Here is a 144,179-nt window from a genome sequence, read left to right as displayed (position 1 = left end):
TATGATGATTACTAAAAGATTAACTTTCATAATGATGAGCTCACTAATTTTGAGCATCTCAACCATGAAATACATTTAAAATTACGGAACATTTGATGAAACACTTTGTTCCGGAATCACTTCACTTATGAAAACGTATTTGATGCCTCGATAATAACATGTTATTCAAATAAACAGAGAATGATTCTACACTGCAAAAACAGTGGTGTTAAATTCAACACCATAGGTGTTAATATTAACACCATTCCGGTATCTATATCGGAAAACACCAGTTGGTGTTATTTAACACCAAGGTCTGGATTTGAATGATTCAATTCTACTCTTGGTGTTGCAATTCAATTCTATTTTTGGTGTTAATATAAAATCCTACACCATTTTCTGGTGTAACAATGAATCTGATTTCTGGTGTTATTTAACACCACCGCCTGGAATGAAATAATTTTAATTCTACTCTTGGTGTTGCACTTCAATTCTATTGTTGGTGTTATTTTACACCAATTCTAGAATTAAATAGTATAATTCTGCTCTTGGTGTTGCAATCCAATTCTATTTATGGTGTTAATATAAAATCCAGCACCATTCTTCGGTGTTGCAATAAATCCTATTTTTGGTGTTATATAACACTAAAGGTCTACTACTTTTCTACTCTTGGTATTGCAATTCAATGCTAGTCTCAGTGTTTAAAAAACTCAACACACCATTCTTTCAACACCAACAATTCATTCCAGCTCACTCCATCTTAACACATGCACAGAAAATATTCAAATACACACAAGAAGTGAAAAGAAACAATTTTTTTTCGTAAACAAAAACACATGGTGCTTGTTTAATCAATAAATTAAACAACTTGTTTTCATTCATGTTGAAATCAATGATGCTTAGCGTTTTTATCTTGTATGGTTCAACATTAAATCCTTTTGTCATGTATTCAAAATCTGTGACTCATTTGTCTGAATACAACAAAACACACTTTTTTAAATCATTCAAAATCTGTTATTATGAATCCACCCTTATAAGTAAAAAAAAAAGGATGAAACAAGTAACTAAAAATCATTCAAAATCTGTTATTATGAATCCAACCTTATAAGTAAAAAAAAAAAAGGATGAAACAAGTAACTAAAAATTTTCCAATATAAAAACTTTAAACAATGTCATAATTCCTTTCAAGGAATGAAAAATCAAAGTCGTTTCTAATAAATAGAAACTAAACAGGATGCAAAATGCATGTATAAATGAAGACAAAACAAAAAAACAACAAACATTATGCTTCTACATCAGAGTGAATTATGTAGCTAATAAGAATTTTGACACATTTCACCTTGAATCCTAGTACATGCATGCTGAAGGAAAATATCACAGAATCTTTTTCATATGAAATATACAGAGTGCCCCCCCCCCCAAAAAAAAAAACCTTGGAAACTGCTAGTATAATCTGCAGGCAGACTCTCGGCTTCGGTTTTTCGCAAGTTTCGTAGTGCATATTTCAGAGTCTGCAGTCAGAGACTACTTTCACTCATATCATGATCCCTTAAAGGGAGCATAACTGTATGTGTATATGTAGTCTCTAAATGCAGACTCTACATCGTGCACTATGCAAATTGCAAAACCGAAGCCAATGGTCTGTGCCCGCAGACTAATTATAGTATGACTTTAATTTCTTATGCTAGAACAATAGCAACACTAACAAATCTCATCCAGCAGTTTTGTTGAACAAGATTTTTTTACCACAGGCCTGCAACCATTGAGATTCAGGATGATTTAATTATTTCAGGGGATTTTTATCTCCTAGCTTCACTGCTTGTAAAGGGTTAAACAAATGTTTCAAAAACATTGAAAAAACACTATAAATTCTACATTCATTCTAATATAGGTGAACATTCTTTTACAGCTTTCTGTTTACAAACATATTCCATTTTACATCGTGCACTATGCAAATTGCAAAACCGAAGCCAATGGTCTGTGCTCGCAGACTAATTATAGTAAGGCTTTTTAATGTCTTATGCTAGGAAGCAGCCTTCAAGAACAATAGCAAAACTAACAAATCTTATCCAGCAGTTTTGTTTAACAAGATTTTTTTTTACCACAGGCCTGCAACCATTGAGATTCAGGATGATTTAATTATTTCAGGGGATTTTTATCTCCTTCACTGCTTGTAAAGGGTTAAACAAATGTTTCAAAAACATTAAAAAAACACTATAAATTCCACATTCATTCTAATATAGGTGAACATTCTTTTACAGCTTTCTGTTTACAAACATGTATTTCCCATTTTACTCCTGGGAGAAAAAATCAAAAAGTAAAATTATGCATTTCTATATCAACTAATTCGCTGCTCGTTTTTCCAACAGGATATAAACAACAACAACAAAAATCAGTCCATGCACTTCTAGTTCACTGGCTTTCATGCACAAACATCATAGAATTGTTTTTCTTGTAAGAAAAAAAAAGAAAATATACAACAGCTATTTGACTTCAATTTGGTTTCGAATTAACCAATTTAAAGATGTTAACAATTAAGAGTCCAAAATATTATTGATCAAAATTATTTTTAAAACCAATTGATACCACTAAGCAAAACCAGACATTAGCTTGAAAGCTTTAAATTACTTAAAAAGTACATGCCTTGGTGCTACATACTTCCTCGAGTCTGTCTTCGACAAAGTTGTCATCAAATCTAGTGGTTTGTAGTCAACAAGTTCCTTTTGATTCTTCACTACATGACAACGTGGAAAACTAAATTCTACTGCATAGGCATGATAGTGTGAATTGTAATACACTGTATCTAATTGGACAAGTACAAAAAATACAGTGCTATTGTGTACAATGATATGCTCTATTTGACCAAACAGAGGAAGCTCGCTAACATCATGGCAGACCAGAAGTGACAACTGATAATGTGTTCCATGTACTTTAACCCAGTTGGCATCAAATAATTCAGTAGAAAGATCCTCTACTTGGATTTGCTCTTGCACAATCTGTCCAATATTTTCATCTAAATCTGACAAAAGTAGTGAACTACCTGGCCCAACCTCCAGATATTCCAAAGGATGGTTTGACTGAAGATGGAACGTTAGTGCTGTCTGATGTTTTTTGGCAAGTGATTTACAAATGTTTTTGTAATTACGCACAGATTCTGCAACACGGCCAAAATAGTGATGTTTCGCTTCGTACCTCATACACCATACATGTATGAGTGGCCCAACTTCTCTCAAACACGTTGGATAATGCACCATAAAGTGGTGTTTTGGCAACAACCTTCTGTCAGGAAAGGTTTTCTGGAAATGTGTGTGATGTTCTTCAGTAAGAATAGACAATTGGGCTATCAAGCCTGCTGTCAATTGAGGAGCAAAAATAATGTCCATACAATCTAGTAATCTAAGTAGCAATTCCCAGTAGACATTTCCTTCTTCAATGTCTTGAGCAATTATGAATGGCAGATTTCGAATCAAGCACCATGCTTGCATAGCCTTCTGTCCAACATCATTCCTAGCTGACCTAAGTTTAATAAAGGATGGTTTGTTCTTGTTATCTGTACGGTTTAAGCAATGGCTGGCGACTCTCTGATTCAGTTCATCTTGGGACAAGAGGGGCGGTTGCCTTTCATATATGAAATACTCTAGAACAAGTTTCAGCTCATACTGAACTATGCCTTCCAAAAGATCATGCATTATATCTAGTGAAAAGTTTGCCAAGACATGAAAGTAAATACAATCATTCAATACAGTCTTTTGTTTCACTCCAAACACATGTGACTGGGTAGTTTGAGCTTCAGCTTCTTCTAAATGTTGCTCATAAGTCTGCCTGGTGCGCATATCCATTGAAACCTCTTTGAATTTGTTCTGTGCCTCTTCCTTACTTGTAACACATAATCGACAGTAATAATGAGCAGAAAAGCTCTCTACAAATCCCAGTAGGGAATTAGCACCAAGATTATCAGCACTTATTTGAGTAATGGTCCCCTTCTTCACAATTCCATTAGGGAGAGCAATGCCAACTGTTGACAGGATATTAATGTCTTTTACAATGTGCTTGAGAATAGCATTAAATCCATATTTCTTGGCATCTTCAGCATACCATAGAGCTATAAGATTGATATTGGAAAGATTGGAATTATACTTTGGTGGCAGATTTTTCAAAATGAAATATAAAGCACCTATCTTGTGAATTTTTGTTTTTGAACCAATGGGGTTCACAGTCTCGAAATCATCATAAAAACAGTGAATTTGGAGGGCATTCTCATCTTCATGGAAAAGAGGGGTTTTCTCAAATTGTGAACCATCACAATAATCTCTCATTACACCATCTGTGCTCTTATGGTCATGAGTAGCAAAATGCAATATATCTTTATTGCTTAAAAGCTGCTTCAAAGAATCTAAAATGGGAACGTAAACAAATGTATCTTCAATAGCAATCTGTTCATACTGCTTAGTTCTTTTATTGAGACGACTATCATATCGGATGCCTAACTTGATTTCTTGTGGTTCAACAAGTCCAATTGATTCACAATACTTTGTCCGCTTATATTCTGAATTCAAATTTTCAAAGGGCTTTTCAAGCATAGCAAAATGTGTTTGAATCTCCTTATAAGCCTCGGATTCTATAGGCAGCTTATGTTTTAAGAAAGCAGCTGTAACGGCTGCCGATGCACTTTTTACTACATCACCTACAATCGCACTGGTTGTTTCTACTACATCATTTACAACTTTTCCAGAGTTTGCACTATTTGCTGAAAATTTTGAAATTACATTTACACACTGCCTGTTCAAGGTATCTACAGATAAAATGTCATCTTCATATACATCCTGATCTTCAACAATCTCATCATTATTAATATTGTATTCTTGAAGACTTTCAAGACTTTCTTCAGGAAAGTCACTCACTTTATCATTTTCATTAGACTGCTCTTTATTATCTGGAAAATCGGTTTTAAGGTGAGTCTGCAAATGTCCCCGAAATCCTCGAAAAGTATGAAATGTTCTCGCACAAGCTCCCTGCCCACAGGTCAATACTTCTTTACCATCTTCAATAACTCCATGTTTCAATCTCAAATGTTGAACCAATTTGGGTATTGCAAACTGTTTGTGGCATTTGAAGCAAATCATGGTGCTAACAATTTCGATCTAATTTCACGTACTCTTGGTGTTTCCCGGGACACTCCGATATCGATTTCAAAAATGGCAGTCTGGACAAAAGTCCAGAACTGCCGCAGAGACAAGCAGTACTGCAGGCCAAAGACAAAGTGGGTCTTGAAGAGTAAATCTACTGCTGCTTCGACCGTGCGTGCCGAACATGGAATGGCCTTGTGATCCACAATGATCATGTAGTTGGTGATTCGGGCCTTGGAATTGCCAATTGCCAGAAGGAACGGTTGACTCTTGGTCTCTTTTGTGTTGTCGAGGAATGCTTGAATACTCCCTCCTGTCTGTGTTGAAAACAAATTATTTGTATAGAATGTAACTAGCACTCAACGCATTTCAATACTCAACGCATTTCAATGAACAACATATTTCGATCAACATTTTTAAAAGACAGCCTTACATGTAGTACTGGGGGAAATTGTGTTTTTACAAAAGGGTTATTGGACAATAATGTAGGACATAAAACCAAATCAAATTTACATCAAAGAAAAGAATTGGAATTGGTCCATCAAATGATATAACATCAAAATATCAGATGATATTTTTTGTAATGAAATACAATTTTTCTTACCCTGTAGAGGGGTAAAAATGCAAGTACTTTCAAAGCTTGTTTTATGTATATGATTAAAAAGGGTCTTTCTAATGTGGTCAAGACATTTCAACTTCCACAAAAGGAGTACGAAAAATAAAGATACTGCAATTTCTGCACTATTATTAACTTGCAGCAAATTTGTGGCATGAAATATTCCTTTTCATTTATTGATTCTCCATGTAGGGCTGTGAAAATCAAAGGCAACATGCCTGATATATCACACAAGTTGTTACTATGTTTTCATACACAACATGTTCCTAGTATTTGTTTGCAAATCTTGATGTCTACTGTTCTAGTTTATTTTACTCCGACCAATTTCAAGGCGGGTGAAGTTTTTGAATAGGCCTAAATTTCTCGAGCACCTTCTCTGTCCAAATCAGTCTAAGCCTCTTCATGTAAGAGATCATAAACCAATATAATTGTTCTCTTTGAACACACATCACGATGCTTTCTGAAACTTTTTTTTTAATGCAGCAAGAATGTGTTTTATGTGACAGGGTATTACCGGTACTTAATATTTACAGTTCTCTTTCGTAATGAAAAGCTAAATACCTTCTGAAATTGAATAACCCTCGAGAGAGCTGAAGAAATGGACACTTTTGCTGACGCAGCTTTGGACTTCCCTTGGCTTGCAGGAGGCAATAGGCACAAGAGGAGGAGGATAGCAGATGTGCTGGAATTCCATCCTGTGCATTACAAAATGAAAATGGTTATTATTAAACAGGCTTACATGTTGATCAAGGTGAAAAATAGAAGTTAAATGTACCAAAATAATTACAAACTGACCTGCTAAAATTTGAATCAAAATAGCCTGTAACAAGAAACTATTATAAGAAATAAGTATATAGTCGAGGACTTATCAATATTATAGCCAAAGCATGCAAGTGGCTGTTAATGCAGTTTAGGGGTACTAAACCAAAAATCCAATTAATGCCAGCTTGGCACCCTTGGAGAAATTTTACTGACACTTATAGCAACGCCTTCTTCTTCTTTCTTATGAGAATTTATACAAAGGGGAATGGGAAAAAAGAAATCAATAGGAAAATAATAAACGGGATATTTATGCATGGGAGAAGGCAACATTCATGGCAAAGCACCTAACCTAGATTGTTCTCTGTTGACACATATATAACAAACTCTTTAGTAGCATAAGTTCATGTTTTTTTTTTTACAATTTTTTTCTTGTTCTACTGAATTTAACATGCTTCTACCCAATTTGACATCCTTTTCATGATTAAATCACAAAAATTGCATCAATACTGGAATCAAATGTTGCAATTAACAATTTATCAAATATGTCCCCTATGGGCCACCATATTTTTCAAAGTTAACTAATGAAGAAAAACAAAAATATCATGATTTTCTGAATTCTAAAGCATTTATCTTCAAATAAAGACAGAGTAAACACAAGCAAGCTGCTAATATGTAAATGCAGGGTCCTGTGGGGTCGATTCAAGTTCATATTATAAGATAATAAGCCATGCATATCATATCTGAGGAAGAAAAATAACAAAGTGAACATATAAACATGATGCTTTGTTTCAAAACAGAAGCTCATTCTATTTCAAAAGTAATGATTGGCAATGTGATAATCCTTATAAAGATTCCACAATGGGCCATGCAACAAACTTTTTTCTTCATAATTATATAAATTTCTTCTTCATAATTATATAATTAATATAATAAAAGAATTATGGAGAGCATGTTCCAACTACAAATAACTTTGCCAAGTGGGCATGTAATGTAATTTTTTGTAATTCTCATTGCAACAAGAGTCCACATTATTTGAGATGCCCAATAACCCTACTGTATCCCAGCCTTCCAGATAAATATAATTTGTTGGAGGAGTTGACAAAAAAAAGGGGGGGGGGGAATTGTTTTAATTGGGATGGGTCATTTTTTGTGATTTCAGCATACTTGTCCCTTAATATACATTTTTAATGAGACTGCAAGCTCTTTGGTGGAATTCTCAATGGTGGTTTAAGACCAAGGTCTAAACTTGGTTCAAAACCATGGATTGGATTAGATTTGCATGTATTCTAAAACTTGTCCAATGAACATGCTTGTGTGAAGCACATATATGCTCAAATTTAAACTAACCTATCAATGGTTTATCCATGGTCTCAAATAAACCACCATCAAGAATTCCACCCTTTATGACATCGGAGGGTGCATTCAAGGGAATGTGCAAAAATACCTTCTTTATTTTGATCAGAACTGTCATAAGATGACAGAAGCTCCATCACTGTCAAGTTTCCTTTCTGCTTCAGAAGTTGTCTTGCAAGTGTAACAACCTTGGGCTTCAACTCGGGCCATTTGGTCAGGAAACGCGAGTGATTTTCAGGAAAAAGTTTCCGAAAATCTACCTCAATCTGCAAGAATACATGTAAAAGGAAAACGGGGAAAAGAGAGAAAAAATAAACTATGCATAATTTTACAGTACAGATACCCCAGTTAGACTAAATCAGCAATATAATAAGGTACCGTCAAAGCTCAGACCCCCATATATACACACCCCAGATCCAGGAAAAGGGGATTCTTCAAATATTTATCTGAATAGCAACCACTAAGAAGTACTTTTGAAGGTCTCTCTACACAAAATCCATACATGAATGAAACTTGCTGGACCTTTGAAATAGATTAGATTTGCTAGATATCACTCATGTTGATGCTCACTGTCCAAAGGTACATGACAACCAGTAATGGTGATTGTTCACCAACAGACAGTCACATGCGGTAAATACAGATACAGATTGAAGGATAAAACTGGCAGAATCTTCGGACTGATATTTTCAAAATCTCAAACATATATAATAAAACAGAGAAATATGAATTTGATGCCTCAGTGCCAAGTAATAATTCTGATGCTTTAATTCCCATACACATAATTTTGTTGCCTTAGGCCTGAGAGGCTAAATCAAGAATTAGGAGTAAATTTTTTTGTAACACTTACCAAACCTGGAACAGTTTCAAAAGGAAACTGTTCCAAAATATCCGATGCGGAGCGTCCGTCCCTGACCATATGCTGTCTAACAGGAAAAGTGGATTTCATCTTTTCAACAACCAGGGTAGAATCACGTTCTAATGTTGGACAGTGTCGTAACCAGTTGAGGTCTTCATCATAGGTGCAGCCTGGAGCAGATTCTTGGTCACCTTCTCGGACCTTCCCAGGACCACCATCTCTGCTTGATGGCTTGGGTAATGGGTTGGATGTCTTCTCCTCTGTTGTGCGGTTAACATTTTTTATTCTAGCAGCCAGGAATCCCGTGTTACTTCTTGCATCAAAATAAGCTTCCTAAAGTGAAAGAACGAGATGAATCTTTGACCGCGTGGTTGAAAATGTATGTATAAGCTTTTTGTTGATAATATTAACCTTGAAATGATGCACAAAATGATGTGATGAGAAATTGTAGTTTTCAAAGAAATTTTAGCAAAGTAGCATTAGTGTCATATAATGCAAGCATCTTGACTTTGATACAAGGAAGCAGCCATCACTCTGCCCCACTTCAAGAAAAAAAGAGTTTTGAGTGGTTGTGAAGGAGAGTAGAATGGTATCATACATTTCTTATTGGATATTGTGCCAAAGATGGTGGAGTGTGACCTACACAAGATAAAATTTAAAAAAAAAAATTCTTCTCAGAATATAATTTAGAGAGATTTTGAGGGTATTTTTATCTTATCAGAGTATCATAAGTTTTCTTTTGATTAATGGAATGCAATACCTTCTTATCAGAGAGGACCATGCAGGGCCCATATTCAATTAAATACTTCAGTCAGAAAAATAAATATTTTTTCTTAGATTTTTGCTCGGATAAAATACTTTGCAGATTTTGGTATTCAATTCATAAATTTGGCTAAGTATTTTACTTTAAATTTAAGACACCTCTAGAGGAGACTTAAGCCAAAGCATTTACAAATTTAACTGGTAGATGAAGGCTTACATGTATGTGCGCAGTCACTCTCAGCTGCGGAGAATTATGAAGTAGCGCATTTTTGGTGCAATGTGTTGATTGCGCATCATTTGGTCACAAAATCGTGATGTCACAATGCCTCTCAATAAGTATTTTACTTAAATTTTGACTTACTAAAGTAAAATGCTAAGAACTGAATTGAATACAAAATAAGTAAATACCTTAGCCAAAATACTTAGTAAAAAAACTTACTTAGTCAAAGTATTTATTTGAATATGGGCCCAGATTATAATACTTACATGACCTGTGCTAGTAAACGGATCCTTGAGTCTTGGAAACAGATTCACTATCCCCATGGCATATTTGGTTTTCATAGCTGCTTTTGGATGTTTGCTGTGAAATAAGAAAGCACATCTCCTGTATGAGAATTACAGTCATATGGACTCATGACTGGCTCTATTAAAACAGAACTTAGTATGTTGATAACAAGTAGCATACCCCTAGTGGTCTCGTCTGCATCATATAATTTGCTATAGTTTAGTATTTTTTTATTACTTTAAAATCTCAAAATATCACATGGTTAGTTCATAATACATTTATAAAGTGAGGCCTCATGACGATGAGGCCGCTAACATCTACGGCATTAATCTATTTTAACGTAATGACCCAAAAATGTCACTCACAAGACTGGTAATACCTGATAACCATCATGTGCAAATCACATTTAAAACTAGATGAATCTTCGACCACGCACGGTCAAAATTTAAGCCTCTGCCATCATGCGATCAGAAAGATATTATTGCTTGTTCCATGCCATTGGAAATCCGAAACATTTTGGGTGATTTTACAAATTTTGGGCACTATGAACTTTGACCCCGTGAACCCAAAATCTTCTTCCTCCCATGCTAATACATAATTGAGCTAGGTTTGAAAGAAATTAGTTCAATTTGTCTGAAGTTATAGCAATATCGAGCTTTTTTCGGGTAATTTTTTACAATTTTTGTTTGGCCCTGTGACCTTTGCCCTTTGACCCCCTAAACCCCAAATCTAATCAGATCATCCTCACATGTATATAAATACTTGTGTCAAGTTTGGTAAAAATCCGTCCAGTAGTTCTGAAGTTATCGTGGTAACAAGTTTCCGACGGACGGACGGACGGACGGACACACGGACGCACGGACGGAAGGACGGACGGACAACCCCGAAAACATAATGCCTCCGGCACCACCTGACGGTGGCGGAGGCATAAAAAATGAATATTTTGAAAAATGATTTTGAAGAGACAACAAATTCCTTTAAAGTTGACCATGTTACCTCAGTTTCTTTTCACATAATTGGTAGTACCTGATAATTATTATGTGCATTTACACAATCATAAAAGAAAATTTGCTGGCACTTACCCATAGTGTTCTTGCATGTGGGCTACCAAAAGGTTAATCATCTGCCGTCTAGTTTTATCTTGAAGTGCTCCAGTCAATTCATACTCTCGGAGAATGGCATCACCTCTGTGCCGCAAAATTTCTTGTACAAACTGCAAACAGGTAAATCATCCCATTAAGTCATAAATAAACATATTGAGTTTATAATGCACTTTCAGGCACTTTAATTCATACTGACCTTTCTAAGGGCACGAAATTTTATGAATGACTATGAATTTATATAGGTACATTATGATATTAAAATTGATATATGGCCAATAATCATAAATTCTAAATAATAATATATTTATTTATAGAGCTTGAAATAGTTTAAATATTGTTAAATACACACTCCCACAAACACCCCAAACACACATATGCACACACGCACATACACACACACGAGGGGACACATGAGGCTACAGGTAAATTTGTGTTTATTGTAATGCGAGTTAATTCTTTCTACTTAATATAGACATGCAAGCCCAATGCCATGGGGAGACCGTCTAAAGTGCCCTGAACAGTGTTCATTACTTTCATATCCACAAACAATACAGCAGGAAACTATTCTATGTTTGGGATCATCATGAACACTACAATAAAGGTTATGTAACAATCGATGCATCTCATCTTCAACTTTTTAATTTTGATATTAGTCCTTTTCCTTGATACCCTCAGAGGTCTATATGGAACCAGATCATGAGATGTATTATTCGATGATTATTTACCTCATTTCTCTTTCCCATTTCTAAAACATTTCATAAAATTTGGCAATTCAATTTAAACCTCTAGACATAATATCATTTGTTTGAAATCATACCACCCATTGGAAGAAAATGAAACTGTAAAAGTTTATGGAAAACTTATGACAGATGACGAAGCAAAAAAGATGGCCAATATCTTACAGGAGTCGTCAGCTTAGATGTACCAAAAAAGAAATCAAATTAGTTGCCTAATGTTAACCTATACCATTACAAAAACCTTACTACAGGAAATATTAATTTACAATGTTAGTTCTAACTACACTAGATGTATTTTTTTTCTCCCAATATCATTTTCAATTTTAAATAATATGAAATCCGTATAGGTGATGAGTCCCTTATATTATGTTGATTATGATAGCTGAGATTGAAATGAAGCAAACAATTTTTTCTTAACCTTACCTCACAAGAGTTGTCAGTGATTGCACCTGATTCACTGAGGGCATTTAATCGTGGCCTCTTTCTACTGGAGCAAAAACTTGAATCAGATTCTGAGCTACTCAGGGAAGAGGAGCTGGTATCCACCTTGATAGTGTCTGCACTTGTGATGCTATGTACATCTGAACCTTTAATAAAGAAAAAAAGATATAAAGCCATGAGCACTGTTAAAAAACAATGAATACTGGCATCTTAAACTTTGGTAGAATTGAATACAGTTGGGCCTCCTTTATCCCCACACTTGGGATCAGCACTAACATGCATAAGGGAATCCTATATTCAAAACATGCAGTTGCCGAGTTTGAATGAATGCATGTTTCTGATCATGAAAAATTGAATTGAATGTGTAATAACAATGTTGGGAATAATGTATATAAGTAACCCAAATAGTTTGCGATATTACATGTATGCTTGAAATCTTTGTTGGTTCCGCTAATTATTTGAGTAAAATAGGCAAATTCTCAAGTGATCTGGATAAAGGAGACTGGATAAGGGAGGTCCAACTGCATATAAATTTCTATTAGTCTAAAACCATCAGAAACCAGCTAAGTTATATTGGTCTGACACATTTGTTAATTTTATAATACTTGAGCATTTTTTAATGGACAATTTGTTAATTGATGCATTCATTCATGTCTAAGTGAATTATAATACTAGCATTTAGAAATGTTCAATTACTTTTCCATTGGACTGTTCCCAATGAAACCAATAGGTCTGTCCAATATAATCCAACAGAATTCTTTCATGATGGTTTTCTATAAGTATAAGACTAACAGAAAGAAATTGTTGGATTCCTATTATTGGATCAGCAAAAATTTTCTGATGGATTTCTAATGGACCAACAGAAGTATGTGTTGGATTTCTATTGGAGCAATATAACCTTTCTGCTGGTTTCTATGGGTCCTTTATTTCCCTTTCCCTATTGAAACCATTAAACTTATTGGTTTCTATGGGTCCAATAGCCCTCACCTCGTGCTATCACACAAAGCAAACAGAATCAAAATCAGATGAGAAATGGCATAGGAGTGGCCTTTTGTAGGATTTTGAAGCAAAAGGTCAAAGATCATACACAGACACGCACAGAAACACACAAGTATGGCGCCCGTTTCACAGTCCCCTCCTCAAATTTGTTCGGTGGGGTCACAATTTAAATTAAAGACATTTTTTTTTTAAATGCAAGTTTGCATTGTTAAAAAATTCAATTTGTAAGAATCTGTAATTTTTATAATCTTTAGACTTCGAATTTAGATCATTGACCGCCCACAAATCACGGCTCTTGTGGCAAGGTTACGTCATCAAAAAAGGGTAGGTTTTTTTTTCCTCCACCAAGTTTTGAGACCTGTGCCTGTAATTTGAACTGCACATTCATTTATTGCTTATGAAAAGCAAAATGTTAATTCCCTAGACTCTATACAGCATACAAGCCTACACTGTACCTGCTACCAGACGAACGCTGACTCATTTTAACATGCATGCACATACAATGATCAGTGGCGGATCCAGCAGGGGGCGCACCCGGCATGTGCCCCCTCTATATTTTGAGAATTACCTCGTGAACATACACATTACTAAGGTTAAATTGTGATCTGCGCCCCCTCTTTATTTTTAATATGCTCTTTGCACCCCTCTAACTCTATTTTAAAATCCTGAATCCGCTACTGATGATATCACATTTAGCAGGGATTTGCAATTTTGTATTATAATGCACTTTATCCAAAACTTACCAGACCATTCTTCATCTTCTTTTAGCACCATGAGGCTGACTGTGGGATTGCTGGTCACCACATCTCCTAGTACGTCATCGTCTATACCAAACCCTTCTTGTTCATCCACAAGTACGAGATCTTCCCCATCCCTTATGTGGAATTTTCTTCTGACTGTAGGAGAGATTAAATAAATGAGAATAAATATCACAGTGCACTTTTCAGTTTCTTACAGATTGATGGCTCAGTCATAATAAACGAATGCTGCAAAAACTGCTGCTACAAGCCCAACTGTGCTATAGTATACAAATAACGCACGTCCCAGAGTGCAATAGCGGTGAATGCAGTACGCGCGAGGTTTCTTTATATTGGTGCCGCTCTGTGCAACAAGCCGCTTGCGGCGAGTTGACAGTGCGAACCATCTGAAGAAACCGAGCGAACACTGCATTTACGTTTCGCACAACAGGGTCAAGTGCGTTATTTGTTTTATAAAATAGCGACACAAACAGCAACAAACAAAAGTTTAGATCTTAAGTATACGAGAGTTCGATCTAGATCTAGAGTTATGTTGGTTCTAGAAATAAAATGAGGGTCTAAGACCTTGCAGGCTTACCAAAAAGTCTACAGGATTCATTGTTTGATTAAAAATAAAATGCATAGGGTGTCTAGAGACGAGTCTACATCAGACAGCTGAAATTCCTGGCTTCATTATAAAATCCAAAAGTCAAAACGGGTCTAAATCCAAGGCAAAAGTAAAACAAAAATTTGCTTTCTAATAATACCCCGCTCTAGCTAGAGCTAACGCGTACGCTGCGCTGGGGATCATGGTGGATCTTGGAGCGTACAATATTAGCTACGCGTAGCCTATAGCCTACAATGCACTCGAGGGAGCGTAGTACTACGCGTACGCGCGCGCACTGGATCCCCATGGTCACGCGTACGCACCGTGCAATATAACTTTTTACTGCGCTTTTTCTGCACTCATTTCTGCAAAATCGTGCTTGCATCAAAAATTTGTCAATGCCATGTGACGCGTATTGACCAATCACGATGCTTAAAATACTAGGCTAGATCTAGAGCCATTTTATAATACACCCTAAAACTGTTAAATGGGACATCAAGCTCAACCGGGGGTGGAGTTTGGACTGTTGTGTGCGCTACAAATAGTCTAGATCTAGATCTAGATCTAGAGATTGAATTTCCATGTTTATTATTTTTGCATTTTTTTTATTACATGAATGGGGTAGGCCTAGATCTAGTCTAGATCTAACGTTAGATCTAGATCTAGATATCTAGGCCTAATGTCAATGCAGATCTAACGTTAGAACTCTAGATCTAACTGTTAGGCCTAGAAATCTAGAGTCTAGATCTAGTCTAGACTTCTAGATCTAGATCTAGATCTAGCCTAGACCTGATATTTTTGCAAAAACCCAGGATTAGGCCCTAGACTAGGTCTAGATCTACTGATTTTTCCTTTACATTTTGAAACAAATAGGGTCTATGTATTAAATAACAATATATAGATCTAGACCTAGTCTAGATCTATCATGAATGTTTGCCCTTTGGAGTATTTATCAATGATAATTTTTCAGAAATCCATAAAATATTAAATGGCATCATGCTGACCGGATACCCAACCCGGCCGGACAGCCAAGGCATAGTACTAGGCCTAGACCTCTAGGCCTGGGCTACCCAACGACAGGCGCGGCTAGCGCCAGCTGACGAACACGTAATACTATAGGCTAGATCTATAAAAGTTTATAACAAACAAGAACCATGTACACTTACTGAGTTCAAAGAATCCTACTGTGTCTTCTGGATCTATAGGCAGGTATTTTCTAATACTTCGATCCGCTGAACAGACCCTGACGCTTAATGGCATGGTTGCATGCACTTCGATCACTTCACATCTAGAATCTAGGCCTAATTTGAAGAATTACTACTCCAGAATCAAGACTTCAAGTCAGTGCCAGTGAAATTCTCTAGCCACATGCTCTCGTCTAGCTGTGCGCGCGCAGCTGCAGAGGCGCATATCGGATCATATGACAACTTTCGTCCAATGATTTTCGTCGAATTCTCTAGCTTATGCGCATGTGCGATTTTATAACACCAAATATGACACCATCAGCCTGTAATTGAATATTTTCACACCGTTGGTGTTATTTTTCGCCAATCGGACATGAAATGAACACCAAGGGTGTTGATATTTTTCTATTCCATGCTGGTGTTGAATATTTAACACCCTGGTTTTTGCAGTGTATGCATGGCCTGAAATTGCAAATTTGTAAAACGTAAAGTAACAAAAAATTGAGAACTAAATTTATGAAAACAGTAGTATAGAAATTTAATCTTTTTCATTATTAATATATTACAAAATAAACATAAACGACGACATATGGAATGAAGTGGAATAAAACATCTACAGTATAAGCTTCTAATGTTGTATAACTTCACTTTACATAATTATCTTTAAAAAAAACAAGAAAAGAACTTTTTCGTTTTATACCATATTTTGGTACATGTATGTATAGGTACGTAATTAATGAATAACGGTACATTTGAACAGCCTTTTCAAAAGAATAAATTACACCCTAAAGGAGATAAGATCATGTGCCCTGGATCCTGTAACAAACCATGGTTTGTTAAGCTGCAGCTCACGCACCCAAACAAAATTCCTTCCCGGGGAGGCACTCCATCAACCTGTCGTCAATGGAGGGCCCACAGTACCCGGAATCCAGATGTATGGAATTCTCTACCTAACAATATTGGAAATATAAATATAAGTATATGGGTTTTTGTTTGTTTCTGTTGTATACGAGTTTTCTTTGGGGCAAATAAGTTTATGTAAATTCAAATCTTTATTGTGTTCACCACATTTTTTTCAACTACTTTATGGATAGATATCTCGCCAAACTCATTTATTTGGGTTTTTTCCCTTTTCCCATTATTGTTTAGTATTGTAATGTGCTTATGTTTATTCCTGTGAAAGATTGAGCATGTTATTTACAGTACTCTGCTTGCAAATGTATGTGTTCTTGCAGGCGCGTACGCAGGATTTTTTCAAGGGGGGGGGGGGGGGGGGGGTGTTTAACATTTATAAATCGGGCCGAAAATTTCGCAACGACTCAGCCAGCCGCTGAATAAGCGTGGGGGGGGGGGGGGGGATTAAGAGGACACTTTTTTTTTTTGGTATCGAAATTTGAAAATTTGACATTTTGCTCCGTTGGGGGGGGGGGTAAGGTCAGCTTTTTTAGGTCAGCCATGGGAATTTTTTCTTTCTTTTTTTTTTAATAAAAAAAAAAAAAAAAAAAATCCAAAAGGGGGGGGGGGATTTTAGGGAAATTTAGGGGGGGGGGTTTACACAAAAAAAATACCAAAGGGGGGGGGGTTACCCCCCAAAACCCTCCCCCTGTGCTCTTGCAATGTGATGTTAATGGAAATGAATAAACTAAATTTAATTGAAACATGAATTTAATTCTCTTATGATCTATATTTAAGACATTTTACTAGACTTCTTTTTTCTTACGGTTCTTTTTAAATGGTATAAATAGTTCACAATCCTTTAGGAATTTTATTTGTCATATATTATATATTTGAAAGGTGTTAACAGTTAAACAAGTCAAGCTCTGTTTGATTGTGTTTCATCACCTTTGTGTGTTCATTCTTTATACTGTATAATAATAGTTGCAACTTGTCTTTGATAATTGAAGTCAATTCAAATGGATTGTAAAAATGAAAATGATTTGATATATTATATTCTCTTTCATTTGATGTTAACTCCAATAAATTGTGAAATTGTGAACAGCATGCATGCATAAATAAAAATATTTAAAAAAAAAAAAAAATATGTCAATCTAGCGACGATTTTTTTTTTAAATAATTTGATTTTTCGTCAATTTTAATCAAATGTTATCATTCTCGCTCGAATTTACAGGTTAAACAAATGAGGTCTTCTTACTCAGTGTAAGTTTACGATTGCAATGATACCAAACTCAGTCAAATTCAAAATTAAAGAACCTTATTTTTCGGAGTAGAAAATGTTAAGCTAAAACGTAATAAACCAGACTGGATGAAAGACTACTATACGAAAGGTGGAAGAAATATGACGCGCGCGCGCGCGCGCGCGCGACGTTCATAATTAATGTACGTACCGTCCCTATACGTATTACGTATTTTTATGCAATACTGCGAAGCAAAATGGCTCCTTCTCCAGCTCCAGCGCCTTCCGAAGTTGATGTGTTTTCTGGACCACATAGCCGCATGAAACGACTGGTCCAGTTATATTCCGAGAAGGTAACATTCTTTGAATGATTATTATACCGGAAATGTGTATTTCAAATAATTCTCCTTGCACGTATTATTATGTTATTGTAATGTTTGTGCTCGATATTTCCGTGATGTGATATGTCTGTCCGTCTATAGTATGGGGCTATGTCTTTAGGAGGATCTTGCCTGGCGCGGCGGCACAACACTGTACACACACCCACGACAATTCTTGCACGTAAACGTAGTTTGTTTTATATTGACATTGCAGAAGACAACTCGATTGCTGTGTAGTGCAGCTGCATGCTGCATTGGTCATTGTGGTGTGATCATTTATGCATAATCATGATAGGTCTAGTCTAGATTAGACCAAATAAGCATAAGAATTAAGAGGCTTAACGAACGAAAGAGACAAAAAATTCGGTCTAGAACTAAGAAGAGTCTAGACTAGTCCTAGCTAGGTGTCTAGAGCTGGATCTAGATCTAGAATCTATACTTCTAAACTAAGCGAGCGGGCGCGCGCCTGTGTGAAGTTATCGACCGTAATGAGGATCTGAGACATTACGGTAGATAACTTCACACAGGCGCGCGCCATTTGCGCCTATGCTATCATTTCATCTAAAAAATCAATGCACAGACTATAGTATAGACCTAGATGATATCTATGGCTATGTTTAATGTAGGGAAAATTAAGACTACCGTGATCAAATTCTAATTATAAATACCAAATTTGAAAGCTAGTGTCCCTTTGTAGGATACAGACCTTAACTTAAAGATAAACTTTAGTACTGGTAATGCGATTGCATTGTGAAAGAAAAGGTGTGGAAAGGATCAGAAACAGTTGATCATGTAGCATGTAAGTATTGGTGTGCACTGCAAGGTTCTGGAGTCATCAAAATCATAATAAATTTGACCTGTTTGAGTCTTGAGTCTTGGTAAAGTAACAAGCACTCACATAGAAAGCTATATACGGGGCTAGTACTACCTTGATTTCCTTGTCTTTCTATGCTCATTACTCAGCCAGTATACATTTTCTTCCAAAATTGTTTGGCACATGTCATTTATTTGTAATCTTGAACATTCAGTGTAAGTTTCGTTTGATTCTGTGAGAATTTTTTTTTTTTTTACCAGTACTGGAGTTTATCTTTAATTATTTATATTTTTCCTGTCATTGTGACTTGCAGTTATCAGAAGTTGACCTGTCTAGCTGTTCTGACCTTCGTTCATTGCTGTGGATTCTGAAGGCAACTTTCTCAGAATTCAAGACTCATGAACACATCGAGAATGAATGCATTATGTGGAGACTGAAAAATAGATTACAATTTCTCAAGGTAACTACTACTTTCACCCAAAGTTTTCTTGTGTTTGGAGCAGAAAATTGTATACCCAGACGTTGTGTGTCAGCACAATTATTGATAACAGTAATTTTAAGAAGTTTACAAGCATACCCCCATAATGTAATTGGTATCACTATTTAATGTGCTAGTACAAGGGTATAGTGTTGAGCATTTTCTTTTTCTAACAGTTCAAGATTAATGTACAAGGGGTTATACTTCAAACACTAAAGGAATTGAATTGAAAACTGAATTACATTTTATTTTAAGTGTAATAAGCTACCCATGTCACATGTTGAATTGAACCTCTTGAACTAGTTCCTTGCCCATTTGGGATGACAGAAATGAGTAGGGACTTGTCAAAAGGTTAAAGAATTATCTTATCATACAATAAGTCATCCAGAGCTGCATGTAGCTTTCCATATTTGTTAACATCCTCATGGACTGTAACTCTTCACATATACTTCAATAATCTGTTTTGCTTACAGTTATACTTATCTTCAGCAGGGCTACACACTAACATTTTTTGGAGAGGGTCCAGATTCAACTATTCACAGTCTGAATGCATGAGCCCTTTTAAAAAAAAAAAATGTGGGGGTCCAGATTTAAATTTTAGGGGCACCGTCTACAGAATTGTATGATAGTTCTTGAAATTGTAAGCAGAAATTTATGTCTTCATAATTTTTCTAAAAGCTCATATCAGAACCTCACTTAATCTTGAAATCATTGAAATCATGCAAAAACTGCTTGTATAAACGCATGGTCTCGATTCTTCCAAACTCAAGCCTACTTTACACATACTGAACTTCAATAAAAATGTTGTCATGTTGTGTTTTCAGGTTGAGATAGCAGCTGTGTCTGAGGTTCACTCAGACAACAAACTAAGTGAGATGGTACAGCTGGTAGAAGATGCCTGCTGCCAAGCAGACAAGTGCACCTGCCCCAAGCAAGCAGCCCAGATAGGTCACAATCTTATCTTGGCACTCCGTAACTTCACAGAGGATTTCTTGCCTCACATGCAAGAGGAAGAAGAGGTTGGTTTCCATGCCATAACTTGAGGACTATTTCTTAAGCATTACCGTATTGATGTATGACACTTAAAGGAAAATGCTACGGCAAAATTATATTTTTATAAATGGCAAATTTGGCTAGGGGGAGTGGAAATAAAAAGCCATTTAACAAAACCCCTAATAAAAACCTGTCTATTTATGTATTGTGAGATACAGAAATCTGAAGTGCAACATTTTAACAGTAATATGTCATTTGTATACTAAAGCTTATCAGTACTAGTTTACAGGAGGGATTAGATCACACTGCAAGGTCACTGAACAGGTGGTTATTTCATCAACTCAGCTCTCAAATAACATAAGAAAAAGAGGATCACGGGGGACTAATGGTCACCGATTAGGCATTGTTTCTATATAGAGGGAGCAAGTAGCTACAAGTAGTGCAGTAGACCTTTAACAAAAGCAAATCACAATGATTCTCTTCAAAATCATGCATTCATTTTAGAAAAGAAAATTACAGTAGTAGACTGTGCATGTGATTTCAAATACTGTCAAAGGTTTTGGGAAAAAAACTTTCAACAAAGTGATCTCATTTATGATAGAGACGAATCATATCTTTTAACTCATCCAGTAGATTCAATGATTACTGCAGAGGTTCCAACCAGTACAATAATAAGAGTGAACACGAAATACGATATCACAAATATCAAAATCAATTTTCATCTTTCTTTCTTTTTTAAACAATTTTTTTTTTTTTTTAAACCCATAAAAACAGCGGAATCACAGAATTTTCTTTTTAATTTTTCTCATCAAATATTTCCTACATAAAATTGGAGCTGAATCATCACCAAACTGCGCCTGTGGAGAGATCCAAACTATGGATCATGTCATTGATGATTGTCCGATCTACAAATCCCCCCACGGCGCTTCCGGACTTCGTGAGCTCGATGATGAGACGATCTGTTGGCTCAATAAGGATCTTCCTATCTAGATGATGTACTCCCTGATATTCTTTGCACGAACGAACGAACGAATGAAAGAGCAAGCATTCTACTTGAGCAGTAAAACATTTTTCTGAAATTTTACTGGCCTGGGACCGACGGGCCAGTGGTAGTGTCAAGTTTTCGTGAAAATCTCGTTTTTTAGGTTACTCTGTCTGTTTTTGTGTCAAGAGGTTGGTATCTCTGTTACTGACATATTAGTACTCCTGAACTCTCTATGAGAGCCTGATTGGCATTGCCATTACCATTGATAATACCATCCATGCTTTTAATGATCAATAATAGATTTTCCAGCCTCTGTTGATGGAATACTTCAGCTACAATGAGTTGAAAGAGATCAAGTCCAATGTGATTGAGAAACACCAGAAGCTCACCAAGTACTGCCCAGAGGAAAAAGAAGAGTCAGAAGGTACAAGAACATTCTTTAAACCCCCAGTCACATTGCCAAACAAACTCCAAACTAATAGAGTCAGAAGGTACAAGAACATTCTTTAAACCCCCAGTCACATTGCCAAACAAACTCCAAACTAATAGAGTCAGAAGGTACAAGAACATTCTTTAAACCCCCAGTCACATTGCCAAACAAACTCAAAACTAACGCAAAATCAACTTAAAACAGGCCTGATAAAAACCCGATTTAAATCGGTTTCCCGATTTTTTGATTTTTCCCGATTTTTTCCCGATTTTTTCTTCCGATTTAAAAAAAAAAAAAAAAAAAAAAAAAAAAAAAAAAAAAAATCATTTTTTTTTTTTTTTTTTTTTTTTTACCAATTTTTTTTCTTCTTCCCTATTTTACCATGATTTTCCCGATTTCCCTCTTATTTTCTCTATTCTTCTTCCAATTTTTTTCACCAATTTTTTTTCTTCTTCCCTATTTTACCATGATTTTCCTGATTTCCCTCTTATTTTTCTCTATTCTTCCCTATTTTGCCCCAATTTTCTTACTCGAAAAGGGGGGAATGGTTAGATGCTAATTTTCCCCCGCGAATCCTCTTCTTTTTTTTTTACTCAAGGAGGGCGCGGTTGAGGGGAAAACAAAAAACCTATTTTTTTTTTAGTGCTCACTATCACCCCTGTTAAAAGCAATCAATGATTGACAACATTTTGACCATTTCTGGTGAATTAATGTTACTGTTTACCCTATTGTCAGCCTTGCATTGATCTCATCAGTGTGACTTGGGTATTACCCTTTAAAAAATGCTTGATAAAGACTGACAAATAAAATGTGGGTGACTGTGAAAAATCAGTTCTAGTTAAAGATGTACCCAAAATTTTGGTGAGCAGTGTATGATTGCTTGTTTTCTTTTATTGATTTCTCAAATCAGATGACAAAGAAACAATTGATGCCTCCAGAACTGCACCAGATGATGAAGAGGCATACAACGAGGAGGTGGAGGAGGAGGACAACACCCTGAGTAAGATTCAAGGACTGCCTGCTGAACTGCTACTGCATATCTTCTCTCACCTGAACCCCTTGGACCTGAGCCAGTGCAGCATGGTGTGTACCCGGTGGGCAGGACTAGCCAGAGACCCGTCTGTCTGGAAGCATCTATATCCATCACGCTGGGCCAAAGGTAAGGGGTTACTTGGTTAGATGCCAGTACACTCAAACTACTCTTCTTGAGGGTGATCTGATATTTGTTGTGCAAATAAACTGATTCTGATGGAGTCTGGTTTAAAATGAAGTCTTGTCTCTTTTGGATGTTGGATATTTCATCAGATATCATTTATGTATGTCTGTAAAAACCTATCACTGAATTCTTGGTCGAGAATTAAACTTGATGTAAATACAGAATGTCCTAGCATGTAGATTATTTTGGACATGCAACGGATCAAATAGGTGGAAATTGAAAACTACATGTATATGTGAAAGGAATATCACTCAAACATTCCTAGAATAATTAAGGGGCATGTTGAAACAAATTTACTATGTTTGAGGAGAAACAACAACTGGACGTTTGTCAGATTTTAAATTTGACAAGTAAAGTTTGATCAGAAATCCATCATGAACGTGTACTTTATCTATTTCCAATGATGTAGGTAACTGGCAGTTTGGTGCATCTGTTCATCTGCCTGAAGACATCGACATGGAGTCCTTGGAACAAGACAATGATGTCTATGTCGTGGTTGATGAGGATGCAGATTTTGATGAATCCGCATCTTCTGCCATTGAAAGTGATGCCAGTAATGCCAGTGTAGCTAGCTACAGGGCTGAATGCATTCGCCGGGAAGCACGCATGCTGGTTGCCATGGCGAAGTACCTAATTCCTCATGTTGGAGATGGTGTAGAGACAATCATTCTCTCAAACAGCAAAGGTGTCACTAATGGCTTGGTATGTCAATTTGCTCTTGATTCCATTATATTCATTGACTATCATTTGTCATGGTTTGGGAAAGTTACCTAGTTTCACATGCATTGCTATACAGCTATGTGACCCTATTGTTAAAGCTCTTGCAATAATCTCCATTGGTGTGAAGGATACATTGTCTAGTGAAGTGCAGAAAGGAACTAACTCAAATCATAAGTTGAAGACTTCCTTCTTTCAAGCAGATAATGTATCTAACTTTGATTCTCATGCATATTGGTTGAATATGGTTTTGTATTTTCATTACGTGTTCTTAAGGACAGTGGTATTCAAATTGTTAATGAGAATTTGTTTTTTGTTCTTTCTGTTTATTTACAGGTCTACAAGTTACTAATCCAATGTCCCAACCTGCAATATCTCAATTTGTCAGAAACCAAGATATCTGACATTGCATTCAAAGGGTAAGTTATTCCATTGAAGGAGGTTACAATAAACCTATTGTAGTGGATCAAATATACCATGCTCCAATGGGCAGAATATGTATAGAACATCATTCTTATTGAAAATACTATCGCTAGTGATATTCGTTTGTCTCGAAATATGGTCAACAAGGGATCTAAAAGATCACAATATTCTTAGTGTTTCTTATTCTTTTTTTCTCTTTCATTTTCCACTGATTTTTTAGAGTTGCGCTTGTTTTCCATTACCTGTTTAAAAATGTAGATATCGTATTAAAAAAGAGTTCTTGACTAGGTGTACCAAGTAGAACATAAGATCCTTTCTTTTTTGTTTACATTGGCATGTAGAGAAACATGCTTTAATGTGAATTTTTTTTTCCCCAAAGAGTGCTTATCTGTATGAAATCATTCCTATTAGACCACCTACTCACAAAGAGGACCTTTGTTTTTCTTGTGGTGGCTGTATGTACAGATATGAGTATAAATGAATTTGAATGAGTTATATATATATATATATATATATATATATATATATACTAACATGACTATAATATTTGCTTTCATAACAGGCTTGGAAAGAATGGTGTTGGTAGTAAGCTAAGGCACCTGGATCTCTCTGGCTGTGTGAACATCACGGACACAACCCTCCAGAGACTGGCATCTATCCGACAACCCCTGCAAACCATACCTGACAATCAGATGATGGACACTTCCAACTACGCCAAACCAGATTACCAGCACGGCGTCAACGATAAAAATGGCAGACCGCTGAATGTTGATCCTATGGTTAGTAACAGAGATCAGGGGTGTTGCTCAAGGAGACATAATGAGACACAACATGATACAGACATTGTCAACAGAAGGCAACAAGGGTCCTGTGATGGTGGTTGTCATGGAAACAACAGTGTTTCACACTCTCAAAGACTATCTATGGATACTGCTCCAAGGACTAAGAGCCGCCATGATGGCAGGCATGATAGGAGCAGTTACCATGGCACAGGAGAGTATGAGCATACGGATGGAGGCAATTTATCAAGACGACTGCAATTCTTGAGTCTGTCAGGTTGCTACAGGATCACTGATGTTGGATTAGGGTAAATATAATATATACCGATGCCTATAGAAAGCAGGTTGACACCTCATTGAGCCTTTGGGATGAATCAATAATCAAGAATATGAAAGTCACTGGGTTCAGTAAAAAGGGAGGAAGTTAAGTTAATAATAATTGGATTTATACAGCGCCTTTTCCAAAGGATACAAGGCGCTGTCTCTTAGACTATCAACAATTTAAGTGGAGTTGTACTAGTATGTTTTCAGTTGTTTTTGAAGAATCTAGTGAAGTACTGTTTCTTAAGAACGAGGGAGTTTTTTCCAAAAATGGGAAAAAAGAAAAATGTGATTAAGATATTTGTTTTCTTTTTTCGGGGGGGGGGGGGGGGAATCTGTTCACTATCATATTCTCAAAATCAAAAAAGGCATTTAATGAGGATGAAAACTTAAGATTTCTCTCTACTTTGTACTGATTTTAATAACATCAAATTCTGATTTATAACACCTTGTCTTCCTCAAATCAAAGGATGACTGATTTTAAACATTCATGCAATAAACAGTCATGTCCATGACTTTAAATCTATAATGGGAATGGGGGGGTTGATATCTCGACCTTTTGTCTAATACATGGCAACATTTTTGTGTCAGTAATAGTGTGAATGCTGTGTAACCTTCTATTTTTATATCACAGTGCATTTGGTTAGTACTGTGTTCAGTTCGTCAGTCCTGCTTAGGGGATTGTACCTTGATAACCTGCCAGCTGTGACTACATCCATGGAAGGGATGAATTGGCTAAAAAGGACAGAATAGTTGATAGTACTCTTAGTATTTGGGAATTTTAGAAGTACATGTAGACGATGTAGTAGAAGTAGTCGTAGAATTGGTACATATGGTAATTGTATTCAATGTTTATACAAAGATGTTACCAACATTACAGTGTATGCTGTGGAATTAACGAGTACCACTTCATTATCTCATCATGTAATTGTGATGTGTGATTTTGGTACGACAGGTAAGTGAATTATACTTTTTGCATAATATTAAATAATTTAAATTAAGTTCATTTCATTTCAAATACTTGTGGCAGATATGCCTAATGAATACCATGAATGATTTCAAGAAGTTTTAAATATATTTACTCTTACATGTAATCATTTGATGAAATAAGTCAGCCTTATGTTTAATGTATTTTTCCAGGCCATTGATTTGGTTTGAAATGTTATCTTGGTGCAACTTTTCTCAAAGACAATTGTGAACACAAGGAAGACATATTTAGTCCAAGTTTTAGTTATAGCTATGGTACAAACAGTGTTTCAACCTATCTAGCATTACCAGTCATGAACTGGTTTTAATTTTAAGAATGAAGACAAGTTTGACTTTAGTACAGTTGTATTTGTGTATTAGCAGCTTATACCATCTTTGGCATTGTATGGTTTAATTCTATTTATTTCATTGTTAACAAGAGTAAGGCCTAAAAAAAAAAAATTGATGACTTGGCGTAACGGGTCACTGAAAATTAGGGTAGGTAGGGCGATTTTTTTTTTTTTTTTTTTTTTTTTGTGTTGTTGTTGCTTATATTTGCATACATGAAATTAGCCATTCATACACATACATACATACATAGCCATTCATACACATACATACATACAGTGGCGTAGATAGGCCGTCCTCAGACCCTGGGGATGATCTGATGAGAGGGGTAGACCACAATATGTTCAAAAACTCCACGCACACACATATGGACACACACACTGTGTAAGCAAGTGAGCAAGAAATTGTTGAAATCTTGATCACCTGGGACCTGGGGGATGCATACATCCACCTGCCCCCCCCCCCCCCCTGCATACATACATGTACATGTATACACCCTCATGCACATAAAATGCAAACATACTATGGCGTACCTGCCCGCTGCACTCGGCGCGCGAGCTGGCTCAAACACGGCGCGGCAAAGCCCAGAACGAAAGCAACAAACATCGGGTTTCCCCACTCGATATCGATATTTATCGCAATCGGATCAAAAAAAATAAAAATGCGTAGGGTCGGCGATAAAAATAGGGTCGGGCGGGTTACGCCAAGTCATCAATTTTTTTTTTTAGGCCTAAGAGATAGTAATTCATACTTAAAGGCCCAAATTCACAAAGGAGTTTTAGATTTAGGTTACGCTTATTTTGCGCTCATTTTTAAACCATGGGTTATGTAAATGAGGATTTAAACCATGGGTTAAATCTAAACCTCCTTTGTGAAGTCGGGCCATTGTTTTCATACTTAAAGCATGTTTTTCAACCTCTTTCTCTCTCTTCTACACTAGATTACTGTCTCAAGGAGGGGGCTGGCCCAACCTCGCCCATCTTGATCTCTCTGGATGCCTCAATGTCAGCGGGGCGGGGCTGTCTCTCCTGGCAGACATCTGCCCCACCCTCAACCACGAGACATTCTACTACTGTGATAATATCGAGGAGGGACCGTACGCTGACACTGCCAGTGGCTGCCAGAATCTTCAGTGCGGTAACAGGGTATGCTGCCGTCTGGGAGAGTAGAGAACTTTTGATACTGCAGAAATGATGTTACATAATTCTAGGGCAAGTCTTATCTACGTTGTAATTTGGTGTGTCTTTCTTACAAATTATCAAGGAGTTCTGAGGATATATCTTCTGTTTGGAACAACATGATAAGTCTGTGTTAAAATACAGGAGTTAATGCCACTGTTGCTCCAACAGACAAAATTCATGTCAAATGTATCACATCACATCATTTTTTGTTCAGATCCAATCTCTAGTAGGGCTATTAATGTAATACAATGGTCAGGTATGCTCCAAGCTGATGGTTGGATACGTATGGGACAGAATAGCTTGGACTTGCCCTCAGTTGTTCAATCGTTGTTAGATTTTTTTTCTAGCAGAATGCTATTGTACAATGCATAAATTTCTTCATGCTGCAGATTTTAGACCACCCTTTTAATGTCCTATCCGAGGAACAGTGTTTTCCACTGTAACATAGCGTGCGTCTATGAAACAGGAGAGGGGCATGTTAACACACAATGCAGGCTTCAGTCATCCGCTTGAGTTGATTTCTTAACCACGATCTTTGGTTCAATAGTCAGAGGCTTTATCAACTGAGCCAACTCGCATGCTTTAAATTCAAAGATGTAATCCAATCTTGTGTAGCAACATTTCATTTATGGTCATGTGTCTGAATATGAATTAGAATGTTATCATTAATATGCTTTCTATTAGACATCTTGAAGAGCCTAAGATTGATGTGATATTTCTGTCTTTTGCAGCTGTACTCTTTCTTTCCATTGTCATCAGTACATTTTCTACTAAAGTCATCACAATGTTCAGTTGAACTTAGAATCCAAAGTTCTACTCCTGCTACATGTATTTATTCAAGCAATATTAAATTATATACCAAAAAGTAACTGATGTTTGTTGAGCCACAGTGATACAAAAATATTATCTTCCCATAGTCTATGTCTTGTAGCATACAGTCAAAATTCACAGTAAAGTGTTTACTCTTTAGAATTCACAAGTTGACATTTGAACTGATATATTAATATGATGGTCATGTCACTGTGCAATTTACAGGAATTGAATATATCTAATGTTTCTTAGAAAGATCACAAATGTTATGTCAGTATACTATAAAAACATCATATTACACTACACGATATATGCATACTTTTTAGTTGTCATCAACAGCAAAGACTCATATGCATTTTAAAACACTGTTAGGATTGTATATTGTATTTGATTACAAACAGACCTTTTCTAGTGTAGCCCATGCTTGTGTACATTCATTTCTTTTGATTTTTGAGATCAACTCAAGTTTTATACTTTAGAATTATCTCAATATGTTCATTTTTAGACCAACATTTACAAAGTGTTCCATCATATTTGCATCAATTAGCAAAAGAGGTTCAGGACAATTTAAAGAAAAGAATCGATGTAAACTTGCTTTTGTATTATACATTCTTTTTCCACAGTCTTGTGTTAATTTAATGTTTTACAAATATAGTTTTGTTATGTATGACATGTAATATTTTGAAAAGAACATATATTTATTCCATTACATCATCCAGTTTAGTAAGGTAAAGTATAGATACGATTGAAATCACTTGTTAAAAGAAAAAGATCAGTCCAAAATGACATGATATACATGTACATGTAATTTCAGATAATCCTTTAACACATATTATGAAGGGAATGTAAGCAGACAGCAGGAGATGAAGAAAGATTGATTATGGCACCATGGAATTGTGTAGGGTGCACAATATATTATCATAACAGGAGGAAGAGAAGAAGAGCATGTAAATAAAAAATATATTATTACAATAAATAAAAGTTTGAAAGGACAAGTGATTTGAAATTTGAATTCATTTGTAAATATGTGTTCTAATACTGTTTCCACACAAAAAATCTGGTGTAGAGTGTGTTTCTTATAAAAGTATTCATGTTCTTTTGTTCTGTAATACCTCGGTCACACAGACGTGACTGACAAATACTTGAGACTAAACAAATTACCCTGAATTGAAGATTTTCTCAACTTTTCAGTCAGATTGCGGCTGGACTAAGGTATTGTGTTCCTATCCATCCCAATACCTTTTAAAATCATATTCGGGGGGGGGGGGGGGGTGGGGCAAATACACATTGAACTAGGATGTTATGCAGGCACGTTGTATTTCAACATTTGGTGTGTGGTGTGGTGTGTGTGGTAAACATCAGTGGTAATGTTGATTAATTAAGCAGCAAGAACATTGTGTAGGAGGCTTTATTAGCCAATGGTGATGTTAGCTGTATGTCCTTGGTTGGCTTTGTGGCTATATATCAGATCATAAGGTGGTTGGGTGAAAGTAAACAAAGGTGTACAAAAATGTATTTTTAAAAACTTCTTGTAGTGTTTTTTTCTTCAAAATTTGGTGCAACACGATATTGCCATTGCACTTATCATCATCCTACATTACATGGTGAAACTGCTGTATTGTTGTAATTGCTTCCTCTGTATCGGATATTTAAATTATTATGATGGGTCTTACAAATTGATGCAACTCTAAGAATATGATGAACATTACTTACATCATCTAACCCCCCCCCCCCCCCCAAAAAAAAAGAAGCTATATTTTCATAAAACATGGTAATGAGTGCACTCCACCAGTGTCACACCGATCAGTTAGAGTCACCAATTTGATTTATTTATCTTTTCCTATATCTGGGGTTTTAGTGTTTTTTTTGTTAATTCCTGTAGGATACTTTTGGACGTGTTTGCCCCTCCCACCACTTGCAGAATCATGGTCTCGCCTTAATTTGCCATTTCATGATTGTCCATCTGTTTATATCTATTCGATTTTAAAGCATTATAGTTCATTACATCATTAGGGCTTTTGACGAAAATAACCCTCACAAATGAAATGAAATCGGTTAAAATGATGAACTCTTATTGTCTTGACACATGGCACGCCCCCTTGATATGGAAGCCAACTTTAAAGTGAACTGAATTTATTGACTGTAGTAATGACGGTTGAATATATTAATAAATTATTGCTGTCCGGTTCCGCCTCTGGCATGAGGGGGGAAACGGAATTCTTAATTTCAACCTTTGACCGAACACTATAGTATACCTTACCCTAAATCTAACCTTAAACCCCGTTGCGATAATGATTAATCTTAACCTTTATACAATTTGTGACGACATATACTTGAAGTCGAAGAGTAATGGTCGCCGGGACAAATGTTACGATCATCAAAGTACTAACATACCACCTGCCTAATTTATTGCTGTAACTACACCCCCCCCCCCAAAAAAAAGACAACAAAATTACAAGTTGTCTGAACCGATTGCTGAACTTTCAAGTCATCAAATACATTAAAAATCTGTGTAAGTTGTTTACAATGCGTTTCTGTAACCACAAAATAACAAAGCTCACTAAAGAGAAGAACTGAACTCAAAAACGTCATTGAATATTATCTGTCTTAATTAGTGACACAGGTTCATAACTGTAAACAAACGGAACTCGGTATAGCGAGCGAGAGGCAGTGAATCCTACACCAAATATGGTCATATACAAACCACGATTTCCGATTGGGAAATACATGTACCGTCACGTGCCTTTAATACTGACATAACACATCTGAAAGCGTAGACATTAACTGCTCTTTCCATTATACTTCTATATCACGATCGCAAAGACTTTTTCAAAAAATCAACCCGGCGCAATAATAGCCTTGTTCCTCACGCGTACACACACATAGGGATAAATAAAGTTACGTAATCAAAATTAATTTCTTCAGGACAAATTATATACAATAGGTTATTGAAAGGGCAAAATATCAGAAGTGAAAAGGGGAATATCTCGCATATGCACCCGAAAAAACGTACTCATCAGAGATGAAAAGAGAGGAAAATGACAGTTATTAAAAAGAAAAAGGGCTCTTGTCCTATGTAAAAGGGGCTTCTGGGGGTACTTACAAAAGTGTGGGCACAGCTAGTGCCCCCTCCTCTCACCACGGCCGGAGTTCCGCCTCTGGCATGAGGGGGAGACAACGGAATTTCATGTCATTTTAGCAACATTTGTAAATCACTGGTATCGAATTTGAAATAAACCACTTTGAATTTTATCTTGGGGGTCAACTCCCCCCCCCCCCCCCCATCATCAGTATATGCCAGTGGTGTGGAGCCTTAATATCTCTAAATATAGTAGCTGTCATTGGCGTAGTGTGGGACCGACCATTGATGGGGCACCGATCTTACTCGGGATCTTACTCGGTGAATATAAGATTCGAATTAGGAAGATCACGTATCGTTTATAGGGGCGGGTGTGGGAAGGGTCCTTTTCTTCTCTCGTCATTTTCCCCACTCTCTTGCATTTGCTCCTATTTTCTCTGATTATTATATTTCGCCACTCGATGTGAAGGATGGAACTACCCACACACCCCTACCCCGCATAGCTACGCCACTAGCTGCCCCTTTCCAGTTTTTCCACATTATAGATGGATAAATGTCCAGTTCGAGGTTGCCACCTGCACCGCCTTCCTGTCGGCTATGAGTATGACGCGGATTGTTCCGGAGAGCAGAACGCTTCCGGTGACCATAACGTGGGTCGCCTGAACCCACTAATCCAACTGCATCACACCCACCGATTCGAATAAAAGCTCAGACATACCAAAGATATAATAAATGTATATTAATGGATTTCAGTGGCGGATCCCGGATTATCTGGGCGAGTAAGCTAGGGGAGGGGGGGGGGGGGTCAGAAGGGCACACATCCGAACATTTTCTGACAAATAGAGTAACAGGGAAAAGGGGTATGACCAAATTTCTAGGTGTATAAAATTATGTTTATTCCTCAGTTTTGTGACCATTTTTTTAAATAAAGAAAATAAGAGGGGCGAAATTATCTTGAGGGCATGAGAGATAGGGTTTGCCGGGGATGGGGTGATACGGTGTCCATCGTCTCCGCCCCACACCCCCCCCCCCCCCCCGATCCACCAGCTGGATGGTCCCGGCGCGGATCCAGGTTTTTTAGGGGGGCCAAAATTAGAAATCAGTTTGAAATTTAGTGTACTGAAATTTAGAAATCGCGCCGGCCGATATTTCGCTGGGGGGGGGGGGGGGGGGGGAAGCACTATTTTTTGTTTCTTTTTTCACTCGGGAGTTTGGAAATCGCGTCGGCCGATTCTCCCCCCCCCCCCCCCTTTGAGCAACAAAATAAAGGTAAATTTCTGGTCACACTTTGTTTTCTTTTGTTGCTAGGTCGGACAAAACAGCTGCTGGTCAAGTACGTGTTCTCTAAGATAGACGGGCCTATGCAACCTTACGCATGCATTTATCAAGAAGGATGCACGTCTCTTTGTGCCCACTCTCGGTTGTTGAAAGGTTCTCCGAGACAGGCGGTTGGGGATCCATGTCGCACACGAAATAAAGCCATCGTAAAAGTCATATCATGATAACATTCGTCCATCTGATAATATAGTATTTTTGCACATTTTAGTATACTATTCGCGTTTAAAAACGTGCTCGTCATAGTAGTTTACGGTCAAAATAAGGCTTCTGATAAGCAGATCTGACGTAGTTAACAGCTATTCCTGTACATATGTTTTCAAAAATGGAGCACGCAACTACTATTTTTGTCCCCGTCTTCAAGGAAATCGTACAATATCTCAAAAAAGAAATGAACTGCATGCTGTATATAAACAATCGGTAACTTACTAATTTCGTGATTTGGTTCAAACTCGTCAGGAAGGTCAAATGAATAAAATGTATTTCAATGTCCATGAATAAGAATCATTATAATCTTTTACAATGTAAAACAAAAAATAAAGCTGTAATGAGCATTAAGTCGTAACATATATGTAGATTTAAATGTTAAGTAAGAAATATTACAAGCAGGGGTGTCGATTTGTATCCGTGGTTGGGGGGGGGGATGATAGGTGCCAAAATATTTTCGACAATGGATCAAAGCAACCAAGAGTTCGCGTGTGGCAGGTTGCACCCCCTCCCTTCCAAGTTATTAACTTTTTTAAGTCTCCCTCAATAAAGATAACATTTCAGAGAATATAAGGATGGTAATAACATTAATAACATGCTAAATGTTAGTCCTAACTCTTGCCTGCAGTGTAGGTCTACCAGACTGATATCATCTATTTTTAAACGAAATTTAGACATTACCAAAAAAAAATACAATGGTGACGGATATCAACTGGTGAAAGTGTTATGTTACCAGTGGCAAATGTATTAATAAGCAACCAGGAAAGGTTCATGTAGACAGAAAATTCTTTATTTCCTGGTGATAGAAACATACATTTATGAATATTGATGTCTCCAAACAACATTCATCGTGAAAAACCCATTCCAATATTCTGTGTAAGCAGATCTCAAAAAACATAGTTTCTCTAACTCAATTCAATGAAACAGAATATCACTGATTTGGTTCTCAAAATGACAGAAAATTTCCACTCCTGATCTCATATACTATCTGTTTCTTAAAAACATAATATAAAACTTACGTTCCAAATACCAAACAACAAACTTCCATTATCTCCTTCTTCACCCAGATATACTTATCATACCAGATACGCTCTAAAATATAAGCATAATATTCCCCTAAGGCCCTGACCAGAGCACTATTTTTTTCTTCAAAAACTATAGCCAGTCTTAGAAAGTGCATTATTATTGGAAGGGTGTTATAAACAAAACTTCAAACTTAATAACAATCTAACCTTCAAAAACACCTTAACTATCTTTTGCCTGTTACGTTTGAATACAATACATAGGCCTACATCAGCTTCTTAATAAAACAAAAATAAGTTGTGACATAACAATCTTTCTCCAAAATATCGAACTGGAGTATTCTGTTGTATTGCTTGTTTATGTACATACAAACAGCTTATTTTCAAGAGGCACTAGATCCGTGTGTGTAACTTGAGAAAGAACTCTTTGTTTACCCGATTTTGTTCAGGTGTCTATGGAAAATTGTTATTAAAAAATGCATGTGTTCATAATTTCTCTCGTAATTTTAGGTTAATAATTTTGTTCAAGGTAAATAGAAGAAAATGTATATCATTAACTCCATTTGCTATCAAAAGATTTTGCTCCTTTCGGAAAATAGCTCTTCAAATGTTTTACATGTAGAGATATAAATAAACAAAGAAATGGATGAAATCAATAAAACAAAATAGATAATGAGTATGAATCAGGGAACAAACTGAAAGTTTCGTCTCCTACATGCTGCCATTTGGACAAAACCGTCTTTCTCTTATCTTTCTTCCTTTTCTCTTCCCCGTTTCCTTTTTCTTCTGCCCGTTTCATCTTCTTTTTCCCTTTTCCCAGGTAGCAAACCCATATGGGGCCCATATTGGGATGATCTGGTTCACTTGTGCCATCTGGGCTAAATGGAACCCATATTTTATGTATCCCATATGGTGCCAATATTTAGTAACCCATATGGGATCCATCTGGGCCAGCCCTTATGGGTCCCAGATGGGACTGAGCTGGGCGTACACGTATGGGTAAAATATGAATATGCCATTATGGGTAACACATGGGGAAAATCTGGTTAACCCACATGGGATATTATTATCTGGGTTAACCAATATGGGTACCAGATGTGATTAAGCTGGACATACCCATTTGGGCCCAGTTTGGTATGGGTCCCATCTGGGTCCCATGCTTCTTGGATGCAGATGCCTTAGGGCCCAGATGGTTTTCCTTATGGGGCCCATGTTTCAGAGAATATGGGACCCATGTGGGTCCCATATGGGCTTGCTACCTTGGTTATTCTCCTCTCTGTCTCTCATTATCTCTCTCTCCCACTCTCTACTTCTTTTTTGCACTTTTGCGCTTCATTTAGCTCCTTTCTTTTTAACGCTGCTGCTTTGCATTTGGCGTACTGCATTTCTATGATGCTGTTGATTGAATAAATTAAATAAATTCATCAATTCCTGATAAAGCCATATGAGCAAGAATTCAATTTATTCTTGTCTCATATACAGTTGTCTCATTTAGTTCGTTTTCTATTTATATATGTATGTATTATGAAAATGAGATAGCAAAATGTGTATATTGATGGTCATCCTGAGAGTATAGCCATTAACTACTCTCATCGGGCTATTATTAATTTTTCTGTTCATTTTTTTTTTGGTGGTGAATTATTGGGGGGATGATTGTACAGGCCACCCCCCCCCCAACCTGAAATATTGGGGGATATATACCCCCCCCCCCCGCCCCCATCCCCCGGGATCGACAAACATGATTACAAGATAATGACCGATAGGTACATGTTTTCATTTTTATGTTTTGTTGTTCCGGAAAAAGAAAAGAAAGAGATACACGTATAGGCTCTACGCCACGTTTTTGATAGTTAAACAAACAAACAAACAAAATTAGATAGAGTTCATAAATTATTGTATCCCCAACACCCAGGCGCGTACACAGGGGGGGGGGGGGGGCTTGGGGGGTTACACCCCCTATGGTAATTTTTTGTGTGTAAACCCTCCCCCCCCCCTAAATTTCTCTACCCCCCCCCCCCCCCCCCCCCCCCCCCTTTTTTTTTTTTTTTTTTTTTTTTTTTTATAAATTTTTTTTTTTTAATAAATAAAAAATAAATAAATATTCCCATGGTTGACCTAAAAAAGCTGACCTTACTCTCCCCCCAACGGAGCAAAATGTCAAATTAAATTTTCAAATTTCGAGACCAAAAAAAAAAAAAAAAAGTGTCCTCTTTACCCCCCCCCCCCCCCCCCCCCCCCCCCCCCCCCCCCCCCCCCCCCCCCCCCCCCCCCCCCCCCCCCCCCCCCCCCCCCCCCCCCCCCCCCCCCTTATTCAGCGGTCGGCTGAGTCGTTGCGATTTTTTTGGGACCAAACAACGACAAAAAAGTGACCTCTTACCCTCTTACTATTTTAGGCCCGATTATAAATGTTAAAACCCCTCCCCCCCCCCCCCCCCCCCCCCCCCCCCCTTGAAAAAATCCTGCGTACGCGCCTGCCAACACCTGAAAGAGTCGTGTCCTTTCTCACAATCCAGTAGATTTGCATAGCTCCCTCTATAGTTTGGACGGTTGGCATGAAGCCAGAGAAAAGGTATTTCTATTCTTAGAGCAGAGACTGACACGAATCCAACCTACGTTTCTTGTTTTTTACGTTGAAGACGGAAGTTCTGTATCCTTGCAGATTTATTAACACTTCGTTTTGATTAAAAAACTTATTTTAATTTTTCTTAACCTTCAACGTATTGTGATAGAACTGTGAGCCCTTATTTATAAATGGACTGTAAAATTAGTTCATGGCGATTATTATTATTTTTTGTTTGGTTGCTTATGCAAAACGATATTGGGGCTGCATTAAAGCCCAAATTAAATATATTCTTAAGGTATGATTTAAATTCTTTAAAATATGAAAACGGATCCTTACAAAAATGCATTCAGCACCCTTTCCCCGCATGTACATGTAGCGGTTCGTTTTATTTTAGGGGGCGCTTTGGGGTCTTGCATGCATTCATTTTTTTTGTACACGTGCCTTATGACGATTTACAGGGCTTCTATAAATTTGAGGGAGGACAGCCCCCTTAAGAACCGCTTCTGCATGCCCCCTGAAATGCCAATGAAAGGATGAAAGTTTTACAAATCAAGTCGCCGCCCGTGGTGGTGGTGATTATTTTACCTGACTGCTAAGAAATCTTAAATGCTTGTAAGTAAGCAACCACACGGCCGACGGCTTTAAGTCCTCTCCGAAGGACCTGGTAATGAGGATTAATGCCTTACCAAAGGGCACTATAAGCGCATCGTCTTGGTTTCGAACCCGGGTCACCGGATTACAAGACCACTGCTCTACCGACTGAGCTATCGCGTCTTCTATCAGATGGAAAATGTGTAAGACGGAGCATTGGAGAAAGTGAGAGGCGAAGACAGTTTGAAAAGAAAATTATACAACCCTTCCCACCCCTCCCCTCATGAGTTCCCCCGCATTCATTCCAGCTAGTAGGACCAGTGACCAAGCCCCGATGACCAAAGCCCCCCCCCCCCCCCCCCCCCCCCCTCTTCTTCCACCCTTTCCCCCCATGGCTGGACTTATAACAGCGGTGAAGTGTGACGTCATAAAAAAAAAATATATTTTTAGAATTTCCCAATTTGTTTTCTTCATTTTCCGAAAGAGCATCAAAAATAATGTCCGAATGTCGAAAACCAATTGAATATATTAAAGGTACTATGTCCCATTTGCAGGTCAAAAAAATGAAAAGGTTAAATTCCAACGGCATTTGAAAAATGATACTAATTTCGAACTTCCCTAAAAAGGTGGGGCTTGAAAATGTCTTCAAGTGGGAAAATAATGACTATTAGTTGTCAAATCGACTTAATAGGAGCTATAGAGCCAATAAGTTAATGTTCTTGATTTTCAGATCATTGTACCGAATGGTCATACGTTTTATGCTGCGCAAAGATTCAATCAGTTTAATTTTGGCCATCACAAGAAGTGGGTTATTGATGTAGACAAATGCTCATTTACCCTTGTTAGCTCATTTTATGTATATGTTATTACCAAAGAAGAAAAAAGCCAGTCAGTCACTCAATAGTATCTGACAGTGAAGTCTAGCAAGTGAACGGGTTTCCTTGCATTATTTAAATATTAGGACACTGCTAACATTTATATTTCACAGATAGGACATATATGACATATTCATAATTCCTGCAAAGTTCTACAGAATTTTTGAGGTTGGCTGCAAAAGGGACATAGTACCTTTAAGTATTGGCTGAGATAATTATGACCATCTGAATAAAAAGATGTCCTATGGGAACTCAGTGTTATGGTTCATAACATTAGGCACCAGAGCACTATAACACTGAGTTCCCATAGGACATCTTTATATTCAGATAGTCATATCTCAGCCAATACTTAATTCAATTGGTTTTTGACACTCGGACATTATTTTTCATGCTCTTTTGGAAAATAAATAAAACATTTAGAAATTCTAAAAAATAGATTTGTATGATGTCACAACTTCGGTAAGTGTTGATGGCATGAATATAACTTTAGATGACAAGGGTAATCATAAATAATACACAATTTGTTTATTCTACCAACATGCAATAGAAAAAAAATAGAAAAGGATAATTTCCCCCTTTTTAAATAATCACTTAAGATTTCTGTCACACCAATATGCACATGTGCAGATATTCCACCATGGGTTTGTTTGGTTCCTATTGGCGACTCGCGTCAATTATGGCAAATTGCAAGGTTGTAGTCCTCTATTTGCTTTGCTTTTTTCCAACTTTCCACGAGGGCCCAACTGATCAATATGGTCTTTGTTACCGTCTGATCGCTCATCAAACTCGGTGTAGAGTGCACTCATCGACGAGAGTTATCGATTGTTAGGTGTTGAGCCCAGTATTAATGCGAGTTGCATTTTCACGCGATACTCAGGGTAGGAAAAGCTTAAGTCGAGCTAGTTTTGCTCCCTTTTCTGGACGTTTTTTGTTGTTAGCGTTATTCCTGTTGTTGTTGTTCTTCTTCTTCCTTTTCGTCTTCTTCTTCGTCTTCTTCATCTTCATCTTCTTCTTCCTTCTTCTCCTTCTTCTCTCTTCTTTTTTTTTCTTGTTCTCACGAGTTCTTCTAGTTCTTCTTTAGTGCGAGGCCAGCGCACTCCCTTCTTTTCACCGTTTGAAGGCCCAGCCAAAATTACTTACCGGTACTTACATAATTTACAGAGTTTGAGGTTAAAGTTTAAAGTCTAGGGTTAACTTGTCAAGGTTTAAGGTAGATTTATAGTGATACGTGAATGACAAACCATATAGTTACTATAAGGAAAATGGTATGTAATCATGATGGATTATAATAGAGATATGAATATAGCGTAAATAATAATAATTATAACCCCTTCTCTAACCTTTAAATGTTTCAATTCATCAAGTTATTTTTGTAAAATCATTGTCTGACCTAGACAGGAAACGGAATACGTTTAGAAAATAACAAGAAAATAATTATTAAAATTAGAATTGAAAATAAAACTACCAAGGTGAGTCGGAAGCGTACATTATCAAGATAGCGTAAATTTCATAAGCCTTCCTCGAACCTTGAGAGGTTTCAGGTCATCAGTCAATCATTTCTGTTAAAATGCTCATTTTGAGACAGGAATGTATACGTTTAGAAAGTGACAATCAAAATTAGAATTGATAATTAAACAAAATATCAAGATGCGGTGACAGCAAGGTTAAGTACGAAATTAATTATAGGCCTGTGTATCTCTTGGTAATAGAAAAAAGAACGAAAAAGAGCAAATCGAGATGATGTATATGTAGGTGGAAGAAAATGACACTATTGAGGATAATGCCGAAGATGAAGTAACTTATGACGTTGCCCCCCCCCCCCCCCCCCCCCCCCCACTCCGAGAACGGAGGGATACCACGTGTTACCAAAATATCCGGTAAAGGGGTACTTTCCGCGCGACAAAGTCCGGCCCGAGAATTCTAAAAAAAAGGGGTGTATTTGACTTTTCACCCGGAGATTTCTTTAAAAAGGTGTCTTTTTTCTTTTTCTCATATCTCTTTGGACTCCTGGGAAATTAAAAAAGGGGGTTATAAAATATCTTGAACATAGAAAAATTGATCAAATCCCGGGATTGATGTAGACTAGTTTTGTACTATAGTCTACCCTAATTCACACACAGCTGCATTACTATTCTGGCTGTGTGTATTGAACATAATTATTCTATTAATTCTCAACATTTCAAACACCACTGTACAAAACTCAACTGATTTCACTCAAAATCGGATGATGATGATGATGATGATGATAATGATCGGATGATGATGATGATGATGATGATGATGATGATGATGATGCTGATGGTGATATGGGTGAAGTTGTTGGTGGTGATGGCGAGGATGCATGGTGGTAGTGGTGATGATGGTAATGGATGGTGGTTGTTATGGTGGTAGTGGTGATGATGGTAATGGATGGTGGTGGTGTTATGGTGGTAGTGGTGATGATGGTAATGGATGGTGGTTGTTATGGTGGTAGTGGTGATGATGGTGATGGATGGTGGGTGTTATGGTGGTAGTGGTGATGATGGTGATGGATGGTGGTTGTTATGGTGGTAGTGGTGATGGATGGTGGGTGTTATGGTGGTAGTGGTGATGGATGATGGGTGTTATGGTGGTAGTGGTGATGATGGTGATGGATGATGGGTGTTATGGTGGTAGTGGTGATGATGGTGATGGATGGTGGGTGTTATGGTGGTAGTGGTGATGATGGTGATGGATGATGGGTGTTATGGTGGTAGTGGTGATGATGGTGATGGATGGTGGGTGTTATGGTGGTAGTGGTGATGATGGTGATGGATGGTGGGTGTTATGGTGGTAGTGGTGATGATGGTGATGGATGGTGGTTGTTATGGTGGTAGTGGTGATGATGGTGATGGATGATGGGTGTTATGGTGGTAGTGGTGATGATGGTGATGGATGGTGGGTGTTATGGTGGTAGTGGTGATGATGGTGATGGATGGTGGGTGTTATGGTGGTAGTGGTGATGATGGTGATGGATAATGGTTATGGTGGTAGTGGTGATGATGGTGATGGATGGTGGGTGTTATGGTGGTAGTGGTGATGATGGTGATGGATAATGGTTATGGTGGTAGTGGTGATGATGGTGATGGATGGTGGTTGTTATGGTGGTAGTGGTGATGATGGTGATGGATGGTGGTTGTTATGGTGGTAGTGGTGATGATGGTGATGGATGGTGGGTGTTATGGTGGTAGTGGTGATGATGGTGATCGATGGTGGTTGTTATGGTGGTAGTGGTGATGATGGTGATGGATGGTGGGTGTTATGGTGGTAGTGGTGATGGTGGTGATGGATGGTGGGTGTTATGGTGGTAGTGGTGATGGTGGTGATGGATGGTGGGTGTTATGGTGGTAGTGGTGATGGATGGTGGGTGTTATGGTGGTAGTGGTGATGGATGGTGGGTGTTATGGTGGTAGTGGTGATGATGGTGATGGATGGTGGGTGTTATGGGGGTAGTGGTGATGATGGTGATGGATGGTGGGTGTTATGGTGGTAGTGGTGATGATGGTGATGGATGGTGGGTGTTATGGTGGTAGTGGTGATGATGGTGGTGGTGTTATGGTGGTAGTGATGATGATGGTGATGGATGGTGGTTGTTATGGTGGTAGGGGTGATACTGGTGGTGAATGGTGGTTGTTATGATCTAAACCAGACTCTACTTATTATGGTCTTGTTTGTTGTACAGATATAAAGCTTTCATTGAATACAAATAATTTCAACGTTTACTCTAAGTTTGCATTTCTAGGTGCTAAGACTTAGCAGATTCGTTTCTGTTTAATCAATTGACTTACGTTACTAATGGAATGTGTTATGGCATGCATGGTCTCGTAATATTGTTAACCCAAGATCCTTGTAATGATCATCATTTTGGCCATGACCAGCTGAATAGGTGCCATTCATGAAGAGTAAGAACGTTAAAAAATTCACTTTTTTTCAATTCAAATTTTAATGGCTTCTTCTTTTTATTTGATTCCTTTCAAGAAGCTTTATCATCTAAGGCCAGATGAGAGAAAGCGGAAGTGATTGAGTAGACCTATACATTACTCTCATTTTTGGAGGCAAGTTCTCCTTCACCTGTGAAATGTTTAATATTTTTAATAATAATGTTCTGCACATAATAGCAGAACAAAGGCTTTTCTATTAAATAAAAATTAACGCGTTGACACACAACAATTTTCGTTTTTTCTTTTCCCGAGGCTTCCTCCCCCTCCCCTCCTCTCCCTTTTCTTCTTCTCTTTCTTCTCCTTCTTCTTCTTTTTTTTTCCTTCTTCTTCTTCTCTTTCATCTCCTTATTCTTTACCTTTTTCTTCTTCTTCTCCTTCTTCTTCTTCTTCTTCTTCTCCTTCTTCTCCTTTTCCTCCTTTTGTTGCCTTTTTATAACATGTCCATTAATTGCCATTAGGCCTATACTACAGCACTTACACTTGAATACATGCGAGAGAAACTAGATGACGATCGCTAACAAACGCCACTGTTGTCATGGAGATATGTGTTTCAGAAGCATAACTATGAAGACTGCAACTCATTATTATTTATATAAAGTGTGTGTGAGAAATGAACACATTCTGCTAGCGCCAGACATCTCATAATAAATGAATAAAAATATAGCACGCGACGTATACAATAATCGCTCCATTCCGGGGGGGAAATATAGATAAAAGTTGGGCACAAACAGTATGTATTTTACAAAGAAGTGTTTTTGCTCTGGATCCATGGTTGTAAGACAGGGAGTGTAAGGGTGTGAGGGTGGACCCCCCCCCCCCCCCCTCAATCGCCATCTGATGAGATAACATAGATGGGATATCTATGACCCCCGTACCCGCATATCTTCCCGTTTTTCGGTATTACATCTGGTTTGGTTTAAATTCATGTTTTGTTTAATTATTCAAAATTGCCTCGTAACAGTTCTGATGTACTGTATGTACATTATATATATTGTATATGAATGTGCAACTGGCAGTAATGAAAGTGTATGACTCAATATAAAACATATATGATTTTGCAAAATTCAAAAATTCCCAAAATCCTAAAACCTTGCGCTGTTTTAAAAGAGTTGTGGTTGGTGCATGTGGTTCGATAATTTTAGCATCGCACATAAAATCATTAAACAATATCTCAGGTATACACAACAATGACGACTTGCGCTTCCTTTGGTATATATAAATAGTTTCAAATGCCAGGGACACTTCAATCTTATCAAAGCAAAAATCACCATGGTAACAAATCATATTTTTCGCTTTGGTGGAATTCGCGAATGTGACGTCTACCAATTTGTATTAACACTCTCGCAGTATTGAAATATTGTCTTTCTGAGAGATAAAAAGGCACTACCAGTATCATCATGTTTCGTCGATGTTTAAAATGTCCTTTTACCAGTTAGGTATATGACATGGTTTACTGTATACAAATTTGAAATATATATATATATATATATATATATATACGATGTATACTGTGCTATTGATAATAAATTATGTTCGATTGCTCAGGCTATTTTTTTAAACATTTTCTATACCTATAGAATATTGATATTGTCACATAAGTACATAACATACTGGAAACATTAATAGACCACCTATAGCTGTCCGAATGTATGAGGTGACGCAAATTTCGTAATGGTGGGAGGGGCGGCTAGTATAGGGACTGCAGCCCCCCCCCCCCCCCCACCCCCCATCGCCTCATACGTGTATGCATGGACAGGCTTGTAATATTCTTAGAAATAAAACGCACCACGTAAGATTTTTGTTCATAATATCCTTCAGAGCACAAATTGAAATATACTCATTAGCAAAAAAAACCTTGTTTGTCAATTCCGATCTAAGCCATGAATTGGTCTTCGAAATCAATGAAATGCGGTTTTAACTCTTGCCTCTCCCACGTGTAAACAATACTTGCAAAGCTCCAAGGGCGAACATTGCTTGTATATTGTAAAAATCAAGTCCACTCGCGTTGATATTCATGTACTTTTAACAAATACATCTTGGCCGAAAGCCATGTCCAGCCTGTAAAACCAATTCCAAAATCGATATTCGATCTACTCGTGACTGTCCACAAGACTAATGTAATTGCGCCTCTCTTTTCTTCTCACTTTGGAACAAGGCAGTGAAAAGAAATTCCACGCCAGCTTTTCTCCGTTAGCTTGGGACTTGGGTTTTGTTGTAGTTCATAAGCAGGCCTATGTGATCGATAGGAAGTTGTGTAACTGTATCTGGTTATAGCTCAAAGACATTGTTACAACAGGATTGTTCTGGTTGACCAAACGCAGAATCTTATTGCGGAGAAAGTTGTAGATTTGGATGGATAAACCGTTACTAATTAATAAACAAAAGAAAGGATAACGACCTTTTATTTTATTTTTTTTAATTTTATTTATTACTTTTACTAGGATACTGTTTTACTTTTGTTATAATTATCATCTTTATTAGTAGTAGTATTATCACTGTCATTTTTATCATCATCATCATCATTATCATCATCATCGTTATCATCATCACCATCATCATCATCGTCATCATCATCATCGTTATCATCACAGTCATCACCTTGATATCATTACCATCACCATCATAATCATCATCATGCACCATCACCATCATCATCAAGCTCGTTCTAGCGCTTTTCAGGACCACAGGCCCTCTCAAAGCGCTTTACAGAAATATATTAATTAAACAAAAGAAAGGATAATGACCTTTTCATTTGTATTTATTACTTGTAGGCCTATTAGTTTACCATTTTACTTTTATTATAATTATCATCATCACCATCATCATCACCACCATCATCATCATCATCCTCCTCATTCTTGCAACAAAGACAGCTCATTTTCATGGTTCATTATCTACTTCAATATGTCTAATTATCTATCGATGATAATGTTGGGCAACAAAGTGTACATTACGGTTATGGCTACATCAATGATGATAATAATCTGTCACGATTTATAAAGGAGGTGATCATTTCTATGAGATGATGGATAACAGGATTGGGATAAGAAACGAATACTTTCGGTGGAAAGAAATAAGATGCTGGCTACAATGAGGTAGAAGCCTATCAATAGAATGGTAGACGTAAGATTATCACCGAGGGATGAATAAAATATTCGAGGAAAATAATTATTTATTATAGTGATCGTAACAAAAAATACTGACCATGACGAGCAAGTCATAAACAAGAATTTAAAATAAGAGTAGAGGTTATCTCTAACTTGCGAGCAAAAGCGAGAGGGGGGGGGGGGGGGGGGGGATAGAGCCTCCAGGCCAGAGCCTTTGCGAGGGAGAAAGGAGAATCACAATGTATGCAAGTGCACAGTCCTCGCATGGAGTTTACTCCATGGTCCTTGCAATCTATCATACAAAAGTGCACAGTGCAATCGCACATACGGCGGACGGCAATCTGTATACAAAACACGGTTGTTTATACGGCACCTAGCAACCATGTAGTGGGGTCAAATGGGGCAGTAACGATGCCTGTTCAATACTCCAGCCGGCGCCTCTATTATTCTCTACGCAATTTGGTGCTCTGCATGTGGCTATAAATAGAGTCAATAGTACCACAATTCTTTATTCGCCCCACTCCAAACTATCATTAAGAAAATGTAAAGCGAGCGAAATCCAAGGGGGTTCTGGAAAAGATTACGAAATAATTTCCCATAAAGATGAAGACTATATAGATCTGTCCCGAGTCTAGAATTTATAAGTAAGCAACTCACCGTGTACGTAATATTAATCATTAGCAATCTTGCTCGCATGCATGAAAATCGGCCTATTGATACTTTTGGCAAATACAGACCACCACTCGAGTGGTGTTCCTTTGTTACCCATGCCCCCACGTTTATTGTTAGCAAGCCCCAAAGAAAGGGTTTGTTGATCCGTATGGTTACCTGGTGCCCGCCCCACTGACGCAATCAAATATGAAGGAGGGGGGGGGGGGGGTCCATTGAAATTTATCATTGAGAGGTGAAAAGGATAGAAATTGAATCATTTATAATGCAAGTGAATCTTACTGATAATCGTGAATAATTTAAACTAAACTTCTACCTATCTACCAAAAAGAAACGGTGAAAAGATTGAAGGGATGAAAAGGAACACGCGACTCCCCTGAACTTGTATAAATTTAAAAATGGGGGGGGGGGGGGGGGGGGAGAAAGAAAGAAAAATCCGCTATTTTTCCCTAGCGAGAAATAAACATTATTAAATACATGAAATAAGGGATTTGTTTTTTGTTAAAGGTTCGTGGATATAACTTGTAAGCGGTGGATATAACTTGTAAACGATGGAAGAAAATGAGTAGAAGACGAATAATATATATTCATCGCACTCAAATTTCTCCCAAATTGCCCATTACATGATTATCCAACAACTGTACGGCAATTTACAGAGGAGCCCTACATGTACGACACGTTAAGAAACAGCTCCCATTTATAAGAATCTCTTATCTCCCGAACGTCTTTCCGGATAATGGTCTGTTACCATGGCAACAATGGTAATTGCTCTGAGAATGGAAAACAGGCTCTCGAGTGAGCTCTCCTTACAAGTAGACAGCTCATCAGAGAAGACAACCGGATATACCGGGAAGAAGCCTTACAAATTAGTGAGCACAATTTGTATAGTCATTATGAAGTGCAGACTAAGATGGGGCTTCTCACTCATGTAATACAGGTGTTATCAAGGAGTTATTCCTTGGTTTTCTTTTTTTATAGATCAATTAGTTATCGGGCAGATTCCTTGGTAGTATTAAATTCATAAAACTCGATTTAAGACAAAAATTGAAATGCCATCTTGATTCTTGATAATAAGCTTTCCATGTAATACAGATTCTTTTTAAGAAAACACAATTGTATATTTGCATTAGTATACTAGCCGGGTTGAATAAGCAGATAAATATCAATATGTACAGGATGTATGTATGTATATTGTAATTATTCTAGCTAAGCCTCCCTTACTTGCCCCACCCAACAACCAATAAATGTGAGTCATCATCATCTCTCTCGCTCTCTCTTTCTCATGCTCTCTCTCTCTCTCTCTCTCTCTCTCTCTCTCTCTCTCTATATATATATCTGTCATGCTCTCTCTCTCTCTCTCTCTCTCTCTCTCTCTCTCTCTCTCTCTCTCTCTCTCTCTTCATCTTTTTTTCTTGCACCCTCTCCCAAACTCCACCATATTCCAAAATAAAGAACTTGAATTAGAGCATACAATACACTTCTTCAGGCATGACATACTGTGTACAAAACTTTCTTCTCAACCCTTTTGCAACCATACATCCAACACATATCACTTTCAAAACTATGGGTTAAAAAAATAAATTATAAAAAATGAGAACAAAATGAATATCCACATTATTCTGACCAGCTTTTGTTTTCCCATTTCTTTAATTCCAAGATCTTCAAAAGACCTTGAGTCAGAAAAAAATTGTAGGATTAGCATACATTCATGCTTTGCCTACATTCTTTCTACATAAGTACAAAAGGAAAAAAAAACCAATTTATAATAGTCATCACATCAATGCATTTCACAAAGTAGTGAGTAAAATATGAAATTCACTGAAAATTGTAGTGGCATTTGCATGAATACACAAATATTTAAATAACAATCTTTATATCTTTATACACACTTGTAAAATTCTGGTACTGTACAAAGGCCACATAATGTGCAATCAGGTTCTGTACAATTCATAGGTATATAATATGGGCCATTTATGCAAAAGATTAAATATCAGCTGATAATATCTGTTAATACATGGTACATGTAATGGACAGGTACCATCTAGCTCCAGACCTTCAGCTCAGACAAGATACATACGCTACCTGTAGATATCCAATCTCCATTAAACAATGAAGGCTAAATATGTACCGGTAAGCAGATTTCTCTTTTCACTCATTAAATTGGCAACTGTTTTCATATCAGTACAAAACATGCTTTGGTACATAAAATATGAAGGCAGCGCATATTATTAAAAACATGTAAAAGATACCATCGCCTTCCTCTGTTAAACATTTCAAAAGTGAACTATTATGCAAAAGTGGATTGGTAAAAGTATATAGCCTTCAATATACAGTAGTAACTATACCATTATCATATCATCTGTATGTAGCCTAGCCGGAAGGGCATTAATGCAATGCATGTACAGGTAGGTGTACATGTACTTTAACAGAATTAATACCTGATGGCTCTAAAGAATGAAAAGACAAATGAATAACTACACCTTCAGTACATTGCATAGCCGAATGCTAATTTACAGCCTGCTGGTATTGAAAAGCCAAAAAGTTGATTCATGGATGAAATAATTATCTTGAGGGGGTGGGGGGGGGGGGGTGTCTTTCATTATTTCTGACCTTTAAATGCAGGTCAGATAGGCATTGCTTTGAAAACACCATTTTCTAAAAAGATAGGGACAGAGTTGTAACAAAAACTTCACTAATACATTTCAGCTAGAGAGAACAAGCTAAGGACAATTTCAGCCTTCAAACAATTTACTCATGGTTCAAGTATTGGTCAACAACATCAGTGGATACACTGGTAACACTACACATATCTATATCAGTTTTTGTATAAGCCTATATTTTCATGTACATTTTCACTTTCACAGATGACTAGGGAAATAAAGACCTTTTTTGCGAGTTGTTGTTTTCACAATAATTAATACATGCTACTTACAATTCATGCTCACACAATGCATTGTAAATACAAGTTAAACAACTAATTTTTGTGCTTTGCTTATTTTGCAACCCGACAACAAATCACATATTAAAGTCATGTAAATAGACATGTGACTCATCCCAAAAATAATGGCTTTTACAGTGCTATGACAATTTTCTCAAAGCTATAAATGCTTTGTGTTAAAATATCTTTCAATTAGTCTTTTCTACAATTGGGACTCCTCATATAGTGATAGGGGGTCCACACATTTGGGGCCCTATTACAATCAATGCTGTTTCATATCGTCTGTCTGGGTTTCCGTAAAAACTATTGATATAAAATAAAAGCGAGAAATGTTCCTCTGCTAAAATCCATAAAAGTACTCTGGCGAATTAAAAACTACATATACAGAGGTGTTGAATATATGCAGTGGAATTGTAATGGTATAAAATATCACGCTGTCCCGCAGCTTTTTGTTTTCATCATCGTAAAAATAAGAAATTATGTATTTTTACCATAGTTTCTTCTCATGTTTTATTAAAAATATAAACATCAGTGATAAGAAAGCCGAGTACACAGTCAAGTGATGTTTGATAAAATAACACAAGCCAATAGCATGAAGAAAATTTGTACATGAAAAGATCACTGCATTCACTAACATGTGCCGTATCCATTACTCTACCACTTGACAAATTATATTGATACAAAAACAACTTGGTTTGTAGCAGTGAAGACTTGCAGAATACTTCAAAAAAGAGTAATACATACATACAAAAACATGTTCATGTACATGAAACAAATACTGAAGATAAAAGAGGTGCGATTTTATCAAGTGAATTTTGCATGGCTTTGAAAAAGAGCATCTGCATTTTCAGTATGCACCTGACATACCCCGAAATATGCAAAGCAAAAAAGCAGCAATGTTAATGTGTAAATAAAACCATTCTCAAAATGTGTACATCAAGGTGACAATCCAACTAATTCACACATTATCAACATCAAAGTCTGAACAAATTCAAATATAGAAATGTGAGAAATCAATTGCAGCAACCAGATGCTGGATGATTTGACATCATAAGTGTGAAAAGGGAATATTTAATATCAAGGGTAAAATTTAAATACTTGTGCGTGCTGAACATCTATCACTAGAAGTGTTAAGTACACCTGTGAGTTTTCCTATAGAATGCTTGAAGTAACAGATGTTACTAATTTGGAAGCAACACCTGGCTGCATTGAAAGAAAGTTAATTGTTGATTGGTGTTTGGAGCTTATACTAAAGATCAGGGTTAAGACAGACAGGTGGACATGCAGAGCTAGCCTAGAAGCTAGAATATCCCAAAGGTCAATGCATTCATTCCAATCTGGCACTGTCATCAGGCTCACTATCACCCACTAAAGTCATATCAACTTGATCAATGCCTATTACTCATGACTCTGTGTATACAAGGACTAACGGTGTAGGCATGTGCAACGTTGACATACCGTACATGTACTGCTGTGCGGGCGGGCAGGCAGACGGGCTACACAATAGGACTGCACACAATACGTGTGTTGGCTATGGGGAATGGAAATGAATTTCTAGGCAGATGATGTAATATGCAGTCATGGCAATTGTATTGATGTGGGCCACATAGTTTTCATTATAATCATATAGTACTAAGGTCATTATTAATGAGGGTAATTTATCACCAGTGCAACTCTGATTATACTATAAGACAAGACTATAAATCCACCCATGGATTTGTACACAAATGACATTTAAAACACGGTAGTGGCAATCTTCAAACAATGACTAATCCACTAACAGAAAAATCAGATTTGACTCAATCACAAGTACCAGTATACAATTAGCTACTCCTAACTGTCATTGTACAGATAACATGAGCTCAATCATGGATATAAACAGTGTATTATGCATGTAGGCCTGTGTATTTCAAAATGCCCTTGTTCCAGTACCAAATGTAGTTTAATTTCTCTCACAAAAAAGACACATTACATGGCATGTGCCGTCTAGCTAGTACATGTAGCTACACACTACATTATTCTAGCTTTGTGACTGCCAATATCATGTACATGTTGTGCAAGCCAAGATCAACTTGGCACATGAAACTTGCATCACACCTTCTAAGCCTCACAACTAGGAATCTTTGTACACTACACATAGTCTGTAACATATGCCATTTCCTATACTAACAAACGCCAGGCAGGCACTGCAGGCGGACAGGCATTCATACACAATGACACTGATTCTCTTCCTGAAATTGGTGGAAAGAGGGAAAAACGCATTGTCTTGCACTGGGGCACAAGGGGAAGTCCCATATTAATACTTGTATGTTACATTGCCTAATATGGCCAATTGTCTCAGAAACTCAAATTATTGATTCCCTAGTAAAACTCTTGCATTGTCATTCATAACTCCAGGGGGGTGTTTCACAAAGATCCTAAGTCCAACTTAACTCTAAGTTTGACTTAAATATTATGGAGAGCCATTTGTACCCATAAAATAAAATATATTAAAAAGCAAAAATTTAATTATTTTAGACTTTTCATTAATTCCACATCAAGAACATGTCATCTCCTTGATAAAAGAACATATTAATGATTTGAATTAGCATTTTATGCCTTTTAAAATAACTTTTACAAAATATTTTCAAAGATGCTAATGGCTTTCCATAAATTTTAAGTCCAACTTAGAGATAAGTTCAACTTAGGATCTTTGTGAAACACCCTCCAGAAGTACAAGGTTCGATATCACACATTGATCTAGTTTTGTATTAAATATATATAGGATACTCTCAACATTTCTGGTACTTGTCATTGCATTGTATTTTTCAATTTATGCAACCCTTCTTTCCCTCAAACAGGAAAGAAAATTGTACTAATTCTTCAACATTCATGAGTCATTATATTTATTCTATTTGAATGTGTGAGTAAATCAATTCAAAACACGGCGGATAACGGGTCAATGAGAGAAAACAAACACACTGAACCATATCTTTATGAATAGTGAATCACTTCTGATATTCCTTTCTTTCATTTCTATTTGCTTAGAAATGCATTGATGCAGAGAAGTGCAATCAAACAGACATTGTTCAGAGGCTTGACATTCAATGCACAGACGGAGTATCAATTGGCATTGTGAGTATAGACAACCTTGGCTAGTTTACAAGCCATGAATCAAATATAGTTTGTTACACCCCATAATGTAAAGAAGCAATCAAGTAAACTGTTCACCAAAGAAAGTCTTGGGTTAAGTTAAAAAACTACATGTATGTTGTGGCGATTACACTTCAACAACGCACATTAGTGAAATTTGAAGGAAAGCACAGAAAATTTTTGTTGAAATTGGAATTCAAATACAGTCATTTGGGCGGAGCTTTTTCACATTTCACTGCACAGCAACCATTACAGCTAGAAGACCATTTTAGAGAAAGAGAAATGTTTGTGAATTGTGTCAACATTTATATCCACAGCTCAAAAGCTGATTCACATGTATGTTTAATAGCTTACATACAGTTCAATCAATAACATGGACGGATACTCTTTGAATGCTTTAATCCATCTTGAAGTTTTTGCAGCTTCATGTAAAAGTGTAATTTTGCACATCGTAAGACATTTATAAAGCAAAATCAACATGGAATACATGGAATGTATGTGTATACCCAATTTAACATACAGACATACTATACCATTTCTGCACAATCATCAAACTACACATTTTGTTTTTGGTAAGAGGTAATGCAGTTTGGTTTTGAATGCTTCATTGGAGTTTTATAGATTTCCTCCCCCCAAAAACCTCATAAACACTATTGATTTTGGCACCAATTCTATCACTTAGCAATAATAAGTCATTTGAGAACTACATGTATTATGTGCTGACAAAAGGTAGTTCAACTACATTTGTAAAAGCTCATATTGAGATACATGTAAGGCATCAAATTCAATACAATCTGCAAGGATCAGATGCATAAATGTAACTCCTATCATGACACTGTAAACCATTTGTGGCACTGAGGCAACACACACAGCAAGTTATGGATAGTATTTGACTTGCTCATTTCCTTCCTAAGCAAGTTGTTCCATTTCTTCATATCATACAGCTGAAGAATCACCGCTACAGCTTCTGCAGGCAGGACATGTTTAAGACTAAGTTACTATTTTTGGTAGAACGGTTCGCTGCGATACATCTTGCCTGTCTTTACCAGCTGCACCAGTGGGAGGAAGCTTAGACACTGCAGATGAGCCATGACGCTTATTCTTGGCTGAGGTGGTGTTTGCATGTCCATCTGCAGGTGGCTTTGGTAGACGGCGACGAAGCCAGGAGTGGCGGAGGGCTTGACTTGGAGTCATACGACTTGATGGATCCCATTCGAGACACCGCTTCAGGAAATCCAGGAAGAGCGGGTCATCACACCCTTTCAGTGCTTTCACAAGATCCTTGCTCCCTGGTGGACCACGTACCTTCCCTCTGCGAGATCGCCCTCCGTTGAGTACCGTTGTTCCATCGGGAAGTGTCGTCACCGTACAGTAACGTGGCTGGCCTTTGGAGTTGATGAAGTTCTTAGATCTCTTGGAAGTGTCAATGAGATTTTGGGAGGGCATGCCCATGACTTCAATCATGCAGGCTAACTGATCACCCTCATCTTCACCAGGCAGCAGTGGGTAACCTGTGAGAAGCTCGGCCAAGATGCAGCCTAAGCTCCACATGTCGATGGGCATGCCATACTTTCCTCCGAGGATCACCTCCGGTGCTCTGTAGAAACGGCTCTGGATGTACGTGTAGATTCGTTGATGCTCATAGCAGCTGGAACCAAAATCAATCACTTTGATTCCACTCCTTCCCTGCTGCTTGAGGAGGATGTTCTCAGGCTTAAGATCACAATGAATGATCTTGTTTCGGTGAAGTCCTTCCAGGCACTGAAGAAGCGAATGAGCAAACTTCCTGACAAGTTGCAGACTGAAACCCTGGAACTTATTTTTCTTAATGAGTTCATACAGGTTCATGCTTAGAAGTTCAAATGTGATGCATATGTGATTGCGGAATGAGAAGCTCTCAAACATGTGAATGAGATTCATGTTATTGTCTTTGTCTTGTTTACGCAAGTGTTCTAAGATTCGAATTTCTTCCTGGGCCTGACGATGGAAGCGTTTTTCGTTACGCACCATTTTCACAGCAATATGCTGATTTGTTTTGTGATCATACACTTTCACGACTTGTCCAAAGCTACCTTTTCCGAGGATTTTCAACACTTCGTATCGATATGCGACATGATCATGTTGAACATGAATGTATGATCCTTGATCATCGTCATATCCACAATTGCTCGCTCCACCTATCACACCTTGTCGTTTCTTTGCATTTGGTCCAGTAAAATATATATGAGGATAGTTGAATATTTCATGGTGTTCATATGAAGTGAGTTTGTGCATGTATAATTTCATGCTTTCTTCTGGTGTCATCGGCAAAGCTCTCCCTTTCGCAGATCCATTTTTCGATCCATCACTTGCTGGACGTTTAACATCTGGCAAAGCATTTGCATCATGTGATAAATGACCATTCGCTATCACTTTATTTTGCACTTGCCTTTTAAAATTGTGGTTATCGTCCGTTTCAAAGAGCTGCGTAACTTGCAAACCGGTGGGGACATTTTCGTTGGTTTTCTTCACCGCCCCGATTGTGTGGCTCTTGATCGGGGGCAGCTCGACGTGCGAGCCATGTCCATGGTGTGGGTAGAGCGCCGTGGTAGCTGTGTCTCCCTGCGTTAAAGATCGCGTCCTCGACGCCTGTAAATTAGGCTTTCTTGCAATTGCGTCCACCATCGAGTCAACCATTTCGTTCCTCTTAAAAGAAAGTATGAATTAGCGTTGCATTTCGGGCATAAAATCCATTTTTACAACGTTTTCTTGAGCGATAGTTTTCCTGTGGTGCGGCATTCAATATGGCTGCATAAAGTCCGGGGAAGCGACACCATGGAATGTGCCCTTTGTTGCTATAGAGATGTACTGGAGCTCGCTTGTTTACAACGTCACCATTAGCGTGACGTTTCTTGCCAACTATAGAACACATGATCACAAAGCGCCAATCAAAAAGTCCGTCGAAGCTTATTTGCATAACAAAGTGAAGAAGATTTCACATCTCTTGTTGATGGAGACAAAATCGATACATGCGCTGAAGTAACCATTCTCTTTCATAAAAAGATATCCTGTTGTAGACAAAATTGGAAAATTAAAGCTACTCCACCCGGACATTACCACATTTCAGTAAAAGAAAAGGAAAATCAAATAGGGCCTAGAGGGTCGAGAGTCTATATGGTTGATTCTTTTTCAAACTTATTTCTTTTCGGGGGCCAGGGTTTGAAAAAATAGGATTCCAACTAATGCTATTTGCGAAAGAGTCGAATCTACCATCTTGATTAGCCTTGGCCGCAAAACACACTATATGCAAGAAATTTTGACCGATAGGCCAAATTTTGTTTTTTAAATTACATGGAGCAGATCGAGACCAAAAAAAGAAAAGGTTCACTAAAAGAAGCAAAATAAGTGTCAAGAGTTATTTCAGTATCCTCATTGGACAGCTCTAAAGGCAAATTTTAAGATGACGAATATTAGGCCTACAGGTTGCCGTTTGTTCGAGAGAAATATTGGACGGGTAAAAATGTTTTTGGAAATCCATAATTATTGTACAATTCACCCTTATTTGTAAAGAGTTTCTACTAATCGTCAAAACAGACCACGGTCCCCGCGGAACGTTTTTCAAAGTGATGTATTAACGATCAGCTAGAGCGTAGCGAGCGAAGCGAGTGGAGCGTAAATTTGAGTGGGGTCCAGGGGCGGAGCCCCTGAAGCTCAGGCGATTAATTTTAGGCATTTAATTATGGTCAGACTGTTAACCAATTCAAAACTTGTCTTAAGACACATTTATTCAAAATTGCTTTTGATGATTAACTAACTTTGTTCACATTGATGTATATTTCATATGTTTTGTAACTTTTGTAGTTTTATTATTTTTCTATTATTATTATTATTTTATTATAAGTGTATTTAAATACCTTGTTTGTGACACTGACAGGTCACTAATTGGCCTGGGATCCAGGGGATGAGCCCCTTGAAGCTCAGGGGTGTTCAACCATTTATTCACGATCAGATGAGCATCCAGAGGCCCATCTTAGGGCCCTTGGTGGGGTCCATGGGACAGAGCCACCGGAAGCTCAGGGGTTTTATGTATTTTCCAACAAACGCATACAAAAGTATAATTTACACAAAAATCCCTGAAAATCATGTTATTTCAGCGACATTTGTAAATCACTGGAGGTATCGAATTAGAAATAACCCAAATTTTAATTGTATTGAGGGGAGTGCAACTCCCCCCCCCCCCCCCATCAGTTCGCCAGTGTTCAGGGGCTCATATCTTCTCAAACCCCCCCCCCCCCCCCAACAAAAACAAAAACAAAAAAACGCACGCGCTTTACGCTTTCCCATCCTCTCACAATATTTCCACGATATGCGCGTGTGGCTATTATCAAATTCTACATCTTTAAAATGGGGGCATGCTGAATATTTAGGAATTTTAATTCCTGTTAACTCTCCCTTTTCTTTGAATGGAATATAATTGCTATTGTGATTCGATTATTATTTAGTTTTAATATCTTCTTTTTGGTTAAATATACAAACAATTTTTTTTACTCCTTTACTGCTGTTTTTTCTTGCGGGGGGCGAAAATGCTTACCCCCACCTCTCCACTTCCGACACCCCTGGGCCTACAGTTCGAAAAGACTATTCACCATTAATAATAATGATAATAATAATAATAATAGCCTAATAGTCCACTCCAAATTTTATTAAACCGAAACGGAAATTCTTTTTGCCCAATTGATCGTGAGCCCGGCAGCCACTGAGCAGCGCCAGATCGACGTTGCTCTATCCCTTATTGTTGAACGCCAAACAAGGTAGCAACAACTCCCATCTTTTAACGTCTTTTGGTATGACGCGGCCAGGGTTCGAACCCACGACCTCCCGGTTGTGAGGCGGACGCTCTACTGACTGAGCCAACACTCCGGTATTGAAGAAAATTTGAACACTTTATGACGAAATCTAGAATGAAATAGGTCTACCAATGCCAAATTTACGTGTTTTTAAGATTACTGAAAAACAGTTGTCAGAATAATCATTATTCAGTTGTAAGCCCGAAAGCTAGATTTGTTTTCCATTCTGTGAAGGCAGTGAGGAGGAGGGCACAAGGGGTCACTTTTTCATTTTGAAGGGCACCATTAAAATGTAGCTCAATTGTTTGTCTATGAGGGGCCATACAGCAACCGACTGAAATGTTGACTTTTCAAGCATTAAGAATTGTCTTTCTAATGTATTACAATCATGGGTGTCGATTTGTATCCGTGGTAGGGGGGATGATAGGTGCCACAATAAAATATTTTCGGCAATGGATCAAAGCAACCAAGAGGTAGAAGCATGTGGCAGGTTGCACCCCCTCCCTTCCAAGTTATTAACTTTTCCAAGCCACCCTCAATATGTACAGATAACATTTCAGAGAATATAAGAGTGGTAATAAAATTAATAACATGCTAAATGTTAGTCCTGACTCTTGCCTGCAGTGTAAGCCTTCCAGACTGATATCATCAATTATTAAACGAAATTTAGACATTACCCAAAAAAATCCAATGGTGAGGGATATCAACTTGTGAAAATAATATGTTACCAGTGGGCAAATGCATTAATAAGCAACCGGGAAAGGATCATGTAGACAGAAAATTCTTTATTTCCTGGTGATAGAAGCATACATTTTATGAATATTGATGTCTCCAAACAACATTCATCGTGAAAAATCCATTCCAATATTATGTGCAAGGAGATCAAAAAAAAACATAGTCCTCATTAGTAAATGAAAAACATATTGCTTTGGGTTCTTCATATGACTCTCTTCCTTCTTTAAATAAACCAACTGAATCCTCTCTGCGGGAAACTCAATTCAATGAAACAGAATATCACTGATGCAAAATTTGGTGGAAAAATGACAGTAAATGTCCACTCCTGATCTCATACAAACTGTTTGTTTCTTAAAAACATAATATAAAACTTACGTTCCAACTACCAAACAACAAACTTCCATTTCACCCAGATATACTTATCATACCAGATACGCTCTATATATAAGCATAATATTCCCCTAAGGCCCTGACCAGAGCATTATTTTTTTCTTCAAAACTTAACCAGTCTTAGAAGGTGCATTATTATTGGAAGGGTGTTATAAACAAAACTTCAAACTTAATAACATTCTAACCTTCAAAAACATCTTAACATCATTTGTTCAGGTGTCCATGGAAAATTGTTATTAAAAGATGCATGTGTTCATAATTTCTCTCGTAATTTAGGTTAATAATTTTGTTCAAGGTAAATAAAAGAAAATGTATATCATTATCTCCATTTGCTATCAAAAGATTTTGCTCCTTCCGGAAAATAGCTCTTCAAATGTTTTACATGTAGAGATATAAATAAACAAAGAAATGGATGAAATCAATAAAACAAAATAGATACCGAGTATGAATCAGGGAACAAACTGAAAGTTTCGTCTCCTACATGCTGCCATTCGGACAAAACCGTCTTTCTCTTTAATGATATTACTTTACTTGCATTATAGGGAAAAAACGTATCATCAACCCAACATAGATTTAAAACTCACTTCAGATTGAACTGGCCAAAAGTCATGTGATATTCTTGCTCAGATGCTTTCCTTTACCTTTAAGAGTTCTTTATATTGAGGAATTGGTTGATGTTTTTTTTCTTGGCAATAATGCCCAAATTAAAAGAGTTAAACAAATACACGACTGTAACTTTTAGCGCGTTTTGAAAAATGTTTTAGGAAATATCAGGAAATAAAATGAGTGAAAAAACAAACAAATAAAGATACAATGACGTGAATTTTTTAAAAAGGGTGAACGGAAGCAACATAACAACTAGTATAAGTCATATTTGGCGCACTACATTTCTATGATGCTGTTCATTGAATAAATTGATCAATTCCTGATGAAGCCGTATAAGCGAAAATTCAATTTATTCTTGTCTCATATACGGTTGTCTCATTTACTTCGTTTTCTATTTATATATGTATGTATTATGAAAATGAGATATCAAAATGTGTATATTGATGGTCATTTTGCGAGTAATAACCATTAACTACTCTCATCGGGCTCTCATCATTAATATTTCTCTTCATTTGTTTTTTATATATTTTTTATGGTGGATTATTGGGGGGATGATTGTACAGGCCATCCCCCACCTGAAATATTGGGGGGGGGGGATATATCCCCATCCCCCCTCCCCCCCCCCCGGATCAACACCCATGATTACAATGCTTTCCTCTGGTTTTAAACAAGAAATGTAACACGTGATGTGCTTGCACGTTTTATTGTATCATGAAGGGGTATATAGATAGTTTATTGGTTTCCACGATATCTCATTTACAAGAGTGTAACAACATATTGAAAAATGATTATAATCTACATGTAGATACAGTATCGGAACACACTAATCAGAAGAAGAGAAAATTGTCCTTCAGTTGAACTTAAGGGATATATCTATCCTGCTGACAACAAGTCTTCAATTAGTAATGCGTGACATTTTAATAATTGTCATTCTAATTTTGTTTTAATCTGATATGGTGACTTTCTGATCTCCGTTTCTCTTTTCCATTTTACTCTTACTATAGCAAATTTGTCATAGAAATTTGTTTTATGAAACAGGGCCTCTCTCTCTCTCTCTCTCTCTCTCTCTCTCTCTATCTCTCTCTCTATCTCTCTGTTTTGGTGATTTAACCAGTCTCCTTTCCCATATTGACTTCAAATTCATTATAATATAACAGAAAAAAACAGTCAAATATTCAGCTTAACTATTCAAATTGTCATATCGTTTTGAATTTTATTCAAAAACAGTGCGTTGGTTCATTGATATCAGGTGCATGCCAAATGTCAACAACCTGGTAAAAAAATGTTTGAAGCCATTTTTAAATCTGTTTCAGATACATTACTACTAAGAGAAGACCTTCATAAATAGGAGACACAATTGCTATAAAAATGAAATAAATAAAAAAAAATATATATATGTGTCTTGGACAAGTATATTCAAATTTTACACTGACAGATGTAATTCCATAACTTGAAGTTTTTGGTGCAAAAATCTAGTTATAGCCAGTATACTATTCCACCCAAATAGGATATTGTGCCCTAATTTTAGCTCATTATATATTTTTAATAAATAAAAGATATTTGTTTCTGCAAAAAAGGCAATGTATGTTTGATAATCATGTACATTTGGTTACAATGACACCGACTATTTAGTAATGAACAATAACAGAATGAGCAACTTTGTTGAAATCTTCTATTGGTCTAAGTCTTCAAGTAAAACAGAAAAATTATATCAAGGAAAATCTTGAAATTTGCAGTGATAAAAGCAATTCAACTTCATTTTGAAAACAAAATTAGGTTTGTCATAGCTAATAAAGACATCATGATTGAAACTTAATTGAATGAACACATTGCTTAAGAGCAATTAAAGTCATATATCAATTGTCTATATTTGAATAAAACATTCATCAAATCATAACATATCATTTCAACTACCGTAAACACCACTAAGGAGAGCAATATTAGTGACACATTGGCAATTCAATGAAGGATGATATCTTTTATTATCTAAAATGGCTGAAATTAAGGGGGAAATGAAAGAAAAGGAATCGTCTCATGAAAGTGAGTACATTGATGTGGAGACAGAAGATATATATGGTTTCGAAGTGTTAAAGATAGTGTCAAACGGAATTTCAGACAATAAAACAAATTCAGTTCACACTGTTACAGTATGTAAGATTAAGCAGGACATAACATATGTACATTTTTTGTTGAGGTATCAGTAATGAAATGAAAGTAATAGTGGGTATTCATAGTTTCACTTTCTGAGACAGTTAAAGAAATCTTACAAAAAATTTACTGTGAATACGTTCATTGACGTTCAAGTGATTGAGAACAAATGTATGAAATCACTTGACAGTCTATGATCCACTCCATACAGCTCACATTGCCTTGATTGTTATCCACCCCCTTGCCAAATAAACATGGAAGAGCATATAGTAATCTCCAACAGAATATTAATAGACCGCACAAAATGCACTCTTCAGCCTGCATTACACTGCCATTCACTTCAACACAGTTATTTAAGTTCTGTTCATATCTACAAATTACAATGTCCATCCATAGAAAGGTTAAAAGGATGATATGAGAAGGGCTTAACAGATGACTGAATATCATCACTGTTAAAAAGAATATCAGTGGTTCATTCTAAAGTCTGGCAAATGCAACATTTAAAAGATATGCACAAAACACCACTGCAAAAAAAAAAGGAATTCATGGGCAATTTCAAAAGCCAAGCATTCATTGCCTGTGGAAATGACCTTTCATATATTCCACACAAAATTTCTAAAAACAAATCAAGTGAGGTATTGCAATTGTCTTAGATTCGACTTCATAAAAGCATTCATGATTTTTTTTTTCTTAGCTAGGTATTTTTTGTATCTCCTTCAGGAAAATTAAGTTGCATGGAAACATCTATTGACAATCAGCTAGGATAGCCTACACATAATCTACACTAAGAATTAAAAAGAAGTCCCAAAAGATAATAATACGCAAATTAGTTTACCCAGTTGCATACTCAGTCAAAGGTAGCTTGGGATAATAACTATTGGAATTGCATGTTAAATAAAAATGAGGTCAAACAGGTTAAGCTTAGGAAAGAGAATACAGGAAGGTACGGAAATGATTATTTATAACGATGGATAAAAATATTGTTGAATAAAACAAGGTGACGAGGCCCATAGGGAAGGAGTGTTGAGTAGAGGATGAATCAGTTCTTCCCTGAGTCCTCCTTCAAGGCCACTGTTTTGTTGAAGACCAGCTGTATGAGAGATTAGAATCACAATGGAATATGTTATCAATACCTAGTCAATTACATGTGTAGACATGTGATGCATTTACTGCAATATGCAATCATCCTGAAGTAATTAAAAAAAAACTGAAATATTTGGAAATCTGCTTTCAAATATCTTATTCTAATGACAGTCACAAATTCAATAAGGGAGTATTAATATTACATATTTTTGTGCAACATTACAGTAGAGAAAAATTGATATAGCATGTGAAGTTAAAATGAATCAGAAGGAATACTGTATAACAAAAGCAACTTCTTTCTGAAACATAACAAGGCTTATAAATGATTCTATTAAAAATCACAACCTTTTCGACAGACATGCAAAAAAAAATATTGTGACATTTTTTTTAGCATGTATTGGTATACTATTCAGTTGTATAAACTAAAAATAATGAATGTACATCATCTTGGTACCATAAACACTCAATGATATTGGTATTTAGGGATATTTGAGCTAAAGGGGAGGAGCGTTAGAATACCTTATTAGCTGTGGTATCTGTATCTATGGAGAAGAAGCCAATCCTTTCAAACTGGAATCTATCGTAGATCTTTGCTCCTTTCACTGATTGGTCGATAAGTGTCTCATTCATCACAGTCAAAGTGTCCTTTAGAAATGAAATCAAAGTTAGGGGAAATGAATAAATGTATAGTGGCATAAACTGCTTCATTTACCAAAGACACTGGTATCAGCAAACCCAACAAGTGACAATAAGACATTAACAATCATTGTTTAATTTCTCACACAGACATAACTACTTTACAGAAGTAATGTAATTTCATCATTGATGCTTGCAGTTAATATAAGCAAATCTCATCACTGATTCCGTTAACATTAAATCAGCCTAAATACACAGTTAACATGCAAGGTTTCGGTGATCGAAGGATTTTTATTGAAAATATGATACATGCAACATGTTTATCAAAGTCTCTAAGTTGTCAAATTCAAGAATTAGTAAATTTTCACATTCAGAATTTACAATGATATGTGTGTAAATTGTAAAGGCCGGGTAATATGTCAAAGACACTACTTGTAAAAACTAGAAGTCCCAAAGTCATTTCCTCTCTATAGATATATTTACCTTATTGCAATCTGTGATGAAACCTCCTGGAACTTCTTCTGGGTCCTCAGGGTTCTTATGTCTGAATCTAGAAATTAATAGTCAAATATCTAATATGAACGCAAGAAAAACACAACACCGATTTTGAATAGGTAGTCAGATATCTTATATGACCATAAATAAAAATAACAGCTTTGAATCAAGAAAAAAAGGAGCATTGAGTAGAAGATCCGGGCCATCGTACACAAGAGTTTCAAGTGATTCACAGTGATGAGTAATTCTCAAATTAATTGCAAACTTACATTGCCCATTTCTGATAAACAAGAGTTGTGACTGATTCAGATTATTACAACACAGTATAAGACGGGGTCCTGATATCATACATGAACAGAGATATGGACAATAGATAATATTATCAACTGCAGATTGCCATGTATACATTTCATTATGCAGGGAGAAAATGAGACATGGTTAACTTCAAACGAACCTTAAATACAAACTCTCCTAAAGAACACACACTAGATGAACATAAGTTTGGCTGACCAATCATCAGTTAAATTGAAAAGAAGAACCCAAAGTTACATCTCAAATACAATTGTACGACGCTTGCACTTGCTTCAACAATTCCTCGGCGATCAAATTTTAAAACTTAATAAAATCCGAACCCCACCCCTGGACCAAAGCTTTACCTGATCCCAACCCCTACCTTGACCTTAAACCTATCACACAACCCAATTGCAACCTGGCCTTAACCCTACATTTTTTATGAAATAGCCCTGACCAACTGTTTGATGAAACAATGTTGCCAGAGCAAATGTTACATGTACAAGGCACACTGCACTCAGGAACATGCCATCCTTTGAACTTACAGTCTTTCATAGATGCGGACTTCACATGGGATGGGATTGGACACCCAGTGAATGAATGCCTTGGGTTTACTGGTCTCTTCAAGGTGTGTGATCCTAGCCTTGAGCTCAGTCACTTCTCCCCTGTTATCACACACCACTGATTCCACACTAAGGACATTGCCAGTGTATTTCAGACCAACAGGCTGGGAAGGAGTCAACCGTCTGTAGCCCTTCTCTGCTTTCTGATTTTCAACAGGTAAAAATTACATTACATTATTTCAATGTGCTAATTCATACATCCCCTATGATAAAACTGACATTTCATGTGAACTAGTGATTTTCTGGCTTTCTATTTCAAGAAAAAATATTGCAACTAATAAAGTCAATATATATAGTATTGTATAGTTTGCATTCGATCCCTTTATTCATTGTGACAAATCACTTTCAAACATAAACAAGATGAAAAGCTTTTAAAATTTCAAAATTATTGCTAGTTTCTGAAAAAGGTTCCTGATATAACTACCGGTAACACTTTGTTTCATGTAATGTTCTATAATCATCTGTTATTGTTGTTTCTGTAAGAAATAACCAAAATAAAGTTGATGGTACAAAAAGTGACAAATATTAGACAGTGACTATGCCAAGTAATGTCTAAAACAACCAGTTCCAATTATTTATAAAACTTTAACAAATACGGAGTGATATCCGTTCTACTAAACTTTACTGAACACATCTATGTGCTGTAAGACTCACACAAATATGAAGTGCAACATAAAATTGAATCTTTTTATTTTGCCACAGCTGTTTTCTTGAAGCATTTTCCCACTACATGCTACATGCCTTAATGGGCCTTGCTTGGACTGTCACAAATGGCAGAGATGTAGGGGCTGGATTCTTACCTGTTGGAAGTCTGATCGCTCGATGTAGATCACAGAAGAGAACGGGATGGAGTGAGTTCCTTGAGAGGGATCATGTGGGATGTTGGGTACATCCAGTAAGCGAGCCTGCAAGTAAACAAAGGAGAATGCATGAATTTGTTAAGGCATGTGTTAGGTCGGGGCAATCAACTCATATTGGCCCTTCCACAACTCTGGTTTACATTAATATATAAAGAAAATCAAGACGATTTGGTTACCTTCGATCCGTTTATTACTCTCAACTCGAGCAACAACTTGAGTTCGCATATCAATCATCCTCTCATTTGCATATATTCGTTACACATGTCAAACTCCACAAAATAAAGTGAATGGTATGTCTTTTGAATTACCAGTACATTTATATGGATTTATAGAAGAGTCATAAGTTACTTTGCAGATATTAAGCTAGATTAATTAATCCCCAATATCCTTTTTCTTTCTACCTATGTGACATCTGACTATCATGAATACATGTAATAAGTTTGAGAATGTTTTACATAAGATTTAACATCAAATGGGTAATTCTCACATTTGCGCTTTTATTTATCATAGTTTGATGGTATAATGTTGCATTTGCTACAGAGAAGCAAGGTCAGTCACTTTGATCACAGAATGTGAGAAACTAAAATAGCGAGACATGTTCAAGTATTATCTTAACCCCAGTTTATGCCTCCAAAGGACATCAAGTCCTTTCCTCGTTTCCAATTGGAGAGCAATATCATGCTTATATAGACTTAGTTCTGATAATTGTAGTCCACTGTGGAGGCTTAAACCATCATTTGAACCCAAGTTAAGATAACCTTCTTCAGTAAGTTCTGGTCTTTGAGTCTTGCAATGCTAATGTAACAGCATTTCAGTGAGTGCATACCTTGGCATCAGGGAAGTTTGATATGGTGACTTTGATGGGATCAAGAACAGCCATCACCCTCTTAGCAGTGTTGTTCAGAACCTCCCTCACACAGGCCTCCAGCATACTGGGGTCAAAGGCCACCTTCGACATGGTCACTCCAATCTACAGAACAAGCAGATAAATATCAAAGATAAGTAACAAGTAGATGCGTATAATTGCGTCTTCTCTGATATTTCTTGAAATAAAACTGTTTCATATTGTAACACCCAATCTCCTCTTTAAAGAAACCAACTACATCATGGAATGTAAATAGTACATCTCTGTGTCTACTACAGGATTAAAGTGGACTTGATGCTCTAGGAAAGCAATGGTTTACCTCTGCAGGAAAGCTATTGGTATTAAAGAGATAAACAGTCAAGTTGTGCAATTAGCATTATAGATTTAAAGAACATTTGTGCATACCGTTCTCAGATGCACATTTTATCACCTTATACATAACTCTATTGTATGAAGAAAAACAAAATTGGAAATAGGAAAACACAAAAAGGTGTTTGACAAATGTCTTTTGTTCTTAGTCATGCATCACAACTTCAAACATTCAACAGTTAAAATCTATGAATAGATGGTCAAACTCATGATAAGAATCTGGTTTTAACACCCCCCCCCCAAAAAAAAAAAAAAAAAAATACCAAAAAAAATACCAAAAAAAAATACAAAAAATACAAAAATACAAAAAAAAAAAAAGTCCAATGACAAACCACTTACCTTTGCACAGAACATATTGATAGCTTCAGGTGGGAAGCCTCTGCGTTTGAGTGCTGTGAGGGTGAACAACCTTGGATCATCCCAGTCTCTGGAAAAACAACCAAGGAAATCAGAATACACAGTTAATTGCATTCCTTTAAACCAATGAATTTGTCTACTCATCTAATGTCCAAGGTGATAATAAAACCTTGTACTTCTATTCAATGATGCACATCTTGAAATCGTATATTGCATAATATTTACAAGTGAATGCATTTCATGGAAATATGTGACAAAAAATTTGTTGATCTACAAAATAATAATGATTTTTTTTTTTTAAGTCAATATGAAAAAGCTCACTCATTCGGCCTCTTAATCAATCTTCTAGTGTCTGAAAGAAAATTTTGGCTGAAGTTAGAGAATGGTGAAACCAACCTGACAATGCCGGCTGAAATAAGCTTGCCAATCTTCCTCTTAGAGACGACAGTATAGTGCATGTTAAGCCGACCATACTCCCACTGTACAGGGCAGTACAAATCCACAGCGTTGCATAACCAGTAGTAGGAAGAGCGTCTGAAAGGAATGCAACACATAAACAGAGCTCAATATTGAAAAGCACTGGGCTGACAGAATTCAATTTGACAACTTCCATATGCCTCATTCGAACATGACACCACAAATTGCCTTAAAAATTACATCATGGCAAATAAATTATCGTAATGCTCTTTAAATTTCTGTATATAATCATCCACATATTTGTTACTTAGCTTTAGGGACTTTGTTACACAATTAGTTTGTTTCATCCATCCTTGCCATATATTTACACATAATAATACAAATTTACAAAAACAAATATAGAGAGATAATAAACATTATTAACCAGACTATAAGGTAACGGACAGCTCAAATATTTTTCAATATTCCAACATTTATCGGCTCTTTCAAAATGAAGTTGCCCAAGGAGAGAGCTACTCGATCTGATTGTAAAGAGGATCTTACCTGGACTGAAACTCCTTAGTGCATAGTGAATGGGTGATGTGCTCAATAGAGTCGCATAGACAATGGGTGTAGTCGTATGTTGGGTATATACACCTGTCAGAAGGCAACGGATGATAAATCAATGATATCAAAAGGTATAGATGACCAAACAGCTTTAAAAAGAATTCTGCCATGTTTGCCTGGGGTAAAAAGCTATTGATAAATGTTTTTGACCCGTTCCCTGGACTGCTTTCATCTCTCACAGGTGGAATCATTGGACGGATGGTTCAGAGTAATGCATTACAAAGCAATAAAGAATGAATGAACTGATAGAAACATAGCAAGACCTATTAAATGTCCATAGTGTAATTGCACAATAAATTTTCAAGATTTAAGAGGATAATTTCCTCTTAAACAGAATTCTGTAGAGATTAAGTCAAAATTCCTAATGAAATTGCTCAAGCATGTCCAGGGTATCATCGTTAGCCAGAGAGAGAGAGAGAGAAAGAGAGAAAGAGAGAGAGAGAGAAAGAGATGAATGAGGGAAAAAAGAATTATGTTTCAGTTCAACAACATTTACTGAATTTCACAAAATATTTCAAACATGGCTTTCACAATTATAATACATAATAATTTTGTTAAAAACTATGAGAACCTTTCATATGATTAAACATCCATAGAGTACTAACCATTGGTCTTTGGACCTGTGATGGGGAGTATACTTGATACGGTAAGCCACTGGATCCTTCTTACCCTCCTCTAGAGTAGTCTTCATACGCAGTGTTACCTCTCCCTCTTCAAACTTGCCTTTCTTCATATCCTGGTGAAATAATAAATAAATACTTTGGAACTGATACCTTAGCTTCTTAGTATTCTCCCCCCCCCCCCATGTAATTATTTAGATCCCTATTTTATCTTCATGTTTCTTTTTATCAACCAAACTTGTGGTTTAAAAACAAATCCAATTCTGATACCAATGTTAAATACATAAATTTGATTGGATTTTGCTACTTTTGTTTGTCTCAGTCTCATAGATGACCAAAGGTTAGTAAATGATTAAACTTTATGAATGGAAGACTGGACAAGGATAGAAATGCTGTACACCTAAATGGAGAGTTTTATGACTGAAGTCAATGCGTGATATGGACTGGAATGTTGAACAAAATGGGGAAAACATAATTTGCTTTCCCCTTATGCGTGCATTTTCTGTTAAAGAATATAAGGTGATCTTTTTTTAAAGTACCCCATCTTTATTAACTAATTTTCTTACTTTGCATTTCTAGCAACATAATAAAATATATATACAAATGATAACATATGGGTTGACTTGTCCTATTTGCTTTGTTTGCGAAGTAGAGAACATAGTGTGAAATTATGATGCAAGCAAAGGATGATGAAGGATATCTCATTATGTGTTTGTCCTCATCAGACTTCTTCAGAAATCAATTATGTTTAAGTCAGATCATGTACTTAAATTATTGCATATTTTAAATTACACGAATAACACATATGATTTGGGTGAAATTTGAATGAAATACATTGTTTAATCAGAAAACTCAACCTCTTATAATTTCACTATTTCTATTGATCCTAGCTATAAACTAACACATGGGGATACTTCTACTTCTACGACGATACTCAGCAGGATCCATAAGTCAGGATGTAGTGCTGAGGATATAATCAAACTTACCTCAAAGAGTCTAAGGCTTTCTTCTATTGGTCTATCCCTCCATGGTGAATCTTGTACATTGAAGCCTTTCAAGTCCTCTGACTTCATATGACACGCATACGCAAGATTGCTACAAAATGAACAAGATAATATTACAGCAATGGAATTTGAACTGAATAAAATACAAACAATGAAATGAACAATACAAAAAACAGCACAGAAGGATTGCATATGACATGAAATCTTATTAGCTGCAATATTTAATGTACTGACATCCCAATTGAATGATTGAAATATTGCTGTGGACTTCTGAACTGAATGCAAACGGGAAATGAAACTATTGATGCAGCCATCTTTTAAAATAATAATTCCTGTCTATCTCAATTTTCTTTTTTTAATGAAATTCACCATTAATCTTCCAAACATGAATTTCAATCAAAAGCTATATCTTTGTCATTTAAACATATCAAACAATCACTTGATTCATGAAAGTCATTTACTATTAATATAAATTCATTTATTCCAAGATGAAGGGAAAGAACTGCTTCAGTTCAAATGCATCCACTAAATATACAGCCACTAAAGGTCACAAACTTGTTCTAAGTTGGACCAAGATTTAGCCTTTAAAGGAAATTTCATTGATCTCATTGAATTTACATAATATGACCCATATTAAGGAAAGTGAGGATAGTTGATTAATCCTTCATTAAGGCCCACACAAGAGGCTTTTGTCTGCCTATGAGTCAACCCAGTGACAATGAACAGGATGTTAATAGAAATCCCATCCTGAGGCATACAATGCATCACATACATACAAGACACAGGCCCTTCTGTCTACAGGGGGTTTGGTTATCTTACATCCTTGTTACCTACAGGATAACTACAGGACAGGATACTTCCTTGTTGGTGGGAATGATCAACAAAGGACTTCCCGTGTTCAACGTTTCATTTTCATTAATTTCCTAAATTAACACAAGTACCCTACAGGAAATAGGGATTTGTAACAAGCTCTAAACCTGGTAATGGGAGTACAAGACAAAAAGCGCTTCTTTCCTCAGGCATGCTTGGTGATCAAAGCATGGACCTATCCATGATCAAAGCCAGGCATCATGTTGCCTACACAACGACTTTGTGACAGGATACACATCTTGATGTGCATGATACCCAAAGGACTTATCCCGCATTCCAGGTTCAGCCCATATCCATAATATTCATTCCCTTGACCAGTTGCTGCGAACGCACCTTGTAATTCATGAATAATATTCTACACGGGCTCGGTTGAGAGTCGGTCAAATGAGGTGCACATCATACTATTTCTAATTCCTTGTATGTTTGATCTCATTTTATAATTATATATACATCATTTTTTGAAAAAAGAACAGATTTATAATTTGTGTGATCATTATAAGTTTTGGTTGGTAACTTGTAGACAGACAATAGTGCGCTTTAAAACAACCGTATTAAGTGCCTTATAAATGTTGTGTATTTACTTTTTAGCCTAGTTTTCATTAAATTTGCAAGTCAATGAAAAGTATCCCTGCAGGATATGGGGTATCTGATAAGCCTTACAATCATAAAATGCTGTTACATACAAATAATTGGTGTTTTTTCAATAGAATTATTAAATCATGTTCTATATGAGATGACAGACAGGGCTCTGTCTCATGTAGGGTTGATATTAAGCAAATTTGATTTCATATCCTCCAAATAGTCTTGACTTCATATACATTAATCCTCTATTCCCTATTTTCTTATAAAATATTTCCATCTGTAGAGCCATCCTTTGCATCTCATGTCACATGCAACCCATCAAATTCAATATAAAAGTCTAATTCACATGTATGCAGTGAACTACCTAAGAAAGAGGGTGCAGCAAAATGAAATGACATGAGAGTATTGCGGCACACTCTTCTATTTTTGCAACACTTTGGATCCTTTGCTGTGCTCAAGTACTTAATTTCACCCTACTTGCCACTTTGTTTTCAGGCAGTTTACTGCATCTTGCCTGAACAAGGTTGAAGAATAGCTTGAGATCAGGCCTAAAAAAAAAGATGTTGTATTGCCCTTTGCGACCGACCCAAAAATCTTGAAATCTAGAAAAAAATTATATTAAAGCATTCAAACTGAGAAATATCAGCCCACAGAGGGAGAAAAAGAAAGAAAACAAAATGAAAAAAATTATATATTTCCGACCGACCAACCCATGTTTCGGCACCTAAAGGGCAATACAATATCTTTTTTCCATAGGCCTCAGTAAACATCCGTACCTTTTGATGAGCTCCACAGCCAGCTCATAGAGATTCTGGAAGTAGTCTGATGCATGCGTGACCTTGTAGGGTGTGTAACCGAGCCAGGTCACCATGTCGTAGATGGCCGTGAAGAACTTCTCCTCTTCCTTCTCGGGGTTGGTGTCATCGTAGCGCAGGAAAGTGATGCCTCCCATGGCCTTCGGAATCCAAACAAGAAGTCAACCAGAAATAGTTAAGGTTTCCAAATACATTGTGCAATACATCCCTCATAAGTCATTTGTGATAAGTGAGATACTTGTCAATACCCAAGAGATTGGGAGTTATCACCTTAAATCCAGAAACATATGTGCATGAAATATTCACAAATTTTACCAGAGTTAAGATTCATAAAAGTATCATACCATGAATAATCAAATAACAACCGACATAACGCTGAATTTTTGTCATATTGAAAGTTTCTTGCTGTTGTTTACAATTCAGAAAAGTGTCATGTCATAAAAGTTTCTTGTTATAGATTAATAGAGTTTTTTCATCCAATCACATCATCAGCTATATGGCCATTCATAACACTGTCCAATGCTAACACAGCAATACGTACATGTCATTAGATCAAGGAATGACTGACGAAGAGAAACCGACTCCATAATTTGATAGAAAGAGAGAGGTGAGAGAGAAATAGGGAAAATGTAGTAAAGAAATATAAATATATACATATTTTTCTTACCCTTGCATAACCGAAGTTGAAGTTGATGGCCTTTGCGTGTCCAATGTGAAGAATACCATTGGGTTCTGGAGGAAAGCGAGTGCGAACCTAGAAAAAAATATGACAAAGTTATCATGATGACCTCTCATATCTTGTTAAAAATCTCTGAAGTAAAATGCATTGAATACAGCATATGATGACGGGTTGCTCTTGATAGGACTGCTGAATGACTTAGTTCACTTTTATATGCAATGGATACATAGACAGTACAGGAACAGCAATGTGATATCATGAACACTGATGTGAATGTCTGAGTGATACTAAAACGCTTTATATGACAATCAGATTCCCACGATCCACATTTTAGGCAAATGTGTACTTCCTCAAATATTGTTTTAAATCTCTATGAATAATTCCTAATGGTTGTCAGCCTTCTCAATATAAAGTTGTTTATCCTTCATCAAAATGGAACGGAAAGGTCTTGCAGCAACCTGAGAGGATCAATTCTGCATTGACATATTCATTACCCTTGTTACCATTTCTTGGAAAATTTGCTCTGGGTATCTTTTGCCTGTAATTCCCTGCATTTTGGGATTTGAACCAATCAACCAAGGATAATATGCACAGGGCAAGAACCCTACAAGTTGACAGCTTTGCCGTTTTCATTCCTACTCAAAATGGATTTAGTCAGGTTGTAAAGTTTCAAGTAGGCATTCGTGCTTCCTAACATTTCAAACTTGAAAATGATGACTATACCTGGCCTCCGGTGAGTTTCAAGTGCTGTTGAAGTAGTTCCATGGTCTTGGATGTGATGACATAGCCATCGGTCTTGTAATTATCACCTGGTGGGCAAAATCATGTAAATATATTGCAGGTTAAAAGATGCAGAGCCGACATTCAATCCAGCAACATTTATACCGGCTGAACATGGCGATAGGTCTGTTATTTGGATTTTCAGTTAGGATTGTGGTTAGGATTATGTATAGTGTCGAGTCCAGGGTTGAAGTTTGGACTGTGGTTAGCACAGGGAATGGACTATGGAGCAACTTTTGGTGGAGCCATGTTGAAGAACCTGTTACACTAAGTTGCATCATTTTTCTGCTTAAAACTTCACAGTAAGAATGTCTCGTACAGATGTTTTCGGGGGTAACTTCTTATTACTATGAACATATATTCTTCTAATGAATATAGCTTCTTTTCTTTTTCATGATAATTTTTTTAACCATAATAATTAACTACGGAATACACAATATCATCTTATTCTCTGCAAATATTTCAGTACATAAATGTACAGACTGATATTCATACAATTTAATTTCAGTGTTTGATCATAAATTCTGATTTTTCATCAATTTTCTGTTCTTTGATGAAACCAAGATTTCAAGGAACACCACAAGGATCAGTCAACAAGAGAAGATTTAAGATGTTCTCCTAAGGAGCAGAAATGCCTAGAAAGTAACCCACCTGGCTTGTGAAACCTGACAGCATCACCCATCAGCTGACTGATGGAGGAGAATGACTTAGGTTCAGCTGGAGATTCTAAATCCTTCTCAGGTTCAGACTTTCTCTGTTCCTCTTTGGACTTCTTGGCTGATTTGCCTTTGGCTTCACCACCAGATTTTTCTTTCTTTCCATCCTACATAGGAGTAAAGAGATTTTAAAGCCCCACTGCACTACTTATAGCTACTTGCACCCTCTATATAGCAAACAATGCCTAATTGGTGACTGCTGGTCCCCCATGATCCCCTTTTTCTTATGTTAATTGAGAGCTGATTCGATGAGATAACCACCTGTCAGTGACCACGCTGGGTGGTCTAATTTTTGCCAAACTAGTGCAGACCGGCTTTAATCAATGAAAATAATCACAAAATTATTTTAAGGCTGGTCACATATCACTCATTAGGTACCGGACCTGAGAAAATGATGGTGAAAGCTATTAGCATAGATAAGTGAACATCACTTAATTCATTGTTATCATTATCATCTTATATTTTCTACATAGACTCAAGTTTATTGTTATCATTATTGTTGATGCATGACCAGGCCTTTAATCTTATGAAATAAGGATAGGCAATTAGTTTTCATTATAAATAAATTTTACCTCTTTGATAAGGTATACATGTTCAACTATTACATCTCTTGTATTTTTTAGTTCTTCACCCATATTCATATTTTGAATTTTGAAATAGATTTTGTTAACATACACATCATGTACATCAGTTGTTCAGAATGTCGGTTCTCCTTTCCTTGAAAATGGAACCTTTCAAGGACTAAATAACAAAGGGCAACAAGCCACTGCCCTAAGGGTATTTTAAACATCATAACATGAGAAACCCCTTGTTCAGCAGTTTCTAAGCAACTTCAAGAAATCTAAATTGTTTTTTTGGTCATTACCTTGCTTGGTTTCACCATGTCTGCCTCTGTTTTTGGTCCAAGAAGAATGGTTACTTGCATGTCCATCTCTGTCTTGATGGCCTTGCCATCAGCCCACTTTAGCTTCTGACGAACTTCACCTGAAATAAACAAACACACATGATATGAAATGAAGGCTCCTTCACATAGGGTATAGTAAGTGCAAGGTTCGACAGGGGCCAGGTTCACATAGACAACACCCCCCCCCCCCCCACACTATTTTACTCCTGACCCCCAAAGTGTCAAAATATTTTACAAGTGCAAGGTGCACATGTCACTGACCCCAAATATTTCACTACAGGGCCCTGTATTAGAAAGAGTTGCGATTGATTCAAATCAATCTGACTTAAACTTAATCAGAACTGTTTACTTAGAGCCTATCTGCACTGGTTTGGCCAGGATGGATTACATCTCCCTGCAAGGTCACTAGCAGGTGGTTATCTCATCAAATCAGCTCTCAATTAACATAAGAAAAAGGGGACCATGGGCAATTAAAGGGTACCGCTTAGGTATTGTTGGGTGAATAGAGGGCGCAAGTAGCTACATGTAGTGCAGTGGGGCTTTAAAAATCTCTTTACTCTTTAAGAGACAGGAGTTGCGATTAATTTCAAGTTGTGATTGATTTCAATCAATCGCAACTCTCAATAAGACAAGGCCCATAATTATTTGTCTGTTCTTTCTGATAACCTTAATCAATAACAACAATAAATGACAGTGTCACTTATGTTTGAGATGTTTGCTATCACGAATGTCTGATTGTATAAGGTCACCTTTCAATTTTTCAAGCGCTGATCACAATAATGACATTTTAATAACTTTCAACCTAAACAACTATGTCCTACTTGGATATTTGACAAATAATGTATGAGTTTCTTAATCTCTGGAGCGTACACAACAATAAAGTCTCATGCTTCAAATGAAATCTGAAATATGATATACTTAGGGAAACATGAAGATTTGTAACAAAAGCCCTTAAGTGATGTGTACTCACTTGTCTATGAGTTAAAGGATACAGAAATGTGAAGTGCTAAGCTCATGTTATTTTATTTTTATTTTTCAATTTGGTTTACAGCAACCATTGTGAATGAGGCCTTAGGGTGGAGGAATAAGGTTGGATTAATTCAAAGAAAATTTAAGAATAAGAAGATTATCAAGAAAATGACTTACTGATAACCGGACCCATGTTGTAATGATACCTCTTCTCCATAAGTCCTTCTTTGTGATTGCCAATGGCTTGTTCCACCTATGACACAAAGGGTTTGAATGGTGTGAGAGACAGACGGATGGGGAGGAGTGGATATGAGCAGAGTGCCGGGTGAGGAAAAGGGAAGGATGAATGCAAGCATTACATTTAGGGCTTCCCAAATGAGTAGAACAATGTACCCGAAGCTTTCAAATGATATCACATGAAAACATCTTTACATTCATATGATTTTTAAATCATTGACAAAAATACAATTGAAAGGGTAACTTTTGAAAAGTGAACATCTCATTTTGCCTATTTCACCAAGATATCAATGGCAACAGTAAACATTTTGCATGACAGTATAAAGCTTTTACAACAATCACAGAAGAAACTGGCAGTATGTTGTTTATTATCGTCACATACTACATTTTTTGAGCTAGGACTGTGCAACGTATTTGTTCAAAAGTCCTCCTGTGACTGGGGAATTGCAAGTGGCACAAACCCTTATTGGTCTTTATCAATAATTCCAAGTATGATTTGTCTACTCAAACACAAACCCATTTGTCACCAACAAATATTATGGTGGCTAAAGCTCAATTCAAAATCATTCTCAAGACCTTTTTGTTTTGTTTCGTTTGTTTGTCTGTTTTTTTTTGCTTTTTTTTAGTTTGTTTCGTGTGTTTTTTTGTCCAAAGAAAACTTTTGTGACTATCTTTAAAGTTTAAATTTGTAAGCGTTTATTAAAACAATTAAATTGTAACAATTTCAAAACGTTTTTGACAGATTCCTGCACGCGAATTGGGCTCTGCTTCTCATGACACAAAACAATGAATGTATGTATAGAAATGAGCTGCCTACCTCATCCTCAATATCCTCTGGGTCTACGACTACTCCTACTCCACAAGCCTTCTCTAACTCAGCTACATTGATAGGGTCCAATGGATGAGACTTCAGATACTCTAAGGCAGCTGTAATGAGAACCACATAAATAACATCAAACATGGTGCAGACAGTAACATCTAAAACACAAAGAGTATAAGTTATGGAAACAGAACAGTGTTCGAAGAGACATTTTATATAACCTATAATCCTACAGTTTTGGGTGTGCGTATTTTCATCTGCAGGATTATGAACTCCTTTCTTATTTGTTTTTCTCTCTCCTTGACCTTATTATCCTTATATGGTAATCAATTAGTCAATGCAAAAAGAAATAACGGTCTCAGTCTGGGTGTATTCAATTCCTTATTAAACATATATTTATTAACAGAAAAAAAAGATTAAATAGTGTTTTAATTGTCAATGCCTTACTGATAATCCTGCCCCCTCCCCCATTAAAAAGGAGATCACAGCTAGCAAAAAATTGTGATTTTAAAGTAAATTTTGCTATGAAACCAACCTGTGAGCTGCGGTTCTGAGTTGATCTTTTTGGAGGTAATGTAGCCGATGATGAAATCTGTTCTCTTCTTATCCTTTAGCCTGGTGCTAACATGGTATAGTAGATTACCAACAGTCTTGTCTAATTCTCCTCCGCCGTTGGCTTGCTTGGCCTGAGAATAAATATGAAGTATGAAAATATTCTAGTCTTTAGTCTTTTATCAAAAAATTATAACGAAAGTAATAACAAATAATGAAGAATAGAAACTCAGGCAAATAATTAGATCAAATCCATATCCTTTATTGAATCATATAAAATAACAAAGAAAACAATGCTTACCTCACAAATTAGACAGAAATAACTTTCTGATATATACATGTACATGTATGTCAACCTTCCTCATACACAGACAGCAACCCTTGCCCCACGCACATGGGGGTGGGGGATTAAATAGCCAAATTTCACCAGAATCGGGAGAAAGTTTCCCTTCAGTATTTACAAGGATTTACTTTCAGCAATTAATTGCTTTCAGTCTGCTCACAATATCTTTTTTCTTCATATTGAGTGGAATGCAGCAAAATGCAAAGAATCTGGGCTAAATCGGACCTTGGGCGAACTCGGCCTCGCTGTAAGAACAATCATTTTGTGGTCATTTTACCCTAACCCTTCACCTAAACCTGCAAAAACTGACCGTTTTTACACCGTTTTTACACCGTTTTTACAGCGAGGCCGAGTTGGCATGATCCGAAAGCAAATGTGTACACATGCAACTACAAATAGACCTACAATGCAAGTATGATTTTAAAAATATCAAAATCTAAAAAATTTGATGACTGCAGTCTAAAAGGATTGACATGCCATGAAAACTGCAGAATGTTTCCCTCCAGCTCCACGATCCCGTACACTGTCCATGGCTCATCAGTTAAAAGAGTGGCCATTTGGGACAACAAACTTCAATTGTCATTTTCTTATCTCGACTTGTTCTTGCATCATAATATTCAGATTGGGGTGAAGTTTCATCATACACCTATTATTAAATCTAATACCTAACAGGTTAAACAAGCAGTTTAATGTTCATGCATATATAGAAAGAATAGATCAAATAGAGAAACAAAAATCAAAATACAAAAATGATGCAACAAAATTGCCAACTGCAAGTGTAAAACAAAATATACTGTGCACAGACTAAACACAATGCATATATATTATGAACGTGCTGCCGCAAGTCTCTGAATGCGGAGTGTTCGTTTCTTGGAAATACATTTTCATCCAAAACATTTACCTTTTCAATGTTGTTCTTAAACTCTTTCGCCAAAATTTCATTTTTAGCTGTTTCCTTTGCCTTTTGAGCACTTAAGCCAGCAGCAACAAAGAGATTTATCAACGCATCTGCCATTCTGATCGTTAAAAGCGTAGCACACGATCACTCATAATCAGCAATCTTCGACGAGAAAGAAACAACACGTTTGTACATTCAAAAATGAACTCCTTTCTCAATAGCGTAACTGTGTACGCCCAGCGGGCATGTATTTTAAAGATAAGAGCACAGTCTCCATCTAAGGGTGGAGCCACCATACCTCTATGGGAGCCACTGATCTTTTAATTACCTACGTAGACAGTATTAGTGGGTGGGGCCGGGGTTGGGCCCTTTGCGCGTGAATGTTGACCATGGGATGGGATGAAGTCATGGATCAAAAGCCAATTAAAGCCGGTGGTGGGGGGGGGGGGGGGGGCGTAGGGGAAGAAGAGGTAGCCTATAGGCAGTTGACATCACGAGACATGGGTGGGGGAGGCAAGGGCCTTTTGCCCCCCCCCCCACCGATCCACAACTTGTTGGCGGGAAAACGGATATCCTCCTTCTTTTCTTTTCTTCTTCCTCTTTTTTTTCCTTCCCTTTATCTCCTCTTTTCCTTTTTTTTCTTCCTTTCCCTTTCCTTCCCTTTTTGTGATTGGAGGGGGAGGCAACAGCCTGGGAGACAATTAGGCCCTTCCCCCCTCCCCCCGATCTCCTTCTTCCCCCTTTTCCAGTTTCTTCTTCCTCTTCTTTCTTTCTCTCCTCTTTCCCCTGCCCCTTCTTTTCCTTCTCTCTCTGTCGCTTCTCTGTCGCTTCTCGGCCCCCCTGCATCCGCGCCTGGTATGGCCGCCGCATAGCCCGCCTGTCAGCAAATATTATTGAGGCTAAGCATTGAATACATCAGGGGGAAAACACGGATGGACCTCATCGGGAGATTAGAAAAGGAGCCGAATTTGTGCACAAAATCCAAGAGTTACAAGAGTTTTTAAGTTAGTCAGGTTGAGTGCGATTTTTAGCCTGCTTGCTTTAGATACCCCTAAAGGGCCCCACCCCTTTTTTTGTTTACATAAGAAAGGTGCCAACTTTTCAAATTTGTAGAGGTGCTCATTTTACTTTAACAAGTGCCCTTTTCTTTTGTAATAAGTGCCCCTTACCCTTCTGATAAGTGCAGTATCTTAGATACTGATCTTGTAATGTTAATTGTTATTGTATAATTGTTTCGATTGGGGGCACGCTACAAGAGCCCTATCTCGCACCCGGGGCAACGTGTCTGACACGGCCGGTTGTAGCAACTACTCCGAAGATCAACGAGTATCTTAGATCATGTATATGATTTCATAACTTCGCATTACCTAAGGGTCAAACGAATAATATTATGAAATAAGGAGTTTAAGTTATAGAGGGGCGAAATGCTGAAACACTTGAACTGAAAACCATAGAGAAAAAAATGTTTTTAAAAAAACACATCATGTCACCACCTAGATTATACACGATGCGGGGGTGGGGGGGGGGGGCTGACCCTTGGGACCATTATTCATAGGGACCACTATTCATAGAAGAGGTCATCTAACTACAGTCATCTAATCAAAGAAGAGGACCGGGGAAGAGGGTGCTATTCACAATATGAGAAGACGGTTGCTATTCATAATACACAGTCGGGGTCTTTATTAATAGGGGTCCCTATTTATAACACAAAAAGAGGGTCGCTATTCACAATACGACCCCTGTATAAATTATGAATACCCCCCTTCCTTTTATGCATATAGACCCCCTTTGCGTTTTATGAAAAGCGGTCCTTAACGCATAGTTTCGTGTTATGAATACCGGTAAGGGTCTTTATGAATAGCGGTCCTCACGAATAGCGGTCCTTACGAATAGCGGTCCGTATGACCAGCGAGGTTACCCTGTACCAGGCGTATACTTGGATTATTTAATAAAAATACCACTACAAAAATTTGAATTAAATGCTCTTAAAATTGTTACTACTGAAGTTGAATAACATAACGAGTTACTTTAACATATCCATAGACCTATGTTGAAAGGGTCACATCGTGTGACCACGCCTATATAAAATGATATATTACATATATCATAATTTTCTTGGCATTTCTTTCAATGATTTCTCACTAAACACATCAGTAAAATCACATTGCGTGACTGTTAATGTTGGAAAGGAATAAACTTTTTTGTAATTCCTGGAAGAGAAGGAAATAAAATACCAGAAATTTACGCCATACGACTTTTAATACCAATTGCAATTTGTTAACATGAAAAACGAATTGTTTCCTTCTTTTTAGTGGGAAACAAGTTTCAGTTTCAGCTTATTGATTCCATATTTCACACGTCGATACAAATATTACAATATGTAACGATTCTTTGTAAATTATAATCACACTAAAAGAACTAGAAACATGTTACAAATTCAGTTATTGATCGAGTTATTTGAAGAGGGTGTATGGCATGGCAAATACTGGTTAAGCCATGTCCCATTTCAAAACTACATTTAATGCTTGTTTGCACTAGTTCGGCCTGGGGGGATTAGACCTCCCTGCAAGGTCACTGACAGGTGGTTATCTCATCAAATATGCTCTCAGTATTATTAAGAAAAGAAAAAGGGATCATGGGGGACCAACAGGCACCGATTAATAATTGTTTGCTGTATATAGGGCGCAAGTAGCTATAGGTAGTGCAGTTGGGCTTTAAGAGTCCCGTATTGCCAGGTTTAAAAAGTTTTTTTTATATTTCCAATTTTACTTTCCTCGTTTTATTCACTTTCTACAGTCCCATTCTATCATTTCCAGTCTGTAAACAACTAAGCTGGGAGTCGTCAGCTCCCAAACCTGTTTTTTCTTTTTAATTCGATACAAGACGATTCACAAATGTTGTTTAATGATTTTCCCGATTTTTTTCTCTTAGTTCATTTGGAAATAATACTTTTGTATGCGTTTGTTGGAAAATTACATATTCCCCAATTTACAGTTAGGCTAAAAATATGCTAATTTAGAAGCCTTCAAGTCAGGGCCTGCATAACAGCAGGACTGAAGAGTTTAAGCCTTGAGAAAGTATGTTAAAGAGAAAATTGAAGAAAGAGAGAAATAAAGAATGGTTGGCCTTCCAGTGTAACAAAATGAGGTACTAAAATAATTATGCTCATCTGACCGTAATCAAACTACCCAAAACCCATAAGCTTCCGGGGGCTCAGCCCCTGGATCCTCGCCAATCAGTAACCTGCCAGTGTCACAAATAAGGTATCAAAATATGCTCATCTGACCCATATTACATGCTTAAAACCCCTGAGCTTCATGGGGCTCAGCCCCATGGAGCCCACGCCAATTATAGTGACCTATATATGTCTCAAATAACGTATGCTAAATAAATTATGCTCATCTGACCGAAATGACATGCCTAAAACCCCTGAGCTTCCGGAGCTCTGCCCCCTGGACACCAGGGGCCTTAAGACGGCCCCTGAATGCTCATCTAATCGTATTTAAATACCTAAAACCCCTGAATTACGGGGGTTCCACCCCTGGGCCGCAAGGTCCCCAAGGCAGGCCCATGGATGCTCATTTAACCGTCATATCTAAAACCCCTATAACTTTCGGACACCAAGGGCCCAAGGGGAGCTCCTGGATGCTCTTCTGACCGTAATTAAATGCCTAATCCCCTGAGCTTCCGGGGGCTCCGGCCCCTGGGCCCCCACCAGGGGCCCTAAGACGGGCCCCTGAATATTCATCTCTTATCATTAAAGGGATCCGGTAACTTTGTCTTAGATTCTGACAAAAAATTCTGGATTTAGCTCATGATGCATTGATAATTATAAACCTTTAGATCAGTCAGGAACCCCATGACTTTTACAAGCCGATCGCCTGTCTGATTATCTTGATATTTATGATTGGAATTACAAATTTTGAAAACCGTTCGCCTGACGGTTTTCATAACACTACAGTCTATTGGGGAAAACGAGTATGGTAAAACCGGTCACTCAAAGATTTTTACTTTTTTGAGGCACTTCTTAATCATTTTGAAGCGCAATTTTGTTAGAGCTTCAATATTACACCATATCACAGACACTGTTAACACGTAGGGCCGTGTATCTCAGATTTAACATTGTTAAACGATCCCTTTAAAGGCGTCATTACTGTCAAGCGACTAAGAGCAACTTCCCTAAAGTTCGCTCGCTACGCTCACTCGCATTTATAGATGATTGTTATTTACCAAAGGTTCTTTCAGTCTTCCACTCCGTCGCTCCACCGCCCCTGCACCTGGTATGGTATGGGCCATGGGCGGAGAATTGTTTTCAACATTTCATCAAACCTAGATGAAAATAGTGATGAGGGGCATCTGAAAGTTAAAGATATATTGCAAAATGAAAAAGAAATTACTCTTTTTTTCTTTCTTTTTTTTCTTCTTTTTTGTCATGCATGTGATAACAAAATTGTAAATGCTTTTGATCTGCTTGGATAACTTTTTTTTTCAGAGCCTGAGAGGGGAAAACAAAGACTGCTACGCATTTATGAAAAACCGTCATCTACAGATATTCCTATATTATTCGGCCTAGACCCTTATATTCTAAATGGGCTCTTTAATTCCTAAGGAACGAAACGTTAACTTTTACCTTTCGCCCCTGAGCTGAGGAGAAGTCACTCATATTTTATATTCGTGGCAAAATCTCAAGACAGTATCCCCGGAAGAAAAAGAAAAATTTGATAAATTTTTGATAGATGAAAAAACTATGGTTGCCGATGTCATGTCGGCATATACATCTTCAAGCACTAGAGGGTGTCGCCGTTTTAGCACGGTCGAAATGTGACGTCATCAGCTCAGCCGGTCATAATTTCGACCTCGCCCTGTGCATTGGCCAGTACATGTATGCGCTGTCGACAGAACTAGCCTGAAAAGTACCGATTTTTGTTACAAATCTTTCCTATTTTGTGCTAATAGTAGTAAGTATTTACGTAGATTTTAATATTTGTAGTACATTTAATGAAATCATGATTAAAGAATATGTTGCAATCGCTTGAATTATTGTTTCTTATTGACTGCATTTTGAATGGTGGGCCGAAATGCTCTCTCCAGTCGCAGAACACCCTCGACACGCTATTTATATCCCATAGCTCTGGCGAGAGTTGCAAAGCATTTCCGCTCGTTTTTGATCATGTTGATAGACCGATTTAATATGGTGCATGATCAGATGTGGACTTTTTGTTCTTGAGACTGGAGAATATGATTACATGCACATCACGATTGTATTTCAAAATGATGTCGATATTTTTAAGTTTAGAGATTAGTTTTAATTTGGACACAGTAAAAACAAGAGAAATAAGAAATCTAAATTCTAAATCTAATCGGAACAGAATTCAGAAAAAGCGTGTCTTGTGAATTGTGTCAAACTCAAAATTTCATGAATGATGATGCAAAGAAAATTGATTGATGTTCACATTGATTGAAAATGTGTGGACTGTCACCTTGCCTCGACATTGTGAATCTTCTGAAATTGTGTGGTGGTGCAGAATGTTATGGTGTTATTAAGTAGGTTAATTGTAAGGGATTAAGCTAAGTCTTGTACTTGTGGAGTTGTGTGCCAATGGCAATGCCAATGCCAACTTTGCGTTCTAGGATGATTTTGACACAAACGATTGAATTAAAATTAAAATGTAGATTGTTAGAACACTTTTTTTAATGTTTTTTTTTAAATTTCTTGTTGGCACATTTTGAATTTGAGACAGTGTAGACAAATCTGAGTCAATCCAGGCAGGGGTCTATGCCAATAAAGAAGGGATCCTAAACCTTTAGTTTACCTTTGTTCATATCACTAGATCTAGTGTTCTGAAATTGCATTTTCATATATTTTGTCTTTGTTATTTTGGAGAATCCATGTACCTACAATACAGCCAGCACTCGCATCTTTGGTCAAGAAATTAATCCACAGATTTGCCCACACATTCATACAAAGTAGCAGCATTAGTATACTTTTTGTGTATTAAGAACTGTTGAAGACGACTGAATAGTTGAAGAAAGGGAAAAATGAAGTCGGAGAGTCCAGCCGTAAATGAAGATATTAAGCTGTGAAGCTTATTTATTCAATCTGTAAAGACAGATAAAATAACAATGACAGATTTAGTATCATTCATGTTACACAAGAATGCAATATATAATCCAAATTATCTGAACAAACCAAGTAACTGTATCTATAAAGATTCATTTAAACACATTTGCTTTTGTTCTATAAACTCTCAATCTTGACCTCGTCCTTTAACTAACAAAAATCCAGAGTAACCAATGGTTACAAAACCTTATGCATTTTCTAATATGCATTACTTTCAAATACTCATACTTTCAGAGTTTCTCAAACCAACCTGACTTTCCTTTAAACAGATTACTGTCAATTTGCATGAACCAAAATAACTGTAAACATCTTTATCTTGCATCCATACACAAGCTTGATAATTTTCATCTATCTTCCAGGCCTTAAATTTCGTCATTTTTAGGGCAAGGCCAGTTTGGCCTCGAGTACCTCATATTTTTAAGGGCACCAAGGCCAAAATATTTTTACAAAAAGGGCATCGAGGCCAAAATATTTTACAAAAAGGGCATCGAGTATGAGGCCAAAAAAATTGATTCTATTTTTGTTAGATGTCATGTGTATTTTATGAAACTTGTGCAGGATCAATTTCCCATGACTTTTAGCACCAGCTTCTTCACAGAATGTATAGAGGTCTACGGTACATACAAACAAGCAGGCGCGTAGCCAGGGGGGGGGGCACGGGGGGCCCTAAAATTTCCAGGACCGGTTGAAATTTTGTAGACCCCTTTTTTTGACCTCGATCAATTACATGTATGTGCCCCCCCAAACACCAAACTCTGGCTACGCGCCTGCAAACAAGGCGGCGGCCCGCAAGCCTTAGATTTAGCAGCCAGGAGCAAGGGGCAATTTTTTTTTAAAGTTGCCCTTTGCCACGGGAATTTACCAGAGCAAGGGGCAATTTTCCAAAAACAGATAGGCCGCTTATCTAATCATAAGTTCAAAGAGAGTCTACAAATGTTAATTTCATAATGTGAATAGATCGAACGATCAATTTAATAACTTTTTAATCTTAACAATATGAACAGGAAAGATTGATTAAGAACATCAAACTTGCACATTAAACAGTATTTTAAAGTAACTAAAAATATTGATGAGCAAATGAATAAATAAATTGTCAATTTCACAAACATCGAAAGTCAGAAGGACTTAATTGGCAAGTTTACCTGGCCGGGTATTCCAAATCAAAATCGCACCTCACACACAAACCTTACGCCACTCTCTCGGTAGTAGGAGCAAATTTGAAGAAATTATCTTTTTAACTGTTGTATAGAAAGGTCTACATAGGCCTAACTAATGAAATAAGATGTAAAAATGTCCTTATAGACATTCGACAGCTGAAAGTGACACGCTCAGCTCAGTTGCGTAACGTGCATTCACGAAACCAAAATCGTTCCTCGCACACACACTCTCGCCACTTTTGGTGGGAAGCTGTCGGGCTGGAAGTTTGCCAGCGAAACCGATGCACCCTCGGAATTTTACCGGGACTCGAAACGTTCGTCTTGGGAAGCTGGCGGGGTAGCTTTTTGAAGCGAGGTCGGCTGGTGGCAAAATGAGAGTAACTACGATCGAGAACATCGAAGGTGTTCTTAACTTATTAATAAGATAATTCTAAATTCTATTTGAGATAAAATAATAAACTAGGCCTACAAACAAACCTCGACAGATCTCTAATGACTATTTGAATGCTTGTTTATTTCTCCATTTGACGATTTGTTTTCTTGATCCTGGCCGTCCTTCGATTTGTACGTACGTGCGTGCGTCAACAGCATGCACCATATGCATATCATGCGATCGCATAACATGAACGTACGTACGTACGTGCGCTAGCGCATTGCCTATATAATAACAAAGGGCGCATTTTCACGGTACTTGCGCCTTATTAAAGCACTAAATACGAAGCTAGAAGAGAGCTCGTGGGCGGCAAACTGTTCGTGATTCGTGTATTTTTACTGTTCTAATAATTTATGGGCGCATTTTCACGGAAAAACACTTGCGCCTTGCCGTCTAGTTTTAGATGATTATGGGCGCTTTTATGGGTGGTTTTATGTGCGCAAATTTAAAATAAAAAGGGCACGTCCAGTTGGAAAAAAAGGCACGTCGGCCAGTTTGAAAAAAAGGGCACGGCCTTTTTGGCCGTGAATATATCTTTTTTTGGGAGGGCACCGCGGCCAGTCATAGGGGCATCGACGGCCTGGCCGTCGATGGCCGTCGATTAATTTAAGGCCTGATCTTCATAGTTTAAATTCCTTCTAAAAACCTCAACAATGGATTGTCACTTTAAATATACTATATGACCTTCGACTGACTTTGACAGGCGCTTAATTTGCATATTTATGCTCGCCTAAGAAAAACTGTCTTATAAAATGACTTCATACAATTTAAATCTGTTTGATGAATTAAACTTAAATATCTGACTTGCATAAAACTTCCCAGTAATAATCTAGAGATAACACTTCAATACAAAGTAAACTATCTGGCATAACTTGTAATTTACACCTGTAATTTACATCTGTAATCTACTCCTGTAATCTGTAATCACTACAGCAAGCCTTCAAGTTACATTATTAACTCTTAAAAATGATTAAACACCGTCTTCAATTCTGACTCTAAATACCATGCCAGAGGTGCAAAGCTTAACCTTTCACCAAGTCAATAAATGGTGTCTTGCAACTTTTAAGCAAGCTAAATCAAATTCCACAGACTAACTTTTGTCACCCAAACAAACTGCATAAAATCCAAGATTCTAGCATGCACAAATATAAACATCCTTTATCTTTAGGACTTCTACATATATACACTGTTTACTCTATAAATGACATAAAACAATATTTGCCTAATATTGTAATTCTGTTTTGACAATTATCATTTAACTGGAAAAATACATGACGAAAAGTGCGTGTCATGGGCGCGGCCATTTTAGGTGCAGCAATCTTGGAATTAATGCCACACGTGCATTATGCAAATGAGTTAATTACAGTTCTTTAGAGTCCGTTTTACAGTTCAACTTGAATCTATCTTATTTTCCGTTTTAAGAGTTCACATTCCCGTTTATATTAATCTAAACACTCACTTCTGTGGCGGGACAAAACTTCGTCGGGAATACTTCTATGACAACTGATGGGTTAACTGGGAAACTAGTCAAACTTGACTACATTTCTGACTGCGTTCTGTGCTGACTGAAGAACATGGCGACAGTGCCGAACCTAACCTATAGTAGCTTATAAGAGCAAAAAAAGAAAAAAAGAGAAAATCTAAACCAGGCAAAAATCATCGCTCGGCGAAACAACGACCTCTGTTGATTCTCACCATTTCAAACACCACTGTACAAAACCCAAGTGAACCGAGTTCACTCAAAATCGGTACTTTAGTGACAATTGATAACACCTAAATAGCAGTAAAATATAATCTTTTCGTGGAAATGTCCTTGTAAAATAACAGTAGGCTTCCGGTAATGAAAAACAAAGAACAAACAAACAAACACACATACAAAAAAACCGAATACAACATCATGATGGGGGAACATCACTCTTAAATTTACAATTTCAAAAAGAGCTCCTGTAAACAGGAAAAAACAACAATTATACTTTGTGTGAGACGTACATTGCCCACGCTTGTAAGATTATCCAGATATCATACCAGCATGTTTATGCGGCTGCAGTTCAGTAGGCCATCGTTAGAATAAAACAGGATTTCAGGGTCTTGGAGAGATTACTAATTAATGTATATATGTACATGCAGGCCTACCTACATGTACTTGTAATACTGTATGTACATGTACCGGTATACGGTACATACTTAAAGGGATTGGGTATCTTCATCTCAGATTCTATTTAAAATCTTGGATTTAGCTCATGCTGCAATCATAATTATAAACCTTTAGTTCAGTCAGAGATCCCATGACTTTTACAAGCAGATCACCTGTCTGATCATCATGATATTTATGATCGGAATTTGAAATTTCAAAAACTGTGTTCCTAACGGTTTTTATTATTTATTACACTACAGTCTAATGGGGTAAATGAGTACCAGTATGGTAAAACTTGTCACTCAAAGATTTTTACTTTTTTGAAGCACTTCATGATCATTTTGAAGCACAATTTTTTCAAGGCTTCAATATTTGAACACAATATCACAGACACTAATACACACGAAGGGCCATACATCTCAGATTTGTAAAACTGGAAACATTGTTAAACAATGCCGTTACCAATGAGCAAGATTTTCATTTTTTTTTTTTTTTTTACTGTTCTGAAATGTTCTTTCAGATGGCTCCATTTATAGCTATTTGTAGGCCTACAGAAACTGTATTTATTTATTTATGTAATGTTTTATTGTTTAATTAACATAATTTTTCTTTTCTTTTCTTTTCAGGTCTAATTGGTCTAATTTCCTAGACATAGCATCTAATTTTCACACACAATGAGGGAATACAAGCTTGTGGTTTTGGGCTCTGGTGGTGTGGGCAAGAGTGCTTTGGTAAGTTGAAATTAAAATTATTTCCTCCTTTGCCAGTTATTACTGGATGGTGTAGATTACACGTTTATCATTGAGTTTCTAGAATGGTAATATATTTCAATGGATTCATCATTTCTTCCAAATCATATAGTGAATTAGCGATATTGTTTTTAACTACCAGTATTTACAATATAATCCTCCCAATCCCATAGGCTTAATACATGTACCATCTGGTAGCCATTACCCTGTATCATGGATGTGCAAATTCAATTTTAGACACTCTATTTTAGCTATTTATTAACAATCATGGACAACTATTTACTCAGCACTTGCATGGCACTGGACATACCTTCTTCAAAATCGTCCTAAACGTTTAAAATTGAATTGAAAACTTATTTGCCATTTTAGGGTTTCTTCGGTGAACAATGTATTTTATGCAAATTTTGTATTTTGTCATATGATACCTGTTGAAAAAAGAACATAACAAATGACGTATGAGGACACTACACTTGGAGACAGTACACAAACTGAACAATGCTGTCAGTAGCCCCCATAAACAATGCTTTCCCTTTCAACTACATTCCAGTATAATTTCTAAAGCTGGTGAATCACCCCTGTGAGGGCACATAGAATCACAATGACACATACCCTCCAAGACCTACTTGTGTGTGTGGGAGGACCAGCTTGTAGTGAGAAACCTTTCACGCATGTCCATAATCCTTTCCATTTAGCTAAAGTGGGAGCTTTTGTTTTGCCGGTCTTAGGGCAGAAACTGTTTTTGATGAGTAGGTTTACTAAATATTTAACTTTCATTTTCAATCAGCCCACATTTAAAAGAGATGCTTCTTCTTTTATTATAATGTTAAACCGATGAATCATATTCAGGCAAATAACAGCTATTGCTCAAGCAACAATCTTACTTGCATGTTCACATTGTGGAAAAGATTTACCTGTTTGGCAGATCATATTTCTGGCCCACTGTGCAAATGCAGTGTTACTGTATGTATCAAGTGTACATGTAGGTTGGCCTTTGTGTACATGCATGCCCAGTACACGTAGTGCATTTTCTGTTTCCTGCTCAGCCAACAAGTTGGCAACGTCAATACATGTGGACTGCATGACCTACATTACATGTACGTCTACGTGTATTTCTCATTTTCTCTACATTTGGTATAAAAAGCCATGCCGTTTTTTGTAATTGTAAAATGTTCACATTTTGTCATGAAAGTCTACATGCAATTGGTCAGCCCAAATCATGCAACAGGGGTCATTCATTGTGTTACGTTACGTACATGTAGGCCTATACAATGGAGCTTTCACTTGTTTACTACATGTACATGTACATACTGGCATATACGGGCATAGACCTAGAGTTTTATTAAGTCCATTGACCCAGGCAGCATTTGTACCTTTAACCCTGACAGCATTGATTTCTCAAAACCAAAGAAATGCATCAAGTTTGTTTGTCATGTCCAAGAGAATAAGCTTTTCATCAACCTTCCACACCCAACCTATCCACAGTAGTGTGAGTGACCCTGATAAATACTAATCCGAAATCAATCTACCCTAGCTTTCCTGTCCATCACACCTCAGCATTACGGTAGCCTGCCAAACACCGGGACAGCATTGTGTGACTGTTAGGTTTTCATTTCACATATTCATTCTCTTACATGTAATCTAAAATCTACTACCGGTATGTAGATCTGTACAGCATGTATTCACAATCACAGGAGTGCTGGTATTAAAACAGTGGTATTGGAAAAAAACAAGATTTTTGTCATGTTTGGTCTACATAATATATAATTCATGCAAGATGTGTGGATATTGGTACAAGTGCACTACTACCGGTATTTTTGATAATAAAGAATGTTCAAGCAATCAACCATCATAGCCTGTTCATACATAATATAGTTTTATTAGTTTATAAGCAATTAATAGGTTGCTGCAATTGTTTTATTTCCTCTTGTGCACTCATTGGCCTACATGTGTACATACATGTACAGTAGGTTCATGACATCACAAAAATGTGGTATCTAATTTTTCATAGAAATCAAAATAGACATTTAGACTTAATATAGCATCATGTCATGTGTATTGTGTTTAAGAATGTTATTCAATATACATTATCAACAGGGTATAAAGTAATATTATTTGTTTTTGCATATAAATTAGATCAGTCATCAATCAATTGCATTTGGCCCCCCAAAAATTAAAAATTCATGGTTAGATCATCTGCATCTTTTGCAGGCCTATTTGGCTCTATTTTTGTGCATTGTTTAAAGAGTTTCTGGGGGCAAAGTGATGGAAACCCTCATCTGTCTTTTCCAAAAAAAAATAACAATTAACATGAATCAAATTGAAATGAAGGCTAACTCTAAATTCTCATTCTGTAGATAGAAACCTATTGGAAATGCACATGGTATAAAAGATGACACCTACTTACATGTACATTGTGAGGTAACAGAAGCACTGTAAATTTTATAATTAACTGGGCTAATCCACATGAATAATTCACATGAATAATTCAAGCTGCTTATTTTAGCTTCTATAATCACATGTTGAATCTGTTAAATCTCAGATATCCGAGTGGTTTTGTGTGTAATTCCAAAGGCTTTGTGTGGGAGAGGTCTTATTGTTGCAAAGATAAGGCTTAGCCGACACATGTACTAGTACGTCATACATTGTACATGTACATGTATGCAGGGCTGTCAACTTTGGGGAAATGCTACGAGGGAGATCGCATGCAATTTTTTTTGGGCTCAACAGGGAAGGGGGGGGGGGCAGGGGTGTTGAGTAAGAAAGAAGAAAAAAAATTGAAGTACTCACTACCCCACCCCCTTCCATTGTAAACATGTACAGTATATATTGTTCATGTTTACTGCCACACAATCACACATACTGTACACACACATGTATACATTTTATGTACATGAACATGTACATGTAGCTACAAAAATGCACTTGTAGTAGTACTTGTGCATGTAGGCCTACATAATAAAATTCAATTGGCTCCATTTACATACAGTATGTACTGTACATGCACAGTGTAGCAAAAGGCCTTTATGTGTACAGTTTGTACATGTTGGCTTACTTCATAAATGTATGTTTACAATTACATATACAGTGCCATGTCAATGTTGGCCCCTATCTCCAACACCAAAAGTCACATTTGGTAGATGGACTACTATCATAGAACCTGTAAACTGATTCAGTCTACCATACCTGTATGTCCATACAACATATTTCACCACTCACTATTTATTTGATTACAATGTAGCCTGGCTACAGCTTGCTTGATGGGAAGTATTGTGCAGTAATGGTTCTGGGATCAGTGGAATGTACTTTGGAATTTGAATGATGATCGTAAATTCACTTCATGTTTTGTCACAAACTACTACAAAGAGAAAATGTATTTACCAGTATACTTAAATATGAAGTGGGTGTTTTCCAAGAATTATTATGAATAAAAAGAAAGAAGTATTGGGGGCTTTGTATGGGTGGAGTGGGAATAAAAAATGTGATTTTGAAATATAGAAATTAGTACACTACTGTACACGCAGCATTGGTACAGACATCTGTTATGAAACGGAATGGCATGCTGGCCAAATTTATGTTGATGTGATGATTTCTATTTTTGTAATAAAAAGTAAACTTGAGAACTTGATGTGCTTATAAACTAGCTCTTCAGTCAGCAAATACATGCCAAACAACTTTCAGTTTAGTATTGATTAAAACATGTAGAATTTACATGTCGGAAAGGATGAGAAAAACAATTCTGATTATTGATGCAGCATTGTTCTGTCCTAGATTTGAAAGTATCCTTCTAAAATCTAAATCCAAACTTTAACAGGAAATCTTATGGTTGTTTTGAAGCACTTGATGGTATTGTTCAACAAAACTTAGCAGTAATCTTATCCTTCCCCCTTCTTAAAATGACAGGTCACCCTAATACTAATAGAAACAATGGTGATGTCAGATTGCCAGTTGAGTAAAAGATAATGGATCCTTTGAGGTAAGAAAGGAAACCGATAATGTGTATCTCCCAATAGATCCCTGGATTCTCAAACGACTTCAAAGATTCAACGCCAAGGCTAAATCCTCCATCCCGGCCAGCACTGGAAAAGGGAGTAGTGACGCAAGAAGATGAACAAGACAATAATACATATCATATCACCTTACAATAACATTTTTTTATTTTTCTATTTGTTTCTTGCAGACAGTACAATTCGTTCAAGGAATCTTTGTTGAAAAATATGACCCCACAATCGAAGACAGTTACAGAAAGGTAAGTCAAACTCATTGTTTGTTTTCTGTTGTTACTAAAATGATTTATCTGCATGTGTTGTACAAATAAATATTTCCACTATCATCAAATAGCAAGAGGCTTTGAAAATTGAAATGGCCATTTAAGTATAAATCTTTGACTTTTCAATTTCTTTCTCGATAGATAGTTCCTACCGTAATTAACGGTGTATTAACCGCACCTTTTTGCCGCCGAAAAAAAATTCAAAGTCGGGGGTGCGGTTTATACACAGTACACCAATTTTTTTTTTTTTTTTTTTTTTTTAAGTTTCGATTTATGGCCCTCCACCTGGTGCTATGCCTGGCACTCTGAAACTAGAACAACATTCAAATTTGTCTGTCATCTTGGTTTGAAAGTAATCTTTCTGATAGATTTCAATATGTAGTTGATAAAAATAATTCCTCCAATTTTTCTTCTATTACACGGCGTACCACAAGGTTCTATCCTAGGTCCTCTACTGTTTTTTAAGTCAGCAAAAAAAAAGTCGGCAAAAAAAAAAGTCTGCCAAAAAAAGAAAAAAAGAAAGAAAAAAAAACTTTTTAAATTTTTTTTTTTTTTTTTTAGGGCGAAAAAGAGGGGTGCGGTTAATGCACGAGGGCGGTTTATACAACGTTAATTACGGTAGTCTATCAACATGTGCCACTATGCTATTTGCACTGCTTCAAATGTAAATGAACAATTTTGAATTATGTCTTACATATTCTCATTCAAATTAAAATCAACTCTTCTTTAGAATGTACCGTAGATGTCTGCTCACTTAAATTTCATATATCATCACAGACACCGTCATGGCAGTCTGTGTTTATGCTTGTTATATAGCCTTGAGTGCTTAGAGTGAATGTTTTTATCAGAGCTTTCATAAAAACCAACATAAAATACCCATAAAGCCTGTCTTCATCAGCTCAAGTTGGCCGAATAGCCCGCTATATCTGATTCGGGAAATTAGCCCGAAATTACAAAATCGCATCTTCATCAGCTCAAAACTCGAGCTAGAGAAATTTGCTCAGTGTTCACGCATAGTGCAAATCTTCGGGCTGGTAAAGACAGACAGGACAAATAGCAGGCTATTTTGCAAACTCGCCCAAGATATCTTGTGAAGATTTCCTGAGCAAATAGCCCGCTACTTGTCTCTTCACCTGCCACATAGCCTGCTATTTCATGATCAGGCTAATTTTACCGATTCAGAAATAGTGGGCTATTTGGCCAAGTCGAGCTGATGAAAACAGGCCTATAATAAAAATGTGCCATGTAGCACTTGAGGTTGTTTACTCCACCAGTGAAGGAGATCCTAAGGCCCGTCTGGATGGCATGGTTGCATCAAATAAAAGAGGCAGCAGCAAAGCAAAAAATGTAATATCAATTTCATCATTCATTGCGGTTGAAGCAGACATTTGCCTGAGCCCCGAGAATATCAATAACAGAATCTAAAATTGATCATGAGGTTGAATAAATCCCGTCCCGTTGCCTGCCTGTGATTGTACCGCAGTCTCACTGCCACCCTAAAAAAGAGATGTTGGCAAATACATTGTTATAGCGCTTAGAGACTTCGGTGGTAAGCGCTTTATAAGTAAAGTTTTTATTATTATTATTATTATTATTATTATTATTATTATTATTATTATTATTATTATAACTCTACATGTACATACCTACAATGTAAGTACATGTACATGTAGTTTAAATATTGCACTACATCTAAAAAAATGAATTACATATTTGGATACTGTTGAGGTTAACCCTGTAAGTTGGGCTTGGGGCTTTGATTGGATCAGAAGATCAGAGCGGCAAAAATATTGGTAAAAATGCATAAAATGGTATGTTAGGCGTTTAAAATTGATCCCCCTCCCCCAAAAAAAATGAATTAAAAAAAAAAAAATATGAGCGACTAGAAAATGACGAGCGGGCGGTGAAGGACAACCAAATGAATTTTTTTTTTGGCCCATTAAAGTGTAGACTGATTTTCTTGTTTTTTATTAGGTTTTTATGGTTGCTATCTTTTTCACTAAGAAGCTATTCATTATTCAATGTACAGTGTACATGTAGGTGGTCATGGAAATTCAACCAGGAAAGTATTTTAATAAGAAAAAACACCCAACATGTATATCTCAGTTTGAAAGCCAAGGTGTTATCATTTGACAAATAATGACACAATGCCAATTGCCAAGGTCATTCTGGTTTGGTTTTGTTTTGTTGCTGGAGTGTCAAAACTCAAAAATTGAAATAAATGACCGTGAATGAACAAAGAGCTGCTTTTGAGAGGAAAAGGAGAAGCAAAGAAGGTGTGTTTGAGCTCCTCACCCTGTTTCAGCAAGTATACATGTGTTGTATGACCAAAACATTTGAACAATTTGTTCAAGGGAAGAATATACATGCATGCACTATTGCACTTACACATGTACATGTACCGGTACTAGTAGGTGCAATTTTATTGAGTAATATTATTGAGTAATTATATTGAGTAAGTGATTGTTAGGAAATATCTAGGGCTTATATGTCAGATAATTTTTGTTGACATGCTGCAAAGTTATTTGCAGATCTATAAAAGGTAGAATAGATACATGAACAGTTGTACATGCATCTACATGTACAACATATGCGGGCATATCTTGATCAAATTCAAGATGGTACATGTACATTATTTTGTCTGTGGTTTTTCTCCCCATTGTTTTTACATGTACATTCTATTTAGAAGATCTGAGTTCATATACTTTTTATATGACTGATAACTACTTGGTGATCACTAGAATTTAAGTAAACAATGTAAAACTACCATTGTACACTCATCTTTTTATTGAAATTGAAAAACAAAAACAAAAACACTTTAACCGTACAGCTACATGTAGCATATCACATCAAAGAGAAGCGCGAGGCATCTCACACATGTGTGGATGCAATTTATGCGAAGATGCTATTTAAAGCTGTGATATCGATTACATGGCTGGTGTTGAGAGAGAAGAGAGATATGGAAGGACACGTCATACTGACTGTCCATCCAGGCAAGATCTCTTGTAGACTATCATGTTGTCTCCTTGTAGCAATATGTAGGTCTATATGTATGTTTTATTACTTTCAAGTAAACATGTTTGCTTCATGATAATAACATTTAAGCATACAGGTTCTGAGGAAATTTATTCCAAATCACACATTTCAGCATAAAATGCATAAAGTAGAAAAAGGGATGTCTGATCAAGACATCCCTTTTTCTACTTTATGCATTTTATGCTGAAATGAAAGGCATTACCGGTATATGCATGTACCTGAGGGAATGCCTTTAACTCTCTGCACATGAATCTACTTTAATTTTGGGCCTTTTTTCCTGAAGATTATCAATTTCCAGACATACAGTACATGTACGTGTACATTGGTTGAAAGTCCACAAAGCAGAGGGCAAAATACCTCTTGAAATGATTGTGGGAAGGGAAACTATCAAAATAGGTAATATCTTGCTACATAAGATAGGAGTAATTTGTATATTTATTGCATCGCATACTCTTTGGCTTTTATGGATGTATGGTACATGTACATTTAATCATAAATATTTTGTTCAGTTTTGTTTTCCCTTAATAAATTATTTAAGAAGCAAAAGTTTTGATCCCCTATGGTAATTACAAAAAATATCTTCCTTTTATGAGCCTCTGAAAGTTTTCCTGTTAAAGTTTTCCTCCAAAATCATGAAATGATCCCCCTTGATGTATTTGACTTCATCTGAAGTTATATCAAGGAGATGTTCACTCCTTGCAAAAGGCCAACCTGGCCATCAGCCACTTTCATCCATTTCTGCCAAGATTGGAGTTTACTAATTCAGGAGATGACTGATTAATCTGTCCAAGTGTTTTCTACTCCATCATGAACGATGCAGATGATAAACGTTCTCTTAAAATAATCTTTGACGTCATTCATTCCGCCTCCTTGTCTCCTGCAACCCTGTAAGACTGATTGGAGTAAATTTGTCTTAATTAATTGATGAAGTGAAGGATATCCCTGGAAGTATTTATCTTTTCATGGCTTGCCCCCTCCCATGCCCCCTCCTCTATTTAGCACCTTGACTGATGCGGGTGTTTTTGTAGGGTGCGGCAGTCCTACAATATGCACCATGCCGCTGGCCACTGAAAAACAGATATTTTTTAGGATTCTGTATTTTCGAAAGTAACCATTAGTCTTACATTCTACCTTTGGTTTCATGTTACAGTATGGTTTTCAAATATTTCAAGTTTGTACCCCAAGGCAAACAAACAAATGTTGAATTATTTTGTTGGTTGATATTTTTGGAGTTGACCTCTATTTGACTGGGCACACCCAGTTATTGCATGTTTATGAACTTTGTTATTTGCAGACATACAGGATTTTGCTGTATACTTTCTCTCCACCCCACACTCTGTGCTAAAAATGCAATATCACCAGGGGATGTACACCCTCCGTTAGTCTGGTGCTTCAAGACTCGCTGAAAATATCAGAATTTTTCAGTGATGACTTAATTTCTTTTTTTCTTCACACAGATCAGGTTATTTGAGTAGTCTGTGGTACACTTTCCATTCTGCAAAAAATCTGCGAAAGTATATTATTCATCAGCTTTCTGTACATATCCATCCTTCCTAAATACATGCAAGTCTAGGAAATAGAAATGAGAGAGGCGGTTTTAATAAACGGCATATGCCCAACTACAAGTATTCTGTGTTTGTATAAAGATAAATTGTACATTCAAATAAAATGCAATTTTTGTGCAATGAAACTCAGGATCCTAGTTTATGCCACAACAACAAACAAAAAAATACAAAAAGAGGAAAATTCTGATTTCCTTTGAATTGAAACTGAAAATTGGCCGGTTGATTGCAAACCCACATCACATGTGATAGATTCACAGGTTGCTTGTTTGTGAAAATCCAGAAGCCATCGTGTCTGAAAGTTGAGACTGCTAGAGGATAGTAACCAATAGCTGCCTATCCAATATTGATATGAAATATCATTTGTGTTCTCTTTCTGAAGCCTGCTGAGGTGGCAGGCTCTTGTGAGGTGAGAGAGGATGGGCTGTGACAGATGGTTGTTTTAGGGATAGGCGTAGGAGGGAGGGAAATTGGAGAGGCTGGCTTTGGACAAGCAATATTGTCTGTTTGGAGCCAGAAGGATGTTAACTCATATATTCCTATACGGTTAATGCCTGTCTGGCTCCAACAGATAATATTGGATCTGAATCGTCTCTCTTCCCGGTGGCCTTTTGTTTCTTCCTGCTGGAGACTACCGGGTATATCTTGGGAGACTGGTATGCTTGAGATAATAAACAAGACTGAGTAGAGATTATTTGATGATAAAGATGAAGATTTTGTCACCAAAATTGACAAATCAGTGTGAGTCTATGTGTCCAATATGCATGAGAGCGCACAGAAGCGAGGAGGTTCATGTGATGAAAAACAGAAATCATTCACAGATGTTTCGAGAGTGGACGCAAGTCTGGAACGACAACATTTCTTCCGGAGTTTAAAAAAAAACACACTCAAGAGGTGGATTTTTTAAATTCATTTTTTGGTCCTTACGAAACACCGGAATGTGAGAAAAATTGATGATTTTTGTGTGCAGTGTAAATGCAGCTCAATGAGCTCATGAAGCCCATCTCTCTCACAAGATCTTGTCCTTGTTGATTCCCATTAGAGCAGCTGATCAAGATGTAATTTGCCTTCATTTCAAGATCATTTGAGGCCTTTGTGGAATGATAAATTGGGTCCCTGATTTATAGACATGTCCTACTGTAGTTTGCAGGCACAAACCCCTAGTCGCTGTGCAGAACAGTGTCTGCACTTCGAGACTATGCTGATGCATACTGCTATAGGCTCTGTACTTTAGACAGAGTTGTTGTTGTTTTAGTTTTTATGGCATGTATCATTCATTTTTGAATATTTACGCCGAATTCAAATTAAATGGAGGATTAGAGAAGGGGGTGGGGGGGGGGGGGGGGGGGGGAGAGGGAGGGAAGGAATATAAGATAGGTACAGAGATATTCTACATTATAATATATGAAATTACATGAAATGGTCTGCTGAGAGCCAGAAGAGTGTTACCCTTCTGGCTTTTATTTACCAGACAAAATGCAAATTTGGAATGGTCTATCTGTACCTTCTATTGCCTTAGAGCAACACCTTAGAGCAACAGGTCAGCACTCCACATCCACATCGGAGAAAAATTTAAAAGCCAGGCCCTCGTCTGTCAGGAGACAAGATGCTCTCGGCCAATGTGTGGTCAAAATCAATGAACTCACTCTCCAAACAAACAGCCTCTGGATTGACACATCAAGTTAGCGCAATTCTGGCTGTTTGGAGAGTGTTGACCAAATGCCTGGTTCACTCCAGGGCAAGGAGTTAATTTCTCTCCTCGTTTCATCCCTTAGGGTCGCTATGACATTTGTGTAATGAGACTGGATGAGGCAGAAAAAGATGTAAAACAAGAGAAATTAATGCTGGAAATTCAAATTATGCATATAATGGAATTTAATGGAAAGAGGAGGAAGTGAATGAAATAACATGATCAGGAACTCAACTAAAATCTCAAAACAATACAATTTCCCTCATAAAGTTTGATGAATTGATTTTAACCCCACCTGCATTTCCCCATTCTTCTAATTTTACATTATATTTTTATCTCTTTATTGTTTAACAATTGTAGCATGGTTTGAAACTTTGTCTGATATTAGTCATCAAACAATAGATTAAATTCAACAAATGAAAGATTTTTTTCCATTTTACAAGGGCAATGCTTAAATGGCTCACATCAATTACACAAAGGATGAAGTCAGTCAGTGAGTCATGGTTTTGTGATATATACATACAACAACAATTGACTTGTGCAGATTTCGATCACAATTTGGAAGTATTTCAAGGATGAATTGGCTATAAATATAAAGAATTTGAAGTAACAAAAAAGTATCAATCCATTCCATACCCTTTCTTCTTTCTTTCTTCTTGAATGTACAGTTTAGAACTGCTCCAGAATTATCAATAAAATTATCAATAAAAAGGTAAATTAAGGCAGGTCTATTTTTCATTGAGTGAATACAAACTGTTTCATATTTGGACTAAAACGACGCTCCATCTCTCTCTTCATTATGATTTTGAGCGATACATCAGTCCGTAGATGTTACATCTGAAAATATACCCAAATAAATAGGCCTAGATGTAGATGTTTTGCCATGGAAATTGGAGATACTATCAAGAGCATAAGAAAGATGCTTTTCTCCTTAGCGGCTTCATAGCCTCCTCAGATAAGATCTTTTCTAATTGATTCTGATAAAACAGGAGAAAAACATATCACATGGCTGTTTTCCATCTCTTGCAATCTGATTCAATTTGTCTATGGTAGAATGCGCTAATGGTTCTGCATGCAGGCAGTCCCAGAGCAATTAGTGCATTTAATTAGCAAGCATTTATAATGTATGTTGGATGCGGACATCATTTATAATAGCAACAGCACCTGCCTGCATGTACATGTAGCTGGTCTTCCAGACTCAAGTGCACTATTGTACAAGTCTGATATCCTGCGATGCAGTGTTTATATGTTGTAGTACTTGCATACTGTACACTAGTTGGAATGGTGAATCAATGGGCTTCGTACCATCAACACAGGGTACATGGAGATGAACATGGGTTTCATAGGGCAATAGAAATAAATTAAAAAAACAATAGAAGAATAGAAGATAATTAGAAATGCCTAGGACAGCATTTGAGTTTGAGTTTATTGGTTTCACATTTCACATGCAGATACATGTATAATACAGATAACAAAATATACATAAAAGACATATTGTTTCATAATTAAAAAAAATGATTATATAAGGCATTCTTTTTCTTCTCTTGCATTTCTTTAAGATATTTTCATTTCATTTAAAAAAAACAGTCCACGAAAGCTTATGGTTAAGCAAGATGGTACAATTAGTTGACAAAAGTATGGCTTCTGGAATTCCTTGTAATTATGTAATATTCCTAGGCTTCTAGATGTTTGTAGCAACTGAAGCAAAATTCTTGTTCTTACTGGTAATGAATGGTAACATTGAACAAATTTCTCTTGAAATACCTTGTAATTTCTGTGAATGTTGATGTGTACAGACTGTACTATATGTACATGTAGAAAGAATGTACATTGTAGGTCTACGTATTTCATGATCATATGCCTATTGTTGACATGACAGGCTCTATGAATGTAGTGACGTTTAGTCAAATATGTTTAACAGTGTTGACACAGTAATGTACACCATAGCTTCTTTTAAACAGTGATATGGCTATATACAGTGTATATATCAAGATATGGTATTTCTTGGAAATAACCTCTGTCATAATATATACCACAGTAGCATCCTGCTTCCTGTGTGGCATGTGTAGGCCTACCTACAAGAATATCATATACCGGAATCCAAATTGATATTGTAGTGTTTACTACATGTATGCTACCATTGTTCATGTCAGTGATGGCCTGAGCTGTAACCTTGGTATCTCTCGGTATTAAAGCCCCTGTCAAGTTGCCAATTTAGATGACAGTCATTTTACAGATGAATGAAGCATGCTTTGCGGTGAGTCATGATACCATCTGACCCACCAAGCGTGCTGAAATGTCACGCCTGTGTTGATTATTATGCAACGGGACCCCCTTCACACTCTGCGAAAGTAGCAAGAGTTAGTCATGAATGAACTAAACATGTCATTGTGCACTACAATACAACAGGACCCTCTTTCATACTACATGTACATGTGCTAAGGGGCCAGGATCAGGAGTTGATTTTGAATAAAACAAATATTTACTTTTAGTGAGCACTATGTCAATGTTTGGTAATTTAGAAATTGCCCAACTGTGGTGGAATCAGTCCTTAGTGACTGACCACCAGAACATCACCGTCCCAGCGTACATCTATTGATTGTGACTTGTGATACCTAATGGAAAAAACAATGCTCAGGAGGTGTGAGCAATTTACTTCTGAAAGCTGTAAAAGAGCTCAATTTTAAATACTGTAACAACAATAATGCTACCACAACAACCACCCCCACCTTCAACAAAAACAAGCAATAGAAAATAACAACAACAAGCATTATATATAAATATGTGAAAATGGCAACGAGGAAAATCTGACTTTTCAAATCATGAAATAGCTCTTATAAACAAAAAGGGCCTTATTTACACTGGTAATTTTCATGTAAATTTCCAACAGTAGATGTTCTTTTTACTGTTTATTCGCCTGTGTAATTAATGTGTTTTATATTTTTACTCAGTATTCTTTGTAGTCTGTCTAACGTAGTTGATACACTTCAATTAGTTTGTTATCACAAAATTCTTGCATGCGGTACTTATCCAAATTGAAATGCGTACTCCAACACAACACTGGGGATGTGTGTGTGTGTGTGTGTGTGTGTGTCTCGTAACATGGTGTGTGATTAATCATGCAAAAGTGATAGCAATGATGCATACACATTTAGGTCAAACAAGTGCGACATTGCTTCGTCAAAATCTGAGAGTCGCTTTGTCCAGAAACAATGCTCATGTACATGTACATTGTTAGTTTAATTCGGTGTTCAAAGCGTCATTTTCATAATTTACCTGTAGTCTTTCTGGACCAAAACACCATCAGAATCTGTCTTTTTGTCTAGAAAACAATAATGTACAGTACATGTACTTTTTATTCATTCAGTGCCTTTAGTGGAGCAATATAGATATAATTTCAGAATTAAAGTTGTGATTGAAACATATCTTAGCCTTTCTTGACCAAGACATTTAAGAGTGTTGTGTTGTGTTGTTGGTGCCATAGCATCTTGTGTGTGACTCATAATAATTGCTTTATGGGTCAGCCCACCCCACATGCCTGAAATACTTGAGCTTTGTCTGCAAGAAAAATACTTTACTAGGTCTTCTCCTTTCTCCTGAACTCATACATATATTGTATGAGGGTGGTATTTTTCTTTTTCACTTTGATTATACATGTGCTAATTCATACACCCTGTATTGGGAAGATAACAACTTTCACAGAAAAGCCTCCATGCATGTGTACTGCTATCTACATATGCAATGAATGTTTTTCTCCATGTACAGTTGTACTGTATGTGCATACAGTTATTTATTCATATTTCATTGATATGTACATGTACATACACCAAAGCATAATATGTTTCAGTAATGTAATTACGTACATGTACAGTATGATTGCATGTAAGTTATTATTGTAGGCCTACATGGATTTAGCCTACATGTACATGTACATACATGTAGTCATGTACTAAGCGCTTGGACATGGATATGCTAAAGTACTGCATGTGTTTCCTAGTACCATTATAGGGAAGCCTGCACGTATCCATTGTACGCATTTATATAGGGATATGGCATATGTGCATACATTTTGTTACTGGTTACTGGTTAGGCACTTAGTAGTATTATTGTGCTGGTATTTAGATCTACGTTTATTTTGCACTTCCATGTACCTGCTCTCTCAGCTGAGTCAGCTCTGGCTTCTGTGCATTTCTGTTTCTTTTAAATTTATAGATAAAGTCCTTTTTTTTTGTTACTAACTACATGTACATGTACATATATATATTGTATGTGATGTTTATTGGACAAAGGGGCTTTATACAGTGAACATGAATTTCAATGGATTTATGTTCAGTTTAAATTACATAGTCCGACTAGGTGGGCCTTATTAGATTTAAGTCATTTAACTTGACCCCCCCTCCGCCGTCCCACTATTCTAAGGCCTATGTTTCAGAGAAAGGCTACAACCATAAATGGAAAAATTAATAGAAACAAGAGAAGGGGGCTGGGTGGAAAATGCAAGTGCAAGCAATTGCACACTTTCTTCTTTCTGTTCAAGTATGGAATTGATATTCCAAGGAAAAAAAGGGAAATCCCCTACTCCACACCCATACATCATGGTGCCTTCTCATGAAATGATGAGGGTTGCAGTGGGTCCTGGAGGAATCCATTATTCATTTCAATATCCTCTAATTTTAAGTGAGAAGTAGTAATTAAATAAATAGATAATACAAATTGTATATATTGTTATCATACATACACCTGACTTTCTTCATTATTCATGTACTTTAATTTAATGTGTTTGTCTAAACAAATGGTTTTGCTTGAAAATACTTTGAAACTGTGAGATAGAATGATGAACATGTAATTTGATGCTATCTTTTAGCACTTGAGTGTGAATTTTTAATCAAATGAAAATACCCACGAGTAAAAACTAAACAAGAGTTTGTGAAGTACAAGTACTTGTACATTTGGTTTCATATCAAATGTGATCGTGGAGGAATAAAAAGTTATTGAATAAAATGTGTAGTTTCAAAAGGGTTATAATGTGTTTATAATATAAACACATATTCATTCTGTTGAATCGCTCCCTCTCTCTTTCTCTCTCTCTCTCTCTCTCTCATTCTCTCCTTCCTTTTTAAAATTGTCCTTTAAAGAAATTTATCTCTAATTTTAATATACCGGTAGCCGTATTGAATTATCAATGAGCTGTGAAAGCAAATGCAGGACCTTCACTGCATGCATAGTGGTTTGTGGTTCCATTTCATTACGGAAGATAGTCAGTTTCTTGTGATTTTTTTCGAAGGAAGTAAAGTTGTTGAAGTTATAATTCAAGATAAACTTGAGTGCTTTCCGACTACATATACATGTATGCATGTATGAAACCATATTGATTACCCTGAAATGATATGTGATACTTGGATAAAATGTGTTGTTGGAAAGAAAGTTGATATGTATCAGATATGTGGATGCATATGTTGGCAGTTTTTCACTGGGTCTACATTGTACATGTATTTTGTTGCTGTAATATGTTGCAATCTGACATGCATTTCTGTTTTGTGGGTGAATCTAATCACTAATATTACATATGTACACATATACATGTAATGATATAACGTGCAGGTAGACAGAACTCGTACATATTGAAAACACTGTTGTGGCTTTTTCAAATAATAATGATAACAGTTGTAACTTGTACATATACAATCAAGCCACTTTCATAGAGTTAGCTTGAATTTAAGGCTGAATGATCCTTTTTTTTACCCTCTTTTTTTTACCCTTTTTTTAGTAGATGAACCCCTTTCTCTGTATACACAAATCATAGGGCCTACATGTACCTTTCTTAAATGTACATGTACATGCTGTGTTAATAGACAGTCCATAGTACACCATACTCATCACATTATCACTGAAAATAAGAAACATTATTTCTGCCTTGAAGCCAGACTACTTGAGAACAGAGTGGAGTTAATGTTATAATTCAAGGCTTTGATCTCAGATGAGGGCATGTATTCCACTGAAAGGATCTCAACACTTTGTTGAACCATAGAATGGGGATAGAACAGAAAGGAAATGGATAATTGATGCAACTTCCCCTAGTGCCAAGAGAGTGGAGAGGGATATGAAGGATAATAGAGAGGGATGAAGGAAGTTTAAGGGGAAACTCATAAATCTTTATTTATAAAAGGGTATAGCAGTCACAAAGCAGGAAGGACCAACTAATTAATGTGTTATCGTTCATCGGGATGATCTATTCATTCATCCCCCCCCCCTGAACAATAGGTAAATGTAAGGATCGACGCCAATGGCCCAGTGCTATGAACTGTGGATTCAAAATTTTAAATACCTTTTTTTTGTATTACCGGTACATGTTCCAAGTATTTTGTGTTTATGCATACAGTAGTATAATGTCAGTGTTTTATGCGCAGCAAGATACATACAGTTAGCAACTAAATTATTCATGCCCTTACCAAGTTTTGCAATTTTTTAACTTTTTAAGTATGTGGAAAATTGATTTATGTTTCTTGATAATGTTACATAATAAAGCTTACATGTACAAGATGTCAACAAAGGCCCTCATTCAACGGGTTCACCTTTCATTCATGAGTTACAAAAAACACAAAAACCAACAAGGGTATGAATAATTCAGTTTTTAACTGTACATATACGTACATAGTATACAGGTAAATGTCCCACATACATCATCAGTAAAAGAAATGAAGGGGGGGGGGGGGGTTGAAATCAATTTTGTGTTAAATTTGAACCCATTCCCGGTTTAAGCTAATGGAATGGAGGGAAGTCCATAGTCAATGAGTTTAGAAGTGAGGTGTGCATTTTTTTAATGAAATAGGAATACACATACCTCATTTTGAAGTAATGATTCAACAGATAACACAATACTGGTTTTATCAGGTTAATTTCATCACAACAATTTAGATGTTATCAGTTATTTAAAGGTAAAGACCAGTATTGGAAACGCCCCAATTTCAAAAAATGAAATGGAAGCTCTCATTACCAATCATGTGAAAGAATATGTTTTGACTAATACATGATGATAAAAAATTTGCCGGGAAACCACCTACTAATTCATATATTTGGTAAATTTGTTTCTCTCCATGGTCTGTGAGGGATATAGGGTAGTCCCATATACATCTTTCTGTGTATAGTGCTTGTAACTTTACGAAAAATGGGCCAAATTTCTTATCATTTTGATGATTCCAGAACCTTGCAGATGCTAGATGCTAGATGATCAACCTTTTCTGATCGATTCCACAACGTTTCTTTCACAATGCAATCGCATGACCATAACTGGTCTTTACCTTTAATGAAATATGTGCAAATTTTGCATATATTTTGACATTTTTCATCAAAATAATAGAAGTTTAAGTTTATTTTGTTCTCAGTTCAGCTTACATCTTTTGATTATTAACAGGTACAGAATGCAAAATTTTACCCTATTTTTTTTCCTTTTTTTCCCCTTCTTTTTATCTTTTAGCAAGTTGAGGTGGACGGACAACAATGCATGCTGGAGATCTTGGACACAGCAGGCACAGTAAGTTAAAAGTAGCAACAAACATGCAAATAAATCATGATCCATAGGGTTATCTGATGTTCATTACGGAATCTATTTTTCAAAGAGGATTAGAGTTATTGTTGTTGATTGGAGAAGGTTTAAGGTTAGGATTAGGGTTAGTGTTTGGTCCAAGGATGAAGTCAGGAATTTGAAAGATTGACTGCTATTCACGAAGGTCGAATGTATTTTGTATATTAATATACATACACTGTACTAGAGCTGTTTTTATAATTCTATCCTAATAAAAAGCAACCATAAAAAAAAGAACCATGATTTGACTATGACAACTTTCAAACTTGTTGCTTCCTAGCATAACATTCATTTCCAAATCCTTAAAAGGAAAAAAAAACCTCTGAAAGATAGGTCATATATCCAGTCACGTTAAGGTAATATTTTTTTCTGTTTGTTGAAAAAGAAAGTCAAATGGCTATTATGAAAAGGAAGTAAAGGATATCGGATATCCATTAACCGTAGGCTCTCCTCTTGTAACGAACTCACACCCGCCCACATGCAACTTCAATGGTGCATGGACCTACAAACATATAATGTACATATAGGATGAACACCATCAGATCAAGCGGATGTGTGTTGGACATGTATTGCTATATATTGCTACTCGTTTCCTGACTTTGTTTTTTGTTTTGTACTTTTGGGGGTTGTTGAAAAGTAAAATATGAATAAAAGGCTGCCAACCTTGAAATCAGTATTATTGTTGGTCACACCAGATTATTTCATCATGGTATTTGTATTATTTATTTGGTGGTGGTGAGAATATGGTTGAGCAGTAATTGAGAAACCATTTTAATCAAAAGCAAATACTTTTCTAATTTTAGCTTTAAAAAAACATTGGGGGAAATGACACACACACAAAATAAATAATTATCATCTGAACTACATGTACCAAATCATTAAAACAAATATAGTTCTGGAGAAGATGGGTATGTATTTGTCAGTAACCTTTGAATTGCCAACCACAAAAATCATGCCAAAAATAGGAATTAACTATATACATGTACATGTACAAGAAACAGAAAGTACATATATTGAAAGTAAATGATAAAAACATATTGATGAAAAGTGCATGGATAGAAGTACCAGCATTTTTGCAATGATTTTACCCTGAAGTGTTGACCGGTGTTGCTGTTTGTCTGCAAGCAAAGAGTCAAAGACTCACAAAGAGTCAAAGAGTCAAATTTGATATGAAGTTTATTGTCTGTTCAGAGCCAGAATAACAGTAACTCGGGCGATTGAAAATTTGAAATAAAAGACAATGTTTAAAAGATAAACTATTTGTGTCTTGACTCTTGAGTGAATCCTAAGCTAGGTTTACAAAAGGCAAGCGCACCTGTAATGCATGGTGTGGTAGTCTACAGCCTGAACAGTTCATTCAGACTTTGCAATGAAAACAACCAACATGGGTCCTTGGTTGCAAACTATATCTACATGTAGCTGTATTAGTATACATAACAGGCCAACTTCTGGGAACACTATCAAGAACTTAATATAATTCAAATTACTCAGCCAAAGAAACTAACTTTTGTATTTAGACAACTGTCCTAATAAATCAATATTAAAAAGGCTACTAAGGCTTGAAGGATTATGCATTGAGAAAGAAAGAAAGAAAGAAAAAAAAGTACAATTACTAATAGGGACTGAAGGTCTCCCAATCTCTTTATTGAATGCTTTAATTTGTGGAAATGAATAGATGTTGTCCTTATCAAGCCTGCCTGTCTGCCTGCCTGCCTTTCATACAGTATAATGAGAGATTCTATTAGAGGACCTTGGCTTATATTGCCTTGTAAAAGCACCCAAGCCACGTATGTCTCTGATTTCATGTACATGTACTTGCAGGCTTCCAGAAATATATCAACAATGTGGTAGAAAATAGAGAAAACATGTTTGTGTGAACATTTGATGACCCCCCCCCCCCTTCATTGATTTAAAAAAAAAGGGGGGGGGCATGTTAATTATATATGTTATAGTTTTTTTTGGATATAATTTGGACATCAAGTAAAAGGTTGAATTATATAGTCGGGGAGCACCTTTTATTCTCAAACCATGCTCAATTTATCTTATATAATACGTTTTTAGTTTGATGAGAAATAACTTTTAAAACTTTTTACTTCTTCTTCTCTCCAGGAACAATTTACAGCCATGAGAGATCTGTACATGAAGAATGGCCAGGGCTTCGTCCTTGTGTACTCCATCACAGCGCAGTCTACCTTCAATGATCTCCATGATTTACGAGAGCAGATCCTTCGTGTCAAAGACACAGATAACGTGAGTACCTAACAGTATCTCTTCAGCAGTGCTCAAGCTGAGGGATTGGTTGATCTTTTCTTTTTTTTAGAAAGTCCCAGTGTATATTTACTATCTTCCTCAAATGTTATCTTTCAGAGGAATCACAATATACCTCTTGAAGCAAAAGTTCATATATTTAATGCTTTTTATTATTTTGTTGATACAATGATCTAGATTTACTGTACAGGCTGACAGAAACGTGTGCTACAGTCTAGAGACCAGGGGACTCTTTTCTTTGGTATAGTAGCATTGTAAAGTTATGTAAGCAAGAAGAAAGGTTATCTTAGAACATGGTAATACTGGTAACTGTTTATTGTCGTATAGTTATTCCAATTTGTCAGTTACAGTGTACATGTACCTTGGTGTAAATAAATGATCTGGCACATAGCTTATAAATTATTTATGTTATGAAACCTCTCTGTAACTGCTATTAAAGAGGATTAGATCTTTTATGAATTGAATGGGATATAAAAACTATTACCTATGCTTGTCTAGACACTGTAGAGTTAACATAAAGGCCTATATTTTTGTAATAGAAATACCCTCTGCAGACTTAGTACAACACAGATTCAATGGAGCAGAGATACACCCTTCCTTTCTAGGATACCTTTACGGGGTATATCAATGTTGATTGTGGAAAGGGAATGGGATTAGCAAAGCGTTTTTAAAAGGGAGAAGAGAGCTGAGCATGCAAAGAAGTATATGATTTTATTGTAATACTGCAGTATTGTACAGGTCTTGTGGGTTGCACCCCCCCCCCCCCCATTTCTACAGCCCCTGCATAAAGCCTGTCTGTGCAGACTAATAGCTGTTTACCTGAATGCATTCTGCTAAACTTTTGATGCACTATACAATATGACCTTGTGGAGAATAATGCAGGTACAGCACTTATCCTATGATAAAAAGCTTGTAATGAGAGATTCTGAGGGCCATGTAAGAGCTTGGCTCCTGCTGGAAAATATTTGATTATAAACAAATCAAGCATTTGAATGTATTTTTAGTATTTTATTACATTGCTGAAGGAAAGACTTGCTAGCTCATGCATGTACGTGTGAGATACATGGAGGTCATGCTATACCAAGTTTACAAACCTGTCTCACAAGAATGATTTTTTTTTTTAAATCGACCATTCATCTTGATATGGAGAGTATTCTATATCTAACTTCACAATTAACGAACTTGTTAAGAATTTTTTTAAAGTGCAAGATTTTTGTGTTTATCATTTATCAATTGATTTTATAGCACTGAAAGGGTCAACCATTTATGATATCCATTTATATCAATAAGGCAAATAGGCCATTTTGTAATGTACTCAAATTTTAATGCACAAATCTTTGTTAAGTGCCTTGTTACAAATTATTTCATTCACCTGTTGCGAATAATTGTATTTCACTAGTCAGGAAGCAAATTGCATATGTTGCGTGTTGTTAGGTAGGGCAAGCCATACTGTTTGTCCTACCTAACAAAAATTAATTTACCGATATGCAATTTGCATTCTGAATAATGAAATACAATTATCCATTACAGGTGATTGAAATAATTTGTAAGGATTTGTTTGTGGTTCAAGCATGCGTTGTGGCACTAATATTCTGTGTCAAGACATTAATCTACACTGTACGGTTGCTACTCTCAACCTAAGTGTAATTAATGGTCAGTACCAGGTAGGGAGAAATGCTTTATAAAGCTTGGCTAAAGCCAGGGAAATAAACATGGGTCTCTTGGGATGGATGTGTGCTGTAACACGTATCTTCTCTTGTTCTCCCTCCCTGCCCCCTCCCTGCCCCCTCCCTGCCCCCTCCCTTTCAGGTTCCCATGGTACTTGTAGGCAACAAATGTGACTTGGAAGACGAGAGAGTAGTAGGCAAGGATCAAGGAGCTAGCTTAGCAAGGCAGTTCAACGGCTGGTAAGTAGACTCATCATCTAAAACAATCATTGGACCAGTGTGTATAGCTAGCTGGTAGTAAATCAAACCTTAAGTTTTCACCTGGCATCTATGGGTTAATAGTTGAAGAGTATGAAAAAAAAATGAAGGATAGCATAAAAAACATAAAAGCAGAACCCAAGTCAGATATTGGATCTGTTCTACACTGTAGTGTGTTCACATATGGGTGTACCGGTATTGGCTAGTCTACTCAAACATCACTTTAACTTTCATTAATAATGTATTTCCATTTTCTTCACCAATAGTCATATAGGAACCTAAAACATTGATGATTGGTGATTGGCCGTCTGCATTTCTCAGTCTGGGTATTGTTCATACCGTATTCTAGTAAACATGCATATATTTCATTATACAAGACTCCAGCTAAAATTTGTTGAGCAGTCCAATACTCCACCTTAACTTTTATGTGGGGGGGGGGGGGGGCAATTTTGTGGCTATTCATATTTTAAAAATGGACCCTTGTTTAATATTTGGGGGTCATGTTGAATTTTTAAAGGTTGTCTGCCATTGAGTTGCTGGTCATGTAGAGCCTTGAGTATACTTCTATTATGCTTTTGGTAATGTTTGCATGTAGCTGCCATTCTCCAGAGGACAAGACTATTTAGGATATCACAAAAAAACTATTAAGAAGGGTGGTTTATAAAGTTCTTCATGTTGGCAGGACACCCCTCTACTCATTGCACTGAACCCTTATTGGCACAAACCCAGAATCAAAGATTGTTCTATGTTCACCAACAGTAATAAGTCATGGTGTAAACCACAGCTGTGACTTAATGGGGTAATCATTGTATCAAGGATATGCCTGCTAGGTGGGGCATGCAGGGAAAATATGCATCTACTATTTTACAAATACCATACACAATGTAATTTAACATAAGAAGGGGTACATTTTTTAATTTTTTTATGTCCTTGCCTTTTGCAAACCAAGCAAATGACACAACCATTATGCTATTGTTGTGTAATGAGTAATGATAACAGTGATCCTACGAATGCATATATGAAACCAAACATATCCAAGACTATCTAGTCTACGCAATAGGAAGTGCCATAATTTGTTGTCAGGTTGTACTCGTGTATGTACATGTAGGTCTGAAACATTGCCCTAACATTTTCTCACGGTATCTTAGAATCATTATGGGGATGATGTTGAGATGCGATAGTACTGTTATGCGTCAGAGGGAGATGAACTGATTAGGTTTTGAGGTCAATGTGCCAAATGATGATGTAAACAGAGGCTCCTTGGTGTTGATTTGCTGCATTCCTCCAGTTATGTATGTTTACAAAATAGGCACATGACTTTTAAACACCTTCTGAAGAATAGAAAGTCCAGTTGTCTGATGACTTGATACACTTTTGATTTGCAGAATTTCTCAGCGATTACTAGCGTAGCCCAATAAGATATCACAATTTGAATCAACTAAAAATACTTGTCATTAATCGTGCACATAATAGCCAAATTCACAATAGGAGGTTTATCTTAAACCATGGACTATGGTTTAAGATAAACCTCCTTAGTATACTGTTTAGGTCTCAATGGAAGTTTAAAATATGACTTAGACCTCCTTTGTGGATTTAGACTAATATTATAATATTATAATAATAATAATAATATTTAATTTTTATATAGCGCTTAATACAAATGTCTCTAAGCGCTTTACAAATATACTATTACCCTGGTCATTGGATTCAGTGCTTGCCTGCACATAATGTGTGCACGATCTCCACTCCTGGGGAGCATTCCAGCCGGGCGTTACTTGACGCTCACGAACTGTTTGACCAACAATGACAGCCGCATCCTACCGGGTACCCATTTGACACCTGGGTGGAGAGTAGCATGTGCAGGTTAATATCTTGCCAAAGGATATTAGTGCCGTGTCGGGATTCAAACTCTCGACCTTCGCATCCCCAGTCAAGCGCCTTAAACCACTCGACCACGACACTCCCGACACTCACGACATTATGGCATGCCAGGGAAGGCTTTCATCAACTTCTTACAATACAATACCTATTACTGTTGTGTGATCTCTCTCTCTCTCTCTGTCCAACATTGATTTTAAAATGTGTCTAGTATACTAGTACCGGTACTTGATTATTAAATCATGTTCTTTTTCTACAATTTGTGCTTTTCCCTTATCATGTGCAGTACATTCTTGGAGACCTCAGCTAAAGCTAAGATCAACGTCAATGACCTCTTCTACGACCTAGTCCGACAGATCAACCGTCTAACACCGGAGTCGCGGAAGAAGCCCAAAAGAGGCAAGGAGTCAAAGAAATGCATAATTGTGTAATTAAGGTTGATTTGGGTTAAAAGATATGTTTGGTGGGATGAGAAAGGGGCTAAAATGAGATGAGGATTTTGTTAGAGAGCTTAAAGCGACCCATTGGCTTTGTGGATATGGCAAATTCTGTACAGCTCATAGGGTGACTCTGTGAAAATGGAACATGCAATATACACTTTTCATCTTACAGGTAGCCCTTGTGGTGATTCATGCTCGCTCTCCATATGTGTATGGAGCAGAAAAGTTGATATCAAATTCTACTTCATAAAAACTGAATTCTTCACAATGAACAAATTTATCTCATGTTTTTGTAGTTGTAAGTTGGCATTTACGAATCAACGGTGCTTACTTGTTGTAGAACCGTAAAAGGCTTTTGAAAATTTGTAGCTCTGAAATCTCTAAAGGATATCCAGGGTATATTCTTGCAGATGCAAACATTAGGGGACAACGATGTAACAAGATTCCCCCTTTACAAATGCCATTATAATGTTGCTGGAAGCAGAGATCAATTGATAGCAAAGAGCTGAGCTGAGCTGCAAGAGGAAATTTGTGTGTAATAACCCTCATCTTGTAAAGAGGAATGAACTTTTCACGCATTTGTGATGTAAGCTTTGATAACAGCAGGTAGAGAAAACATTGGGAGAGTGCTGGGGGAAGAGTAGATTAAGTAAAAGAGGAAATTGCCCAGGGAACTGAAGAAAAAAAAGTGTAAAGGAGATTTTCGTAAGTGATGTGTTATTGTACATGGGACCAGTATTACTGGGGTAATTTTTTCTATGTTCGGAAAAAACAAAAACAAGCAAAAGCCTTCAACTCTGCTGTGTTTTGTAAAGTTAAATTTGTACACATTTTGGTACATGTAATTGCTTAGAATATAGTATGTACGGTATCTCTTGTTCACTACATTGTAGATGTATAGAAGTGATACAAGATAGACCATTTTTTAAAACTGTAATTGACATATCAAGGAGTGTGTGTTTTATGCTCAATCATTTGTAAACCCTTGATCAGACATGATTTGGTAAACCACCTAAAAAGATGACTGCAGCAAAACTTTGTAAACTAATTTAGTGTGGCAATATCTCGGGGAAGAGGATTAAGAAGGAATGGGGAGGGGGGGGGGCCGCCTTTACCGGTACTCAACAATAGCCCCTTAACGCAGTCACTTCTCACTGATCTGTGTTGTAAAATAGAGAAATGCATAGCATAGTATGCTTACCGTTACCTCATTCAGCTTCCCTGCAGTGGTGTTTGTTATGCATCATGTCTGAATAAGCTTTTAGTCAACTCCATAGCTGGTTGGGAGCAGTAGTTATGTCACAGGAGGTTGCTTCTCATTGGTCAGTCAATTCACAGAGCCTCAAATAGTTCCCTCCCATGCAGATTGTATAGAGGATGGAAATGTTTGGCACCCCATGATTTCACCTATGACTGTGTATATGTTCATATTTCACAACTATATCTCTCTGCATGCTATGGTCAACTCTATGTTCTTGCTAATTTGTGTGCATATTGTTTGATTTTTCTTCTTCTTTCACCCTTAACAGGTGTATTCATTAAAACAAAATAATCAAACTCACATACATTTTTGTTTAACATATTGTTACAATACTTTACACATACATTTCTATCAATTTAGGTAAATTATAAATTTCTTTTCTTTTCCTTTTCTAACAGCTTGTTTGATTCTGTGACTTTTTTCTCTATCTGCTGGCTGTCAGTGTTGCATGAAGAATAAATGATGCATGATGATCTCTGCATTCAGTTATATCCTCTGTGGTAATATGCAAGTAATATAGTCAACTGGTAGAATAGAAGTATACTAACTTTCCCTTCACACACCCCTTTTTTAAAAGCTTTGAGTAGGAAAGAGGGAATTCTCTTTCCCCATGGCCATCCACTGACCCTCACTGACCCCCACTGACCCCCACTGACCCATCTGCACATATTCCCCTTTATAAAAGAAATCTCTTTTGGGGGGAGGAGGGGTGATTGATGATTATTTGTAATTCAGATAAGAGGGATTATAGTGTAGGTACGATAGCACATTCTAGCTTTCAAATGATCACAAGTCTGTGAAGTCTATTCAATTCTCTGATGTACTAACAAAAGTATGTATACTTTGGGGATGGCAACAAATGGTATTCCTAGTTTATTACTGGGCAGCTCAACACAAAGCACATCACAATATAACTCTCACAATAGCATTGATAAAACACACTATTTACTCATCCCTAAATTGATGTACATGTAGCAGTGTTTGTGCATTTTAGAAACCTATACGTCTGCATGCTCTTCCAATTGTAATTAAATATGTCTCTCAATGAATTTTGCATTATTTAAATTGCTATAGGTCTTATTTATCTGGAACTGTGATATATGTATACTTTGTTATAATCTTAATTATTATTGATATACGTAAGTCAGTTACAACTGTTTTTATTATACTTTGTAGACAAGTAGTATAAGCAATAGATATTTTAACACCTAATACTAGACTTGTTTGCATAATTTACAAACATTTTACAGGTAAACATTCATTGTAAAAGCCAATATTGTTGCAAAATATGATTGTCTTTTTATCTGTTATCCAATCCTCTCACAGCTCACATGTTATCACGAAAAAAAAAGCTTAGAGTTTGTCGGGAAATAATGATGAATTTGCACTCATGCATCAAGGAACAATGAACTGAAGTTGTTTTTATAAAACAGTTCAGGAATAGCCAACACCTCAGAAAACAATGAAAATATTGTCTTGAACTAGCAGAGCAGCTTTAAAAAAAATTATGCGAGGAATCTGTGATGTTAAGCTTGCCAATAAAAATATGGGATGATTGTGTTTTTACTTTGATACTTAGTTCATTGTGTAACCTCCTCAGTTGGTTCATGGTATTTTGGAGTAGGGAAATATGGCAAGTACTTGAAATGCCGTGATTTGTGAGCTTTGCTGTAATTTGATCAGTTTAATTTTTTTGAAATCATGGATATAACCATCAGTGCTTGAGCAGCGAGCAGAATAATAATAGAAATAAAGAAGGTTTCAAAAAACAAAAAAAATAACTACCATATACTTGAGTGCAAGTCTCAGTGTACCTACATGTATGTTCGCTATAAAATGTAGAGTTCATTCATGTGCATGTTCTTGCGTTATCTTTGAAAAGTTTTCTTGTAAATATTGGAGAGGTTTAAGGGTTCATTTGCAAAACCAGAGCTGTCTTTTGTGACAGCTTAAAGTCTTAAAAGGTTGTACATGTAGCTTAATTATCTCTGTACACTATGTAGGCCTGCTTGTTGCAGCAATTCTATCTGGTACTCCATATTCTTTGTAACAAGCCGAGATGATACAACATGTGCAAGAAGATGTATATCTTCTTCATACACATATAATATATAACATTATTATTTATATAAGGCTTCCATGTGGTACAATAAATCAGCGTATTCAATATCTGTAGCGCAGTACCCGGCTGACTGACCAATATGGTTTTCGTACTGCTCAGTCATCCGGGAACTTCCAACTATTGATATCGATATCATACAAAAACAAAGCCATATTTACCGAGGTAAGTCAAATTTTGTTATTTCGCTAGTCAGAATAATAATATTGTATGGCTTTGTTTTTGTGTGATACAAACATATATTGCTCTCGCTAAGACAATATTAGACTCATCTGTGACTCGTCAAATATTGTCATAGCTCAAGCAATATATTCTTGTGTCATACTCAAAGCCATCCAATATTATATAAATACTGTCATGAATAACACAGTTATTGTTATATATTTGAAAGGTTTTTTATTTTGTACTTGCACTAGTGAGTCTGTATCCAAGATAATCTCACACAAACTTTTAATAGCTGAGCTACTTTTTTTTTCTTCAGAATATCACTGTCTTAAAAAATCTCAATGTTTGATGACATGCATGATCCCTTATAAAAGAGAGAAGTTGTCATGAAGCTCAATCTAACATACTCTGATATCAGTTCATAGTTCAATAGGAAAAGATACACAAATTTTGTACATGTATGTCGATAAGAATTGCCTTGCGTTAAAATTTTATGAATAAATATCTCTTCTATTTTATTGTAATTTCATTTCTTTACTTGATGAGTTTTATCAGTAGTTATTACAATTATTTTAGTGATCATCATGCAGTAGGCTTTTCTTGCATTTGTACGTTTGTAAATTGTGATGCCATTTAAATAATTTTTATGTTGGTTGTCAGGGCTTGCATTGTGAGGAAGCCTTAATCAATAAAATATGCTTTACTGTACAGTATACAAGTTTGTCTTTTGTTTAATTCATGCTTCATTGACTTCGCAACATGCACATTTTCAAAATTCCCAACTTCATCCCTAGATCACTCCTCACTAAACCTCACTAATTTTTGACAAAATAAGAGCAAATATCGTTGGAACAAGGGTTAGGTCTCCCTCTAAAACCCTCTCTTGTCAATAATACTGATAATGATGTCACTTATGAATATAAATGCATTATAAATAATGAACAGGTGGAGAGGTGCATTCAGGTATGAGAAGTCTTTTAATTTACAGCTTTTATCATAAATAGGAATTTTCTAACATTCACAAATTATATTTACAAATGAATACACTCAATTTTCTTTACAAAATTTGCTGTGATCAAAATATACACATAATTGATTCTACTGTCTCAAGATGAATGGTCACATACAATAAAGTATCTACTAGCAAACAGTACATCTTAAGGTCTTTGAAGTACTTTCAACAGAGTAGTGAGAACTATAAAAATGTTTGTATTCAAGGTTTCCATATAACTTTAACATAGTACATGTACTATTTACATCAGATCTGCAAAACCAGTGGGAGTACCTTTATCTCTGAACTGATATTCAAATCAGTTTCATAGGGGTGGGCCACCATTCTGATTCATTCATAAAATATTGGAATCTTTATTTCAAAAGCACAAACAAAAAAAGGGGTGGGGGGGGGGGGGAGAAATGACATATATATATATATATATATATATATATATATATATATATTTCTATGCTTGCAGTGATGTAGCAAATAAGTGAACAAGTCACCCGTCCAACAATGACCTCATTCCCAACCAACCATTGGTGTAGATATTTCCTAAATTATTTTCATCATTTTGCCATCTTATTTTTGAGAGTATTTAAACATAAATGAAAAATTTAGCTTGGCATATTTGCGCTTTACTCACATAGTTTAGGTGTACCGGGTACTAATTTTTTTAAACATATATTATTAAATTCAAATTTCTCTTACTATGATTGCAGGAGAATACAAGGTAATTGTAGTCATGACAATTTCTGATTTATTTTTTTCTCCTTTAAACTGATTAGTTACCTAACCGCAACCCTTCAAACAAATAAGAGAACTATTTGAAAAACAATATCAACATTAATTCCATATACCTCTATTTTAACAATACATTACACTGCATCATGCTTCACAGATCATGAGATTAGTAGGGTAAAATTCCTGTTTAAGATTCCTACAGGTTTTCTTTATTTGCATTAATTATCAAAGATCTATTTGGATTCCAGCTGCAGTATTTGGTTTTGACTTTAAATACACAGTCATATGAATACATATTGTCTTTCTTACTATACATAAATCACACACATTGATGAATGAAATAATATTACATTGAATAGATCTTGAGATGTCATCAGATCAGATAGTGGTTTTTCCTGCCTTTTTAAACATTTTTATGAAGAAGAACTTCAGTCTAAAGCCTTTAAGACGCACATAAGTTCATAAGGTTTGTGCAGTATACATACATTTCAGCATTCATACATTAAGTGGAAGTTTAGACATGATCCTTTCTTGAAATCGTGAATAGTTAACAAAAAAGTGTAAAAAGAATCAAGAAGTGATTCAAACAGGTAATTAAAATATCTTTGGGAAAGAGTTTTAAATGTAGATCGCAATCCTCATTTGCTCTTGTAAAATGAAGATTGTCAGTAAACGAAATGACATCAACGTTCCCCCCCAAAAAAAAAAAAATTTAAAAAATATATATATATATATATATATATATTAAGACAGGAAAAGTAAAAATTAAAATTAAATAAACAAGAAAAATTAAAATAAATAGAAGAGCACTTTGGAAAAAGAGTTTTGGAGCATTGGAGAAATTAGAACAAACTCAAGGCAATGGAACTATATATAGAAATGGTGTTGTGGTCAAATCATGATGATGATAGCTGTAGAATAAATATAGCTGTAGAATAAATGTAGCTTCCTTGAGCAGTGAACAGACATATAAGACCTTGTTTACACATGTAAACTACCTACAATTTCTTTTTAATTTTACCAATACGAAATAAATGGAAGGCAGATGGAGATGAAATAGGCAGCAGAGTGCAACAAAGGCCCAGAGGCGGACCTACTTTAAGTGTGTTATACAAGATGCAGAAATGTTTAGTAATGCTACTTCTCTGCATTAGGTGTAAACAAGGCTGTAGAATATTAGAGCCTGCTAGTGTCTGTTGATACTGATACAAGTGGACGGTATCAATGATGATCAGATTCAGGTTTCTGTAGCTTCTGGTACAGCCTTGCGACAGAATGGACAGTGATTTTTCTGAAGGACTTGGATCTCATACTCATCGGTGTGAAACAGCTGCAAGACAAGAAAAGAAGAGAAGATAAAAACAAATTAGAAAGATTTATCAGTCATAGGAAAACTAATGAAACTGTACAAGTGGAAGCTTTCAAGTTATATAGATAAGACATACAACGTGAGAAGGGACAAAGACATATAAGAATGAATCCAATCATATGACTTAGGAAGGGTATTGAAAAATTAAATTAAATTAAACGAATGAAATGAAATGAAAAATCACATAGCTTCCATATTCCAGTAAGGATCATGTCATCATTGTTAGCGATCTTCCTTACGACAAGTTTAGAGACCCTATCATTTTTTCAACCTACCATTTCTCTAGTTGTTTTGATCTTGATGTTTGCTAAATCCAGCATGCAAAGGCTCAGTGGTTTAACGTTAATCAGTGTTTCTAAACCTACGAGACCCCAGGTAAACAGTACATTAGATGTGTTGGTGCCCTATGGTATGATGAGTCACACTGCTGAACCATTTCCAAACCACATGATTCCTGGTCATTCAGGGTAATATCATTTTGTTGTTGAGTCTGTAATCAGTGTGGTGCGAGTCTCACTGCTGTGACTAGGGTATTAGAATCCATTCAGACAAGGCTCTTTTCTATAATCCAAGAAAACTCAGATCCTGCAACCACAACCACCACTCCTCACCTGGTTACATGAAGCACATACAGTGACCGATACATCAGGCATGATGGACTTGAAGTACTGATAGCGTAGAGGAGCTGGCCATCTCTTGACCACCACATGACTCCGGTCAAGAGTCTTCAAGACTGCTCGATTGACCACCACCGGGACAAACTCGTTTCCTCCTTGCTGCAATGGAAAATGATGAAGGTATCATAGAAATAGAGTTCAACTTGAAGAGCTTCAGTCAAAGTCATGCATCCTTTTTTTTCCAATAAAAAAGACAACAAATTTTTACCAACCAAAAGTGGGGTTATACAGTATATCAACTCCTGATCTGATATGTTGTATTTAAAATAAATTTTGAGTGCATCTACAAATTTCAAAATTTGCACATTTTTACGACATATTTCAAAACTATTCTCATTATGTAACGGACATTAAGAAGCGCATTATCAGAAACACTTAGATTTATTAATGATTTTTATTTCTTTGACTTTGCTTATAGTATCCCTACACAGCACCATATCAGCACTATACTCTTAAAATTCTAAAAAATACAAACATTCCTCTTGGGGAGGAGGGGATGGGGTCTCACCTAGATAGTAGTCTATTAGCACTGGGTCAAAATACCCTAGAAAGTTCAACAAAATTCCAGACATTCCTCTTTTTTTTTTGGGGGGGGGGGGTGGGGGTGGGGGCTTACCTCAAAGCTGAGCAGTCGAGCAGTGAATGGGTCTTCCTGAACGTCATCTGAATCATTCCCTCCATACTCATCCAGCCTCATAGACTGGACGTTGCCTGTGTTAGATTCATTCCACTTATCAGCTCCACCTCGGCCCTTCCTGAGTGGCTCCACCTGGATCAGCTGGACTGCCTCCTCATCAGGGATCCCCTCCTCCAGGTGGAACTCTACCAGAGGGAGCACCTCTGCATGTGCATGGAGTCAATATAGCTTCACTTTATCACAGGTACTTGTATATTAAGTCAAGTGTGGACATGTAACTCTATTCGATTTCAAATTTTCGTATCTACTGCATTGAAGAGCAATTAAATTTGCACAAATTTTAAACAATACTAGGTTTATTTCAATTATGAGTGTATGGATACTAGAACTTTCGCATGTATGGAATGTTCACCAATTTTTATGAGTTGTCAAGGTTCGCAAAAGTTTCATGCCGTGAAATAATTCAATTACAACTGATGCCACACTGAATTTTTGCAATACAATAAAAACAAATCTTCTGTAAATTACAAATAGCAAAAGATTTTTGTCATAAAAATCTATGATTGTAAAGTAGTAAAGAGGAACAAAGAACCAGTGTACAAAATATATATATTCCTAAAACACTGGAATCAGCTTAATGTCACTTTCTCAACTTCAGGTCACCTACATGAGGCTTTTCCTTAAAATAATATGAAAATGATAGAAAGTGTATTCAAAGGTTTGAGATAGAGGTTGTCCTGATGAAAATAATAGGGAGAAAAAAAAACTGCCATTTACTTTTTGCATTCACTCTTTGATTGTGATGGTGTTTTTTGATTTGATTTGATTTTGATTTATTTATTTCTGTTTGATTTTCTTTTTCTTTTGCATTTTTACAAATATATAACAAACAAATATTGCAAATTTACACATGACAAAAGAATATATGTAGAATAAGGTAAGGTAAGAATCCATTTGCTGGTACAAAGTATGCCCATATTCCATATATATATATAATAGTGGCAGAAAAGTGAAGACGTATATATGAAATGGCAGCCACAGTCGTCATTATTGTTAACAGGTGACATTTTCATACAAGTATGTCACGGGAAGCAATCATGTTCATTCATGATACTCCAGTGGATAACATAAGATTTACAATCAATGTCTACTCACCAAAGGATGCAAAGGAGTGGACGAAAGGTTGACTGCAGTTGATACATTGATTCCCTTGGTTGTTGAGCAGGGGGTTGGTGGTAGAGCAGCGATAACACATCGGTAGAACATCCTACAAAGAGAGAAAGATATTCATTGGAAAACATCAAACATCGGTAGAACATCCTACACACAGAGAAAGATATTCATTGGAAAACATAACACATCGGTAGAACATCCTACAAAGAGAGAAAGATATTCATTGGAAAACATCAAACATCGGTAGAACATCCTACACACAGAGAAAGATATTCATTGGAAAACATCAAACATCGGTAGAACATCCTACACACAGAGAAAGATATTCATTGGAAAACATCAAACATCGGTAGAACATCCTCAACATAGAGAAAGATATTCATTGGAAAACATCAAACATCGGTAGAACATCCTACACACAGAGAAAGATATTCATTGGAAAACATCAAACATCGGTAGAACATCCTACACACAGAGAAAGATATTCATTGGAAAACATCAAACATCGGTAGAACATCCTACACACAGAGAAAGATATTCATTGGAAAACATCAAACATCGGTAGAACATCCTACACACAGAGAAAGATATTCATTGGAAAACATCAAACATCGGTAGAACATCCTACACACAGAGAAAGATATTCATTGGAAAACATCAAACATCGGTAGAACATCCTACACACAGAGAAAGATATTCATTGGAAAACATCAAACATCGGTAGAACATCCTACACACAGAGAAAGATATTCATTGGAAAACATCAAACATCGGTAGAACATCCTACACACAGAGAAAGATATTCATTGGAAAACATCAAACATCGGTAGAACATCCTACACACAGAGAAAGATATTCATTGGAAAACATCAAACATCGGTAGAACATCCTACACACAGAGAAAGATATTCATTGGAAAACATCAAACATCGGTAGAACATCCTACACACAGAGAAAGATATTCATTGGAAAACATCAAACATCGGTAGAACATCCTACACACAGAGAAAGATATTCATTGGAAAACATCAAACATCGGTAGAACATCCTATAAAGAGAGAAAGATATTCATTGGAAAACATCAAACATTAAAGATACCAATTTGAAGAAGAAAAGCTGATCCATTCAATCCTTCAGAATTCAATTAGGTTACTATAATAACAAACTGATGTTTTCCTGCGGTACTTGACTTTTGTGTAGTTGTGTATCTTTGTTATATTCATGAAGAGCAATACAAGACCTATTCAAAGGTACAGAGTACCGGTACTGTACAAGACCTAGGCATTGTCTACAAACATCCCACTGGAAAGTATAAATTTCATTATACGTATTTAATGATGATATCACTTTACGCTCTACATAGTACAACTATATAACAGCTTTTACTAAATAGATACCAGTAAAAAATAATATTGAAATGAAATTGACATTCGTACAAAGTTTGATAGGATAGACAAGGGTTTTAACTATTCTGCAGAGAGATATGTGTCAATGGGGTGTCAGTGAACTTGTGCTTAAGTTATGATAGGTTTTACGAGACACTGCCCCGTTCTATCTGATCCCTCTAGGACATTACCTCAGCATCATGGAAAGGCTTGGACCTGATGGTGATACTGCCAAGGTCAATGGATTCCTGGAACCTCAGAGGAATCCTCAAAGACTGCAGCTTCTCAAAGGCAAAGCGAGCCAGCTTGAAGGCCCCTAAGTTACGGCTCTGCTTGGCTAGGGCATACAGGGTGTTCCTGAAGCATCAGGGTGTTAAGGAAAGCACAGATTCTATAGCACATACATACTCCAGTCATAATTGTCCTAGTAACATTTGCTCCATAATGAATTTTAATACACTAACTAAACATTATACCTAACCGTGCCATTATTTAAATAATAATAATATTTATAGTATTTAGCTTTTGTATAGCGCTTAATACAATGTCTCTTTATACCGTATTTGCCTGCAATATCTCTTTATAGAAGTAATATTTGGAGCTCATATTTTAAATAAAGTACATTGACTTGGAACCCCTTACATCAAGATCAAAACATGTTCAGGTACTGGTATACTTGAAACTATAGCACCCTTCAGGAATTCAGGCTATAGAGTGGACATTTAATAACAATCCAAGGATACACTTTACTGATGCCATGTGGTATGTCGTTGAGAATGGCATGCCACAAGTATCGAGACATGTTAAACAGAGCATCTGGGAGATGAGACGTGAACGGTTCATCGGTGTAGCGCTGGATGGAATGATAGACGTAGTACATTTCAGCTTTAGCTTGGAACTCCTGGAACTTGCTTAGCATGTCCCGTCTCTTGTCTGTGTCAGCTGTGTAGATGAAATACAAGAGGAATAAAAAATAGTAATGATAAAACTTTCTTTTAAAGTGCATGATATAAAAAACTGCCTCTATGTAATTTACATAGAATTGCATTTGACATAGGGATACTCTTGATGTAATACATCAAAACTGTTTTTTACCTGGTATTTAAATAAATAGAGGGAAATACTTGTAAAAACCTTGAAAAATTCTTTGAGAATATTTGTTAATACACATAAACCTAAATGTACAGAAGGAATCAATATAATGTGTTTGGGGGTAATGAATTACATGTGCACTTTGGTAATCATTTAAAGGAAAGGGATGATTCGTGATAGGAAGGACAAGACTATGATGAGGCCTGAAAGCATGATGTCCACTTCATAATGCCACTCTACTAACCTCCTGCTATGTCCAAGCACTGCATGGACAGCATCCAGAAGTAGTATCCCGCATCGTTGAACCGACTCTCAAGAACTGCATTGTGGGTAAGCTGTTCCAACACTCTGACAGCCTCGTCCTGTCGACCGGCCTTGTGGAATGCTACAAATGAAAGGAATAAGATTTTTAAAGGAATGGTCGATCATGCTCAATATTAAATCAATTATCAGGAAGGCTTCATTCCCATTAAGCTGGTTTAACTAGCTGGCCATGATCCTAACAGGGATGATACCAAGGCTAACATCATGAAGGATCGCGCATGGGGGAACCCTATTTCAGCCCCAGGAATTAAGAGGCTATACTTCTCCTAGTAATACTTGGCTTGGGTGAAGCTGCTCAATTGATCCCATCTCCTCTAGCATCTTCCTGGACTACTTTTCATTTCCCGATAGTTAAAATTAGGTCCATGGAATCCATTAAAAATAGTTTTAAAAAGAAATCTAAACGTATTCAGTGTCTTAAAATATCATCATACAAACCTCTCTGTGCTTCCTCAAATCTGTCATTCTCTGCTAGCCATTGAGCGTATGGGACATAGACATCATCCTGAGATGGGAAAAGTAAGAAAACAAAAGATACCTTCAAAGTGACATATAAAACTTTCACTTCTTGGGCCAGTAAAAAAAAAGAAAAAGATAATAAGACTCTCTCAAGTAAAATATTTTGTATACATTTATGCAAAAGTTTTTAGAAGAAAAAAAAAACTCTAGTGAAGATTAATTTATAGAGGTTTGACTGTTTGACCTTGAACTCTGGATGTTTGTCGACCAGACGGAAGGCAGCATCCCAGTGACGAGACTCTACATGAAGCATGACAAGGTTCTTAGTGTCACCCATCTTGGTGTAAGTCTCAGCAGCATAGGCAAACTGCTCCATCTTCTTGAAGTACTGGGCGCACTTCCCAAGGGGCTCCCTCTCTGCCTTGTCCAACTTTCGAGCAACATCAATGAGCCTGAAAAGACCAAAAATGTGGGATGGATATTTGAAGGAAGTTTGTAGGTCATACAATGAGAAGAAAAAGGTACAGCAAATAGGTTACTGCATGTCCACCAAGATTGAAGGAAAGAGAAATTTAAGGGAAACAGCCTACTGTAAAGATGACAAGATATCAAAGTAGATTATAACAGTCTTTATCACCCATGTCTTTGACAGATGAGCATTTACAAAATAGTTACATAAAGAAAAAACACAAAGTTGGCAGGTTCTTGTTGTGAATCTGACAGCTAGATCATTGTATACAGGGTAGGCTACAGTTGAAAAAGTATACACATCATTTCAGATGAAAAGATTTAAACTTGACTGTATTATCACTTAGCAATCAACTACATATTCATATGCAGGGTATATGGAATGTTATATATCAAACCATTCTGCCACCTAGGAAAACAAGGAGTTAGAGAAAAGATCTCACATGTCAGCCCATCCATGGTCTCCTATGATCTCTATAGCCTTGAGATGTTCTCCAGCTGATAGATACATCTCAGCAGCAGCTCTAGGTTCATTGATGTTCTTAGCCCAGTCTGCTTGCTTGGTGATTAAGAGCTTCTTGTCTTGGGGGTCACCAGATCCAATGAATTCCTGAATTAAGCAAGGGAACAAATGATAAAAGCAATTATTTTCCTAACACCGATTTCCACTTTGCTTTAAATATGTTCTACTTTTAAAGAACAAGTTCAGTATTTTCAAGCCCCAGCTTATATGACTCTTCATAATTGTAATCAGGAGCTTCTTGCCTTGTGAGTCTCCAGAGCCAATGAATCAGGATTGTTGGTAATTAGAGACCATCTTGTATCATGATCAGCTAATTGAGTATATATATGCCACTTTCAAGCCTAAGTATAGTAGTTTTCAGCTACCAAGACACATATCTCGGTTTCCTTGTGTGGTACTTGTAATACATTCTATCAGCCCAGCTCATGCAGCAAATGAAAGGGTCTGACAATATTGCAATGAAACACCATATCATTAAAACTAAACTTTAAAAAAATCACAACTTGCCACTATTTTGTTTCCAATGCATTTCATTGCTCAAATAATGTAATATTGACATCAAGAATAATTGATGAAGCTCGTTGATTACCTTGGCATGGTCAAACATACGCAGGTCCGTGTACATGTTCATAGCTCTCTGCTCCTGGCCAGCTCTCTTGTATAGTTTGGCTGCTTCACCAAACTTGCCCTGGTAGGCATAGATGTCGGCCAAGAACAGCTGATCGTCCACCTCCCCACGACGCTTACGCTCCTGTGCGGATCAAGGTTAAAGTGTAAAGCATCAACAAAAATTGAGAACAAAATTTGCTACAAAAAAACTCTATACGTAACCCACCATTTAAAAATTCTACTGAATTTTGATGGATTCATTTCTATCTATAACTGAACTGGCCTACCTCTAAGTCAACATAGCAGTTAAGGCATGTCCATACATGATGCAATATACTGCCTATTTAGCAGTAAAATTTGAAACATATTATGTCTCAATCAATGGCAGATCAATGTGATATAAGAGAAGCTGGGAGCAACAAAGGCCCCAAGGGTACTTTCTTGTGTAATCATAAGATTGATAAATAAATGTGAAGATTGATCTCTATATGCTAATTATATTTACCATTTCAAGATTTGGGTGGAAAGAAAGGACATGAGATTGGAAAGATACTGACCTCTCTATTATGTATAGTTCCAGATATCCCTAATCATAATCCTACTACTGAAATAAAATCAACATGTACCATGCTCCATCTTGGTTTCAAACAAAAAAGTGAGTGGCAGGCAATAAAGAGAGAGAGAGAGAGAGACAGAGAGACAGACAGACAGAGAGAGAGAGAGAGAGAAAGAGAAAGAGAAAAAGAGAGAGATATATATAGAGAAAGAGAGAGAGAGAGAGAGAGAGAGAGAGAGAGATAAAGAGAGGGAGAGAGAGAGAGAGAGAGAGAGAGAGAGAGAGAAAGAGATAGAAACTGACCTCTATGCTGTGTATAAGTTCCAGATAGCGTAGGTCTCTAACCCTTGTAAAAGCCTTCTTGGCAGTGTCAAAGTCCAGGCCTTGTATAGCATCATGGGCGAGGGCAGTCCAGTCCTTGACCGTCACTCCTAGGCATGCCACTTTGTATGCATCTCTGAAATATCACCAAAAATGTCAAAATTTAACCAAAATCACTAAAAATTCATAGAATGTCTGATATCACTTTACCAATAAGGGATGATATTTGTTAAAATTGTTTTAATCTTAATTCAAATTTTGGGCTTTCGGGTTTTTGTCAAAAATTTCATATGTAAAAAAAACAAAAGAACAGTGTTTCTTGTACCTTCCGATTGATTTATTTTATTTAATATTTATATCCAATTTTGGTTTGGTGACAAAGTTAACTTTTCTCACCAAGGCTTTCAAGTAATCAACAAATTTACAATTTTTTTTGTGGCCGAGATCACCACCAGGCAACACTGATGGTGGGTCGAGTGAAAATCTTGAGACAAATTTTTTTTCCACTGAGGATATAAATCCTTCCACAATTCCCATTGATTTTTTTTCCTTACATTATATCAATCCATGTAATATATATTAATGTAATAGCATTATTGTATAAAAAACTCTCATGGTGGGATAGCGCATGTAGGATTTCTCACTTGAATTGCTTGCGTTCCAGGTACTGATACATGCCAGAGGACTGGGGTACCTCTACAGTGGTCATAGCGTAGATGTGCAAACAGAAGATCTTAGACCCAGTGAACCCGACCACGAAACCCTGGAGCTTCTGTTGCTTGACAGGGAAGGTACTAGCCTTGATGTTTAGGGTTCCGTTCCCGGAGAAGCACAGCATGTCCTCGTACTGGGTGTTCCAGGCTACGCTGTTGGCGTTTGGCTCCTGAGATGATTAGAAAGAAGGTTTAATGAGGCAGGGCTCGATCGGGACACTAAGAGACCCTTGATACACGGCCCCTAAATTCTAACTCTTCTAGATGACCGATGCATACAGACCACAATAGTTCCAATCTGGACCTGTAAAACTTATATGTGGAACCCTACATCAGGCTAGTTGTCTCTATAACTGTGAGGTTAAGCCTTGTAAGGCTTATTAAAATCTTCACAATTTTACTTAGTTATACACCCTCAAAACTTAATGATGAACATTTCCCTAAACATCAACTTTATCTAAGTCCCTTCAGTGAAACCTGCTTCTGTGACTTTTGTGGATAGATATAGACCACATATGTCTATAAAAGCACTTTTTTTTTTCTTCTCTTGAAACTTTTTTCACATAGATATCTGTACTTAAATAACCTATACATACATAATCATTGCCTGTATAGACCACTGTTCTTGTGTCCTATGAGCGGTCTTTATATAATGGTTTGACTTGACCATACCTGGAAGAGAAGTTCTTTTGTATTGATATCATAGACCATGCAGGTGTTGTGTTCATCGACCACGGCTAGTTTCTTTCGAGACGAGCTGATGTCCAGACATCTGACAGAAGTCTGCTGCTTCAGAATCAGGATGGGGAAAGGGTTGTCCACAAACACCTTGAAGATCTGAAGAGAATGAATCGAACAATTCAAGAGCTACATAATATGGGAAGAGATATTCATGCAAATTCAGAGTCTTGTTTAGCCCCTTTTAAAAGCTTTTCATCAGATTTCTTGGAATTTATTTATTTGATAAACAATTCTATACTTTTACTTTTAGCTGCTGTAAATATCGTTTTTCTTCTGGTTTAGTGAAATCTTAAAGAAATACAACAAGCAGGCAATAGGTAGTATTCAGGTATATCAGGTACCCATTTACATCTGGGTGGACACAGCCAAATTCAGATTTATGTCTTTGCCAAAGACATAATTGTCTGACTGGGATTGATTCAAACACATAATCTACAGATTGAAAGGCAAGAGAATGAACCATTAAATTATGGCATTTGTACAGACAAATGACTCGGGAAATTTTAACAGATCTTTTTTATATTGAGGTCAAGAGTAGTGATAGCAATGACACAGGTATCATCATGTGCAAGAAAAATAAACATTTTGTGAAAAACAAAAGCAAGCACTGAAATGGGTTTTCCTCTATATGAAGATAAATCTTTTTCACTTTGCTGATGTTGTTATCAAGTTAAACAAACAAAAAGACACATTACCTGGCCATTCTTAAGACCAACCAGTAGACCCTCTCTGCCTTCAGCGCCACCAATGACTTTAATGTACCTGATCAAAGCCTCCATTACCCATTCTCTGTCTTTCACACCTTTGAAGGTCAGACTTGTCAAACGACGCTCCTGGAAATCATTCAAGATAAGGATAAAATTCTTACTTAATTCTGTTAATCAAGGTAAATCTATCCCCAGAATATACAAGGATATACTGGTGCATGTACACCTGTAGGCTAAAAATAACATGTATAAACTTAAATTATACAGCGTATTTGCTACAGTATTGCATGGCATGGATAAATGTTATTTTCCAACAGATCTGTGAAACCATTGCAGGGTATATACATCTGTTACCATATTAAAAATCTACAAACCATTTGTAATACATGGTAATGCTCAAACATCACAAGAATGTAAGACAAGAAACTACTCAGAAAAGTTGCAGAATTATGTGTTTAAAACTTGCAAAAAGACCTACTTCTAAATTCCCAATATTTCAGCCCATGAAGTTACTGAAAGATTGTGCTCTGCACTGTGTGATGATCACATATGTGTTGCAACAACAAAATATCATAGTACTAATATACTACTAGAATTAAACATAAAATTGGGTAATTCATCAGCATGTGAAATTCCCTAAAAGTTGGACAAAATACTGACCTGGCACAGGATAATGTGTTCAGCACAGACGACCAGAAGGTTGCAATCAAACTTCTTATTGATTTTCTCTTTGACTCTGTAGTGCATGTCAGAGGCATCGTCAGAGTACTGCTCATAGACTACAATCCGGTCTGATAACTGCACCTGGAGGACCATAAACACAAGTAGTAATCAAGACGCTGCTACTAAATATAATTTATCACTGATTTCTGATATGTTACTGTCTATTTACCTTGAAATTCCTATATATCAGAGACAAATTCAAAGAAGTAACCTTATTAATGATAATGGTGGTTATGGTAATAATAGTAATGACAAGTATTAGTAATTAGGATAATGTAGATCTATTCAATAACAATGATAAGCACATGTATTTTGCTAATCATCATGAAATAATTAAGAAATGAAAATGAGTTCACAATGACATGACTTTTTGTTCATTTGGTTAAATAACAAATGTAATTTCACAGAATGGAGAGAATGACACTTTACACTGCATCTGAGGAATATCTATACCTATTCCGTCTAGGACTAACCTTAGTATGCTTTAAAAAATTCTTGATTCTAAATATAACCTCCGTCAACCCCTCCCCAAAATGATTTACAGCAACTCAAGCAAGCCAACTCACTGCAAGACGATTCTTGAAGATGGCGATCTTCTTGACCAGGTCGCGGCACTTGATGCGGACCTTCTGGTCAGTGAGGAGATGCTGAATGATGATGTCAGTCATGTTCTCCCGGAAGGCATAGCGGTCCCTGTAGAGACCGTGAACTGTGCTGAAGATGAGTTGGTAGTGAGCGATGGTTCCATCTTGGCAACCAACAGCCTGGAGAGAGAGAGAGAGACAGAGAGGGAGAGAGACAGACAGACAGAGAGAGAGAGAGACACACAGAGAGAGAGAGAGAGAGAGAGAGAGAGAGAGGGAGAGAGGGAGAGAGACAGAGAGAGAGAGAGACAGAGAGAGAGAGAGAGAGATGGCAGAAGGAGAAGGAAGATGAGTGAGATGACTTCAGGTTGCATTCATGAACAAACAAATGGTTATATCCCACACATGTACTATAATTATTGCTAAAGATGGATTTTGTCTTGTTGTTGAAAGCACATGTATTTTAAAATGATAATACTAGTTCAAATTTGACTAATCAACATAGAGCTTCTTCCCTGAAGATACAAAGCACTGAATACCCTTTATCAACCCCTTCTTGCCGAGCTGACATGATGAAACAACCAAGCATTCAAGGCATTTCTTCCTACCAAATATCCATTTACTAATTAACCTGGGTGAAGAGTGGCAAATGAAGATAACATCCAACTGAAAGATACTAGTGCTCGCCTGTGATCTATAATTGCATAAATCATCTATGTGAACATGACACTTCTTACAAACATGCTTTCTAACTAAGGTAATCACGTGACCTTCCTGGACCACACCCACCCACTTACCACATGATTCTGGTCTGGTCTGACCTTGGCACACCACACCCATGAGTTCTGCTCCCCAACGACCCCAAGCTGCACCCCATCCTTGGTGTGAAGGGTCACCTGTTTGTTTGCCCCTCCGATGATCAAGTACTCTCCTCGAGAGAAGTAGCTCAGACAGCAGGGGTCATAGTTCAAATTACGATCCTTGCTGATCTGATCAGAAGTAACAACATATTTGATAAAAGGTTATTTTTCAAGCATTAATGCACTAATTTAATTGAACAGCAAACTGCTTAAAATATATGTATATGGATCAATTCTTTTCTCCATGACTGTATGAATAGTACTTTTTTTCTTTCTCCAAAGTTCTGTATTTCAAATGAAACATAACATTAACATATACCGAAACTTTGATTAGAATTTCAATTACAGGATTGGAAGCCATGCATGCATCCAAGCCAATGCAATCTACCTAGAGAATTCTGGAGCAACAATATCTACCGGTAGTTGCATACATAAAGGTGCTGATGAAACTCATGTACTGTACATGTACCAGTAAAGCTCCTAGCTAAAACAAATCTATTCCAGTGCAATATTTTTCATTTTAAATTAAAGGGATAAGTCCCTGTAAGCTACCATACCTGTGATCCAGAGATATTGTAGAAAGACAACTTTTGGCCCCAATCCAGGACAGCTAGATTGTCGGTAGATTCCTCCCTTAAAGGGTAATAATGAAAGAGAAAATGAAGTTAATACAAGTTAAATTGACAAGTCTATTTATCCAGAGGCCATGGAGTACTATGCCGTGAAGCAATCCTCAAAATAACAAATTATAGGGACACTTTGACCAAGTCCTTTTCGCTATCAAATAATGCAGTCAGAATATTTGGCTCCTAAGACTAACTAAAAGTGACCTCAGTGCTCCTGAAACTGACAACATTCAAAGCATTTCACTGTTCCTCAAGAACACAAAATAATGCTAAGTTTCAAGTACATCGGTATGTAAAAACATTTCACAATTGAACTGCACTTTTTTTAAAATGAAAAATAGCTGTGACCAATTCCATCAATAAATTGATTTGTATATTGAAAGGGCAGGCACATGGTTCTTACATCACTAAAGGCAATTTTAATCAATCTTTATAAATTGATAGACACAATAAGAGGATATAACTGCAAATATCACATCATACTCTCACATTCTCATCAAATTGAATTTACTTCTCTCAAATTCCTCCATGACCCCTTAATTCAACTTCAAATAAATACCTACTTACATACACATTTTTGTATAATTATTAGTTTAAGCAACTCAAAATAAAAAACAAACAAAAATCGCAGAGTCCATCATCAGGCCCAACACAAATTCTGCACATCGTTGCAACAATCAAATGTGTGAGGCTGATATTTCAACCTAATTAACATTGCTACAGAATCAAAACACTCCAAAACGAACCCCAAAAGTTCTCTACAACCAAGCATATAAAATTGATGTCAAATATCTAGACTCACCCGAAGAAAAAGACTGATCTGTGTAAATATCAGTAATAAAAAGACAACTAGATCAATGGGACAGAGTCTCCAATATGCCTTTATTTTCAACTGTCAATCAGCTTTTGCTGCTACATTCAAATTATTTCCACTCAACTAAAATAATGATCACACCCTTAACCTTAACAATATCTAATCATATTCATATGTTCATGTTTATTCATACTAGAATGAAGTATCAAGGTATGTGTATTCTGATATTGTATGCACTATGAAGTCATTATAGTTTTAAATATATAATTCACAATATTTAGAAAAATTTTTCTACACCTAATTAGTCTTACATTAATAAAAAATTTACCATGAATTAACCATTTTCATTCAATGAACTTGATCTTTAGGGCCCATTCGAGAAACTTGACAATTAATTTTTTTTTTTAAATATATCGAAAGAGTCCTCTGATAATATGAAGAGAATCAAAGGGCCAAGTCAGTAATCTCCTGCTTGCCACAAATGCAGCAATGGTATTGAGTAGTGCTGATTGATTGCAGTACAATGACTTACTTTGATGGATTCCATTGTAAACTCCAGATAGGACTCAGACCACCACCAGGCCTCTCAATCTTGAGCTTCTCTTCACCATTCTGTCAACAACAAAAACATTCACGTTAGCTACATAATACTGCTAATAGGCTTTTTTTTAAACTAAGTGTATTCTGTAAGAAATATAAAGATTCAGTATAGCTTTGCAAAACCCCTGGTAAAATTGTTCTTATTCATGAGTGATTAGCACAATGAAGAAAACAAAATGTAAGCCTACTTTGTTTACATACACACGTTGAGGCATAGTGAATAAATGATTATGCAATGACTATGTTTTACAATTATACACAAATAATTACTGATGTGTACAGACATTGAATAAGAAGTATGCAAATTAAGGTACACAACATTTAATCTTTTTAACTTTATCTTTTTGAACTATTACAAAAGATATATCAAATTATAAAAGTTATGAGTTGAAAGGTGAAAAAAATGGAAGCACCCTAAATGACACTACAATAGATTTAGAATATATTTTGTTTCTGTCTCGTATGTTGTATAATATAGTACAAGTATTAGAATTACATATAAGGGGGATTACATATTTTGACTGCTATATGTATGTTCCGTTTAGTTCACTTCAGTCTTTATTCATTTTGCAGTTTAAAAAACTCGTCGGCGAGGGGATAATAAAAGAGACAATCATTAAAAACCAATTGCAGCTTGACAGGTTGACGGCTCCAAGAATTGGCAAGAAATAACATAAATACTTTGGCCGAAGAGAAAGGTGAAACAAAGGTGTTGGGGTATTAATTTAGAAAATTTAATATTTGCCTGATGTAAAAAAACAGGTCTGTACTTAGTTTTACCTTTGTTCTGATAATGATACATCCGTTGTACAGTCCTAGAGCTAGGTATTGGCCATCATTAGTCCAGGAGCAGCATGTGATGCGACTTGTCACCTTGTGTTTGGATACAGATTTTTGCTCCATGGACCATAATCCTTTAAAAAAATGAAACAAAATTGTAGATCAAACAATCTTTCTAATATTTATCTGGTATTCTCCCCTTGAAGATTTCCAGGAAAGCAACAAACAGTACATGAATTTGATTGTCATTAACAGTAAGATAAATAAAATGCATTTCCCGTAATACATGTTAAGTAGATTCTCTATGTTGGTCTTATGTTACTCCACAGCAAAGCCCCTTTATATCTATGTGAGATAATCCATCCTTATGTTCCTGCCCGCACTCTCCGATCTCAGCAACAAAGTCTCCTACAAGTCCCACGCACCCATACCTAATTCTACGGCGAAAGATCCCTCAGCTACTATGGACCCACCCTATGGAACAACCTCCCCCTCAATATTCGTAACGCCCTGACGGTCGACTCATTCAAATCACTTCTGAAGACATTTATGATCACTCAATAGTCTGTAATTATATATATGCTAGTTTATGTCAAATTATGTTATTTCCTTACAATAAAAGATCGTAATTATTTAACCATTATAATTGTGTTCATAAGTTTATATCATTTATATTATATCTTATTTTGTCATCCTGTATACGATATATATTTCTGTTAATTTATGCATAATTAAATCTTTAGATTAATCATGTAATTTATTGTATAATTGATTGTTGTAAAGCGCATGGAGAATTTATTATTAAGCGCTATATAAAAATTACTTTATTATTATTATTATTCTCTACTCTAAAATTAATCAATTGTTTTTAACAAAATTTAAAAAGAAAATGCACATGATATACATCATCAAAGGCACTACCAAAATCAAGGTCCTAAAGGTTAAGCATATTTCATCTGTTTGGAGCCAGAAGGGCACCAACTCTCTTAACAACATTATGAAAAAGAGTTGTATACCTTCACATCTATAGCTCCAAGATTTGTAGCTACTTCTGCGACTGCCTTTATACCAAATGCTTCTGTCTGTAGTGCAAACAGTGTCAACCCTTGTGTTTACCACAAACCCTGTAGTCTTAGAATGATTTCTAGCTATGGTACTCTCAATGGGTTCATACTCACCAAAGTCACTGAATGCACAGCTAGCCAGCTGGTGTGTGATGGGGTTGAACCCAAGGCACTGGATTGCATCATTGTGTCTGGTGACAATAACACATATATTATTATCACATCTGGATAATGTGACAAGCTTCAGTTTAGGAGCTCAGTTATAGGGAGTCATATGCCAAAGGGTTTGAAATTTATTAATTGTATTAATTTACCAATAACAACTTACCATCACAATATTATGGTATTATTGTAATGGTACAAGGAATGATGTCAAACATGTCATAAAGACAGAGATCAAAAAAGATCCATTCCGATTGCTCATTCTGTCAAGGAACAGAAACAAAGTTCATAGTCTGATTATTTCAAAAGAATGACATGCCAAACCTCATGTGAAATACTGTTCTATTCCATGCATTATTATTATATATTATATCAAATACTCCTCCTCTTCTCCTCACTATCATCATCATCATCATCAATTCATCATCATCCTCACCACCACCACCACCACCACCAACACCACCACCACCAACACCACCATCATCATCATCCTCATCATCATTATCATCATCATCATCATCATCATCATCATCACCACTACCACCATCATCATCATCATGTTTTACCGTCATGTATTCATTGCATGTCAATCTCAAGCCTGCATATATAATTTTTCCAAAGATCCTCTTTCAATCTAAGTCACTCCCTGACTGACGATGCCTTACGTGTATTTAAGGATTCCTTCTAGTTTGGCTGTCCAGATGATGACCGTCTTGTCGGCTGACCCTGACGCAAACCTCTTACCGTCCTTAGCATAAGCCACAGCATACACAGTGTCTTTGTGGCCTTTCAGGGGTTGCATAAGTGTGCCATCATTGGTGTCATACACCTGTAATAAAGAACACAATGTATCGATGGGTTGAGAGAAGATAATCAGGACCACCATCTATAAACCTTTAATATAAGAAACAAGCTACAAGGAGTGATACTGGCATAATAAAATTTAAAATGTTTATCAATTTTCTTTTACTTGTGTCTTGTCCATTCAATTCCAAAGAGAGGGCAAGCTAAAATAATTGGTATGCTTTCTTTGATAACATGACATTGATTTGGGTGCAGACGAGTGTGTGTGTGTGTGTATTGGGTTTTCACAGATGTGTATCAATCAGATATGAATATTTACGTCTGGGGACCGACCTTTAAACATCACCGTCCGAAAGACGTGACTCAGTTTCAAACCTGCGTCTTTGGCTGAATCAGTTTGTTACCTTCACTGTTAGCTGGATTACATGTGCACGGGCAGGTCCAAGCTATTTGTAATGAGTGTAATTAATGTGCTGCGTGACGTACGGGACGCTCCCGTACGTCACGCAGCACATTAATTACAATAAAAATTAATTAAAAAATTGGTCAGAACTAAAACTTTCCACAAATGAACTAGCCCATAATAGCCACAAACTCATACCAAAAGATAGCCATATAAATAATTTCATCTGTTGTTATTTCTTGTTTAAAGTCTCTAAATGTCCCGTACGTCACAATCCAAATAGCTTGGACCTGCCCGCACGCTACAACAAGTGTAAGTGAGTGTATATATTGTATAACTTTAATTCTGTGCAGTTGATAAAATGGAGGAGGTTCGAAACAGTTGATGAGAGAGAGCCTGTATGGTTTGTTGTAGAATGATATTGATATTGTATTCAGCATTATAAGCAAATTCTCCATGCAGCGACAACTTTCAGACATTTTAAAGTGAATAAATGAATTTCATGAAATATGAAGAAAAAATTTCCAAGCTAGGATCTTGATTTGACTACATAGTAGATACCAACACAAGTCTTGAGCAGATATTCTATGCTATGAAAGTGTTAAACAACGCTAGTTCATCAATTATTGTGAATTCCTTAGTTACTTGAATAGGAGGAAGAATAAGAGGATGAAAAAGAGGAAGAGGAGTAAGAGAAAGAAGGAAGAGGAAGACGGAGAAGGGGAGGATGAAAAAGAGGAAGAGGAAGAAGACGAGGAGGAGGAGATCAAAGAAAGAGAGGATGAAGAAAAGGAAGGAGAAGAACAAGTGGATGACACAGAGAAAGAGAAGAAAGAAATACTTAGGAAGAGAAAGAGAAAAAAAAAAGAAAGAGGACAGGGAAGGGGAAGAAAAGAAGTAAGGAAATAAAGGATAAGGAAATAAAGGATAAGGAAAATAGAAGGACGAGGAAGAGGAAGTGGAAGAAGAGGAAGTGGAAGAAGAGGATGAAAAAGATGCACTGATGCAGAGGAAGAGGAAGAGGACTTCAGAGAAGAGAAGAAAAAATAAGAAGGAGGAGGAAGAGGAAGAGGACAAAGAGAAGGAGGAGGACAAGGAGGACAAGTCAAGAAAAAAAACAATGCTTTAAAATAACAAGTAGTTATACACAAAAATAAAAGAAATATTTTTAAAAAGAAGAAAAAACACAAAATATATCCCAATTAAAAAGTCAGAAGTCTAAAAAACATACAAAATATCATGACCTACCAATACTCTATTGCCAGCAGCAACAATAAGTTGGGTTCCATCAGGCTTGAATGCAAGATCATGAATACTGTGTTTAAAAAAGGAGGGTAAAGTTAGAATTAGAATTTTTGAATGATTGCTTTTTAAAATTTAGTTTTACTTTTAGAGTTTAGAAGTAGAATCTATTTTAAAAATATATTTAATTTTAAATTTAAGCAAGATATTTGAGCTTAATGAAATAAATATCTTTAGAGGAATGATCGCCTCAAGATTTTATTCAATTCCAAGACCGAGTTCTAGTAGGCCTAGGCATAATTATTTTCATAACAATGCACATGGGAATGGAGGCGTGAAAGCTCAGTTGGTAGAGCAGTAGACAGCAATAACCATCTGATTTGGGTCATTTCTTTAATAAAACTGACATTTGTTGTCATTCCCCAATACAGATGGCAACCCAGAGATCTCGTACCGTGGGGGTGGCTATAGGCCTATATGTGCATATTTTTGTCCACGACATTTTCTCCCCGATTTTCTTTATTTAGATCTAATTTCCTGATTTCTAAATCAGATGTAAATTAGGTCGGTATGTCATTTGTCCTAATTACAGTTATCAAAATTTGATAACTCAATATTAAATGGATAATTTACGGACTTACTTATATGAATTATCCAATTTGTATCTCCGAACGTTCATGCACTCGGAACATAGGGCTATATGACCCGGCGGCCAAAATATTTCCGGGTCAACCTACCAAAACATAGCCAAATGGCCAATCAGAGCACTCGTTTCGTGGGAGTTCGTTGGTCAAGCTGGGCTTACTCGTACGTAGCTACGGTAGCTATTGCACGTTCGAAAAGAAAAAATGAATATTCATCAACTAACACCAAGACGGATAATGTTGACTACGAGACTTTCTCGGATTAATCATTAATTTAGGATCTAAATGAGCAAGCTATCGTAAGTCAAATAAGCTATATATATGTTATTTTTAATTTGTGTTATAATTGCAGCAGTTATGAGGATGTAAAGAGTGAAAATCTCGTTGCATATCTCATTCATCGCGGTCCGGTCGAACCGAACCATTTGTTCTGTACAGTGCCTCACAGAAAGAGGTCCCCAGACTTCAGTCTCTATAATCGGAGGTCTAGTGGAGCCAGACGTAGTCTCAGTGGAACAACCGACGATTAGAGAGACTGAAGCTTTCGGTCTAGTAGAGCAGTAGTCTCGTAATCTGGTGACCCGGGTTCGAAACCAAGACCAAGTCGATGCGCTAGTGCCCTAGAACTTTGCGCATTGAGCGCTGTACAACGAGTTTACGCGCTCTCAGTGGCCGATCCGCTCGAGTGGCTTCCAATTTAAGTGCGAGAGGAACTACTGGCAAAGTCCACATGTAATAGAATCTAGACCCTCTAACTTTAGACTTATAGTCTACTTGGTAGACTAGATCTAGAGTCTAGACTACTTGGTATAGACTAGTTTAAGTTATTCCGTCACACCACAGAGGTTTTGACACATCCTGCTTTAAACAGGTAATGCACTTCACAGAACACTGACCGTCTGGTTGCATCTATGCTTTCTTGGCAGTCAGCTAAAATAACCAACCACCACCAATGTCAAATTGGAAGAGAAAGAAGATTCACGCATTTACTGTTCATCAACACTAAACACACAACAATAGATACGTACGGGACTACATACTGATTCGAGTTTGCATATCCTCACTATTTCCGTATTTTCCTCACATTATTTCCGAGGGAAACAATTTAATATCATTCATATCAATAATATCAATCCTACATCGGACTTACCATTGTTCAACTCTGTCCCTATCTTGGACTTTATCCACCCAGGTCGGTATTGCCCTCATCTTAAATTTGCATTTGACCAACTATTTCTACCCTTTGCGCATGCGCCGAGTCCGTCGCTAGACGCTGGATTATTTGCTTCCTGAGCAACGCAAAGCTTTGAGTGAATGGGCTAATCTCTTTTACAGTTTTTCTATCAGGTTTTGATATCAATAAGAAACGTTTATTTTTTTAATTTCTACCCTATATCTCTAACTGTAGATTTTACCAAGACTACATATGAATCCAAAGATAATTAGGGGCTATGAGTGCCCCTTTTTATAATTTGTCATAGTCCTTCAAAGATTAGGTTTTTTTCTAACATTTAGCAAAATGGTAGCTAGCTGACGACTGGGAAGAAAAACAGGTCAAAACACGTTAATTTTACCTTTTTTGTAGAGGGGCCCCCTCGTCCGGCGCTCAAGTAGGAGGGGGGGGGGGGGGGTTGCAATTTTTCAAATTTTCGAAAGCCCCCCCCCCCCAAGAAAAATTCAATGCTCCCTTCCTGGGGGCTTTTCCCCTAGACCCCAGGCCAATTTACGCTATGCTCTACCTGATTGTAAATACTTTAGCATCTCCCCACCCACTTTGAAACACGTTCAGCGGGGCCTGCATGTATGAGTGGTGGTGATGCGGATCCACCCCCCCCCCTCCAAACCCTTTGCTCATTATGCTACTGCTTTACCATTACGTACAAATATTTGGCTCGCATGATTTCAAATTTTGCCCCCCCCCCAAGAAATCCTGGATCCGCACCTGATTGCCCCCCCCCCCCCCCCAAAAAAAAAAATAAATAAAATAAAATATATATATATATATATATATATATTTATTATAATAGCATTCTCTCAACTAGAAGAATCACAAAATGTAACTTTTACTGATCGGATCAAGGAATTCCCCCTCAGGCTTATTTAGTAACTCTCTCCTAAATTGACATAACAGGTAAAAAGCGTTTCGTTGTTTGGTAAGTTTGTTTATTATTGCCTTGTTTTGTTGCTTATTTGTTGTTGGTTTTATTCGACAGGTTTTTTATGCTAGGCTCTTTTGCAGCGTTTGTTGTGTGGTTGATATTTGATTCGGGGTGGAAGTTCTATTCATTTGATGCTCCTTCACATTTTCTCTCTCTCTTTCTTTCTTCCTCCCCCTTTCTATATCCCATGTCGCTCTCTTTCTATTCCTGTCTCTTTCTCAATAATAATTTAACTCCCTTCCTTCATTACTTCCATTGTCACATGTTAGAGAAATTGGTCCCAAACTATTATCGGGCTGTGGTAAATATAGCAATATCATTTTACTGTAATGGTAGATCAGGAAGACATATAGACTACACAAATATATCTCAATAGAAAGGGCCTTTTGCAGATATTTCTAATTAAAGAAGAAGGGCAGGATAAAAAAGAATAGCATTGTTTTCAATCACATATTCATTTGGACAATTAATCTAGCTGAACACCCCAATATCCCCAAATGTATCCTGTTACTCAGTAATCTTAATGACAACCCGAGTTATATGTACAAAGAATATAACATTTCAGATTATTTGATGTAAAGAAAAGTTTATTCTTCATTTCTTCATATACAAGCATTTTATCATATATATATATTCCAGAGTACATTTTTTTTCTCCTCCAGAATACATTATTCATTACAAATACAAAACGGCTCAAATGTCATAAATCAGGGGCACAGGTGTTTTTCTCCATAATACAAAGTACTTTTTTCAAATTAATGATGGGTTAATCTATCGAAGAATCTGATTTAGTAATGCAATGTCCATGAAAATCTGTCTTTTCACGTCAACCCATAATTGATAAAATCAATTAGGTACTTATTACATTCTTAATCAATTTTGGTTCCAAATGGATATTACACCAGCAAACTAAAGATGCGCAATTTTTGTAATCTCAAATTGTGATTGATAGGGTAGAAACTAACATTATATTTGCAGAGATACAATAAAGCCAGTTTACTTTGGAAAATCAAACTTCTTGCTGATTCCCCCCAATAGAAATAATAAATCATAATTTATCCTGTGACAGATCTTACACAATGCCAACACCATTCATCCCAGCAGGCCGAGACACCTCTCAGAATAATACTCCTGAATTAAACTGAAGAATCTCCCGACTTCAGTATGAAAATAATAATTGCCATTTGAAAAGGAAGGATTTCAATTTTATAATGATGTAGGCTTTTTATGATGTTGTAACTGTAAGTTGAATGCTGTAAGTTTTTGATGTGTGTGACTTTTGACATGCTCTTCATGGGAACCCTAGAGTCCAGTGTGAGTGAAATGTGACATACTTCATACAAGGACTCCTAAAGAGCCATCTGTGTAACACAATATACAAATGTTAGAAACATGTGCATTAAACAATTTATGATGAAGAAATGTCACTACTTCATTTGAGACTTTTCCTTCTACATATTATATGATTACTAACTGGTGGCAGCGGTGGGATTGATTTTTAATGAAACACTGACCATTAGCTCTTTAGCATGTACATCTATGTGGCATCAGCAAAACATGACTATGACACATGTGATAGTGTTTACTACTACAAGGACTGCCTTGATAGACAATATATTCTTTGCCATGTGACCTCATTTTGACAAATCATGTTGCAAGATTATTGGTAAGCAGGACGTAACATGTTCTCGTTAATTATGGTACTACCATTCTAGCAGATAATTACATAAACAACATACAGAAAAATATTCATATTGTACTCTGCATATCAAGAAGATTCTAGGCTTCTGATTGGTCAAAATTGCATTAATGAAATTCACTTCTGACAAAGTACAAAGTTATTCAATGCTGAAATATGCTTGCGATAGTAGAAACACATGAAAATTTAACATTCTTACACATACAAATCTGCTTTATTGACCACCTGAATAAAAAAATCATCAGTCAAAAAAAAAGTATGAGCATTTGCTTCTCACTGATACCGCACTGAGCCACAAAATTACTCTTTACCGGTAAACTATCCAACAGGAATGGAAAAGAGTAAAACCTAAAGAATGCATTCAAGATATTTAATTTGAATTCTACTACTTTTTTATGCTCTTTCATTTCATATCTTTCTC

The 144,179-nt window shown here is 36.6% G+C and overlaps 6 protein-coding genes across 9 annotated transcripts; 2 read left to right on the top strand and 4 right to left on the bottom strand.

The window, feature by feature from the left end:
• Positions 1-2,268: 2,268 nt before the first annotated feature.
• On the bottom strand, positions 2,269-16,216 carry LOC115929980. Its single transcript, XM_031000221.1, has 9 exons — positions 15,750-16,216; positions 13,983-14,135; positions 12,223-12,386; positions 11,042-11,172; positions 9,941-10,034; positions 8,684-9,025; positions 7,928-8,102; positions 6,283-6,416; positions 2,269-5,422 (listed from the first exon to the last, which is right to left on the bottom strand). The coding sequence occupies exons 1-9, from the start codon at positions 15,841-15,843 to the stop codon at positions 5,099-5,101; spliced, it is 1,611 nt and encodes a 536-aa protein (XP_030856081.1). The 5' UTR covers positions 15,844-16,216; the 3' UTR covers positions 2,269-5,098.
• Positions 16,217-18,143: 1,927 nt separating this feature from the next.
• Positions 18,144-28,275, top strand: LOC583300 (F-box/LRR-repeat protein 5). The gene is made up of 9 exons (XM_783215.5): positions 18,144-18,254; positions 19,409-19,555; positions 20,398-20,592; positions 21,852-21,975; positions 22,892-23,140; positions 23,607-23,899; positions 24,251-24,333; positions 24,900-25,424; positions 27,692-28,275. Exons 1-9 carry the CDS (start codon positions 18,159-18,161, stop codon positions 27,918-27,920), a joined length of 1,941 nt encoding a protein of 646 aa, XP_788308.2. The 5' UTR covers positions 18,144-18,158; the 3' UTR covers positions 27,921-28,275.
• A 23,815-nt stretch (positions 28,276-52,090) lies between these two features.
• On the bottom strand, positions 52,091-55,097 carry LOC594612 (dual specificity tyrosine-phosphorylation-regulated kinase 2). The gene has a single exon (XM_031000236.1). The coding sequence runs from the start codon at positions 54,893-54,895 to the stop codon at positions 53,210-53,212; it is 1,686 nt and encodes a 561-aa protein (XP_030856096.1). The 5' UTR covers positions 54,896-55,097; the 3' UTR covers positions 52,091-53,209.
• A 4,866-nt stretch (positions 55,098-59,963) lies between these two features.
• LOC580092 (glutamine--tRNA ligase) lies at positions 59,964-78,579 on the bottom strand. Its single transcript, XM_030972274.1, has 20 exons — positions 78,319-78,579; positions 77,058-77,208; positions 76,520-76,629; positions 75,643-75,718; positions 74,458-74,576; positions 73,528-73,699; positions 72,820-72,905; positions 72,085-72,171; positions 71,379-71,557; positions 69,133-69,241; positions 68,132-68,262; positions 67,464-67,556; positions 66,900-67,037; positions 66,486-66,573; positions 65,739-65,882; positions 64,853-64,957; positions 63,975-64,195; positions 63,127-63,193; positions 62,527-62,652; positions 59,964-62,014 (listed from the first exon to the last, which is right to left on the bottom strand). The coding sequence occupies exons 1-20, from the start codon at positions 78,430-78,432 to the stop codon at positions 61,964-61,966; spliced, it is 2,367 nt and encodes a 788-aa protein (XP_030828134.1). The 5' UTR covers positions 78,433-78,579; the 3' UTR covers positions 59,964-61,963.
• A 4,565-nt stretch (positions 78,580-83,144) lies between these two features.
• LOC580151 (ras-related protein Rap-1A) lies at positions 83,145-117,815 on the top strand. 2 transcript variants are annotated; one of them, XM_780223.5, is made up of 8 exons: positions 83,145-83,273; positions 88,787-88,891; positions 93,087-93,155; positions 106,939-106,995; positions 109,156-109,296; positions 111,124-111,221; positions 113,404-113,516; positions 115,217-117,815. In XM_780223.5, exons 2-8 carry the CDS (start codon positions 88,835-88,837, stop codon positions 115,231-115,233), a joined length of 552 nt encoding a protein of 183 aa, XP_785316.2. In that variant the 5' UTR covers positions 83,145-83,273; positions 88,787-88,834; the 3' UTR covers positions 115,234-117,815. The 2 variants fall into 2 exon arrangements, with proteins under 2 accessions (XP_785316.2, XP_011680145.1); XM_011681843.2 differs by lacking the exon at positions 115,217-117,815 and having other exon boundaries at positions 113,404-114,706.
• LOC752726 (intraflagellar transport protein 122 homolog) lies at positions 116,517-141,161 on the bottom strand. 3 transcript variants are annotated; one of them, XM_030972499.1, is made up of 25 exons: positions 141,051-141,161; positions 139,263-139,329; positions 137,473-137,636; positions 136,760-136,836; positions 135,582-135,715; positions 134,734-134,813; positions 133,319-133,394; positions 132,699-132,890; positions 131,884-132,081; positions 131,255-131,398; positions 130,583-130,720; positions 129,819-129,983; positions 129,078-129,316; positions 128,416-128,569; positions 127,537-127,698; positions 126,868-127,034; positions 126,201-126,408; positions 125,936-126,002; positions 125,418-125,558; positions 124,825-125,023; positions 124,273-124,438; positions 122,679-122,790; positions 121,503-121,726; positions 120,821-120,985; positions 116,517-120,170 (listed from the first exon to the last, which is right to left on the bottom strand). In XM_030972499.1, exons 1-25 carry the CDS (start codon positions 141,107-141,109, stop codon positions 120,078-120,080), a joined length of 3,591 nt encoding a protein of 1,196 aa, XP_030828359.1. In that variant the 5' UTR covers positions 141,110-141,161; the 3' UTR covers positions 116,517-120,077. The 3 variants fall into 3 exon arrangements, with proteins under 3 accessions (XP_030828359.1, XP_030828361.1, XP_030828360.1); XM_030972501.1 differs by lacking the exons at positions 116,517-120,170; positions 120,821-120,985; positions 121,503-121,726; positions 122,679-122,790 and adding an exon at positions 122,810-122,896; XM_030972500.1 differs by lacking the exons at positions 116,517-120,170; positions 120,821-120,985; positions 121,503-121,726; positions 122,679-122,790 and adding an exon at positions 122,990-123,744.
• Positions 141,162-144,179: the final 3,018 nt, after the last annotated feature.

The sequence above is a fragment of the Strongylocentrotus purpuratus genome, unplaced genomic scaffold, assembly GCF_000002235.5.
Source record: "Strongylocentrotus purpuratus isolate Spur 01 unplaced genomic scaffold, Spur_5.0 spur5_scaffold_6, whole genome shotgun sequence".
NCBI classification, from domain to species: Eukaryota; Metazoa; Echinodermata; class Echinoidea; order Camarodonta; family Strongylocentrotidae; genus Strongylocentrotus; species Strongylocentrotus purpuratus.
This window is presented reverse-complemented; position numbering and strand designations above follow the sequence as displayed.

Bases quoted from the DNA above. Each gene is read 5' to 3' on its own strand.
- LOC115929980 (XM_031000221.1), bottom strand. From the start codon at position 15,843: ATGCCATTAAGCGTCAGGGTCTGTTCAGCGGATCGAAGTATTAGAAAA. The intron at 11,173-12,222 runs GTAAGGTTAAGA...ACCTGTTTGCAG, and splicing joins TCACTGACAACTCTTGTGAG to TTTGTACAAGAAATTTTGCG. The intron at 6,417-7,927 runs GTATTTTTGCAC...TGTAATGCACAG, and splicing joins TTCTGATCAAAATAAAGAAG to GATGGAATTCCAGCACATCT.
- LOC583300 (XM_783215.5), top strand. From the start codon at position 18,159: ATGGCTCCTTCTCCAGCTCCAGCGCCTTCCGAAGTTGATGTGTTTTCT. The intron at 18,255-19,408 runs GTAACATTCTTT...TGTGACTTGCAG, and splicing joins TCCAGTTATATTCCGAGAAG to TTATCAGAAGTTGACCTGTC. The intron at 25,425-27,691 runs GTAAATATAATA...CTTCTACACTAG, and splicing joins ATCACTGATGTTGGATTAGG to ATTACTGTCTCAAGGAGGGG.
- LOC594612 (XM_031000236.1), bottom strand. From the start codon at position 54,895: ATGGTTGACTCGATGGTGGACGCAATTGCAAGAAAGCCTAATTTACAG.
- LOC580092 (XM_030972274.1), bottom strand. From the start codon at position 78,432: ATGGCAGATGCGTTGATAAATCTCTTTGTTGCTGCTGGCTTAAGTGCT. The intron at 77,209-78,318 runs GTAAATGTTTTG...ATTTATTCTCAG, and splicing joins TTAAGAACAACATTGAAAAG to GCCAAGCAAGCCAACGGCGG. The intron at 67,557-68,131 runs GTTAGTACTCTA...GCCTTCTGACAG, and splicing joins CACAGGTCCAAAGACCAATG to GTGTATATACCCAACATACG.
- LOC580151 (XM_011681843.2), top strand. From the start codon at position 88,835: ATGAGGGAATACAAGCTTGTGGTTTTGGGCTCTGGTGGTGTGGGCAAG. The intron at 93,156-106,938 runs GTAAGTCAAACT...TTTATCTTTTAG, and splicing joins TCGAAGACAGTTACAGAAAG to CAAGTTGAGGTGGACGGACA. The intron at 109,297-111,123 runs GTGAGTACCTAA...CCTCCCTTTCAG, and splicing joins GTGTCAAAGACACAGATAAC to GTTCCCATGGTACTTGTAGG.
- LOC752726 (XM_030972499.1), bottom strand. From the start codon at position 141,109: ATGAGGGCAATACCGACCTGGGTGGATAAAGTCCAAGATAGGGACAGA. The intron at 127,035-127,536 runs GTAATCAACGAG...TGCTTAATTCAG, and splicing joins GTATGTTTGACCATGCCAAG to GAATTCATTGGATCTGGTGA. The intron at 121,727-122,678 runs GTGAGTAGACAT...ATGCACATGCAG, and splicing joins CCACTCCTTTGCATCCTTTG to AGGTGCTCCCTCTGGTAGAG.